The sequence below is a fragment of the Haliotis rufescens genome, unplaced genomic scaffold (assembly GCF_023055435.1).
Source record: "Haliotis rufescens isolate VD_foot unplaced genomic scaffold, xgHalRufe1.0.p SCAF_13, whole genome shotgun sequence".
In the NCBI taxonomy this organism is placed as follows: Eukaryota; Metazoa; Mollusca; class Gastropoda; order Lepetellida; family Haliotidae; genus Haliotis; species Haliotis rufescens.
This window is the reverse complement of record NW_025963813.1, coordinates 30,039,514-30,147,879: the sequence shown is the minus strand read 5'-3', so window position 1 is coordinate 30,147,879 and position 108,366 is coordinate 30,039,514. Positions and strand designations below refer to the sequence as shown.

Below are 108,366 nucleotides of genomic sequence, written 5' to 3'. Positions count from 1 at the left end.
CACGTACTGCACGTGCAGCAACACTATGAACGGTATTATTATGCAGTGTTTTTGATTGCCTTGCATCTGCGTCAATCGAACAGTGACAGTATAAAAGGGCACTGATCTGAAGCAATTCCCCGGGAAATCTAGACTAGTTCGCGACCTGTGCTGCGCAATTCGTAGCGCATTTGTCACTTTTATTGATAGTATAAGCATGATAAGGGCGTATGGTCACTTTGATCAACAAAATGAAATACAGTTTTGGAAATAATATGGAAACGGAGGTATCTTTGTGGGTAGCATCGGTAATGGTGACGAAGTTTTTATAATTCACATGCTTGGTAATTGTGCAATGTTCGTTTACACTATTTTGACTTGCAACACAAAGTAAATATTTCACCCGAGCATTACTTATTTTATCATGTTTATAATTTTACAGTCAAAATGTGCAAAATTTTCACTTAGGAAATTTATTAAACACTTAAATATTCAGTTATTTTACAAGTCCGTCTGTATTATTATGATAACGAATTCCAAACATTTTCATGTTTAATATCATCACCAAGTGACTGAAAATGTTAGGATTAAAAGTACATTTGTATATTGTTTGGCCTCTAATCCTAGCATTATTAATCTATTGTGATGTTTTGACCGTCTTAATAATTTTTAGTCTATCTGTTAAATAAATAGACAGATTTTTCAGTCAATTTGTAAAATGACTGAAATATTTAGACATTGCCTGAGTGAATCACATTTTACACATTGACTGTAACATATACACGCTTACAAAGGAAAAGAAGTCTATCGCGAATCGAACTTCCCAACCAAGATGTAGATGAATAAGAATGATTCTATTCAATGCCACAGCAAATGCTTAAAAACAAAATGCAAACATCATAATTGTAACCTACCAAAGTTATATGTATAATTTTAGGCAGCTTCGCTGTTCGAGGAATGTATCCGTGAATATCCACATAAAAGAACAATATCCCACACATCTGCAGCTGTACAAAGAAACTTATTCGATGTCACGAGTCTGTAAGAATCAAATATTTTAAAATATCGTTTCGGGATATTATAACCCGTGTTCGTTTCTCAACTGATCACTTAGTTTGTTTCAGTTGTTTCACATAGGTGTCAAGTCTCAAAGGTCAGCTGAGAAAGCCCTCGTGATAACTATTTTCATAATGTCCACGGTTCTTAAAACAATCCATTGACTTCGATAACAATGAGCAATCAATCAACGTATTATCGGTTAACCCTTTGAACAAAGTATGTTGTTTTTACATCGGCAGTTCACGCCATGATGTCAGTGTATTCCCTTGGCTTTAGTAAACCTACACATGTAAACACTTACTTTTGACATATCCACCGTGCAAGATAACAGTGATTAATCAATCAACGTATTTTCTGTTGATCCTTTGATGGCGAGGAATGATCCACTGATTTACAAATAGTAAATCAACTGATCATTCATCTCTTTCTGGGCTACCACGTGCATATTACATAACACACATTTCACCTCACTTCAAACCTGGATTTAAATTGAATAATTACCCTAAACACACGAAATGACGAATGGGAACCTTTATTTGGTAATCTGAGTGCTGCTAGCGCTAATTATACCTGTAATAAATTCACCAAGCATCAAGTGAATGATGGCAAATTTCGTTTGTTTGTTTGTTGTTTAACGCCGCACTCAGCAATATTCCAGCTAAATGACGGCCGTCTGTAAAATAATCGAGTCTGGACCAGACAATCCAGTGATTGACATCATGAGCAACGATCCACGCAATTGGGATCAGTGACATGTATCAACCAAGTCAGCGAGCCTGACCACCCGATCCCGTTAGTCGCCTCTTACGACAAGCATAGTCACCTTTTACGGCAAGCATGGGTTGCTGGAGACCTATTCTACCACGGATCTTCACGGGTCCGCTGTGTTATAACTGAAGTACTAGCCCAAGCTGTGTTAATCCCACAGATCATTCACCTCAAAGCGATTTAGTCGAGCGCAAGCAGTTTGCATAATAAGAATTCTGACTATACCGACACAGCCACTCCGTTAGCGCTTACCCGTGATTGCATTCGACTTGGGTCTGGGAGAACCAGGAGTGTCTAACACCTGTTCCCTTGCATCAACATTATACGGCTACCCGGTTGCACATGTTACTGAGGTACAACAGGTATATGCCAGTATTCGCTTTCCTGATATGAAATACGCAGCTTCATCAACGGATAGATTTAAAATCAGGTCGTTCATTTCTTTTAAATAACACGCAACGACAAGGGGATTAGAAAGACAGCGTTATCACCGATTTGGTTAAATCTTGTGTTGCCTGGAAATATTACCAGGGTGATTGTCATAATGTAAATATGCAATTTAGCGTTTCCACGCAGCAGTCCATGACGAAATGGCGGCTCTGATCGCTGTGTGAATAACATCGTTAAATGCGGTCGGGTATCGTAGAGAAGATATTGTCGTATGGATTAATATAGACTTTCAAAATACCTCACTGTAGAGAACATTCAACATTACATATAAAGAGCTTAGTTGAGGGCCTATTGTCATACTTTAGTGTGAGACTAATATACGCGGAGTGTCCCATTTAGACTGTGTACAGTGTGAGACTAATATACGCGGAGCGTCCCATTTAGACTGTGTACAGTGTGGGACTAATATACGCGGAGTGGCCCATTTAGACTGTGTACAGTGTGGGACTAATATACGCGGAGTGGCCCATTTAGACTGCGTACAGTGTGAGACTAATATACGCGGAGTGGCCCATTTAGACTGTGTACAGTGTGGGACTAATATACGCGGAGTGGCCCATTTAGACTGTGTACAGTGTGAGACTAATATACGCGGAGTGGCCCATTTAGACTGTGTACAGTGTGAGACTAATATACGCGGAGTGGCCCATTTAGACTGTGTACAGTGTGGGACTAATATACGCGGAGTGTCCCATTTATACTGTGTACAGCGTGGGACTAATATACGCGGAGTGGCCCATTTAGACTGTGTACAGTGTGAGACTAATATACGCGGAGTGGCCCATTTAGACTGTGTACAGTGTGGGACTAATATACGCGGAGTGGCCCATTTAGACTGTGTACAGTGTGAGACTAATAACCGCGGAGTGTCCCATTTAGACTGCGTACAGTGTGAGACTAATATACGCGGAGTGGCCCATTTAGACTGTGTACAGTGTGGGACTAATATACGCGGAGTGGCCCATTTAGACTGTGTACAGTGTGAGACTAATATACGCGGAGTGGCCCATTTAGACTGTGTACAGTGTGGGACTAATATACGCGGAGTGGCCCATTTAGACTGTGTACAGTGTGAGACTAATATACGCGGAGCGTCCCATTTATACTGTGTACAGTGTGGGACTAATATACGCGGAGTGTCCCATTTAGACTGTGTACAGTGTGAGACTAATATACGCGGAGTGGCCCATTTAGACTGTGTACAGTGTGAGACTAATATACGCGGAGTGGCCCATTTAGACTGTGTACAGTGTGAGACTAATATACGCGGAGTGTCCCATTTAGACTGTGTACAGTGTGAGACTAATATACGCGGAGTGGCCCATTTAGACTGTGTACAGTGTGAGACTAATATACGCGGAGTGTCCCATTTAGACTGTGTACAGTGTGAGACTAATATACGCGGAGTGTCCCATTTAGACTGCGTACAGTGTGAGACTAATATACGCGGAGTGTCCCATTTAGACTGTGTACAGTGTGAGACTAATATTCTGATATTTTATTAGTGTAAATGTTGGGCGAGAGAAAACTTTTGCAAGCGTGTTTGTGGAATTTGAGCTTAAATGCAGCACTGCCCATTGGTAAGAGCCTCCCCCCCCCCCCCCCCCTCCCTGGGGTCATTCTCAGAAACAGCAATACTACACGAACAACAAAAAACAGCAATATTACGAGCCACGGAAACAACAATATTATACGAACACACGAAACAGCAATGTTACACGAGCCACAGAAACAAAAAATACAATACGAACATCAAAAACAGCAATGTTACACGAGCCACAGAAACAGAAAATACTATACGAACAGAGGCGACTAACGGGATCGGGTAGTCAGGGTCGCTGACATGGTTGTTGCAGGTAATCTTATCCCGTTTACTTGGATCGGTGTTCATGATGTCAATCACTGGTTGTCTGGTCCTGACTCCATTATTTACAAACAGCTGGAATATTGCACCGAGCGGCGTTAAACAACAAACCAAGTTGTGGTTGCACTGCCACACTATTTACAGAGAGGAAAGGATATTTAGTCTAGGCACATGTATACCTTCAATGAACTGATATGATGTTTAATTTCATAATCAGAGCAATCTGAAAGAGGTGGTTGGCAATGGGTGCACATAAAACTATATGATGACAAAAGAAGAAAATGGCGTCCGTCTGTTTAGTCATGTATTTCAATACGTTTCCCCAATAAGGGAAATTCAACACCATTAACTGTAAACCTTCTTCATCTTCAATCAAATTTAATAAATTTTTATTTTGAAATAAACTCATGAAATGTTTGCTACACGGAAACAACACATGAAGCATTAAATTAAGTGTCACGTGGAGCGACACGTAGCAGGCGACTCGTGCTTCGGTAACATACTGATGGAAGGGAAGTAACTCCAACAACCTTCGGGGTAGTGGTGCTGAAACCTCGCCAGCTGAAAGGTTGTGTTATACAGAATAGACATATTTGCAAACTGTCTTACTACAAAATGAGCAGTACAATAAAACATGGCCGAGGCGACGTGTGTCGAGATTATTGGAATATTCCTTCATTAGTTTATGAAATATAGTGAGTGAGTGAGTGACTTCGTTTTAACGCCACTTTTAACAGTATTCCAGTTATATCACTGCGTGTCAGCTTAATGTGGGAGGAAAGCCCGAAGTGATGCAGGTCTCAGACGTTTACCACTTCGGTGAAATCCACGAGCACGGGTATGGTGCTGACAAACCTTGAAACACAATCGGGACGAACCGGGATTCGAACCCACAATCATAGGTTTCTGGCGCGCCCAAGGGACGCAACTCTAGATCTGCACAGCGAATCGCGGCGCTTTAGACGACTCGGCCACCCGTGCCCCCTATGAAATATAGTCGTTTAAACTTCTGTGTCTTTATAGGATATATACAGACACAAGAAAACTTTGAGGCACCAGCACAGCATCAAATTAAATTTACAATATAATAATGTTCTCAAAATGTTTAATCAACACAGTCAGGTATGTTCAAAACAATATGGATACTTTGGGTTTCAATTCACTCCCTGTTTTGTACCATGTTTTCGTGACTTGGTTGATGCACGTCATCGTATCAAAATTGCGTAGATCGATGCTCATGATGTCAATCATGGTCTGGTCCAGACATTAATATATACAGACCGCAACCATACAGCTGGAATATTGAAACATTGCAACAAAGAAAGAAAGAAACAAAACCATGTTTTTTTCCAACGATTACCACCCAACACCATACCACACTTACATACTGTTTGTTTGTTTGTTTAACGCCGCTATAGCTAGACCGTGTTTGATCATCCAGGTCAGTCGGCTGTAGCTAGACGTTGTTTGACCATCCAGGTCATTCGACTATAGCTAGACCGTGTTTGACCATCCAGGTCAGTCGGCTATAGCTAGACCGTGTTTGACCATCAAGGTCAGTCGACTATAGCTAGACCGTGTTTGACCATCAAGGTCAGTCGACTATAGCTAGACCGTGTTTGACCATTCAGGTAGGTCGGCTATAGCCAGGCGTTGTTTGACCATCAAGGTCAGTTGACTATAGCTAGACCGTGTTTGACCATCAAGGTCAGTCGACTATAGCCAGGCGTTGTTTGACCATCAAGGTCAGTCGACTATAGCTAGACCGTGTTTGACCATCCAGGTCAGTCGGCTGTAGCTAGACGTTGTTTGACCATCAAGGTCAGTCGACTATAGCTAGACCGTGTTTGACCATCCAGGTCAGTCGGCTGTAGCTAGACGTTGTTTGACCATCAAGGTCAGTCGACTATAGCTAGACCGTGTTTGACCATCAAGGTCAGTCGACTATAGCTAGACCGTGTTTGACCATCCAGGTAGGTCGGCTGTAGCCAGGCGTTGTTTGACCATCAAGGTCAGTCGACTATAGCTAGACCGTGTTTGACCATCAAGGTCAGTCGACTATAGCTAGACCGTGTTTGACCATTCAGGTAGGTCGGCTATAGCCAGGCGTTGTTTGACCATCAAGGTCAGTCGACTTTAGCTAGACCGTGTTTGACCATCAAGGTCAGTCGACTATAGCTAGACCGTGTTTGACCATCCAGACCGTGTTTGACCATCCAGGTCAATCGACTATAGCTAGACCGTGTTTGACCATCCAGGTCAGTCGGCTGTAGCTAGACCGTGTTTGACCATCAAGGTCAATCCAGGTCAGCCGGCTGTAGCTTCACCTCGCTAGCAAACGACATCGTGCCCACGTGAAACTATTCAATCGTTATGCGCATGTGTGAATGAATTATGTTTTAGGGCGTTTTAGTCACATTCCAGCATATCTCGGCGTATTACATTTAAACAATGCTCATAATTCTATAAAGTTAACAGGTTTATTTTTTGTTCACAGTTAATAGCAGCAGTTAATATGTAAGAAAGCTGAGCTATTATTATTATTATTACTAATATTTTTAGTATACGAGTGAGTGTACAGCAATTTGCCAGCTATATCACGGCGGCAGTATATGCAGATCTGGTCAAGACAAACCAGTGTTTGAACGCATGATCAACGATCCACGTCATGGGGATAAACACAATGAGCAGTCACAGAGTCTCCCTCCCGAAACCCAACAGGGTCAGGGGCGGTCGGGTAGCCTCGTGGTTAAAGTGTTCGCTCGTCACGCCGAAGACCCGGGTTCGAATCCCGACATGGGTACAATGTGTGAAGCCCATTTCTGGTGTCCCCCGCCGTGATATTGCTGGAATATTGCTAAAAGCGGCGTAAAACCAAACTCAGTCACTCACTCACCAACAGGGTCATCCTACACTAAACAGCGTTTTTGACGAAAGTAAAATGTGCAGAGCTGTTAATACAAACGAGAAAAGTGTAGTAATGTTTTTATTAATAACGCAAAAAATTATCTTAAGGCGCCTACGAATGCCAAATCAAAATATAAAAATATGTTTCCAGTTCTATTAAGGACACATGGAAATGAATCAGTTTTTTTCGTAACAGATAATCACGATTCTGCAAATTGCAGAAACCTGGCTGAATGATGAAGATGTAAGACGCGGTGTGTCAGCTGCAGGATAAAAATAATATTACCTAATATAGCGGCCATAAAATCAACTGTTATTACCAGAGACGTACAATTGGGGTATAAAGCCTCTGATTGACCAATCAGAATCGAGTAATTTCCAAAGTCATGGAATACGCATTCAATCAACTGGCCCATACACACATATACGATCTAATAAAGTTTCGTCATAGGCGCATACCTCAATTTTAACCACCACCACCACTCCTCAGTAAACAACACATAGTGATCTAACGGTACGTTGCGAAGTCTTGTGCATCCGCCTTAGCCGCTTCCTTTGGCCATTCAGGCCTAACGCGTCCAGGTCGTTCTCTGTGTAATAAGCTATGTACATAATCCCATCATGTATTGTTAAATCGAGGGGTAATTGTTCTAAGAAATCATAGGTCACAGAGCTAGGGAGTCTCCTCTGTATTTCCATTAAGTTATTACCAAAAACCTCCCCACTGCTTTCATCAAGCGCTAGCAATTGGTTATCATCAAGAAAACGCTCAGTTATTGTTTTTTCTACCGACCTGGTGTTATTTTGTAATGCGATCACTGTCAACGATTGTTGACGCTGGAACAAAGCCCACGTGTACAGTCTCCCACGTGTCCCATCAATCAACAGCCCACGGAGAGGCGCGCGCACACCGTCAACGCCCTGTACATTGAACTTCCTCTTCCGGTCAGATCCATTGTGCGACACAATGAAACAATCTGCAGTCGTATCAGCTCCATGTGATATGTCTATGGAGCAAATGTCGTCGCCGACGTTGTTATGATGCTGTATAAAGTACAGTACCCTGTTTACAGAATCCACTGCCAGGTATTTGCCTTCTCCAGAACAGCTCCACGCTTTGATTTCCTTTTTCGTTTCTAGACTAGTCTTGTAGATCGAGTCGGCTGTTATGTAATATATATCCTGAAGTTTCGGGTCATACGTCACGTCGACCACGTTGCGACGACCAATTCCAGATCTGTGAACTTTCGCCGTCTTCAAATCAACTAATCTGAAGTTTTTCCTGTCCGAATCCACCACAAGCAACGCTGGGGACATTTTAGGCTGTTCCGACGTCGTTGGATTCGTTGTGGTCGGGGATGACGTTGGAGAGGTCGAAGTAAACAGTTCGAAGTCGTCGCCATTTTGACAAGGACGATCACACCTTCCCTGGTTAGCTACACCGCTCCAGTCAGCGTCCATCTTGGCGGGGAACATCCTCCTAATTTCATCCAAAATGTCCTCTTTCAGTTGGGCTTTCAAATCCGCCTGCAGCGCCTGTCGCAGGTCTGCCATCACGTTGTCTAACCTCTGAGTGATCATTGTGTTCACCTCTGATATTATCTCCGCCTTCAGGACTTGCTCTGTGATTGTATCATCAGTAAGTTTATTCGTATTTCCAGTGGACGCAGTAACACACACCACAACGTATATTATGTATAACTGCCCGTACGTCATGATAGAAATGCTCGATGACCGGCTTCCTTGCTGATGTTCAACTGTGTGACAAATTAGGACCCAAAGATGCAAGCACCTCTTATCTGGTGACATTTCAAGGTAGCTGAATTACAATGCAACGTCGCCACAATCATATTAACGCCACTCAGATCTCGTCGGCTTTTTCCGTTGCTCTGGCGTTAAGTTTGTCCCAATTCTGTTCTGCCGAATGAATACTTTATTACAGCGCAAGGTCCATAACGACTCACGACCGGCCTCGTAAAAACTGAAGGTCTCCCCATCGTCCAAATGACAAAAACATTGCCAGACCCAAATTAACACTATAAAAGTAACTGTGAAATATATTTGTAAGTAAAATACACGGTGACTGCTAATTGCAACGGACATGTCATCAAAATTGTAACAAACCTCCCTTATGCTAAGCCTAAGGACCACACGCTATTTATGTTAAATTTCGGGTGAATAACGTAGAGACTATAAATGATTTTGAATCCAGTGATAATTTTCTTTCACACGGATCACCAGCGGGATGTGGCCTATCACACCTTTTACGTACGCTTCTGACACTTTGTTCTGGTACTTTGACATGCCACCATTTTTCCCTTTTGGTTTTGGTTTGGTTTGTTGTTTTACGCCGCACTCAGCAATATTCAAGCTATATGACGGGCGGTCTGTAAATAATCCAGTGATTAATATTATGAGCATCGATCCACGCAATTTGGATCGATGACATGCATCAACCAAGTCACCGAGCCTGACCACCCGATCCCGTTAGTCGCCTTTTACGACAAGCATAGTCGCCTTTTACGGCAAGCATGGGTTGCTGAAGACCTATTCTACCCCGGATCTTCAAGGGTCCCGTTTGGAATCAGGACCATAGGATCCTAGCTCGCGAAAGGGATGAGACTCTCCACAGCGAATGGCATCTCCTTGGACTAATGGGCCACCCGTGCCCCCTTGAAAAAAGATCTTAATGTCATGTGGTCTCCCTTGAAAAATGATCACACGTCATGTGGTCTATACTGTGAAATCCAGGAGCGCGGCCATACTGCTAATAGACCAAGTCACAACCAGCGGGTGTTAAGAACACTGAATGTTTCTTGATGAAAGTCAATTTCTGCTCGAGGGGACAGGTCACCGTTTCCGAAAATAATAATTCGGTCACGATTTCAAAGGGATCACTCAAAGGAATTCTATACGCCAACGCCAGATAATACTCAGTGTATAGTATTTGCCGAAACAGATTCAATGGGGCTTAGCAAATAAAATAAAATATATGTTGAAAAAAAGTGATGATACCAGATGACATCGCATAAATATTATTCTCCCGAAAACGTCTAGGAATCTAACCTAATACAAAACGAGACCCGTCGAGCGTTTTATTGACGCATGTTACTTCAGTAGGTCAGCTGCGGCGAATTTATATCATCGAGAATTTATTTCATCTTAGGATAAAATATCTAAGACGGGTGTTGGTAAAAAGATGCCGGCGAAACGAAACAACTACTGATTTCTGTTTTAGATCTGGAGTCCTTATTCATAGTACATTTTCGATGAAAAAAAAGTACACGGTTTTAAGAGTAAGTGATTAAGGAAGGCATTGGTATAAATGTTTTGAAATATATTTTATTATATGAAGCCAATCGGACATGAAGCCGTAGCCCCAGCAGTGTCACGTACAACGGCTGATAATAACAGATATAAGGCCGAGGGGATACTGTGGCGGCAGCTAACTTTTACTATGTATGCAGAAACCAGCCGAGTAGGTTATTTAATATTGTGCTTAAACCTTTATACACATTCAGATAGCACCGGGCCTGGTACGTGAAATCTGTGGATAAACACAAGCAGAGGAGGTCATTTAAAGAAAGTCATGGATCGTTATCTAAAAACTGGAAGACCTTGGATAACACGTGACCTTCATATGTCACAACGGTATTCTGTTTTATACGCGACATCCGTCTTACTACTGCACTTCATCATCTTTGTTCAATGTACTCGCAATATAAAAATTTAAGGACATCACAGTGATGTTAAGGTGAGCAAGTAATGTAATCCTCGTTTTGGGATAACAACGCTTTGAAAGAGTGCTCGCTCCACTTCTGGTCAAAAGTTAGAAACAAACACATGTACTTCAGGCCTAAAATACAGCCAGATAATGTCGCTTGTTGAGTGAGTATGTTTTACGCCGCTTTTAGCAATATTCCAGCAATATCACGGCGGGGGACACCAGAAATGCCGTCACACATTGTACCCAAGTTGGAGATCGAACCCGGTCTTCGTCGTGACGAGCTAACGCTTAAAACCACTAGGCTACCCATCCGCGCCTGTTAACTGTTGAGTCGTGGTGTGACTCGTCCCGTGTCAGTGGCCAGTCTGATTAAAGTCGTTTATTCATGTTTTATGTCTGATTACTCAATATTTATGAACTACAGTTTCTTGGAACTCCGAGAGACCGGAGAAACAGATTGACTTATCTGGAGTTCGACACATTCGACTCGACATTATTATCGATCACATTACAGTCCACGGCAGAACGACCTTTCGCGAACCGACCAATGAAATGACTAATAGGAAGTCGACATTAGTCAATCAGAAAGCAGCTTTCTCAAGCTGTACGGCACGTTTTCGAACTTGCGACTTCCATTCCAGTCTATGCTTTAACAATATGTTGACAAAGTTCTCGATTCAAAATTTGAAAACTGAACAAAAGAACATTCTGGAGTGTCAAATAGACATTGTATGACAGTTCTTCCCACGGGCTATGAAAATGGTCTATCCCACTGAAGCGTGGGATAGCGGATGATTTTGACGGAATCAGTCGTACCGTGAGGCCGTGACTGTCGTTCGGAATACCCAATGTTAACCTTTTCGAAGATGCAAGATCAGAAAACATTCTGACTTACACTTGCATGATATGGTAAGCGACGCTCTGATTGGTCGGATGAAAGGTCATCTCATGTATACTGTAATGGGATGTCTCCAGAACTTTGTTTAGCGGCAGCGAGAACTAAGATCTGATATTAATCCAAAATATTAAAAAATATAAATCCCCCCCCCCCATTTTTTGTAGACATCATATGGAACCTACGAATTTTAATTTATGTTGTAATTCTTGAAAAGTACGGCAGTTCGTGAAGTTCTGCCCGATAGTCTCGGTACCATTGAGCTCCCTCGACCTGCTGTTTCCGGAGCTCGTCAAACCAAGTGCCTTCTGGGAGGTAAACATCACGTGACGTGGCCCCTTTCTCTACTACTGGTGCTACAAGCAAGTCGTTGCCAAGGAGATATTCGGAATCAACAGTTAGCGCAGCCTCGTCTTGAGGAGCTATCCACCATATCGGACGAATAATTGGTTCACCAGTTCTTACCGAGTCTTCAGCAAGTTTTATAATTGTTGATGTGTAATTTTCGTGAAGCTCCGCGAAATATCGCGTGATTTCAACGACAGTCTCGTTGTTGTAAACCCAAGGAACGACCGAGAACTGAAGCGATGGGAGGAAGGTGTTGAGCTGCATCCATCTTATAAACAATTCTTCATCCGGGTAATTACGTGCCTCTAAACCGGAAGAGTTGTCATAAGCATTTCCGCCAATCATGTCCGGTAGAATAAACGGGTACCCAATCAGCCCCATGGTAAGTGCACAGGGAATAAGTGTCTTCAAGCCATTGTTGTTATCCCAGACGGAATCTTTGTCCAGCATGCGCACAAATATGGGTACATTCTGACTTCCGGCCCCAACCCTGACCTCTTGGTGTCTTACATCAGGGTCAGTGCGGTAGGCCAGGTCAACCCATTTTCTCGTGTACTCGTTCGGGTTTAGGTAAGTTCTATTCACACTGTAAATATAGGGAAGCCATGCTACCTCGCCGGCGTCAAACTTGAAGGAGCTAATGTTGTAGGTGTCTTTCAGAAAGTTGGTCTTATTGACGTACCAGTCCACGGCATACGGGTTAGTGACATCGAGTGTACCCGACAGTTGACCCCGCCACCAGGATGTCAGAGCCGGAAGTTTGCGCTCTGGGGCTCGAACAAGGTAACCCAGTGCGGCTGCTTCATAAAAAGCGCGAGAATCGATATTAAAGAAAGGGTGAAGCCAAATGGTCACCCTGAAGCCGTCTTGATTGAGTTGTGAGATCATCCCTCGAGCATCCGGGAACTTGTCTGTTGTGAAGTCCATGTCACCATAGAAAGTAGTCCAGTCGTCATCAATCTCAAGCTGGGAGTGACTGAAGCCGTTGCTGACGATGTCGTTAGCCAGCTGTAGGACCTGTGTCTGGTTGATGTCTTTCTTGTACATGGCCCACGTTGACCAGATAGGGGAACGGAACAGGCGGCGATCAGGGACGCCTTCAGGGCGGGGAATGTACTTCGCGGACATGTAGTCATGAACCACCCGGATGTTGTTGGCTTGACACACAGTGTAGGAGAGACGTGGTGGTTTGTTGTCGATGTTGATGTAAGGCGAGCGTTCAAACTTGGCCGACATACACATTCGTTTACTGCTTTTATCGTTGAAACTAAGATAAAGGGGAATATTTGAATCAATGAATATACCTAAACCAGTGGATGATAGGAAGTATCTCTCCAATACACCGCCGTATTTCTTGGCGTAGGAATCCGTCGCAACATAGGCCGCCATTTCCTGTTGTATCTCATTCATCGGCCAGTATTGGTGGTAGTCCTCAAATCCCCCAAACCAGTGACCACGTGACAGATCAACACAATCCTTCAGTTCCTGTGACACACAGTTGACAGCCTCCCACGTGACATTGTAGCACGTGACCTGGTCACTTGCCGTCTTGTATATCTCCAACTTCCGGTCTCTTTCCCACGAGACACATACGTCCGACGCGGTGTTGCATTCCTCATGGCCGATGTCGCTCCTGTCTAAGCCCATGTAGATCTCCCCGGTGAGCACGCCGTTATGGCGTATTTTCATCTGCATCGTTTCCTGTTTAGAAAGAAAGACCCTTTTTAGCACACGAATAAACATAAATTGAAACACTTTGAAAATAAATTTACATATTCAATTTTTTGTAAAATGGCAAAATGGCCACAAAAATCAAATTAATTTGTTCTGTGTGGTTAGGCATGAGGAAATCAAACACAACAGTGTCGACGTACGGGTTCGAATCTCATTCCAAGTGTTTCAGAATGGACTTGAGCACAGAAACACGCGTAATGCTTTAAAACTTGATTATGCGTTTTAATTGTGTGTCAGTATGTCTATTTAACTATTATATGTTATAGTCTTCCCTTTTAGCTCTTTTTAATTTTTGTTTTTGCAGGTCTTAAGCGGTTAGAGATTATACCAAACAAATGAATGTAGTTTTACGCCGCCTTTATACAATATTCCAGCAATATCACGACGGGGGACTCCGGAAATGGGCTTCGGACACTGTACCCACATGGGGAATCGAACACGGGCCCCCAAACTAATGAGTATTATGAATACAATACCTTTTAGAAACAAGTGTTATATTTTGGAAAACACCTTCCTAGTAAAGTACGTTTTTGGCTTGAGTCCCATCGGGGATTCAAACCCACACTCTCAGAGTAAGGCACACAAACTCAGCGATCTTACCCACTCAGCCACCGAGGCTTCCACAAAATCTGTTAAGACTAGATCAGGTGCTTCGTGAGTGAGTAAGTGAGTGAGTTGGGGTAAAAACAGCTTTCAACACTATTCCAGTTATATCGCTTTATGTGGGAGGAAAGCACGAAGTGATTCAGGCAACTTCGGTGAAACCCACGAGCACGGGTATGGTGCTGACAAACCTAGAAACATAATCCGGGCGAACCGTGATTCGAACCCACAATCATAGGTTTCTGGCGTGCCCAAGGGACGCAACTCTGCACAGCGAATCGCGGCGCCTCAGACGACTGGGCCGCCGTGCTTTGTGTACCTCTCTGATAAGTATAAATTGTCCGAAAGCTATGAATAGACAGTGGCTATTAATGAGACAAGGCATGACAAATTCGGTCTCGTGGTGTAGACGCCCATCCAACAGCTACAATCCCTCACAGCGAACGTAGATCACTTACAGTAAACTACGGTTATAACGAACTCAATGGGACTACTAATTTTAGTTCGTTATAGCCGTAGTTCGTTATAAGCATATATATAGCATAGCTACAGCAAATAGTCGGGACCAAAAAGTAAGTTCGTTATATCCGTCAGTTCGTTATAAGCGTGTTCGTTATAACCGTAGTTTACTGTATTTCCTCTGTGATGAAACCGACCTGAAGAAGTAGCTCAGCTTCTCCAATCTTGTACACGTCACGTGACGAGGGTGGCGTTCCTTCTTCTTGCTGTGTGCGCGCGACGTGCCACACCACGACCCCAGTGATGACTGCTACGACGACGACGGCCGCCAGAGCAAATATGAGGGCCCATCGTCCGCTGATCTGCTTGGTTCCCATGGTAACTGAAGGAGACATTGCGAGAGTAGAGTGAGTGAGTGAGTGAGTTTGATTTAATGCCGCTTTTAACAGTATTCCAGCTATATCACGGCGTGTCAGCTTAATGTGGGAGGAAAGCCCGAAGTGATGCAGGTCTCAGACGTTTACCACTTCGGTGAAACCCTCGAGTACGGGTATGGTGCTGACAAACCTAGAAACATAATCGGGGCGAACCGGGATTCGAACCCATACTCATAGGTTTCAGGCGTGCCGAAGGGACGCAACTCTGCACAGCGAATCGCGGCGCCTTAGACGACTGGCCACCCGTGCCCCCGAGATTACAGTGGGACCATCCTCTTGACTATAGATTTTTCCATCACAAGGGATAACTATTTCAAAACATCATCTATTAAAATACTGTAAGGGGCATTCTCGCGATCTCGCATACTCGTGTTTTGGGCATATTTAGCTCGTTTCCAAAGGTCGAGATCGCGAAAATGTCCCTTACAGTATTCCATAATTAAGGATTTTTTTTGTAGTATCAATTCTCATTTAATTATTGTTTTTTTAAAACAGAAATTGAATTGTTTCAAAACATTTGATTACTTTGTTTTGTAAAAATATGTCGTTTAAACATTGGTAGCTTAAATTAGCAGCTGAGATTGTTGGTGGCGGTATCCTTGAAGGGGTTAAGGTACTGTAAAATTATTGTCCCCCTGAGAGGTTACGTAAGCTTCATATCTTTCAAAGTAAATTTCGAACTACCACGTTTTTAATCGTAGAATATATGTCATTTTAATGTGTTAGGCCAACAACTGAAGGGATGATGTAAATCCTGCTGGGGTCCATGCGGGTAGCAAAAGTACTGTAAGTCCCCATGGTCCCCAGTGTGGTGGTCTACCTTCAGTTGGTGACGATCTCTATAATGTATTGTTATGTATAGTGCTACATACTACTACTACTACTACTACTACTACTACTACTACTACTACTACTACGACTACTGGTCCTGCTACTGCTGCTGCTGCTGCTGCTGCTACTCCTAAAACTGCTACTGCTACTGCTACTGCTACTACTACTGCTGGTGCTACTGCTACTACCACCACCACTACTACTACTACTGCTGCTACTGGTCCTGCTACTGCTGCTGCTACTACTACTACTACTACTACTGGTCCTGCTACTACTACTACTGCTACTGCAGCTACTACTACTGCTGCTACTACTACTACTGCTGGTGCTACTGCTACTACCTCCACTACTACTACTACTACGACTACTGCTACTACTGCTACTACTACTACTGCCACTACCACTACTTCTACTGCTACTAACATGTACCTTCAATCTGAAGCAGGGGCGGTCGGGTAGCCTAGTGGTTAAAGCGTTCGCTCGTCACGCCGAAGACCCGGGTTCGATTCCCGACATGGGTACAATGTGTGAAGCCCATTTCTGGTGTCCCCCGCCGTGATATTGCTGGAATATTGCTAAAAGCGGCGTAAAACCATACTCACTCACTCACTCACTCCATCTGAAGCATGTGTTTCAAGCATGACGTAAATATCGCGGGAATATGTGGCATCTGTGTGACACAGGTACACATGTCGACGTGCATACACTCTTACACATAACGAAAGACAAAATTATCAGCAATTAAGATTTAATATTTCGTAAAACTGCCTTATTTTCACCTGCTGTAGTCGATCTTACACGCCCAACACTGGGCTTAAGCATGTAGTTGATACCCCTTTCAAATGAACACATAATGAATTGTAGATCAAATGCAGAAATTTAAACGCCAAAAGAGAACACTTGCGTATGTCTCAAATTCATACTTTCATTACAAATATTGGAAAATTCCTATTTCATAAAACTCGCCTAGCTTGCTGAATGTATGTTACATTTTGTAAAAAGATTGTCGGATAAACGTACCTGTATTTTCCCGAATGAACTGCAGTACCTTGAACTGCTGTAGTCGGCTTCTCACGCCCCTGTACCTCAAAACATGTCGGTTCGCGCACCTGTCGCGCTATGTAACGGTAAACTCAGTCAATTGTGTCTTATGCCACTGAAGAACAGGAAACTGTGTCACGGTCAAACCAACAATGGCGACGATTGAGAATTATGCAGCCCGACCATATACACCGTTGTAAACATATAGAAGGGGGAGTGTAAACATACTGTTCCCTGGCTGTGTCATCCGAGATTATCCAGGGTAGTATCTCCAATCGATCAGGATAAATGCTCTGTTCCCATTCACCACCGCTTCGTTGTGTGCCAGATTCGAATGAAGACGATAAAAATTGCAGTCCAATCAATTTTCACATCTAAAACCAACCTCATTAAGGGAGTACCTCACGGATTATTTGGTTGTTGCGTAACGCAACATTCAGCAGTATGTCAACTTTGTGACGCCGGCCTGTAAATAACTGAGTCTGCACCAGAAAATCCAGTGATTGCTATCATGAGCAGGCTCGCTGACTTGGTTGATGCATGTCATCGAATTGAAATTGCGTGGATCGATGCTCATGATATCAACCACTGGATTGTCTGGTTCAGACTCGATTTTTTTACAGACATCCGTCATACAGCTGGAATATTGCTGAGTGCAGCGTTAAACAACAAACAAACAAAAGCAAGCCTATGTTAAGGTATGGGAGCTACGATAGCCGTGGCTCTTGTTTTGTAGGATGGGTCCTTGGAAAGAAGACATACCAGGAACTACAGTAAATGGTTCAAGGATGATGGTTCTGTTTGTATATTCAGAAAGAAGGAACCATGTACCAAACCTTATCACAGTGAGTGAGTGAGTTGGGTTTAACGCTGCTTTTAACAGTATTCCAGTTATATCACGGCGTGTCAGCTTAATGTGGGAGGAAAGCCCGAAGTGATGCAGGTCTCAGACGTTTACCACTTCGGTGAAACCCACGAGCACGGGTATGGTGCTGACAAACCTAGAAAGATAATCGGGGCGAACCGGGATTCGAACCCACAATCATAGGTTTCTGGCGTGCCCAAGGGACGCAACTCTGCACAGCGAATCGCGGCGCCTTAGACGACTGGGCCACCCATGTGCCCCCCAAACCTTATACTATAAATAGAAAAGGGCGACTACTTAAAATACTTCAAAAAAGGAAAGCATAATTAATGAGATTTTGGTCTTTCTGTCATCATATATTCGCAAACCTATACCACTGTAAATACTAGACGTAAACGTTGAAGGTGTTACTCCTACTAACAATAAGTTCAATGTTGAGCAACTTTAATGATAAATGTGACACTTGTGTTAGACCTGATTTTGGTTCGACCTTGGGCCAAATATTGGATGCAACAAAGTTACACCTTAAAATAAGTTCAACGTTTACTCTGGCTCAAGGTTCAACCTAATCGGTAACCTTTTATCCTGTGGTTGAACGTTTTCTGGGTATCCTTATATCCTGTGGTTGAACGTTTACTGAGTGTCCTATCCTGTGCTTCAACGTTTACTGGGTATCCTTATATCCTGTGGTTGAACGTTTTCTGGGTATCCTTATATCCTGTGGTTGAACGTTTACTGGGTATCCTTATATCCTGTGGTTGAACGTTTTCTGGGTATCCTTATATCCTGTGGTTGAACGTTTACTGGGTATCCTTATATCCTGTGGTTGAACGTTTTTCTGGGTATCCTTATATCCTGTGGTTCCTCGTTTACTGGGTGTCCTATCCTGTGCTTCAACGTTTACTGGGTATCCTTATACCCTGTGGTTCAAATATTCGAGCAAACTCGGTATCCTTGTATCCCGTGGTTCAACGATTACTGGATATCTTATCCTGTGGTTCAACTTTTACTGGATATCCTTGTATCCTGTGGTTCAAATTTTACTGGGTATCCTATTCCTGTGCTTCAAGGTTTACTGGGTATCCCATCCTGTGGTTCAAGGTTTACTGGGTATCCTATCGTCTGGTTCAACGTTTACTGCCGAGTGGGTATCCTATCCTGTGCTTCAACGTTGACTGGGTATCCTATCCTGTGGTTCAATTTTGACTTGGTATCCTATATCCTGTGGTTTAACGTTAACTGGGTATCCTATATCCTGTGGTTCAAGGTTTACTGCGTATCCTATCCTGTGGTTCAACGTTGACGAATCTGGCTTTGTGACGACACATGGTTGCATAATAACACAGAAAGAAATACTACGACATGTCAGTTCTGTATAAATCACGTGACAATAACAGAGCTAAATTCTAATTGTAGAACGTGTACGTAGAAGAGACATGCGAACAGCAGTGATCACAAACACAAGCTAACTAGCTTCATCGGGATTGTCGAGCTAAATCCATTCTACTACTTTTAGATGAACAACGTATCCAGAATTTAAAATACATGGTTCATGGAATACTAATTTTAGGGATGTGGCATACGCGCACATTCGTGGAGAACATATTTCCTTCAACGACATCAAAGGTTTGCAGGGCGTGTAATCTCCAGGAACTCTATGCCCAATAAGTGTGGACAATAGACAAAGAAGACTTCATGGGCGTGGGTTTTAATGACCACACTTTGGGGCATCTCTTGAGGCCAATCTGCTTCATCCAAAGCACCATAACACAAACTGTTAATTCTGCTATTCAAAAAATCCAGAGTGAAAAATTTCACTTCGCAGCATTAATTGTAGGACATTGTAGGACATTGTAGGACTATCATTTGTAGATGGCGACGATGATTTTTTAATATTTCTCCTTTGTAAAGATGACGTCTCAACACATTTAGAAGCATCTGTTCCAGTAGCTTAACAAAACGTACAGATTCTGGTAGCATGTCTGTTAAAGCACTGAGTGCATCCTCCCGGGAAATGACTTCACCAATTGTCTCCACAAACATACACAAGTCATTGTTTGACATTCTCTTCCAAACCAGGCACAACGGCAATCTCATTCTCTGCTATATATTTCATCTCTTCAACGAATGGTTGTAAAATACTTTCAAGCCCTAAGAACTGAGCATCAATACCACTGCATAACAAAACAAGCTGCAACCTTTGCAAGCTTGAACGACAATCTTTTTTTCTCTTTTTAGTCCTTTTTTCACTGACTCCTGCTTATTGACTTTCCCATTTAAGGATTCTAGACTTGAAAGGAAAATAAGTTACAGTAAAGTACGTTTATAACGAACACGCTTATAACGAACTGACGGATATAACGAACAGTTTTTTGTCCCGTCCATTTGCCGTAATTATGCTGTATATGTATATGCTTATAACGCACTACGGTTATTACGAACTAAATTTAGTGGTCCCTTTAAGTTCGTTATAACCGCAGTTTACTGTAGTTTACTTTAAAGCTTTAATTTATAGAAAATGTATATAAACTATAAACATAATACCAAACTAGACTGCCGCTTAGTGATATTTTTACATTGTATTGAACGTATTTAACTCCCCTTCCCATATAGTCGCTCCCTGTCACAATTAGAAAAAAAGGGATATGTAGTCTTATGTACACCCTGCAACAGTTTAGGAACCCAAATGTTTATTCACATCATCATGAATTGTACCCAATATTTGTAATTGATTGATTGTGATTTTATATTGCATATTCAGTGAGCTAATTGTAGTTGTAATCTTGAGTGATCGATCCACTGACAACAGATAGCAGGTTTGAAAAGACTGAACGATACATAATTCCGTTATAGTTATGTAAAAGCTCACCGGGTGAGGTAAATATTGTTCATAACACTAGACCTTCTTATGAGAAGTGCATTTTTGTAATTGAAAACAATCGTAAGATTAATAGGAATTTTATGCAAGGTACATGCCTTTGTCTTCACACCAGGTGAGTTTATGATGGAAACAGATCTCTCTACGCTATATGTATGTATGTATGTATGTATGTATGTATGTATGTATGTATGTATGTATGTGTCTGTGTGTGTGTGTGTGTGTGTGTCGCCTTTTTGTGAACGAACCATTCTGACGTAAACCCGTAGGTAGTATAGAAGAGTTACTTCCCTTAGTTTTTAAGAGTTAGTTCCCTTAGATACTTCTATTAGTGCATCTTAACAGCCGTGTTTTATCTTTACAATACAAAATAGTAATTGTGTCCATGTTATTTAGGAATGGTTTAGGTCTCCATCAACTGATATAAATATGTACGTTCCATGTAAACGCAAAGTACTCACCTCAGATGCACTCATATCAAGTGTAGATGGATTGGTGTGTAACGTTGAACCAATATCAAGTTCCACCCGGAGGGTATGGTTATAACGTCTCATGGATTGTTAATGGAGCACTTTCCCCCCGTTAATCGATATAAAAATACGACTGTTCAATATATACCGATGAGTGAGTGCGTGAGTGAGTTGGTTTTACGCCGCTTCTAGCAATATTCCAGCAATATCATGACGGGGGACACCAGAAATGGGCTTCACACATTGTACCCATGTCGGGATTCGAACCCGGGTCTTCGGCGTGACGAGCGAACGCTTTAACCACTAGGCTACCCGACCGCCCCATATACCGATGACAAAATGACTAAATGACATCACAGCTGTGAAGCAATACATGCAGTAAATAAGCGAATCGAAACTTACCTTGTGCATATAGTTTTATGACCACATTTAGTTGAACGTTGAACAACATTACAGGGTTTGGTTTGTTTGTTGTTTAACCCCGGACTGAGCAATATTCCAGCTATATGACGGCGGTCTGTAAATAATGGAGTCTGGACTATCATCGATCTATGCAATTGGGATACGATGACATGCATCAATCAAGTCAGCGAGTCTTACCACCCGATCCAGTTACTCGCCTCTTACGACAAGCATAGTCGCCTTTTACGGCAAGCATGGGTTGCTGAAGACCTATTCTACCCCGGATCTCCACGGGTCAGATTACATGGAGAGATCATGACTCGTTAAGCGAGATTACATGGAGTGATGAACGACATTACATGGAAAGAGGACGAAGTTCAACGTTGAACGCAGTGTTAAGAGGGGTTCAAGGTAGAGTCTACTTCAAGTGGAACCTGAAACGGAGTTTTTACATGGTTCAAAAATGTGCCAAATTGCTTTTCATTCCAATATATTTGTGCTGTCTACATAACATTTGCTACAACATAAACACTTAGATACAGGATATGCATGATTTGACAAACATTCAAAACGTTAAGAAATAGTTATTAAAGTCATCCAATATGTTGGTATGAATGGATTTATCACTGTTCATTTTGACACTTGCATGTTTTGAAGTTATAACAACAATAAAATTAATTTTAGAGCTTTCGGGGAAGCGTGTTTTCTGATATTTGAAAAGTCTTTGACACCAGCTGATTTTCTAAGGAGATGTAGATGAAAACAGTACAGATTTGTGGGTTCATTGTAAGGCCTTCTCTTGATCGGCGTTCTTTACACCTTTTAGCGCTATGTACGTATGCAATCATGTCAGATTAGTGGTAGAGACAAAAAGGCTAGTTGTCAGCTATTTGAAAATGTCTGATGATAGTCAAAACAATATTTTAATATTTTAAGTATTTAACTTAAAGTTTTCAGCAACCCATGCTTGCCGTAAAAGGCGACCATGCTTGTCGTTAAAGGCGACTAACGGGATCGGGTGGTCAGGCTTGCTGACTTGGTTGATGCATGCCATCGATTCCAATCGCGTGGATCGATGTTCATGATGTCAATCACTGGATTGTCTGGTCCAGACTCGATTATTTACAGACCGCCGTCACATAGCTTGAATATTGTTGAGAGCGGCGTAAAACAACAAACCAAACCAAACCTAAAATAATCACATTTTCATCCGTCCTAAAAGTTCATTTATCATGTCCATTCTTTGCTAATCCGGATTTTTTTTAGGGGGGAAAAACCGTTTGGATTATCGAGGTTTCACTGTCACGTTGTACAAATTGAACACAGCAATAAACCATGTTCCTCTTTGTTGCAAAGTGTTCCGTTATTATTTCCCACCAGCATATACTCGCTTACTTAGAGATATGATAGTCGTGATCTGGCCCTTACAAATAAATACACCAGTTAAGTTCATGACAGGGTGTAGATATATCTTACGGCCCTGTGTACTCAGTGGTGTCATGTCACAGTTTGTCAGACTTAGCAATGTTGCATATAGTGTCTTCTATCTACGAGACAGTTGAGACTCTGAAGGAAAAATATCCCAAGCAATCCCATAATAGTTTTAATAGGTTGGCTTCTCTATTATCTAAAATGATGACATTTTCTGCTCTCCTTTCTATTATATATCACAAGACAATTTAGCAAATTAAAAGTTAACTATATTTTCTTCCATTCACTAACTGTTAGTCTTTTGTTGTTCCATAATGGTGTCTTAAATATTCTTTCAGAATTTCGGAAGCCCCGGCAATTGTGTCCAGTAGAAATGAGAGAGTAAGCGAGTATGGATTTACGCCGCGTTTAACAACATTCCTGGCGGGGCGGTGGGGTAGCCTTGTGGTTATAGCGTTCACTCGTCACGCCGAAGACCCGGGTTCGATTCCCCATATGGGTACAATGTGTGAAGCCCATTTCTGGTGTCCCCCGCCGTGATATCGCTGGAATATTGCTAAAGGCGGCGTAAGACCATACTCACTCACTCACTCTATTGAGAGACAAATTCATAGGGGAAAGAAAGAAGACATTCGTGACCATTCGTGTCATTCCGGAAAGATGCGATTAACTACACAAAATATTCATGTTGTTTGAGCTCTTTGTAGCTGGGTTGTCGTTAATAGAATTACAGTTATACCCATAGCTGCCCTCATTCGAATCACTATACTCATAAACGCGGCTACACCGAAACCGGTTAATTATTTTTTATAGGGGAACAAATAAACAGTTCATGATATTTACGATCACGGGAACATATATAGACTATTTACTGGGTTATCAGATCCGGAGCACCAACAATTCACAATAAGTTTTTTAAGCAAAGTGCGCAGTTCAACGGTCGAAGCAACAAAATCAAGACATGACCTTGTTAGGCTTGTTTTGTTTGTTTGTTGTTTTACGTCGCACACAGCAATATTCCAGCTATATGACGACGGCCTGTAAATAATCGAGTCTGGATCCAGTGACTGACATCATGAGCATCGATCCACGCAATTGGGATCGATGACATGCATCAACCAAGTCAGCGAGCCTGACCACCCGTGCCGTTAGTCGCCTGTTACGACAAGCACAGTCGCCTTTTACGACAAGTATAGTCGCCTTTTACGGCAAGCATGGGTTGCTGAAGACCTATTCTACCCCGGATCTTCACAGGGTCCCAACTGAGGACAGTGACACCTATATACTTAGACTGGACCTCGTTAGTTTCAGGTGAGGTGAAATGGGTTTAACCCGGCCTTCAATATTAATTGCACCAATATAGTGACATGCATACACACGTGTGTGTGTGTGTGTGTGTGTGTGTGTGTGTGTGTGTGTGTGTGTGTGTGTGTGTGTGTGTGTGTGTGTGTCTGCTTGGCTAATGTTGGTTTACTAGTTCGCCCCCACTGAGATACTATGCTGACACAGACACAGTATACTGACTCCGATCCGACCAGACTTTGTTTTGTCCCCTAAATGCCGAGCACCAGGCAGGGAAAAACAAGTACCATAGTATTACGTCTCTTGGTATGACGCGGCCGGGGATCGAACCCCGACCTTCCACTCTCCGGGCGGACATTTTATCCTATCTATTAGTATGTTAGTATGAACACCTCACGGACGGGTCGATCTTGTTGGTAACGTCTATATTAATGGAAGATTAGAACCAGAATTCGCGTTCATCCAGGCGATTTCGCGAGGAAGGGTGCCATCCGGTTTAAAGAGGTTTCACTGTGTACACATGCCTAAACTACCCAACACAACATGACCTAGTTACGTGTCGTATAAATCATGACGTCGGCTGCATGTTTTGTGTACAGAGAGTAGAGCTCTGTTGACCTTGTAATGCAATACACGAGGCAATCTACCTCCCTTATCAACAGGTGTGCACAGTTGTGGGAGCTTTAGAAATCCCACTCTCGTTAGGTCACGGTTAACGAGAGTTCATTATTCACTGCCCTACGGTATTGGCACCGTATAACTTTAGTTCCGGTCAGGTAGTCTATAAAAGCCTAGTTAGACCCCCTGACTAAACAGCGGAGAGCAAGTTCTCCACAGACATGCAATTTTAGTAGGAGACGGACAAATAAACCAGAACATATTTTATTTACATGCAGTGAACTATTTTGCGCCCCTGACATGGCATAATCCTTATTAGGCTGAGATATGCCGATGGTCCTGTGTTCAGCGATCAAGTCAAGAAGTTAGGAAACGCTGGCTGCGGAGAGGAGTTGGATGGGTGACATAGTTCGGCAGCATGACTCATGTCAGTTCGTCCAGTCTTGCACAACATCACACTCCGGCGCATTGGTGCCTTAGCATAACATTCCTGCCACAGGCTAATTTGCATATCATGTGACCGGACTTTTTTCTCGTTTATAAACAAACGCTTATTCTGAAATCAGAACAGACTGACCTGATACAGGCCTTTCGGCGCGCTTTACATAATTATATACTGATGCTAGTACAACTGTGACAGTGAGTTGCATGACAATATACGAAGGGCGTTTTGCAACAGACGCTCATTCTGAAAACAGAACAGACTGACCTGATACAGGCCTTTCGGCGCGCTTTACATTATTATATACTGATGCTAGTACAACTGTGACAGTGAGTTGCATGACAATATACGAGGAGCGTTCAATACGTTTTGCAACTTCAATATAAGACCAAGTCGCAGAATATCTTTTGCACTTTTATTTTTCAATATAATCTCCATTCACCCCAAAACCAATCTGCGGATTTCTATAAAAGTGGTATTAAAAGCTTGAAGGACAAATGGAATAAGTGTATTGAGTTGAAAGGAGATTATATTGAAAAATAAAAGTGCAAAATATTTTCTGCGACTTGGTATTATATTGAAGTTGCAAAACTTATTGAACGCCCCTCGTATATTAATATATCGAGTGACCGTATAGCTAGCTGTCCGTAGGCCTTGGATGACAGCACGTGGAGCCATGCAACCAATGGCAACAAAGGATAACTATGCAAATGGATATAGTCTTTCACGTTTTGGGATTATTTCTCAATGAACGTTAACTATTCTGTGATATATGTTTATCTAGATGTATTAATTCGTAAAAAAGAAACAGATGAAAACTATATGCAATATTTTAAATGGACTTTGTAAGATGTGACGTATTATGCTGACCGCATGGAACTCTGGGTAGGAGAGTGGCACAACACTCTATCACGGATTAAAATAAAAGTGTCTCCATGGGAAAGAGATGTTCGTCATCTGCCTCCCTTCATCCAGCTGTGAATGGGTACCCGGTAGGATGAAATTGTAATGTGGCTTTTCGTTAACCTTCTGGCGCCTCATAAGCAGGTTGTATACTCCCCAGGCAGCTGAGAATGTAATTCGAGTACACACTGATCCATTGATCGGGGTGACGATACTGTAACAACGTTTGATTTCACAAGGTTAAAGGAATCTGAATGAAAATAAATGTACTGTCAGTTTAATGTGGGAGAAAATCCCGAAGTAATGCAGGTCTCAGACGTTTAATTACCACTTTGGTGAAACCCACGAGCACGAGTGAGTGAGGTGTTGATAAACCTAGAAACATTATCAGAGTGAACCGGTTTTGAACCCACGGTTTCTGGCACGTCTAAGGGACGCAACTCCGGCACAGCAAACGGCGGCGTCTAAGACGTCTCGCCCAACTGATCACCATGCCTTGTCTGAAATAACAATTGTAACTTTGTTTCGCGTTGGCATCATGACTTAAAACGACCATTTTCAATTTTGAATGATTGAGCGGTTTTAAGCATTCATGAATGGTGAGGTGATTGGTGTGTTTATGAATGGAGAATTAGTTGTGTTCATGAATTGGGAAGTAGATGACGTGTTCATGAATGGTGAATTGGTAAAATTGGGGTCCCGTCGGGATATTGTGGTTATAGTACTGAAAAGATAAACGCGAAGTTTGTAAATAAAATTTATATATATATATATTACGGATGCTTCTTTTCCTAACTTTCCCCCGATTTCTCAAGTACGCCCTGTACTCGGTACGCGCTATTATTAAAGTTCACTTTCATCCGAATCTGATTTAAATCTAATAATTCATAGTGATGCTTTAAGATTACATATGGAATACCGTAAAGGGCATTCTCGCGTTCACGGTCTTTTTGAAAAAGTACACTTACCATGTGCGAAACACAAGATTTTAGCTTAATCAATTGTTCCTTGATTTTTTTGCCATTTGAGATGGTTCCGAAAGGTTGGGGTCGTGAGAACATGCGAAAACAAGAGCATCCATTACTGTATTCAATAGTTTGTCGAAAGAGGCGACTAACCTGAAGTGGGTGTTGAGGCCAGGTTGACTGTGTTTTGTACCAAGACGACATGAGACGTGCTGATAATATCAATCACTGGTTTGTCCGGCCCCAGAAAGGATCTCTACCAGCCGTCGTCATATAGTTGGAACATTGATATATATGGTGTAAAACAACATAAACAACAATAAACATATTACTAACAAGGCTAACAATGTCACGGGGAGTAGGCAAACGTCTGTGTAGGTGCATTCTAGGAACTAGAGGTTTAGCAAAGATCTTGTTTATAACATCGTTAAAACTGAATTAAATTGGATAGCTATCTTGAATAATCACAAAAACATAAAGTGATGTTTCATATGGCTTGATTAGTTTACATGAATAATCTTAGTATCGGTGTGCGGACTACAGGTAGACAGTATGCAGTGTTAAACGCACCTTGTAGCGCCTTACACGCGAAGGGGCTACAACGCTTCCACAGTAAGACTCTTGATGTAAAATTCCTCTTGTGCTTGGCTACCTTCTGTATCAGTGTTGATAAAGTAAACACAGCGACAGCCATTCTACTGTCAGTGACCATCTGTATTTATTTGCCTTCATTTAACAGTGGCGATACGGGCGTGACAAGTCGCCCGCAGCAACGTTGCGTACTTAAGTCAAGGTGAGTAGATATGACATAGCTTATTATAACTTAAAACATGATATTGGTCTTAATTTGTGTTTCCCAATCACCATATAACAGTCGGAACTGCGGTGTCTGAAGTCGTATTACGGTCATTGTAGCAGGACAGTCGTCATCGTCTCGCATGTAGCTGCATACAGTCGTACAGCTGAATGCTGTATGCTTTTAATATGTTGTTAAGCATACGTTGTTGACCTATCCCTATTCTAGGCTAAGAGAGGGACACATACCTTGGCTAATACAAGTTATACTTTGAACCAATCCTCGCTCGAGGCTAGTACAGTGACTCCGTTCTAGGCTTGAGCAATGCCCATCAGTCAAGTCTTGGACTGTCCTTTCGAGGCTGAAACGATGTCATTCGCTCATCGCTAACACAATACCTTGCAAATATAATGTCCTACGTTTTAGACTACGCTCACACAATACCTTGCGCCAGGCCAACATAGTGCCCTGCTCTAGGCTATCACAGTGTCCTGCTCTAGGCCAACACTGTGCCTTGATGTAGGTTAACATTGTGCCTTGCTCTAGGCTAACACAGTGTCCTGCTCTAGGCTAACACTGTGCCTTGATGTAGGTTAACATTGTGACTTGCTCTAGGCTAACACAGTGCCCTGCTCTAGGCTATCACAGTGTCCTGCTCTAGGCCAACACTGTGCCTTGATGTAGGTTAACATTGTGCCTTGCTGTAGGCTAAAACAGTGTCCTGCTCTAGGCTAACACTGTGCCTTGCTATAGGTTAACACTGTCCCTTGCTGAGGCTAAAACAGAGTCCTACTGTAGGCTAACACTGTGCCTTGCTCTAGGCTAAAACAGTGTCTTGCTCTAGGCTAACACTGTGCCTTGCTGTAGGCTAAAACAGTGTCCTGCTCTAGGCTAACACAGTGCCTTGCTATAGGCTAACACAGTGCCTTGCTATAGGTTAACATTGTGCCTTGCTCTAGGCTAACACAGTGTCCTGCTCTAGGCTAACACTGTGCCTTGATGTAGGTTAACATTGTGCCTTGCTCTAGGCCAACACAGTGCCTTGCTATAGGTTAACATTGTGCCTTGCTCTAGGCTAACACAGTGTCCTGCTCTAGGCTAACACTGTGCCTTGATGTAGGTTAACATTGTGCCTTGCTCTAGGCTAACACAGTGTCCTGCTCTAGGCTAACACTGTGCCTTGATGTAGGTTAACATTGTGCCTTGCTCTAGGCTAAAACAGTGTCCTGCTCTAGGCTAACACTGTGCCTTGCTATAGGTTAACACTGTCCCTTGCTGAGGCTAAAACAGTGTCCTGCTGTAGGCTAACACTGTGCCTTGCTCTAGGCTAAAACAGTGTCTTGCTCTAGGCTAACACTGTGCCTTGATGTAGGTTATCATTGTGCCTTGCTGTAGGCTAAAACAGTGTCCTGCTTTAGGCTAATACAGTGCCTTTCTATAGTTTAACAATGTGCTTTAATCTAGACTAAAACAGTGCCTTGCTCTGGGCTAATACAATGTCTTTTTCCAGGCGAAAACGGTGCCTGGGTTAACACAGTGCCTTGTTCTAGGCTAACCCAATGCCCTTTTCTCGGCTTACAACATACCCCTATTTACGGCTGCCGCTATCTCACCCTTGTTCCTGCAGATATCATGGCTTCCCACCAACAGGGAAGGGGACGTTGCGCTGTCGCATTTGCTCTGACTGCAGTCGTCGTCATGGTCGTCGTCGTTGGTGTCGCCGTGTGGGAGGAAACACGTGATCAACAAGAAGGCACGCCCTTTATGTCACGTGCCGTGTACGAGATAGGAGACGCCGAGATTCATATACAGGTCGGGTTGACATTCCCATATTAATATTTATCTTATACTGTATACACATCAAAACGCATCTCTGTTTCTTTGAAGGGTACAATGTGTGAAGCCCATTTCTGGTGTCCCCCGCAGTGAATATTGGTGGAATTACTGAAATATTGCTAAAAGCGGCGTGAAACAATACTCACTTACTTTCTTTGACTACTAAAATTGTACTGATGTTCAATTAGACTGAAGGTGGTCCCGCTCCATCCCACCCCCTCAACTTCAACCCCCACTGATAACTTACAATGAGTGAGTGAGTGAGTATGGTTTTACGCCTGGCAATATTCCAGCAATATCACAGAGGGGGACACCAAAAATGGACTTCACATATTGTACCCATGCCTGGCAATTAAACTTTAAATGAGAATATTCAAAGTGCGGAAAGAACGAAGGGATGAATAAAACTGCTTGAAAGGACTGCAATTATGTCGAAAATAATAGCGTACGTGGTATTTAGTACTTAAACCTTTCGCATTTTCCTCTTCTCCGAAAACACCCGAGCAAGAAAGCCAATAATACTCTCAGAAGTGTGTTCAAATTGCTCATTTGAATCTTTTAGTTTGACAACCTCAGTGGAAAAGCTATTTCAATGTCACAGAAAAATATAGTGATTATGGCTAGTATGTAGAATGTTTCAACGTTACGTTATCATTTATCAAAAATGACCTCGATTTACAACTGATGTTTGGGAGCAGGGAAACAGTGTCCACGATCCTTTCATTTATGGTACTGATGTACTTTTCCTTCTGTAACAGAATACGGTGCACATGAACATACGTCATAATCATGTGATCACCGGAGAGATCTTCATGGGTTATGACTGGAGAACTGCTGGACATAAGGATTGCAACACGCCGGAAGCGGATGTATGTCTCTCGTGGGAAAGAGACCGGAAGTTGGAGATATACAAGACAGGAAACGATAAAGTCACGTGCTACAATGTCACGTGGGAGGCTGTCAACTGCGTGTCACAGGAACTGAAGGATTGTGTTGAACTGTCACGTGGTCACTGGTTTGGGGGATTTGAGGACTACCACCAATACTGGCCGATGAATGAGATACAACAGGAAATGGCGGCCTATGTTGCGACGGATTCCTACGCCAAGAAATACGGCGGTGTATTGGAGAGATACTTCCTATCATCCACTGGTTTAGGTATATTCATTGATTCAAATATTCCCCTTTATCTTAGTTTCAACGATAAAAGCAGCAACTTAATGTGTATGTCGGCCAAATTTGAACGCTCGCCTTACATCAACATCGACAACAAACCACCACGTCTCTCCTACACTGTGTGTCAAGCCAACAACATCCGGGTAGTTCATGACTACATGTCCGCGAAGTACATTCCCCGCCCTGAAGGCGTCCCTGATCGCCGCCTGTTCCGTTCCCCTATCTGGTCAACGTGGGCCATGTACAAGAAAGACATCAACCAGACACAGGTCCTACAGCTGGCTAACGACATCGTCAGCAACGGCTTCAGTCACTCCCAGCTTGAGATTGATGACGAGTGGACTACTTTATATGGTGACATGGACTTCACAACAAACAAGTTCCCGGATGCTCGAGGGATGATATCACAACTCAATAAGGACGGCTTCAGGGTGACAGTCTGGGTCCATCCTTTCTTTAATATCGATTCCCGCGCTTTTAATGAAGCAGCCGCACTGGGTTACCTGGTTCGAGCCCCAGAGCGCAAACTTCCGGCTCTGACATCCTGGTGGCGGGGTCAACTGTCGGGTACACTCGATGTCACTAACCCGTATGCCGTGGACTGGTACCTCAATAAGACCAACTTTCTGAAAGACACCTACAACATTAGCTCCTTCAAGTTTGACGCCGGCGAGGTAGCATGGCTTCCCTTTATTTACAGTGTCAATAGAACTTACCTAAACCCGAATGAGTACACGAGAAAATGGATTGACCTTGCCTACCGCTCTGACCCGGATGTAAGACACCAAGAGGTCAGGGTTGGGGCCGGAAGTCAGAATGTACCCATATTTGTGCGCATGATGGACAAAGATTCCGTCTGGGATAACAACAATGGCTTGAAGACACTTATTCCCTGTGCGCTTACCATGGGGCTGATTGGGTACCCGTTTATTCTACCGGACATGATTGGCGGAAATGCTTATGACAACTCTTCCGGTTTAGAGGCACGTAATTACCCGGATGAAGAATTGTTTATAAGATGGATGCAGCTCAATACCTTCCTCCCATCGCTTCAGTTCTCGGTCGTTCCTTGGGTTTACAACAACGAGACTGTCGTTGAAATCACGCGATATTTCGCGGAGCTTCACGAAAATTACACATCAACAATTATAAAACTTGCTGAAGACTCGGTGAGAACTGGTGAACCAATCATTCGTCCGATATGGTGGATAGCTCCTCAAGACGAGGCCGCGCTAACGATTGATTCCGAATATCTCCTTGGCAACGACTTGCTTGTAGCACCGGTAGTTGAGAAAGGGGCCACGTCACGTGATATTTACCTCCCAGAAGGCACTTGGTTCGACGAGCTCCGGAAACAGCAGGTCGAGGGAGGTCAATGGTACCGAGACTATCGGGCAGAACTTCACGAACTGCCGTTCTTTTCGAGAATTACAACATAAATTATAATTTGACATATTCAAGGTTCTCTATGATGGACTTTACAAACACATTACTCACGCACTCACAATTCCTGCATACGGAGATGTGCAAGATTGTTTCTGATTAACATCAAATCTCGCCATTGTGGATCACACCAGAACCACCTTTCATCCGACCAATCAGAGCGTGTCTTACCATATCATGAAAGGGTCAATCAAATTGCCGTACTGTACAAGAATGAGAACCTAAATTATATTTCATTGTATCGTAATATGATAAATCGAAACACGCCGCTGAGAAGTATGGAACTTTGTTGATAGAGCTTATCTGTAGTGAAACTAATGGTGCTAGACAGAGGTGGTGGTGGTGCTTAATGATGGTGATAGTGGTTGTGTATAATGATGTTTCATGCACACACAACACGGAGTACCGGAATATTGCAACACGCCGGAATATCGTACACTGAGATACGACATCGGGAGTTGACACAAGTACGTCGTTGTTGCATGACTGGGCTCACAGTAACAGTGGGACACGCTCTTGGCGGCCTAGGCTGAAGAACGTCAAAATGTATCAGAGGTACGAAGCTTTAAGGGACTTGTAAAGTTTCTTGCTCGGTTCATACAGAATTTTGCCCCTCAGGACATTAACTAGGAAAGAGACTCTATTTGTTTAGAAAGGGGGGCAAGCAGAGGCGTTCCAGAAATTGAAAGACGGATTAGCTAATGCAGAGAGACTAGCTTATTTCGATAGCAAGGCTAAAACTAGGGTGATGGCTGATGCAGTGTTGATACAGGAAAACAAAACGGATAAGAGCGCGTCATCATGTATGCAAGCAGGAGTCTGATAAATTGATTATTTTGGGACAGTCGGTCTTATAAGGAAATAGGTTAGTAGTTCTGACATCTCTGGGACGAAGAGTTATCCAACTAGCACATCAAGGTGTTCAATGCATCGTGAAGACAAAGCAACGTCTGCGTACTAAGGCTTGGTGGCCTGGTATAGACAACAATGTAGAAGAGAAGTGTGGAACTTGTCATGAGTGTCAACAACCAACAACAAGCGAACCTTTAGCTCGTACGCAGATACCCTTTGGGCCATCGTAAGGTGTCCTACCTGGACCATTTCCAACAGGGACGCAGGTAAAATGGATTCATCATCATCATAAAGTTACTCCCCTTTGGCCTCAGGCAAATAGTGAAGTAGAGAGACAGAACAGGATTTTGCAAAAATTTAGCAAGAATTGGGGGAAACTTGTTTATTATTGTAGTAGTTTAATATTGTACATGGTCCAAATAATATTAGTGTATGTATCACATTTCTCTGAAAAAGGGAGGGATGTAGAAGTTTGTGTTATGTTAATAAACCGGAAGTCTTGTTACGTGTATTTCACTTTTTTTTCGTCTGGGGTCTTTGTTCGTCGCATTGACGTGCTGGTCTAGTCTTCCGTCCAGTATCGTTCCATCTGGGATAACAACAATGGCTTCAAGACACTTATCACATAGATAACATATCACAGATATTTTAACTTTTATGTGCAGATGATATTGCTCTCTTTTCATCTACAATCAAAGGACTGCAGTGTCAAATTAATGAACTTGAAAGTTACTGCAATAAATGGAAGCTAACAGTTAACATGAGTAAAACAAAACTTTTGGTATTTAAGAATGGAGGTCATTCAGCAAGTAAAGAATATTGGTCCTTTAAAGGACAAAAAATAGAAACTACAGGATTTTATAAATATCTTGGTGTTTACTTCAGTAGAAACGTGTCATGGTATAAACATTTGTATCAAGCTGCTTTACCTTTCAAGCAAGAAAGGTCTTTGTAAGTATCCATAAGAGTTTGAAAGTTTTAGAAACCATTTCTCATCAATCTTTTAAAAAGAATATTTGATATAAAGATACTCCCCATTATGTTGTATGGGGCAGAAGTCTGAGGTTTACAGCACTTTGATGCCATAGAAAAGATTCATTTATATGTTTGCAAAAAGTATTTAGGTGTAGTAAATAAACACTTCCAGCTTGGTGGTGTATGGAGAAGGTGGAAGATTCCCTCTCTATGTATATTCAAATATAAAAGTTATTAAATACTGGCTGAGACTTCTTGACATGCCCTCATATAGATTGCCAAAAAAGTGTTATAATATGATGATAGTTTATGATAATAATGGGAAAAGAAACTGGGTTACAGGTGTTAGGGAATTACTTTTCAGTTGTGGCTTTGGTGATATTTGGCAAAACCAAAATGTGTATGCCAAATCAATGTTTATACTTTCATTAGAGATTAAAGGATATTTATTTACAATCTTGGACTGCATCATTGACTCTAACAAACAAGTGCTTTTATTACAAAATGTTTAAATCAGAAATAATTATAGAAGATTATTTATCAAAAGTTAATGTTAAAAAATTTCGAACGGCTCTTTCACGTTTTAGACGTTCTTCTCAGGACCTTTTAATAGAAACAGGGCGCTATGTAAACATTCCTCGTGAAGAAAGAATCTGTAATCTATGTAGTTTAAACTCAGTAGAAGATGAATTTCATTTCTTACTCGTATGTCGGGTGTATTTACACCTTAGAGAAAAATACCTGCAAGCTTATTATTACAGGTACCCTAATATTATTAAATTTGTTACACTGCTGTCAAACACAAAAAGAAGTATCTTACAAAATGTTTCCATGTACATATATTATGCCTCTTTAAACCGACAGAACCTTATGAAAGAATAATCTTAGCTGTTTGGTATTAGGAAACTATTGTGTATATACATTAAGTACATATTTATAGATATTTGCCATCTGAATAAACTACAAACAAAAGAGTTAGAAATGGTTTTAAACTACTAGGCTGTCATATGACATTGTGGGACGTGATATTACAAATGGTTTAGTATAGTTATATGTATATGAAATGATATGATGTGACATGACATGATGTGATATGATATGATAAGTGTTGTGGTGTGATATGATACATGAGGGGATATGATGCAATATGTTATGTGTATTATAGAAATTGTGTAAATACTGTTTTTTAGTGTACATATTATATGGCTTGCGGTCTTCCAGTGTTGAATACATATTGATTGATATGAAATAAATTGGCATGGAATGACATGGCATTATATGGTATGATATGATAAGATATGATGGGACAAGCTGTGAAATTGCTAATGTGTTGTGTGATATGACACGTTGAAATGTGATATAATATAGGTGTGATATATGGTACAATGGTATGTATGGTATGTTATGATATGATAATGGTATATGAAATAATACTATATAGTATGATCTTATAGTAATGATGCAATATGATATGATGTTATAGAATATGTTGTATGATATAACAAGTTGTGATATGGTAAAATAGAAATTATGAAATTACAGGGTATGGTATTGTACTGTATATGTGAAATTATGCGACTGCGTTGAGATGCGAGGTGGAATGACGTGGGGTGACTTGGTGAGATATGTACATAAATGGTATAAAATTGTATATTCTTCAAATTGTACTATAGGCCTGTGGCCTCTTCAGTATGTGAAATAAAGATTGAACATATCACTTATCCAACAGAGAGACAGTGTTATTTTGGTCTAGCAGAGATCTTCTTAGTTCTGTAGATTTATATACATACATTGCACGATTCTTTAAAATCCTTCATTTTTACTGGACATGAGCGTATTAAATTCATTTATAGAATAATTGACACAGAATTTGGCTGGTATATAACAGTTCCTGGAGGATTGATATATATCACAAACAAGGATGAAATGGTAATCATCTTCTATATACAATTTGTTACACAGTAAACATACTCTCTCACATCTTGGTTGTTGGCAGTGTCGTCCGGTTTCAATTCTCACTGATGGGAACGACATCTCTGGTTTGTAAGACATTTTCTAAACTTAGAGACACTGATTACATAGATACATTTCCAGACCAAACAAAGAATAACTATGCGGTTTTTAACAGGTTTTTTTTGGGGGGGGCATCATGCCAGTTTTGTTCGTAGGATGACTTTAACCGAAATGTAAATTCTGAAATAAATGTAAGAACGTTACCGACAGATTGATGTTCCCAAATATAGCCAAAATATATACCATATGACTTGGTGTTGATAATTGGTATAAATATGCCTGTGCTCCAGGATTGTGGAAAGTGCGCTGAATCAAACAATATATTAAAAATGAGTTCAGGGTTCTGTAATAACAAGTCGTTGCCACCATTAAAGAATTCGGCAATAATATCATCCGACCCAGCAGATTTGGATGATTTTAACTCCATTATACATTGATATATTTCAGCTTTTGTAATTGGTACATCTAAATACTGACAGCTGCATCATCAACATGGACATCAGTGTTATCAATAACAATAGCATCAACATTACCATCATCAGTAATTATATTCGGATTGTGTTGGTTAATTTCAGTCATATGTCGTACCCCTCCCAAAACTCTTTTGCATTATTTATGTTGGCTGTTAGTGTATCACGAATAGAATCATTATGCCGTCTTTTCTTCTCCCGTAATGCAATAGTGTACTTTCTTGCTCTTATGTAACGTCTGAGGGACTCGCAATCTTTACGCTATCTTTAAACCAGGAGGAGTCGAGGACATTCACATCTATAGAAATTGCATTCCTTGCCAAGCCACATTTTAGAGTCATTACATTTGACCTTTACTGTTTTCGTCATTGGCTCAGCAGCTGCGCTAACACCTGTGTTTGTGTTTTACTGACCTTCATCTTCAGTTTACTCGTCTCTGCTTTCAGCTCCATCATACCCGACGAGTTTATGACAGAAATCAGTTCTTCGTATCTTTTGGGGATGCATCACTATCATTCCTGGGTTTGTTGTTTAACGCCACACTCAGCAATATTCCAGCTATATGACGGCGGTCTGTAAATAATCGTGTCTGGACCAGACAATCCAGTGATTAATATCATGAGCATCGATCCACGCAATTGGGATCGATGACATGCATCAACCAAGTCAGCGAGCCTGACCACCCGATCCCGTTAGTCGCCTTTTAAGACAGGTATAGTCGCCTTTTACGACAGGCATGGGTTGCTGAAGACCTATTCTACCCCGGATCTTCACGGGGGCCAGGGTTTAATTCAACATCGCCACATAAAGTAGCTGCTGTCAACATGGCGTTTCGTTGATCTTGCCAGGTGGCTTAGGAGAAAAGTCTCAATTCGCTGTCTCTTAACTTCTAGACTTACACCCATGACGCTGCGATCAGTCTGGGCCAGACAATCCAGTCATTGATTTCATGAGCATCGATTCCCGCAATTGGGTTGCGATGACATGCATCAACCAAGTCAGCGAGCCTGACCATCCGATCCCGTTAGTCGCTTCTTACGACAAGCAAAGTCGCCTTTGACGGCAAGCATGGGTTGCTGAAGACCTATTCTACCCCGGAATCTGATTGAAACAGCCGATTTATAGAATAGTATTCTTTGGTCATTGTCTGTAGGCATATTTAAATAATTAATATCTACAATAATAGATTACAAAGTGCAAAGTGGCGGTCGCTACAGTATTCAAAGGATGTGTGTCAATAGATTGAGTGCAGAAAACACGATAGAAATCTGTAAAGAGAAAGTGTTTTAAGTCTTGGGGAGAACAGAGAGCTTGGAATTTGGCACTTTTCTATATACGACTGTGACGTCATATCATTTACGTCACAATGTGAGATGACGTCATAATGGTGACGCGCGGTGTAGAAACTAAAGCTTTGCAAGGTTTGATTTGTGTTCTTCAGGGGTGCCCACCTCATGTTAGCTTACGAAGTTGCCCTGCGTACATTCGAGTGAAGCATTACAGTGTGCTTTACAAAATTACAAAATGCTTGAGCATTACAAAATGCTTGAGCAAAAACAGCTCCATATTGTGTTTAAAGGCCTTTGTCGGTGATTCCGAAATATAGATAGAAAACCCACTCAAAACACTGGACTCAACCCATGCCGCTTCACTCAATATATCTGCTAACACCAAATAGTTCGCGCCTTATTTAGTCATGATAGAATGGAGTAAAACATACTGTGTTTTCAATGTAGAGCTACGTTTCCTGTACATTTATCTCTACATTGAAAACACAGTCGCTTCAACTCCTTATATTCCTTCTACCATGAATTTGCAAATTACTCGATTCTGATTGGTCAATGAGAGGCTATTAAATCAAAATAAACCCCGTCTGATTGAAACAGCTGGTTTGACGGCCGCACTACGGCGTAAGCTCATATTCATAGAATAGCACTTTTTTCAGTCATTGTCGGAAGGCATATTTAAATAATTATATCTACAATTACAGGTTACAACATTCAAAGGTGCGGTTACTACAATATTCGAAGGATGTGGGGCAATACATTTCGTGCAGAAATCACGATAGAAATCTACAAGAGAATGTGTTTAAGGTTTGAGACAACAGAGTGCTTGGAATTTGACGCTTTTCTGTTTACGACCGTGACGTCATATCTATTGCGTCACAAAGGGCAATATGACGTCATAATGGCTAAATTTAACATCTGAAACCTCACGCTGCGCGTTCGTTTCCAAATTCAATTTCACGCGGTTAAATCTACAGTTAACCTAGCTCTACATTGAAAACACAGTATGTTTATCTCCTAAATGACTCAATGTTGCTTTATACAGCCTTCACTCTTTGAAGATAGGTAGGTCCAAAACACAAGGGAAGTAACTCCTTCGTTTTCATTACTTCGTACGTCATATCCGGTTTGGTCATAATCACATCCCAGTCCACACCAAACTGCAACAAATGCCAACAGTTTATGAATCTTTATACATGAAAACACCTTTGCATTATAGAGACTTTGATACAAGACGAATTCGTTGATGGCGGCCACAAGAGCATTCGTAACAACGTGTCTCTTCCGTAATCGTCCCGGAATAACTGAGAAGTCAGGAAATGGGACTCGATTCTGTCAGATATGTAAAAGCGCGCAACAAGCTTTGCATTTCCACAGTGAAACCAGTACACTATTACGGTATAATTACGCAATTCAATATAACATGGGTATATATTAATAGATATAAATGTCTAGTAAGTGCGCAAGTGTAGCTCAGTCGTTTAAGGCGCCGCTGGGTTGGGTTGAGTCCCTTAGTAGTGTCTGGATCTACTGATATTACAATTGTGCTGATTGTGATTTATTGTTTATGAGCACCACACCCAGAGTTGTTAAATGCGTTTTCCACATCTATAAGAGGTAAAATGCGTTTTCGTCCAACTTTAAGAGGTAACATGCGTTTTCCGTAACTATAAGAGGTAAAATGCGCTTCCGTCCAACTATGAGGGTTAAAATGCGTTTTCGTCCAACTTTAAGTGGTAAAATTCGTTTTCGTCCAACTATAAGAGGTAAAAGGCGTTTTCCTCCAACCTTAAGTGGTAAAATGCGTTATCATCCAACTATATGAGGTAAAAAGCGTTTTCTTCCAACTTTAAGTGGTAAAATGCGTTTACGTCCAACTTTAAGTGGTAAAATGCGCTTTCGTCCAACTTTAAGAGGTAAAATGCGTTTTCGTTCAACTATAAGGGGTAAAAAGCGTTTTCGTCCAACTTTAAGAGATAAAACGTGTTTTCGTCCAACTTTAAGAGATAAAACGTGTTTTCGTCCAACTTTAAGAGGTAAAACGTGTTTTCGTTTAACTTTAAGACGTAAAACGTATTTTCGTCCAACTTTAAGAGGCAAAACGTGTTTTCGTCTGACTTTAAGCCATGGCGCCATGGACAAACTGAAAAACTGTTCTAAGCCATGTTAAACCCAACTCACTCATCACGTGCAGTATTAACTGGGTGATCACAGTTATTCAACATTCAGTGGTTCAGTGTCAAGACAATAAACCAACCAACGCGTCATCTAATAGTACACGACACGTCATGTCGTGTACTTGAACAAAAGTACCAGCATAGCTCACTGAACCATGTCCCTTCAACAAGCCTCCCCTGTCTGTTTTGTTGCTTAACGCCGCACTAAGCAATATTCATGGAATATGACGGCGGTCTGCATATCCTTGAGTCTGTACCAGACAATCCGATGATTGATATTGTGAGCAACGATGCACATAGTAGGGGAGGCATCGAATAATAACAGTAATAATAGAAATAATAATAGTAAGAAAAACAATTATGATATATAATATGGCTGTTTGCAGAATCACGATTTTTAATTATAATTTGTATACCATTGTGAAATGCGCCACTTCCCTACTCTACAACCATATTAAGAGGTGCAGTGAGTATTATATAAAAAAACGAAAAGGGTGCTCACCTCAACCAGAACCTGCCGACACGCACCACACGGCACAATGGCGATTTCTTTCAGATCACTGTAAATCAGACAAGGACATCGACTGAGTAAAGCTCTGGTTCGATTCCCCACATGTGTGAAGCTCATTTCTGGTGTCCCCCGCCATGATATTGCTGGAATATTGTTTAAAGTGGCGTAAAACCATACTCACTTACTCATTCTACAGTTCAGGCTGCTGTGGACATTTTAAACCAGATTCCTACAGGGTTAGGGAATCAAATGTGCGGTATAATGAAAGTTGGTGGTGAGGTGAAATTGGGTACACGCAGCCTGGTTCGCCAGCGCAGCATACTCAGGGAACCAGGCTTGGGTTAACATCGCGTTATTTCACTTATATAGCGACTATAAGGAAAGAATCTATAACATTACAAAATGATGTATAACCAAACAAACAGTGAGTGTAAGATGGGGATAATAAACATATTAACCCATGCATAAAACAATGAACAAAGAAAGCACTCCTGTTGTGTGATGTGAACATGTCTCATGAACACCGTCACTGTGCTTTCTCTGATTTGAAATAATCACTTTTACGAAACATATTTTCCAATTATATTTTCGCACTGCTAATGTTACCTTGCGATGGCAATGGCCTTGAACTTTCGATGACCTTCTGATACGGCCTTGACAATGGCTGTCCTCTCGGCGCAGATGGCCAGGCCATATGAAGCGTTTTCAACGTTACAACCTGCACACAAAAGATGACATCGCGGCTTACTGAAAATAACATGCCAATAAATAAGGCAAAGACGTTCTTGGTGTACGTTACTGAATTTGCGACCTCTAAACTGGGCTCCGTCTTTAAATATCACATTATGAACTGATGTCGCGAAAAGAGAGGCAGGGACCAGCTTAACCAACCACAAGATTAATAATGATTAGACTCATTCCCCGACATTCCTGTCTGCGATTCATTCAAGTTATAATTTGAGTGCTCATATAATAAAATAAATATTCCTCACATTTTCCGGGGTATGTGAAGCATACTCATTCATATCAACAAAGTAGACACAATGAAAACATAGAAAACACCCTTTTTTAAATTACCTAGAATGAATTTCAAGGAGGTATACTAATTTAGCCCCTAAACATGCGTAGCTTCTAAATTTGTTACAACATGTCCAAATTATGGGACAAGGAATTTTGTGTTTAGGATCTAAACACATTTTTTAAAAGTTTATGTGAGGAAACAGACCATAAGTTCTTCACAATGTATGTTTACAGATATCATTTTTTTCTTTAAATATACCTAAGTGGCAGTCACAATTGTTTGATCATATTAAACAACAAGTATTTGTAAATGGTAACGACTCTACAGTATTATTCTGAAAATATCCATGTAAACTTAAAAACAGAAAGCAATTTCTTAATTATAAGAAACCTCCACTAAAAGCAGAGTCCATTGTACGAGTCCATCACACCCTAAGCATGTGTTTATGAATCGCTATCAAATAGTGATGATACCCGGATTCGCGAAAGGTTTGGTGTATCTTGCCTCTGCGGGGTACCCGTCACAAACACGTGCAAAGGCGAGTCAATTGTTCACCTGAAAAACTAGGCAATTGTATTAACATCAGTTTGGCCACCATTTGGAAGTTTGTCCACCATAATGATTTAGAAAGCTTTGCGGGGGCCTTGAATGTTGTAACCTTCTTCAAAATCTCCGGAAAAAGAGCATGCTTGGTTGTAGCTCAAGAGTTGTGAAATGTAGACACCAAAGGCTGGAGCTACTGGAATATTGCTTGATATAATTTGCGGCTGCGGTACATGAAGACGACAATGGTTTCTGTTATGCCCGTTTGAGCAAGGACAGTAACAAGTTGCTAAAATGACCATGAGAGGGAAACCAGCAGTCGCTGGCTCGCTCCAGGGTGACACGAGTGGGTCACAAATAGCATGACGAGCGGTCTTGTGACTCTTAGGTAGGGCGATAACTCTGACCTACCTGTGAACACAGTCCCGTCGGCTGTGAGTAGGGCTGCCCCGACGGGAAAGTTGCTGTACGGACAGTAAGACATTTTCTTCATCTCATGGCTCTTCTTCACCAGCTGTTGAACTTGATCTGGAACAACAGACGGTACATGGACTGCTAGGCTTTAGAAAGATGGTCACAAAAGTATTTCTCTGCAATTTAAGTGAGTGAGTGAGTATGGTTTTACGCCGCTTTTCGCAATATTCAAGCAATATCACGGCGGGGAACACTAGAAATGGGCTTCACACAATTGTACCCATGTCGGGCATCGAAACCCGAGCGAACGCTTTAACCACTAGGCTACCCGATAGCCACTCTAAGGGAGTGCCACAACCACCTCACCTGAATCCCGAGTCTCATGTGCTCACCCCTGAATCCCGAATACTACTTGACACAAATATCAAAACTAATTCATAGAATTCACTCGATGAAGGCAGAATGTCAATCACAGACAAAAACCTACAGAACACGTTCCTTGGCCCTAAAAGGGTGCGATCTGAAGTTAAATTACTCAAAATAATGTCGAAAAAATATATGAAGGATTTTTTTACGCACACCAATATTCTTTTTAAATGTTGAATCTGCGTACCAAATATGTCTTTATAGCCATCCCGTGTACCACACTACTGAGTCCCGAATACCCTCCAAACAAACCCCAACCCGTGAAGATTCCGGGATAGAATAGGTCTTCAGCAACCCATGCTTGCTGTAAAAGGTGACTATGCTTGTCGTAAAAGGCGACTAACGGGATCGGGTGGTCAGGCTCAAACCCGGGTCTTCGTCGTGACGAGCGAACGCTTTAACCACTAGGCTATCCGACCGCCCCCGTAAAGGCCACAGCAGATATTCACAGAAATATCCATTTAAAAGGAGAGGATCAAGCATGTCCTGCCTGACTGTATTGATTTTGCCATCACAAGGGATAAATATTTCAGTGAAAAAATGTCAAAGACTTCATTATTAATGATAATTTTCATTTAATATTGTGCTTATTAAAAGAAATAGAATTTTAAAAAAATGACATACAAAGTTAGTTATTTCATAAATCGGTAGTAAATGATTGTTAACTGTGATTTTTAGTGACTGTGCCCCTGGTAGGGTTGAAATTGTAAAATTATTATGCAGATTTGATGTTACATTTTAACTCACTGGCTCACTCTTGCTTGTTTTGCTTGTAACCTACATGTACGTGGCATATAGGCCATTGATGAGGGTTTCTCATACATAAAGAAACTGTCACTGTTTAACTCTCACAAAATCATAAGAAGGATGTCATTGATGAATGTTTCTTGAACATAAGCAAGCAGGTTACCGTTTGTTGCATTTTATTTTCAACAACAACTTGGCGGAAAAGGCGACTATGCTTGTCGTAAGATCCGACTGATGAGATCGGGTGGTCAGGCTCGCTGACTTGGTTGATGCATGTCATCGATCCCATCGATCGATGCTCATGATATTCATCACTGGATTGTCTGGTCCCCAGACTCGATTATTTACAGACCGCCGTCATATAGCTGGAATATTGATGAGTTTGGCGTTAAGCAAGAAACCATACCATGCCAACAAACTCGCGAATCCCGCGTACCAAAAGGGGGTTACGTCCCCATATAAAGAGAGAACCGCATTGTACCTATCATGTACGACCCATTGAGTCGCCTATACCGACCGTCATGGGTTGCTATGGACCAATAACCGAAATCCTCGCGGGGGTAAGCTTCTTTGCAATGTTATTGCATATGGATAATACGCTTAGCAAAAATACTTTGTGGCTTGAGTATTGGTTAGTTACATGTGTGACTTGCTATGTGTCATCTCTGACCTTGACAGCCTTCAAACAACCACTTTGCCTGATTCGTCTTGATCACTCCGCTTTTTTTGATTGTTTTAACGGATATACCGTTATTTCTATAAACCCTGTGGTTAGAATACGTCCCTAGCTGGTCGGAAGAGTAGGCGTAATCGATTGCATGTCCCGACGACGTGGAGCGTTGAAGTATTGTATAAGGGGAGGCAACTTGTGTTACCCTATATGCACTGTCACAAGCTCCTTCCCAGTGCGTGACACCTTCGTTACACTCTCGGTAACATCGCTGCCACCAGAGTGGGCGCGGCCATTACAAGAATCTTGAAATTTGCCCTCTAACCCCAAATGTAGTAACGTTTATACTTTTGTTTATATCTTTCGGAATACCATCATATTTGATTTTGAAAAGGTTTACGACTGACCATGTTTTCCAGATGAATTTACTTTGTTGTTTGTATAATCAGATTGGTTCGAGATTGCAGACTAACGGAAAATCAACCAACTTCTCCCTTACATTCTTACTTTATCAATTACATGATAATTTTAATGAAATAGAAATTCAAATTGACAAACAAAGAAAGTAATTTATCAGCGGTAAGTGTATTCGGCGTCACGACAGTCGTCACTTGTTTGTAAACATAACGGTCAATCGGCTGCGAGTTCAACTCCAAGCATGGTTTTGGTCATCTATCACCGTGGGGAGTTTGACTGGTGTCAGCGATAGTAAATAGAGAGCTCCGCGAACGGGATATTGCTGTGAGGAGCTTGGCTGTATAAGGGGGATAACTCTAAACGGAGGCAGAACGAATATGGCGGACGAAGGGGATGGTTGCTTGGTAAGCGGGTACACGGTAAGAATAGAATAAAGTAGGGGGCAGTCAGACCATTAGGACAGTTGGATTTGTTCAGTAATGAAATAAAGACGTGTGTTGATTGTGGCAACGACTTGCGTGTGTTCTTTGGGAAAGGATGATGATTACAGTATTATTAATCACTGGATTTTCTGGTCCAGACTTGATTTACAGACTGTCATAAAATTGTAATATTCGCCAACGCAGGTTTGCTTGGCATGCTTTAATGTAAGCAGGGTTAGCTCCCCTTGGTAGCTCGCCTGTCTTGGGAGGCTCGCTTGGGTTCGCGGTTCGTTTCGAGTGTTGCCAATAAATATCATCAAGTGTTTACCTGTGTCCTGTCGATGTGTGACAAGTGTACAGTTCCTCCTAACCTAACTGGCGTGGTGGCAGCGGGTTTGAACTCACGTCTAACGAAGCAGGCGGCACAACGAACTGTAGTACTTGCATACTTTCACTGAACGTGATCAACAGGTCAGGCGGTAGAGTGCCTGGATAACGCAGAGTAAACAAGACTGTCATTATGGCCAACGCTCAACGTGCCCCGAAGCAATGGTGCCTCGGTAAGATTGAGACTGTAAATTCTTTCGAGAACTGGAGGCAAAATCTCCTTTATACATTATCTTTGGACACAAATTTTACTCCATTTCTTGCCGACGGGGCAGTCTGGCATAAGAAAACTAGGGCCACGCCACTCAGGGGCATGACTGACGACGGGGAAGACGTCCGTGAAGCTGTTAGGAGAACTGCAAGACAAAAGGTTAGCAGTTTGGAGCTTATGCTCGGCTAGATTGCCAATTATTGTCCGATAATTTCACGGAACACCATAATAAAATCCTCAACGTCTGTAGATGCCATACGCCTACATTTCGGGTTCCAAGCAACTGGCGCTCATTTCATTGACTTTGCCGAAATCAAACTTGAAAATGACGAGAGACCGGAAGATTTGTATCAGAGACTAATGGCTTTTGTGGAGGACAATTTACTCCGCCGTGAAGGGGGAATAACCCACTATGGCAATGCACCTGAAGAGGACGAGGAATTGTCACCATCGTTAGAAAATTTTGTTGTGCTTACATGGCTGAGGCTAATACACGTTGAACTTCCAAAGCTCGTCAAACAACGTTATGGGACAGATCTTCGCTCACAAACAATTTCCTCTTTGAAACCTGAAATCTAACAGGCTCTCGATTCACTTTTAGATGAAATCCGCACAGCAGAGGATGCTAAGGTTATGAGGACAAACACTTCACAACAGCGCTTGTCATTCTCACGTTTTGCTAAAGCACAACAAACGGGTAGAAAGTTTCCAAAATCATGCCCACTGTGTAAAGCTGCAGGACGCAGCGATCATGTTCATTATCTCAGCGAGTGCAAGTTCCTTCCAGATCATGACCGGAGATACATGGCAAGACAAATTGCCAGTATACTTGATGACCCTGCTGACGATGCTAGTGATACAGTTGAAAATGCGTGTGCAGTGCCATCTACTGAACCTGTCTCAACTCTTCGTGTGCAAGTCCGTCAGTCGCCCTATATGTACTGTTTTTGTGGCCACCAGACGGCACTAGTCACTGTAGATAGTGGAGCTACTGGTAATATGATCCGCCTCTCAACAGCAACAGGCTTCGGCGCTGACATCAAGACTAGCTCTCAGTCAGCCCATCAGGCAGATGGTTCTTCCCCACTGAAGGTCGTTGGAGAGACAAGAATCCTTTTCACACGCGACAACAAGGAGTTCGATTTTAGTGGTCTTGTGGTGGAAAACCTGGATGTAGAAGTCCTTGCAGGCATACCATTTATGGAGGCCAACGATGTGGCAGTACGCCCTGGAAAACATCGGATCATACTTGGTGATGGTACGACATACACATACGGTTCCACAGAAACAACTGGTGACAAACATACTGTGAGACGAGCTTGCGTACTCAGAGCCCCAGACACTTCTACTACCATATGGCCTGGAGACTTTATTGAGGTGCCGGTTCCTGAAAGCTTTGCTCCTTCGGATTTCACATTTGCCATAGAACCCCGCATAGATACCAGACCTGGACGCTCTACCTTATCATCCACTTGGCCAGAATTAGGAATTATCTCAAGTGTCTCAGGCAAAATCAGGATCCCGAATCTGTACGACACTCCACAACTGCTCAAGAAACACGAGCACTTTTGCCAGATTCGCCCAGTTTTTATACCTGACTGCGACCCTGGTTATGATGTTGAGCCCGCACATCTGCTACCACCAACTATGTCCCCTCAAATTAAGGACATTGGTTTCTCATCCACTGTTTGTGTAGACCCAGACAATATCCTCCCGCAAGATACCAAATCTCAGTTTGAGTTACTACTTACGGAGTTCGACGATGTGTTTAACCAACATATCGATGGCTATAATGGTGCTTCAGGCCCCTTTCAAGCATTTGTTAACATGGGACCTGTACAACCTCCACAACGGAAGGGTCGTGTCCCGCAATACTCACGAGATAAACTTTCTAAGCTCCAACAAAAGTTCAATGAACTTGAGCGGATGGGTGTATTTGTACGACCTGAAGATGCTGGTATCCAAGTAGAATACCTCAACCCTTCTTTCCTAATCAAGAAGTCCATTGGTGGTTACAGATTGGTGACCGCCTTCTCTGATGTAGGACGATACAGTAAGCCACAACCTTCCCTCATGCCTGATGTCGATTCTACTCTAAGACAGATTGCCAAGTGGAAGTACATTATAACCACAGATTTAACCAATGCCTTTTATCAGATTCCTCTGTCCAAGGAATCGATGAAATACTGCGGTGTAGTGACCCCGTTCCGTGGTGTGAGAGTATATGCCAGGTCTGCAATCGGAATGCCGGGCTCTGAAACTGCATTGGAGGAGCTCATGCGCCGCGTACTAGGGGATCTTTTAGAGGAAGGGGTGATTGCTAAGCTTGCTGACGACCTTTATTGTGGTGCTGATAGCCCGGATGAGTTACTTCTTCATTGGAGACGCGTACTTGAAGCGCTCAAACACAACAATCTCAGATTATCTCCTAACAAGACAGTCATTGCTCCCAGGACAACAACCATCCTAGGATGGCAATGGCACCAAGGATCCATTCAGGCAAGTCAACACCGCATATCAACTCTGGCTTCTTGTTCACCTCCGGAAACAGTGACTGGCTTACGGTCATTTATTGGAGCTTACAAGGTCTTGTCCCATGTAATACCTGGTTGTTCCACACTCCTTGCCCCACTTGATGCTGAAGTGGGCGGTCGCCAGTCCAGTGAAAAAAGCTTCTGTGGTCTGATTCTTTGCTCGATGCCTTCAAAACAGCACAGACTGGTCTCGCATCCAACAAATCCATAGTACTGCCCCACCCTGATGACCAACTCTGGATTGTAACTGATGGTGCTGTTAGGAAACCAGGAATTGGAACAACACTTTATGTAACACGTAGTGACTCGCCACGACTAGCAGGATTCTTCAGTGCCAAGCTTCGGCGACAACAGGTCGCATGGTTACCATGTGAAGTGGAAGCCCTTTCAATTGCTATCGCTACAAAGCATTTCAGTCCTTTCATTATCCAGTCAAAACACAAAGCATGTATCCTTACCGACAGTAGACCATGTGTTTTGGCATTTGAGAAGTTATGCCGTGGGGAGTTCTCTGCTAGTCCTCGGGTGTCTACCTTCTTATCGACAGTTAGCCGCTACCAAGCAACGATACAACATCTCGCTGGTTCTGCAAATGTGCCATCCGATTTTGCAAGCAGAAATGCACCAGAATGTGACAATCCCTCTTGCCAAATCTGCTCCTTCATTGAGCGCACAGAAAGCTCTGTTGTTCGACAACTGTCTATAGAGGACATCATGAATGGAACAACCCGCCTTCCTTTCACAAGCAGGTCTGCTTGGCGTTCCTTGCAAGAGGAGTGCCAGGATCTTCGACGAACACATGCTCATCTTCTCCAAGGTACCCGACCATCCAAGAAGATAACAAACATCAGGGATGTCAAACGATACCTAAATGCAGCAACCATCTCCAAGGATGGATTGCTTGTTGTCCGAAAATCTGAACCACTCGGTTCACCAAGAGAGTGCATTGTTGTTCCAAGACAAGTATTAGACGGAGTCCTGACTGCCCTACACATACAACTGGATCATCCATCTGCACACCAACTCAAGCAAGTATGCCATAGATACTTCTTTGCTTTGGACCTTGACAGATCCATAAACACTGTCTCAAAATCTTGTCACCGGTGCGCCTCCTTGCGTAAGACACCTCATGTTGTTGTGGACCAAAGCACCAGTGATCCACCTGAAACTGTTGGGTTTGCATTTGCGTCAGATGTTATGCGCAGGGAACGACAACTAATCCTCGTTCTACGTGAATGTGTCACATCCTACACTGCGGCGTGCATCATTACCGATGAGCGTGGCTCCACCCTGTGTGAGGCATTGATTCGTCTTAGCATTGAATTCCGTCCACTTGATGGTCCTCACGCTGTTATCCGCACTGACCCAGCTCCAGGCTTTAGCAGTCTAGTCACGGATGAACGTCTCCAGCAACATAGAATTACCCTAGAAATAGGCAGAGTGAAGAAAGTGAACAAGAACCCAGTTGCTGAAAAGGCCATACAAGAATTAGAGGATGAGCTTGTGCGCCAAGACCCTGTACGGGGCCCCACTACACCAACAGCTCTTGCCATCGCTGTCGCCCGCCTAAACACACGCATTCGTTCACGAGGCCTGTCTTCTCGAGAGATGTGGACCCAGAGAGACCAATTCACAAACTGTCAGTTGCCTCTGTCCGACAAGCAGTTGATCACAGAGCAACATGTTAATCGCCAAAAAAACCACGGTCACAGTGAAAAATCCAAGGCTCCTCGGAGTCATCGACCTGTTATTGATCAAATTGAGATTGGCGACCTGGTGTACCTTCATAACGATCGCAATAAAACATGTGCACGGAATCGTTACCTAATAGTCACCAAAGATGGCCTCTGGTGCAATGTCCGCAAGTTCGTTGGGACCCAACTGCGGAACACTTCATACAGAGTTAAGCTCTCAGAATGTTTTAAAGTCCCCCTTTGGAACAAGACACGTGTGCATGAAGCGAACAGTGAGGACACATCTGACATCGATGATGACCCACCTGAGACACTTCACCAGACACCGGAGACTCCGCACATTCCTCTGGAAATTTCTACTCCTCCTCTGCCACCGCTTAAAGATGACGTGTTTGATGACAATCACCCAACCGACATCAGTTCTGCGTCGGATCAATCTGACCCCCTATTTGACCCAGGTATACAGTCATCTTCAACTTCAAGGCCATCGCGTCAACGTCAACGACCAAAGCGATTTGATGAATACGTTTTGGACTTTTGAAGTATTGTGTTTGTTTATTAAATGTTATGTTTGTGAGGGGCAGAATAATCCCCATCGACCAGAGGGCAGTCTTCCCTATGATGGTTTACTTACCAATTGGTTTCATGGTTAACCAGAAATTGGATCTTTATTACATCATTGTTTACTTACCAAGTTGTTTTTCACGCCTATTTCCTTCATTATGGTTTGTTTAGATAACGTTTATTATGAAGAAAAAAAAGACAGTCACGCCAACGCAGGTTTGCTTGGCATGCTTTAATGTAAGCAGGGTTAGCTCCCCTTGGTAGCTCGCCTGTCTTGGGAGGCTCGCTTGGGTTCGCGGTTCGTTTCGAGTGTTGCCAATAAATATCATCAAGTGTTTACCTGTGTCCTGTCGATGTGTGACAAGTGTACAGTTCCTCCTAACCTAACTGGCGATTGCTGAGTGCTGCGTTAAACAACAAACAACAATGCTTCTACAGCCACGTGGTGAGTGCTGGGTAACGCTAATCACTCTTCCCCCGTGTGGACTCGGGGTAGAATGAGTCCTCAGCACCCCATTGTTGGTCGTAAAAGGCGACCAAATTGGACAGCCTGTTTGCCGTGGGTTGCGTCCCTGTGTCGGCAGAGAAAGGTAGTCTGGTGGTTGAGGGCGCCTGGGCCGGCAATAGTGTTCCTTAGCCCTAAACACCACTTTGACCCTAACTTGGTGGTAGAATGGGCCCGATTCTATCAATCGGCTGGTCATGCCAAGCCCTGAGCACTTTACTTTTCTTGCTCTTTTCGCTATTTGGCTTGGAAGTCTGTTTATGACAGAAATATTTGAATATACATGAATATTGATTTTCACACTACTTGATAAATACAAAATGTGCGCCCAGAAACCAGTGCCATCTTTTCAAGATATATATCTGCTTGAGTATACCCTCCTGACATCCTTGGTGCAGTCTGTTGGAGATGCACAGACGTCCACGTAGACACTCCATGGTGGGTTGGGAGCTAGGAGGGTGAATCACATTCTATACTACCGAGGCACCCCCACACCACTTCTTATACCCTACAGTGACTATAAACCTGTAATTAGATGTTACATCAGAGATCTAATGCAGAAAAAGTGGGACACCCAAGTAGGTGTAAATGAATTACATGCAATAAAACCAATAATATAATATATCTTATCCTCGCTTCCATTAATTTGACCAGGAAATCTTTTGTCACATAAACTACTGCTCCCCACAATTCCCCAGTACACAATCTCAGAACAACCAGTATACCGGCGCCTTCCGCCGCCGGGCAAAGATGCTACAGTGGACAACTGTCCTTGAAGTAGAAGGCACGTGACCGTCCCAGAGATATCATTGTCATGCGAGCCAACATTGGACGTACATGTAGGGCACTGGAAATAGTCAAGGGTCTCAGTCAGACAAAGCACGCATCAGGCTTGTTGTAATTACTTGTTTACTTGTTTATGGATCATCCGCCCAAAAGTGTGAAAAATAGTGGCACAGCACTGAAGCTCACTTTGATATGCACCCTTTAAAATATCAACAAAGAATGCCACTTAACAAAAGTTTATATTAGATGTTTGCTGCATAAATACTGGTAACTTCAAATTAAAAAGTACAGCAAAGTATGTATGTTTGTTTGTTGTTTTATGCCGCACTCAGCAATATTCCAGCTATATGACGACGGTCTTTAAATAATCGAGTCTAGACCAGACACTCCAGTGACAATTGGGATACGATGACATACATCTTCCAAGTCAGCAAGCCTGACCACCCGATCCCGTTAGTCGCCTCTTACGACAAGCATAGTCGCCTTTTATGGCAAGAATGGATTGCTAAAGACCAATTCTAACCCGGATCTTCACGGAGCCAGTAAAGTCCATAAGTGCTAGTTGTTTCCTCAGTCTGGTAATTTCAAAGGCGATGACGTTTCCAGTGTGGTAAAAAAGGTAATAATTTCAAATATTGCGAAAAACAAATGTTTTGCGTTCCCCACGAACTAAACACATACCAAATTTCATAACAAGTTCAGACAACAGACAGGCCTAGGAGTGGGGAGCCCGTGTGATCACGCCACTTGACGACCGATACATCCGTGGATTTAATCTCCGAAACCGCTTCATCCCCGCGACAGCAACGTCATCGACGACACACGGACATCGTGTCAGACGACAGACAGTGTCACGGCGAGTGAGGGAACATGGTATCCGAGTACGTCGCCCCCGCCGTGGAATGACGTTGACGGATTTGGGCAAGGCGGGTTCAGCGTCGGCAGGTTCGAGACTGGGGACGGTCCTGTTCTCTGATGAGAGTAGGTTTTGCCTGTTTCAAGCTGATGATCGACAGCGTATGATGAGACGTCAAGAACGCCAAGAGCCAAACTGTCCAGGAAGTTAAGCCATTTTGCACAGAGGTATCGCACAGAGGTATCGCGACTCATTGTGTTGTCATTTATCCAACAACAGCCACACAGTATATAGTATTGCAGCATGATAACGCTAGACCCCATAATGCAGCGCCGACACGGGACTTCTACAACAACATGAACGTTGATGTTTTGCCATGGCCTCTTGACATGAACCCCATCGATCCTTTGTGGGATCATCTTGACAGGCAAGTCAGATGGTGATCAATATCGCCTGCAACCGTCAGGACCTGGAGCGATGTCTCATCGAGACATTACCACGGATTACCGTTCACGTCAGAGGCGTTTGACTGTGATTTACGACTTTACAATGACTTTAGACAATGTTAATTGTAAACCAAGAGAAAGTGTGTTCTGTGTTGTGATTGGCTAATTTGGGTCACATGACCAAATGTCAAAGGGTGAAAATATGATTTGAATTCCCTGAAGCAAGCGACTGAATCACTGTGTAGGAAATAGAGATTACTACGTGAGTGTCTGTCAGGTACCATTGATCTTACGAGTTGTTTCAAAACGTATCTAACGAGCGAAAGCGAGTTAGATACGATTTGTAACGAGTTGTAAGATCAGTGGTATCTGACAGGCACGAGTGCAGTAATCTGTTTCTTCCACGCCCCAAAATAGCACCTTTTTAGCATCGAACCGATGAATTTGTCATGATTGCAGTGGCGCATTATACATGACACCACTGTCATAAGTGACGTCATCCTATGTGCTGCTTACCACTCATAAATAATGTGACCCGACACAAAAAGGTTTCCGTCATATCTGGATTATCAAGGCGATGATGAAAATGCAAACTACACAAAGACAAAGAACACGCTGGGTGCCAAGTTGAAAGTTTACACCTCAAAGAAATTACCAAATATGTACAATAATGTTTACTTCCGTATGACATCACTACCGGTGACCGACTTTCACAAAATGGTGTGTTCACTGACAACAGTACGCGGGATTTCCAGAGGAGGATTTTCGTTGATTGAGGGATCGTATACACATAAATGGGTCACGTAAGTAATCAGAAGCATTCTGACAATCTGCGTACTGTCATTGTTTACCATGTTTTCCAATGTAAGAAAGAGAATTAGTCAGAAATGCAGATAACTACCGTCATCGTTGTGCGTGATTTAGCGTCAGTCATGGCGCCACACAGGACGGAAACTTTTGTAAACGGCTCCTGTTGAATTTACCACATCATTGTAATGTATATATGTGTATTTCCATAATTAGTGCAACGATACTCTTCCCATGAATATTCTCAAACGCGTGATCGAGCCAATGTATGCAACAATTAGACAAAAGTACCTCTAAAAAGGCTACACAGTGTAAAATCTGAATTTTGCCTTGTTTACATTTCAGCAAGTACAGTTTTCCGAGCACAGTTTTTATTTCCATACCTAACTTATTTCGCATGATTTCATCTAGATAATTTGCATTGGTGACAAAGACCATTTATCCATTGTTTCGAAAATGTATGAGGAATTCAGGGATGCATGCATAGCATTAAATATTGAAATATACCTGATCGAATAGGCGTCTCATAACCGTCATTTTGTAAACACAATCCAATATGGCGGAACGTACACTTCGGCGTTCGTGTATACGTATTTTCCAAAACATTCCAGGCTTATCAGCGACGTTTCAGAATTATCAGTAGTGATTTGATACCCGTGATCGCTAATACGCTAATTTTCTACTTTAATTATTCGAGTAAATATCCGATATTTAGATTTCTAAACACACAGTAAATATATTTATGTAACGCCGTGAATTGTCATTTGGCGAGATTTACAATGTACCTAATTTTCAGAAGTCACTTTCAGTAATTTTGAATTGCCTAAAATGACAGTAAATGATAAACAGAAAGGGGAATTCAAAACTGTGAAGTGTATTAATCTGCGAAATGTATTTTGAATTTTATTCGATTTCGAAGTGAGGGTTGAAGAGGAGGGACATATGTGTCGCTGTGGCATCCAGGGGGTTTACACTCTGAAAAAAACGATTATGTTGACATAACAACAGATAATGTAACTGATAATAATAACAAACAAACTCACAGACGATTTCGAGTTTGTTTATTTTTATTATTAATTATACGGTGAACATTCGACTGAAGCACCAGCAACTTATGAATGACTTACACTCAGGAAAGTAGTCCGCCATCATTACCAAAATCACAATCACCATAGCAACAACAGAACGTTCGATGTTGATCCCTCACAACCGAGTAAGTACGAGGTGTTAAAAAGTGCGCATGTTTTTTTCTAAATAAAACAATAGGTTTACAATATCGATACATACTATGTGTGTGTCTATTTCCGGGATTTTATCGAGTATTTGCATCTTGGAAATTTTCATTCGAGCCCCTCAAGCTAACGCTTTCGGGTCTCGAGATGAATTTCCAAGATGCAAATACTCGATAAAATCCCGGAAAAAGACACACACATAGTATTTATCTTCTAATTATCTCATTCTGACCCCCCGTATCTTTGTGTCATTGTTACAAGTAAAGTTTCTGCTTTTATGAGTGAGTGAGTTGGGTTTAACGCCGCTTTTAACAGTATTCCAGTTATATCAGTCAGGGACACGCACAACAAACCGTCCATTACACTTAGTAAGGCATGCCGTCTTATTGTTGATAAAATTGAAGACGGCATGCCGTGTAGTTAAAAAGTGTACAGCATGCCGTACAATTTTTTCAGGGAGTGTTCATTGAACATGTTGAATTTAATTCTATGTTTTTGTACGGCATGCCGTCCATACAATATTCCATTTTGGACGGTAAGCCGTGTATACACATATTTGGACGGCATTCCGTACAGAAATACAACATGCTATGGGGTTTTGGACGCTGAAGAAACATTCATAGTTTTCTCGCTAATCACATGAACAACTGTAAAACATCTCATTCACTTACAGGCTAAAAGACAACTTTATCTTAAAAGCAAGCCATCAGCTGACTCTGAGTATTTACAATTTCTGTGTGACGCCACACCCCACGTTATAGTGCAAGTATTCATGATAGAAAACGTATGATGTCCGAAAACCAATGCTGGTGTAAGCTCTGATCGAAAACAGGACAATCCGCGATGATTGTCCGGTTTTCGATCATATTTTCGGAGTGTTTTTTTTTAATTTTTGATTGAATTTTTACGCGGATGATGATTTTTTCCAAGGACTACTGTTTTAAAAAACGCGATTTTCCGCGTTTCCGCGGAGATTTCACATCCCTGAATTACTAGGATGATGTTAGCATTCATGTTCATACTCTCTTTTGCCAATAATCATGATAATAACAAATGATTTGTCCTTGCAAGTCCAGGAAAAAAATTCTGCTGGTAGCTTTTTTTCAATCAGATCTGTGTTGTTATTTACTTTCACTATTTCAGTTCATGCCCTGTCATCTTTAGTTGGCATGACTTGGAATAACTCAGTTTTGATACAAGACAAAGTTAATAATTCTAATCAACATAATGTAATGAATGCTCCTTTTCCTCAATAAAGACGGCATGCCATCCAAAAGTTACTGTGGACAGCATGCCATACAACTGTCATGAACTTTTGGATGGCATGCCGTACAACATGGTACAAATGAAAAACAATCATGGTATGGAATGGCATTTTAAAAAAGAAAACAACCATCTTATGGAAAGATAAGTCATGTAAATTCTTGTATCTACGCATTCTCTGATGTCTTATGTATCAGTATGCAGGTTATGATCGTTGAAATGTCAGTAGATTCAGTGAAATTTGTTAAAAGGTACCTACCTGCCTCACTGTCAAATTCATGCTTGTCGGCCATTTTCTTTCTTCTTAGCTACTTACGATAAAAATTACGACTGCCATAAGAGCTATTCTTGAAGCTGTCTTAAACCTATCATAGCCGTGTCCCAGCTACGACAGCTGTCGCGGCTAAGACAGGGAGCTCTTTTCTGTCGGAGATAGAAAGAGTCGGGTGTTTTCCCGTGACGTCATTAGGGAATTCCCTTGACCTACATTGACGGGCAGACGATACCTGTCATCTGTGCGCCATGGACTCACCTCCGACAAAATAAACGCATCAGGAAAGTAAACTGGATGCCTATTGAAGTGGACATATTAATTCAAGAAGTGGAGAAAAATCATCACATTTTATTTTCGGCGTTTTGCAACACCGTGACAAATGTGCAAAAGAAGAAGATATGGACCGACGCTTAGTGCTGTGGTAGTTGGGCTAAAAATAGATCGTAATTTATCGGGTAGTATGGCGGCAAGTTTAAGTTTTATGTACGGTACGGGTTGTAAATTATAGGGCTTTGTAGTGCTTCAGCAGGGCTGGTGGAAGTCGTTATCTTGTAGTCAGTTAATCTATTTATTACTCACGTTTGGCAGTAAAATTCCATTGGAATTCCCTGTGACGGTTGCGAGGTCCGCATGTCTTCCTGCCGTAGCGTGTTTCCGGTTCGATAGGTGGCGCCGAGCACGCTATGTTAGGAATTATCATTTGACCAATGAGAAGCTTAGAAGATTGTATGACCCGTGACCTATGAATATGGTTAGCACCGTGGGTATAAAAGCCAGGGGCGGTATTCATAAACATTCTTAGAGTGCTAAAGAGGTCTTAAGTCTGAGAAAATTCTTAGAAAAACCAAAAGTTACTATTAAATCTAAGAATTTTCTTAAGTCATATTCATAAAAACTTTTAGCACTAAGAGTACTCCTAAAGTTAAGAGTACTCAAGAGGGCTTTTAGCTACCTAAGAATTTTCTTAAGTATCCAATATGGCGGCAGCTGGGGCACCCCAGCCGCATCAGCTGAGAACTTTCAGGCCAAGGAAAAACATTTTCAGTGTGTATTCAGACACGGAACTTATCCAGCGGTTTCGTCTTGACTGTGCAGGTATATTATTTGTCACAAATTTAATCAGGGATAGGCTTACCTCCCCTACACAAAGAAACAATGCTATCACCCCGGAGATGAAAATAGCTGTCATGCTGCGTTATCTTGCAACTGGGAAAATGCAACTGTGTAACGCCGATGATCTTGGGTTAAGTCAGCCATCCATAAGCCGTATTGTCAGTGAAACAATTGATGCATTGTCAACACCGGCTATTGTCCGACAATTTGTCAAATTACCTGTACAACGAACAGACATCCAACGTAATCAAGCAGCGTTCATGGCAATTGCTGGCTTTCCTGGCGTATTTGGTGTAATTGACGGCACCCATGTCCGCATAATTGCCCCGAGTGTCGATGAGCCGGAGTACGTTTGTAGGAAACATTTCCACAGCATTAATGTGCAAATAGTATTTGATGCTCACTACAACATACTTGACATCGTTGCCAAGTGGCCAGGATCTACGCACGATGCAAGAATTTTAAATGAGAGCGGTGTCCGAACCGCATTCGAACAACATTTCGTCCCTCAAGGCTGCCATTTGCTCGGAGACAGCGGCTATCCGTCTCGAAGATGGCTGTTAACACCTTACCTTAGACCCCAACCCGGTCCACAAACTAGATACAACAGGTACGTGAAGTTGTTAACCCCACCGACGAATTACTGTCTTTGCTTATAACAATAACATCAAAAGATTCCACGTTAACGGTTATAATAATTCGTTGCAGTTAGTCGTTTACAAATTTGTCACTCGTGCACTTGGTATTAGAGTGACTTCCCCTTGATATCAATACGTGAATTATTGTTTTGAAAATAATTAAATGTTAAGATTGTGTTTTTGGACGTAATTTTTTTAAAATTTATATGTATGCTGACATGCAAAGTATGCTAACAGAAAATGTAAATATTAAAACTGAATATAGCATTTTTGTATTGTGGAAAAATCTGTAAATCTGTAAATAATTATTGTAAAACTCGTTTAGATCTAGATCTTGACATCATTATTTATGAAATATTTAGAAAATAATGAAAACATATTTTAAAATATTGTTTCAATTATTTATTGAAGTCAAGCTAATGTAGGAATTTTGTAAATGAAATATTTACAACAGAATGAAAAAACCCATTAAAATATTTACAATTATTTAAAAATGTAAATGTATTGTAGTTAAAGTAATTTAATATTGAATGATGTATATGTATGTTTGTTAAGACCAATACATAATCTGAATCTAAAAATGATGTAATTTAATTTCTAGAGCTCACAAACGCACCAGGTGTGTGGTCGAAAGGGGTATAGGACAACTGAAAAGAAGGTTTCATGTCCTACACAGCGAGGTCAGACTCAACCCAGTGAAGGTTTGCAAGGTGGTAATTGTGTGTGCCATCTTACACAATATATGCAAACAGAGGAACATCCTTTTGCCAGGTGGTGCTGGTGATGATGACAGAAACAGTGATGATGATGATGATGATGATGATGATGATAATAACAATCCTCCCAACCACTTGCCACAGGCTATGGGAGATGGTCGTTTGTTCAGGGAGAACTTCGCTAACATTCACTTTCAAAGTATGTGTGCATAATATATTTAGTTTATATATTTATTAGTAACTAATATAATTCTTTATTCTGAATTCTTATTATTCATTACCAATCTACCACCTTATCACCATTTGCTATTTGTCAGCTTGATATGATATGAACATGTCAAAATTGTTAATGCCAAATTATGCAAGCTTAATCATTCTTCATTTTGCTTTTGTAACATTTAAAACAAACTTGATCTATGGGAAAACAATTCTGTCAATGATGTTTCATACTTTTAAACCAAATTATAGAAAAAAAGAAAAAATATCTGATCTTCCTCCCATCACAACAATGTTTTACATACATTTTAAAAAAAAATGGTAAACATAATCTTGTTACTATTTTGCCACATGAAAAAAATATCTTTGTAAATAGAAGTACCATTTGTCATTTTTGTAATCTATTGTACAACAAGCAGACAGAATGGATGTAACCATTGCAGTATCTCTAAGGAGACTGACTTACGACTTGTAAATGTGTGACAAGAATAAAACGTTTAATAATAATGAACCATTTTCTGATATTTGATTATTATTAAATATTTCTGATATGTAAGTGTTTGGTACAAAGTTTTCATGAAAAAAGTATTGTTTTATGTCTTGTTAAAAAGTTTATTCTCAATTCACAGTTCAAGAACATAAATCTCATCAAGGTCTCCTTGTCTTCAGCAGGTTAGAGTTGGAGGCATGTTATAGGAGGCATGTTTAGCAGAGTTCATGAACATCGCACGTTTTTCAGGCTCCTGACACCATATGTGCGACCTCAACTCTCTATGTCACTCTACAACAGGTATGATGTTTCCCTTGTGAACACTGATGAATAGATGAAATTGCCCTAAACAATCATTATGATGAAATACCATTGATCAAAACAGTATTTTACCTACCAGATTACCAGTTGGGAGCTTTGACGAATACTCCCACATCTTTAGCCAAGCCTAAAATGGCCACGGTCCTCAACATCCCCTTTAAATTTTGATGGTTAGAGTAATTTCCCTTTTTCTCTGTTTCTACTAAAATCATACAGGACATTCCTCGAAATAAGATCCAAAATCATTTGTGTGTGAGGTTTAAGTAAAATAAAAACAACAACTGGAATGATGATGATATTTGTGTTATTTAACAATAAAATATTACCAAGTAAATGTACAAGATGATAGTTGCATTTGAGTGGAAAACAAAAACTTTGCATTGTATTTGCTTTGACATGTGTTATATTTATATTTGTAAAGAAATTCACAAAATAATCACACGACACAGATTGTTCTCCTACAATTTTCAGCTTTATCTTCATAAAATCTTCAGAATATTCTCCGGAAGATAATGCTAAAACATGTTGGAGAACAATGCATGTCATATGATTATTGTGTGAATTCTTTACATATGTGCGACTGTACACTAGTGAATCTCACCACTTTGTAGTAGTATCTGGAAAATTATTCATGACAAAAGACAACATACATGTGCTACATTCAAACTTATCTTTGCCAATTATTATGTTCAATTTCAGAGTAGTATGAAATACTTTATCAATAAATTGCATGTCAATAAAATCACTATTTACAAACATACCTTTGATATATATATATATATATATATAGCAATCTTACCCATATTATAATGCAACAGGTTTGATTTAGGTTAACTGGTACAATCATTGAAAACTATTTTAACTCAATATATTTACATGAAAGATATCAAAACAATCAATTGTTAATGTTAATACTGTTGTTGAGATTATTGTTGTCAATCTTTTACTCAAAATTCCTGTTATTACTTCAATGTAAGACAGTTTTCTTATGAAATAACATCCAAATTACTTTCTAACCTATAATTATAGACTTTTGTGAAATAACTGAAATTACAGAACATTGCTAAACAAAACTTGATTATGTGAATTTCAGTGAATTAATCATTTAAATTCCTGTAAAGGCAACTGATATCTTGAATTAATTAAGCATAGAATGTGAAATAACTATTCAATTATAAGACTGATCTTTTCTCATCATCTCTAATTTTAGGGTTAGCATTTCTTTCTGAAGTTGCAGTACATCAATTTCTAGTAATGTCTTTTTTCTTAGAAGTTGTTGGTCATTTAAGTCTTCTTTTCTGGAGCAGGGGCCAGCTGAGGCTGAAGTACAGGTTGCTTGAGGTCTGGCCTGAACTCCATGTGGCAAGGGGCCACAAACTTCAGATTCCAAGCCAAGTATGGCTGCTTCCTGACAACTGAAAAGAAAATGTTTTACATAAATGTTTGAGCCATAAACCAGAACATAAATATCATAAGTTTTTTATCACTAAAGAAAAAAATGTTTACCTGTTTGACATATCCATGACCTGGAATAGGGTTGAATCAAAGCTCCCTTCAATTCCACTTATGCTCACATTTGTGTGTCCAAGAACATCGTAAACTGCCTCAGACACCACACTTAACTTGCTCGGACCAGGTCCCCCTCCTGCAATAAATACAAGGTTTTTAATGTTGATGTACTTCTTGATACAATAAATTAATGTGACGCAATAGACATAACTCAATTTGTCTTACTAATATTGTATGAGTTGGTGAACATGTCAAATGTTATCCATAAATTGTGTCTACTTTGGAATATGTATGATGTTTACTGCCTATACAGATATTAAAAAAAGATATTTCATACTGCATAAATTAATCATATACTAATCACATGCAAAGTAGTTCAACCTTTTGGTAATGATTCTCAGTATGAATGCTACATCTGTTTTCTTTAGGTAATTTTTAACTACTCCAGTTTGGTCTATTCTAATATCATGTTTGAGCTTCATAAGAAAATTAATATAATAATTTCTACATGCCTCTACTTTTTTCGCTTATGGTAAACTGAAATAAATCAACATTTTCTTTCCAAAGATTGTTACTTTGTCTATTTTTTACATGTATATATGTATCTTCCATAAAGAAATAACATGCAGATAGTATGGTGTAATGAGAACATTTTAACAGATCTAACTGTCAAGTGGAAAATATTGTTTATTTAAGTCAGTTAAGTTTTTCAGTAAATACAAAGGTCAATACAATATGTTATTATAATTGTCAAACGTTATTATTATTGTTGTTATTATTATGATTATGATTATTATTATGAAATGTCATAAACATTTTTGAAGGCATATTTTATTTCACCTCCCCTAAAGAATCCATATTTGCCTTCACTTTTTTATGAAGACATTAATCTTCAATGAAGACATAAAGTAATTTATTAAACATGATTGAACAGTGTGCATTGTTTTTAAGCTGCTACCTATCTAAATATGAATCTTACATGAATTCTAATCAAAATGTTATTCTTTCTGAATAAAATAAAATAATACGAAATAATTTAGGCCCAAAGAGCACATTGTTTATAAACTGCTAATCGGATCATGGATTTTCGGACATGATACTTTTTCGGACGGCGTAACAGAAACATTGTAAATACTGTTTTTAAGATGTCTTCATTTTTAATTACTTATTTAAGTATTTTGCAAATTTTCACAGCAGCAACGCACATAAAATCGGAAGGATTGTTTGGGATAGAACTAGATTGTATTGTATAAGATCTATATTTTATTTAACATAAAATTTATTTTCAGGGAAAGAAAAAAATAAATGTTATTGTACAGGTTATCAGTTATATTACAGTGTCACATCCAGTACCTATTCGTTTATTTCTGAAATTTACATTACACAGTTGAGAATTGAATATTTTTATGTAAATCATAGGATGCATCAGAGCCCCCGAGGAGGTGGAAAAGAAATGGCATAACATCCAAAGTAAAGCCAGGGGAGAAATTGCAAGGTACAAGCAAGGTGTTATCAGCACAGGTAATTATTGTAGTTCACATTTTGCAACACTGAACTGTAATAGTAGTTTTACAGTGCATAAATCACCAGATCTGAGATACATTTAATCTTAATGTGTTACAATTATTGTTTATTCTAGCTTTCAAGTAAAAATATTTGTATTTGGTGTCTTTAAGTACATTTTGGTGTCCCATACAGTGTATAATCAATTCTTAAAAGTTTGAATTTACATATGTATATACAATTCTTAGGCTGTCTTCAATTGTTTCTTTAGTATTATTTAACACATTGATTCAGAATAAAACTTTCTCAATTTTTCTGATGTAAGTAAAAATAATTTTCACTTCGACAGGTGGTGGTCCATCACCATGCCCTACTTTGAGTGCCACATCCGAGGTAGTGTGGGATATTCTGGGGCAGGATAATGTATCCATATCTGGAATCCCATCAGCCATGGACACATCCCTCCTACAGGTGGTCAGCCTTTCTGACACAGTTAATGCAAGGTAATTCTACTGATGTATTCCCTTGCCCTTGTAGTGAGTATAATCATTCATATAGCATAACTCTACTTAAATGATTTGCTATGAAAAACTATTATGTTAGCAAAGTACCTCCTGTGTATAAGTGGTCATACACATTACTATAAAAGCATCCATATTAAATTATATAACACATCAATAACAGCGAATAACCAATCTTGATTATCTTCCTAAACAAATCCTGCAAAGTGCAAGATTGTGGTGAAAAGTATTTGAAGGGATCACTAAAAATTATTGATACTCCATGTGTTTGAAACTGATTATTACCTCATATTTTTACCCTATTCAGATACATAGATACTCAAAAACAACAATGACTAAAACATTTTCTGTCCATTTATATACAGTGAATACAGTGACATGGCAGCACTTGACTTGCAGACACTCCAGGCCATGGGAGCAGCTGTCCCTACTGCATCAACAGTGTCTGTGCCTTTACAGCCGGAACCATCAGTGCCAGACACCGCCTCCTCAGCACAGGGATCCATGAAGAGGCCAGCAGGATGGAGCACAGTCCAGGAGCCAAAGTCCTCGCGACAAACTTTCCTGTTGGGGTAAAGCTATGATGAGCTACTCTACAAGAAACTTAAACTTGAAACTGATTGTTTAAGTCTTAAGAAGAAAATTATGGAAATTCAACTTCAAAAACTGCAGAATGAATAAAATTTATATCTATACCATGTATGCATATCACTTTTTAAGGCCAGAGAGTTTACCATGTTTTCAAAATGTAATGTATTCTTTGAAGAGAAAGATTTGAAACCTATTTTGACACAACCATACTCCTTTTCAGTTTAAATTTATCTTCAATAATATAATATTGGTTAATGTGTGAGGTTACAGTGTGTGAAATGTCATTTCTATCAATAGATACATTGATAACATGTCATAATTTGAATGTGTTTTCATTCAACCATATTCTCATGTTTTACTTCTGCTTACAGCAACATTGCATTTCAGGGTTCAAAATCTTCGTATTTGGGTGCCAATGATATGGATAAAATCAATAAAATGTAAGACCTTAGCTGACTAAGCTTGTAACACACTTTTTCCAGTTAAGTATTTCATTGAACAGTATTGTGTATCTCTGTTGAATGCCTTTCATATTTTTATAAGAATATTGTTCCCACAACAAGGAGGCAAACAGTTCAGGATAATGTCAAAATGATCCACAAAAGATTTTGTTAATCTATTTTAGGAATAGGGTACTAGTCATCATATTGTGTTAATTATCGCGAAACTGGAAGATGTCCATTATGGGGTGCCTGTCACTAATTGTAGAAAGTACTTGCTCCGTCTGTTGAGACTATCACCTGACAGGTATGTTTATCAGTGCTAAACAGTATTGTTATCTATGGCCAGTGGCCAGTGAGGATGAATATCTTATTCTGTGTCACTGCATTTGATATGACAGACAGGGCCAGTTACTCCAAGAAATTGTGATATGTATTACAACATGTATTTGCTAAATTTCTGAAATATGTATAAGAAATGCAGGAAGAATTTAAACGTGTTTAACTTTCAACAATGATTATGTATTGAAGACTTTATGTACTATCGTTCTTTTGAATTTACTACAATAAAATCTGTCTGTCATAAGATGTTTCTTACAAGAAGATAAATGTATTTTCATATACCAGGTAAGTAAACTGGGAAAATGCATTGCAATTGAACCCTTGAGCATTTTTTAAAGAATCCTTGAGATTCACAAATTATATATAATATTTAACAATTATAGTAACAATATTAAATTCATTAACCAGTTGTAATAAATTGTTTGTGAATTATTTTTGAAAAAAGGTAAACCTTATCAACTGATTCTTATACTCTTATTTGTTAAAATAAACTGTTTTTTTACTGAAATTTTTTGTTGTTGAATATAATTCATTAAATAGTGGTTTTACTCAATTAAAAGAAGAATTATCACTCACACTGAAAGTGAGTGTTTGCAAAGTGATTCCTGAAGGTCAAGTTGTGGCCAGGAATATCTCTCTCTCTGTAGGGGGCTGTCATGTCTTCATCCGGATCATTGGACTCACTGTCAGGTAATGGGATATTCCTTATCTTGCAGATGTTATGCAGAATTCCACAACATGTTATGATTTTACATGCCTTAATTGGAGAAAGGCGAATCTCTCCATGTAAGACATGGAACCGTCTCTTGAGCTGGCCTATACCTCTTTCCACGACACTCCGCGTCCTTTTATGTGCTCTGGAAAACAAGTTCAGAACCCGTCTAATACATACACACACACACACACACACACACAACAATTTACAGATATGTGTGTATTACAGTCAGTGTGTTCCATAATGAATTTCCACAAATTTGTTTCAGTTATCTTACAAATTGAGTAAAAATCCAAACATTATTATGCTCTATTTCATCACTCAGTGATTGAACATGAGTAGTCAATAATTATTGAGAAGTGTCTAAGCCCTTTTGAACTCCAATAACGATTATCCAGTCTGTTAGGTGAATGGACAGATGTTTTAGTCACTTGATGTAATGACTAAAATATTTAGCTTTTTTATACTTTGTAAAAAGTGATTCACATTGACCTATATATTTTTAGAATATTTTTTATGTTTTTTTAAACATAAATGTTTTTCTTGCTTATCTGTCATTAAATATATTTCATATTTTTATATGGGTAATTTCTTAATGTTCACTTTCGATATATATATGCACAACCAAATATCTTTTCACATTTGAACACTTAAACTTTTCACAACAACCAATTCTCACTTTTGTAATTTTGAAGGGGGATAACTCTCATTACGATTGCGTGTTCACGAATGTAGGAGAATATTACCGATTGTAGGATGTCTGTGAGCCAGGATTTGGTCTCAAGTACGGCGTAAGCAGCCAGTTTCTGCAGGGGTAGCCACTATCTCCAAGTAGGTGACATCCGGTTGGCACGATGTGTCGTTCAAATAAAATATGAAGCCCGCTTTCGGTGAGTATTCTCGAGTCGTGTGTCGAGCCTGGCCACTTCGCAACAAGGTCAATTATCATGTTGTTTGGATCAAATACAATCTGTGTGTTTATACTGTGGTACTGTTTACGATTTACATATGAGGGTTCGTCAACAGATGGTGCAATAATCTGCACATGGGATCCATCAATCACTCCAACAAGGCCAGGGAAGAGAGCGATGTTGTAAAACGCCGCTTGATTCCAACGAATACAACCCTGTGTTGTCGGAAAGTGAATAAACTGGGATGCTATCTCGGCGTCGGACAAAGCTGACACTGTCTGCTCTATCGCCCGACTGACCGACGATTAGGAAAGACCCAAGTCATCCCCGCTGCATAATTGCATTTTGCCTGTAGCGAAATAACGTAGCGTTGCTACAACCTTTTCAGTTCCTGTCATGGCATGAGAACGAGAGGTGCTAGGACATATTTTATCAGCAATTAACCCAGTCACATATTCAATACCACTTTCGTTTAACCTGTATCTTCTGATTAGTTCTTTGTCAGAATATATTTGCAGTACATCTCGTCTAGCGGTGGTTTGTACAATACCTATGGCAGCCATATTGGATGTCTTCAGAAAATTCTTAAGGACTTAAGTAAGCTCATGAGGTATCTTAAACTTAAGCAAAGAACTAAGCACTGAGAAGCTCTGTGAATATGACTTAAGAAATTTTTTAAAACTTAAGTTGGTTGTTAGGGAAACTAAGATTTCTTTGTGGATTTAAGAATTCTTAAGGCTTAAGAAAATTCTAAGAAGCTTTGTGAATACCGCCCCTGGTCTATTTATAGCACCACGCATTGAGGCAAGGGAGCAGTTAGTGTATGGCACTGGTGGGAGTGTGTTGCTTGCAAAGTAACCGGGTTATGGGGATTTTTGGGGGTTGCAAAATTAGTGGCATTTTAGTCGGCAAGCCGTCGATAAAGCTTAGATGGAAAGCCATGCTCGTCCCTGACTGTATATTATGGCGTGTCAGCTTAATGTGGGAGGAAAGCTCGAAGTGATGCAGGTCTACCATTTCGGTGAAACCCACGAGCACGGGTATGATGCTGACAAACCTAGAAACATAATCGGTCCGAACCGGGATTCGAACCCACAATCATAGGTTTCTGGCGTGACCAAGGGACGCAACTCTGCACAAAGAACCGCGGCGCCTTAGACTACTGGGCCACCCGTGCCCCCCTCTGCTTTTATGAAGTGAAGTTTTGTTCACAAGATGCTAAAATACCACTCTTATTATTTAGATATATGTATATGTATTAACGTGCATGCTTTCGCCCAGCTGCAATCGTCTCTCACGGAGTTCTTTCTATTGAGGGCGGTCGGGTAGCCTAGTGGTTAAAGCGTTTGTTCGTCACGCCGAAGACCCGGGTTCGATTCCCTACATGGCCGTGATATTGCGGGAATATTTCTAAAAGCGGTGTTAAACCATACTCACTCACTCACTCTTTCTATTGGACGTCAGTTTATTTATTCCAACCATGGCTCGGGAACAATAACCAGTGAACCAAGTGATTTAAAAGAGAGGCCTAAGGTTCAGTTAGAATCTCCTGGGACTTGGAGCAGTCGTATATTGACCTCTAGTATCAAATACTGAGAGATAAGAGGGTGTGTGTATAACACACGTCAAAAAACAATTCGTTATCTATGGTGGCCAGGAGGGGATATCGCTTTCGTACTTAATCCAGGCTTGCCTCATTCTCTTGACATGTCGAGAAACAGTTGTAGCTGATAGTTATTACCAGGATATGAGCCGCAGTCACGAGCTTGACTACGGAAGCGTAGTAGGGCCACGGTGAAGTGTTTGTTTTTTAAGTATCTCCAACGTAGGACTTATAATATCCTACGTAGGAGATAGTGATTCTAGGTCATACTAAGTCCTACGTAAGAGATAGTAAGTCCTACGTAGGAGATACTAAGTCCTACGTAGAAGATACTAAGTCCTACGTAGGAGATATTTAGATAAAAAAAAAATCACCGTGGCCCCACTACGCTTCCGTACTTGACTGTTTGACTGTCAACTGAAAGCTATTTGAATGCCCGGGTCTCGGCTATAAAATGTTTGTTGTTAGTAGTGAATAAGTGTGAGGGTCCAACCTAGCTTTGAACAGTGTTTCGGTTATATCACGTGTCAGTTTGATTTGACAGGCATGCCTGAAGTGAGTGAGTGAGTTGGGTTTAACGCATCGGGCTTTCCTCCCACATTATGCTGACACGCCGCGATATAACTGGAACACTGTTAAAGTCGGCGTTAAAACCGACTCACTCACTCCTTTTTTGCAGAACACACGTTTCACCATACCTAACGATTTTACGAGCGCTTTCAGCTAATACTGATTGAGCACTCGGGGAAAATGTTGATTTTGTGCACAAATAATGTAAATAGGAGGCTCATATATAGGGGCCAATTTAAAATGTTTAAAGAGTGAAAACTTAGCTCATGACAATCAGGGTCGTGGTTTTCATCAAATGAGTAAACGTCTAAGGCCTTGGGCAGTTAAGACTTCCCCAAACATCAAGTGGGCGTTCGGGTAGCCTAGTGGTTAAAGCGTTCGCTCGTCACGCCGAAGACCCGGGTTCGATTCCCGACATGGGTACAATGTGTGGGACCCATTTCAGGTGTCCCCCGTGGTTAAGTTGACAAGCTGTGATATGATATTTTTGTAAACTGTTATTTCATGTGGTGTTAACCACATTCAAATCATCCCATTATAGCTCTAAAAATAACTAGCCACGTCGCAGGTCACCCTGACACCAGGGCTGCACTTTACATACCATTGTTTGTAACCTTTCACACACAGCTCTTCATGTGGGCAATGTCCGGCTGGCTAATAACCTGATAATACTTTTTGGATACGCTACCCACTGACCAAAGTTCATTTGCATTTAGACATCAGCTAAGTGTTTGCCTTAATGTATCGGTCTGCTTGAGAAAGTACTCTTGTCTATGTTAAAAATAATAATTTCACAGTGAAACCGTCAAGCTGACCCAGATATTGTTTTGATCATATTTGCATAAGTGCGAGACACAACGATACGTGCACAAACATTCGCTGCGTTTAAGAATACAGTAAAGTACGTTTATAACGAACACGCTTATAACGAACTGACGGATATAACAAACTGATTTTTTGGTCCCGACAAACTAAGTTAGTGGTCCCTTCGAGTTCGTTATAACCGTAGTTTACTGTAGTTCTATTCAAAGGCAGAAATGGAACTTTTGCGTAATGATCGTGACGGGGCTAAATATAAAAACATACAGAGTACATGCACATCGCTAAATATTTCAAATTCGAAGGGTTTTGTTATTACAAACTTGTAGATTGACGAGTTACCTTCACTGTATTCGGACATGGCTGTGTTTGTTCCGTGGGTTGCTGTTGTCGATTATGTTTGCCGCGTTTACTTCGGGCACTGGTATTATCTGTATTACTTGGTGACGTGGTATGCACGCTTGTAGGCAGTACAGTGTTTCTAACCCAGTTGTCAACAACCCCTGTCTTTCAGGATGTGAGTTGTCATGTGGCGCAGGGTCTTTACTTGAATAGTGTCCTTCTCTGGTGGATGGATGTCGCGGTGGATGTTTGTGACGGGGAATGGGGTGTGGCGGTTATGGTGATGGATGGGGTGTGGCGGTGGATGGGGTGTGGCGGTGGATGGGGTGTGGCGGTGATGGATGGGGTGTGGCGGTGATGGTGGTGGATGGGGTGTGGCGGTGATGGTGGTGGATGGGGTGTGGCGGTGGTGGATGGGGTGTGGCGGTGATGGATAGGGTGTGGCGGTGGATGGGATGTGGCGGTGATTTTTTGGGTGTGGCGGTGATGGATGGGGTGTGGTAGTGGATGGGGCGTGGTGGGGATGGATGGGGTCTGGTGGTGGATGGGGTGTGGCAGTGGATGGGGTGTGGCGGTGGATGGGGTGTGGCGGTAATGGATGGGGTGTGGCGGTGGATGGGGTGTGGCTGTGGATGGGGTGTGGCGGTAATGGATGGGGTGTGGCGGTGGATGGGGTGTGGCGGTGATGCATGGGGTGTGGCGGTGGATGGGGTGTGGTGGTGATGGTGGTGGATGGGGTGTGGCGGTAATGGATGGGGTGTGACGGTGATGCATGGGGTGTGGCGGTGGATGGGGTGTGGTGGTGATGGTGGTGGATGGGGTGTGGCGGTAATGGATGGGGTGTGACGGTGATGGATGAGGTGTGGCGCTGGATGGGGTGTGGAAATGGATTGGGTGTGGCGGTGGATTTGGTGTGGCGGTGATGGATGGGGTGTGGCGGTGGATTGGGTGTGGCGGTGGATGGGGTGTGGCGGTGATGGATGGGGTGTGGCGGTGATGGTGGTGGATGGGGTGTGGCGGTGGATGGAGTGTGGCGGTGATGGATGGGGTGTGGCGGTGATGGCGGTGGATGGGGTGTGGCGGTGATGGATGGGGTGTGGCGGTGATGGATGGGGTGTGACGGTGATGGATGGGGTGTGGCGGTGATGGATGGGGTGTGGCGGTGATGTTGGTGGATGGGGTGTGGCGGTGATGGATGGAGTGTGGCGGTGATGGATGGGGTGTGGCGGTGGATGGGGTGTGGCGGTGATGGCGGTGGATGGGGTGTGGCGGTGATGGATGGGGTGTGGCGGTGATGGATGGGGTGTGACGGTGATGGATGGGGTGTGGCGGTGATGGATGGGGTGTGGTGGTGGATGGGGTGTGGTGTTGGATCGGGTGTGGTGGTGGATGGGGTGTGGCGGTGGATAGGGTGTGGCGGTAATGGATGGGGTGTGGCGGTGGATGGGGTGTGGCGGTGGATGGGGTGTGGCGGTAATGGATGGGGTGTGGCGGGGATGGGGTGTGGCGGTGATGGATTGGATGTGGCGGTGGATGGTGTGTGGCAGTGATGGATGGAGTGTGGTGGTGGATGGGCTGTGGCGGTGATGGATGGGGTGTGGTGGTGGATGGGTCTGGCGGTGGAAGGGGTGTGGCGGTGATGGATGGGATGTGGCGGTGGATGGGGTGTGGCGGTGATGGATGGGGTGTGGTGGTGGATGGGGTGTGGCGGTGCATGGGGTGTGGCGGTGATGGATGGGGTGTGGCGGTGATGGATGGGGTGTGGTGGTGGATGGGGTGTGGCGGTGGATGGGGTGTGGCGGTGGATGGGGTGTGGCGGTGATGGATGGGGTGTGGCGGTGATGGATGGGTCGTGGCAGTGATGGTGATGATGGATGGGTCATGGCAGTGATGGTGGTGATGGATGGGTTGTGGCCGTGATGGTGGAGATGGATGGGTCGTGGCTGTGATGGTGGTGATGGATGGGTCATGGCAGTGATGGTGGAGATGGATGGGTTGTGGCGGGGATGGTGATGATGGATGGGTCATGGCAGTGATGGTGGTGATGGATGGGTTGTGGCAGTGATGGTGGAGATGGATGGGTCGTGGCTGTGATGGTGGTGATGGATGGGTCATGGCAGTGATGGTGGAGATGGATGGGTTGTGGCGATGATGGTGGTGATGGATGGGTTGTGGCGGTGATGGTGGAGATGGATGGGTCATGGCAGTGATGGTGGTGATGGATGGGTTGTGGCGATGATGGTGGTGATGGATGGGTTGTGGCGATGATGGTGGTGATGGATGGGTTGTGGCGATGATGGTGGTGATGGATGGGTCGTGGCGGTGATGGTGGAGATGGATGGGTCATGGCAGTGATGGTGGTGATGGATGGGTTGTGGCAGTGATGGTGGTGATGGATGGGTTGTGGCAGTGATGGTGGTGATGGTAGGTTGTGGCGATGATGGTGGTGATGGATGGGTTGTGGCAGTGATGGTGGTGATGGATGGGTTGTGGCAGTGATGGTGGAGATGGATGGGTCATGGCAGTGATGGTGGTGATGGATGGGTCGTGGCAGTGATGGTGGAGATGGATGGGTCGTGGCTGTGATGGTGGAGATGGATGGGTCATGGCAGTGATGGTGGTGATGGATGGGTCGTGGCAGTGATGGTGGTGATGGATGGGTTGTGGCAGTGATGGTGGAGATGGATGGGTCGTGGCTGTGATGGTGGTGATGGATGGGTCGTGGCTGTGATGGTGGAGATGGATGGGTCATGGCAGTGATGGTGGTGATGGATGGGTCATGGCAGTGATGGATGGGTCGTGGCAGTGATGGTGGTGATGGATGGGTCGTGGCAGTGATGGTGGAGATGGATGGGTCGTGGCTGTGATGGTGGAGATGGATGGGTCATGGCAGTGATGGTGGAGATGGATGGGTTGTGGCTGTGATGGTGGAGATGGATGGGTCATGGCAGTGATGGTGGTGATGGATGGGTCGTGGCAGTGATGGTGGTGATGGATGGGTCATGGCAGTGATGGTGGTGATGGATGGGTCGTGGCAGTGATGGTGGTGATGGATGGGTCGTGGCGGTGATGGTGGTGATGGATGGGTCGTGGCGGTGATGGTGATGATGGATGGGTCTAGGGGTTATGGTGATGATGGACGCGTTGTGTCGGTGGTAATGGTGGTGGATGGGTTTTGGCGATGGTGGTGGTGATGGACGTCGTGGCGGTGATGGTGGTGGTGGGTGGATCGTGGCAGTGGTGGTGATGCATGAGTTATGGCGATGGTAGTGGTGGTGGATGGGTTGTGGTGGTGATGGTGGTGGTGGGTGGATCGTTGCGGTGATGGTGGTGATGGATGGGTTGTGGCGATGATGGTGGTGATGGATGGGTCGTGGCGGGGATGGTGGTGATGGATGGGTTGTGGCGATGATGGTGGTAATGGATAGGTTGTGGCGATGATGGTGGTGATGGATAGGTTGTGGCGATGATGGTGGTGATGGATAGGTTGTGGCGGGGATGGTGGTAATGGATGGGTTGTGGCGATGATGGTGGTGATGGTAGGTTGTGGCGGTGATGGTAGTGATGGATGGGTTGTGGCGGTGATGGTGGTGGTGGATGGGTTGTGGCGATGATGGTGGTGATGGATGGGTTGTGGCGATGATGGTGGTGATGGATAGGTTGTGGCGATGATGGTGGTGATGGATAGGTTGTGGCGGGGATGGTGGTAATGGATGGGTTGTGGCGATGATGGTGGTGATGGTAGGTTGTGGCGGTGATGGTAGTGATGGATGGGTTGTGGCGGTGATGGTGGTGGTGGATGGGTTGTGGCGATGATGGTGGTGGTGGATGGGTTGTGGCGATGATGGTAGTGATGGATAGGTTGTGGCGATGATGGTGGTGATGGATAGGTTGTGGCGATGATGGTGGTGATGGATAGGTTGTGGCGATGATGGTGGTGATGGTAGGTTGTGGCGGTGATGGTAGTGATGGATGGGTTGTGGCGGTGATGGTGGTGGTGGATGGGTTGTGGCGATGATGGTGGTGATGGATGGGTTGTGGCGGGGATGGTGGTGATGGTAGGTTGTGGCGGGGATGGTGATGATGGATGTGTCGTGGCAATGATGGTGGTGATGGATGGGTTGTGGCGGGGATGGTGATGATGGATGTGTCGTGGCAATGATGGTGGTGATGGATGGGTTGTGGCGATGATGGTGGTGATGGATGGGTTGTGGCGATGATGGTGGTGATGGATGGGTTGTGGCGATGATGGTGGTGATGGATGGGTTGTGGCGGGGATGGTGGTGATGGATGGGTTGTGGCGATGATGGTGGTGATGGATGGGTCGTGGCGGGGATGGTGGTGATGGTAGGTTGTGGCGATGATGGTGGTGATGGATGGGTTGTGGTGGGGATGGTGGTGATGGATGGGTCGTGGCAATGATGGTGGTGATGGATGGGTTGTGGCGATGATGGTGGTGATGGATGGGTTGTGGCGATGATGGTGGTGATGGTAGGTTGTGGCGGGGATGGTGGTGATGGATGGGTTGTGGCGGTGATGGTGGTGATGGTGATACCTCTGCATGAACCTCAAAGCATATTTGAATGCAAGTAACTAGATTCACTAATTCTATTATTGGATTTTGGTTTCTTTTTGCTAATGTTGATTCCTTTATGATTTTGTCAATACAGTTTTGCTTGCCAGCCATTTATTGTTGAGTTGGGTCATACAGTACATCACTAAATAAAATACATTCTTAAAAAGGATTGCAGATAATTTATCATACAATAAACATTGTTTTGTCGGTGATCGATATCAATTACATGCGATGGCATCTATGGTTATTGTTTCAGAAAAGCATTCATATTTTCTCAATATGTTAACAAGATTTGTAATCACTACAAATGGACACTGTCAGTAGCATCGACGTCGTCCTTTGTTGTGAGATTTTATGAGCGCTTCCAGTGGAGACGATTTCGCACTCTTGAATAGAACAAAGGTGAACAGATATACATGTAAGCGTTCTCAGAAGTAATCGGTCGGTGGTTTTAGTGATTAACAGGGTTCAGCCTATTCCGGTTTAACTGTTTGGCTAATGCCAATAACACGCTCGGTCCGATTTAAAGATGAGTACATATTTTGAGAGAACAATGAGCAGCCTCGGTACATAGTAAACCTGAAATTTAGGAATATACCAAATATATTCAAAACATGTCTTAAATTATTTTTTTTCCTATTTTCAGAAACAAGTTATATGTAAACGATGAACTAAATACTATAATTGTCACAAGTTGTTTATTTGAAACTTAAAAGAAAATGTTTCTTTTTTTCAGTTATGTGTTAATTGAGGTATCCATCGATTATTCATCCAGCTCTGAGTAATCCCCAAACGAGGTTTACGCATCACAACCGGCGACCGTAAGCGTGTTATTTTTAGTCAGTGTTTCTGTGGTCTTCCAGCCTGTTTGTATTGATCAATGGCTTCCTTTAAATGTGTGTCAGGTGGTGTGTTCTGCAACGGCATTGTCATTGATATTGTAGGGCCGCTTCAAATGCCTTTCATATGACCGAAAGCATACACTACAACTTGTTCAGGGCCAAGGCAGAGTGAGTCCTGTAAAGGGGTGTTGATGACTTGAATCACCTCGGTCCCTCCACATTGGAATTGTGTTGGTGGAGTGAGTCCTATAAAGGGATGTTGATGACTTGAATCACCTCGGTCCCTCCATAATGGAATGTCAATGGTGGAGTGAGTCCTATAAAGGGGTGTTGATGACTTGAATCACCTCGGTCCCTCCACATTGGAATTTTGTTGGTGGAGTGAGTCCTATAAAGGGGTGTTGATGACTTGAATCACCTCGGTCCCTCCACAATGGAATGTCAATGGTAGAGTGAGTCCTATAAAGGGGTGTTGATGACTTGAATCACCGCGGTCCCTCCACATTGGAATTTTGTTGGTGGAGTGAGTCCTATAAAGGGGTGTTGATGACTTGAATCACCTCGGTCCCTCCACAATGGAATGTCAATGGTGGAGTAAGTCCTATAAAGGGGTGTTGATGACTTGAATCACCTCGGTCCCTCCACAATGGAATGTCAATGGTGGAGTGAGTCCTATAAAGGGGTGTTGATGACTTGAATCACCTCGGTCCCTCCACAATGGAATGTCAATGGTGGAGTGAGTCCTATAAAGGGGTGTTGATGACTTGAATCACATCAGGGTCCCTCCACATTGGAATTTTGTTGGTGGAGTGAGTCCCATAAAGGGGTGTTGACGACGATGAAATTTCACACCATCAGATCCATAGTGGAATCGGTGTTTTTTTAATCTGTGTGTGGCGGCAAATATGACTCGAGGTTGAGTGAAGTCAGTTCATGTTTATTTCCATCTCAACGTAGACAATAAGGAAAAACCCCAGTTGACCCACTCAATAGTTGGGACTATCGGTCCGAAGTTACATCAGTCACCACTGAAGGTCATTTGCGGTCGGGCGGGCACGGATGGCCCAGTCGTTTAATGCGCCGCGATTCGCTGTGTAGAGTTGCGGCCCTTGGGCACGCCAGAAACCAATGATTGTGGGTTCGAATCCCGGTTTGCCCCGATTATGTTTCTAGGTTTGTCAGCACCATACCCGTGCTCGTGGGTTTCACCGAAGTGGTAGACGTCTGAGACCTGCATCACTTCGGGCTTTCCTCCCACATTAAGCTGACACGCCGTCATATCACTGGAATAATGTTAAAAGCGACGTTAAACCCAACTCACTCACTCACTCATTTGCGGTCGGTTATTGCACGAGAGAGATTGTTGTCTGCAGCCATCTTCGATAGTGGCTTGGTGCATGTGTCGGATGTCGTGACGTATGTCGTGTCGTATCTCGTGACGGATGTCGTGTCGTATCTCATGATATGTGCGTATCTCGTGACGTATGTTGCGAAGATAGTTTACAATTAGATATTATCTTATTATTAGAAAGAGGACTTGACTTAACGTGTAATTATAATTACAAGAAAGTTAAGTGAAAATTACAAAATATAGGAAGGAAATGAATAATCTAAAAGTTACAAACTTTCGGAATTTGACGAAGATTAACAAAGTTTTCGTAGCTTATATGGGCACTTCAAACTCCCTTCACACTCCCCTGCAACTAACTGCATGCCAATGTTACAAAACTAAAAATGAAAAACTATCTAACTACTTGCAAAACTGTTTCAAGCAACATCGGTACAGAGTTATAACAAAGAAACAACTCGGTTACAACATCTCTAAATAATTACATAGTGCTCAACTGCACTTGCATAAGCTATGCAGGGCACAACCCATGGGACTTGTTTCTGCATTCTGTCTGTCTGTCTGTCTGTCTGTCTGTTTCTGCATTCTTAAAATAAGAATATATCTCTAAATTGAAACTGCATACTGAGAATCCACCAACACTTTCACTGTGAAACAACTTCTACACTGCCTGGTCATTGTAACTAAAACAGTCACAACTAGTCTCTTGGCAAGACAGAGGCTGCTAACAACTGAGCTAATAGTGGTTGTGTCCTACTCATATCTGTGATAACGTTTGGGTCTACATGTGGCGTTGTCTGTGGAGTAACCTGTATTTCATTAACCACAGAACGAGGCAGGTTGAAGGGGTTAGGATTCTGTCCAGCAGTGGAACGTGATAAGGGTGGACCTTCATCAAAACGAACTTGTTCCACTCCCACCGCGTGGTCCTTCACAGCAGGATCGTTTTGTTTGACGCCTGTTTTCTGACAGCAGTTACACTGCATGTGGCCCTTCTGTCCACATGTCCAGCAAGTCCGATCTCTACCTCCGCGCAGCCTGTTATTCCTCCTCAGTTCGTTGATTTCCTGCTGCTGTTTGTCAATCAGTTCTGATTGACGTCTTACGATGTCATCCAATTTTACATGATGTTCCTCCATCGCGACTTTGTCCCAGGCAGCAGAAGTATTCGACCCACTCCATTTGATCAGCCAGTCTCGTAGGTCCAGGAACTCCAGGTCAGGCTGTTCCCTCGTGAGACGTTGTATTTCATGGTTTATTGTGTCGTTAACCGCTGCCTGAGCAAACTGGCTCTTCAAAAAACTCTTCCTGTGGCTGGAGGAGGACGGCTCAATGTCGATGAGGTGGTCGTACAAGTCAATCAGGTCCAGCGAAAGGGTGATAAGGTCTTGGCCAGACTTTTGTTGGTGGAAATAGAACCGGTGTTGGGCTGTTGGCTCCAAACACTTCCTTAGAACCTTCATGATTTCAGTCGGCGATTCCTTTACAGTTGCCCCCCTCGCTAGGATCCCTTGTCTGGCTCTCCCTCCCAGGTGCTGGCAGAAGACAAGAGCGTGTTTTTCTTCTCTCAGCTTCCTGGCATCGACCGTACATCTGACATCGAGCAGCCATTCTTTCAGAGTAGCATCCACCGTCTTCAATGGCTTGTCCATGAAAATGGTCAGCAGACGTCCAGTGGCAATGACGAGTGGTTTTGGGGGACGACTAGCCAAGAATTGCTGTTCCTGCAACTGGATCTTCATCCTCCTAAGCTCCTCCTCCAAGCTGGCTACATCTTCTGGGTTGACATTTGGGGACATCCTCACTGCTGTTAGGAGACTTCAGCTGACTCATGGTGCTATTGCTTGACAATTTAACTTAACAAATACATATGCAGGGACGATAGCACATCACAGTATATCCGCAATATCAAAATAGTTCATTGAAGCTCTGCGAGCACATCATGACATGCCTATTGTCTTGGCACAGTCGTTTAGTGGTCTTAAACAACACAAGTGATGACGTCATCTGCAGCACAGGTTGTCCTCTGGAAGGGCTGTAATCCAGTGAAGACATCCGTCGTCACTCAGGAGGTCTACAACATCGTCTGTGTCATCCCACTTCCGACACCATAAGTTGTGGGGCGGCAAATATGACACGAGGTTTGATAGAAGTCAATTCATGTTAATTTGCATCTCAACGTAGACAATAAAGAAAAAAAAACAGCTGACCCACTCAATAGTTTGGACTATCGGTCCGAAGTTACATCAGTCACCACTGAAGGTCATTTTCAGTTGGTTATTGTGAAGAAAAGTATGTGCACGAGAGAGATTGTTGTCTGCTGCCTGCTTCAGTAGTGGCTTGGTGCATGTGTCGTGTCTTGTGACGTATGTCGGGAAGACAGTTTACAATTAGACATTCTTTTCTTATTAGAAAGAGGACTTGACTTAACGTGATATTATTATTACAAGGAAGTTAAATGAAAATTACGAAATATAGGAAGGAAAAAAGAGTTTATAACTTGGACAGTTAAGATCCCCACCGTATAACCATTTGTACAATTGAGAGTATAATGAGAGGAATGCACATATGCTACAAGGACTGGCCCTTCTGTTCATCTGTCCGGCACTCCTAAAGGAGTTAGAAACCTGACCATAACATGCAAATCGATATCATCCCCACCCTATAATAAACAATTACATTGTATACATTTGTTTGTTATGAAGAGAATAATACCTTTAATGTGAATTATCCTGGATCATAACATGGAAACGGTTCAGATCTTTGTTACATTTGTATCAAGAGAAGTACACGTTCATGCTGTCAGATTTGCCATCCACCCATTTTAAATGCTGACAGTCAAAATTACGAAATATACTGAACCAAATTAAAAACTTCACAATCCTAAAATTTTAACATTTTGACCAGTTATCATTGTGGGCCCTTATTGTGTATTTAAACAGTAATGGCCACGTATTGTCTTGAGATAACACCCGTTTTTGTGCAGGTGAATCGATCGAAATCATGTGCACAGCACTATAGTGGCAAAAGTGTTTTTTCACGTACAACTGGTCACGTGGCCATAATACCGCACATGTTTTCAGCCATACTTGTTAGCAGTCATTAACAAAAAAAGAAAAACACAAGAAAACAAAAGTCTTTACGGCCATTTGTCATGCCACACCTTTCAAATGTGCAACGTGAACGTGCCATCGGCATGTTGCAGACGGGAAAGTCCGTAGCTGAAGTCGCAAGGACGATGGGTTGTAGTCGACGGACTGTTTATGATTTACAGACGCGTCTACAGCAAACGGGTACCACCGCTGATCGCCCTCGGCCAGGTCGACCACGTGTGACGTTACATGCAGAAGATCGTCAGATTATCTTACGTCACCTCCGTAACCGATTTTTGACGGCTACATCAACCAGAAATGAACTGTTTAATGGTAGACTGAGTGTGCAAACTGTTCGAAACCGTCTGAGCACTGCTCACCTTCAAGCACGACAGCCATACTGCGGGCCGATTCTGACTCAATTACACAGACGTCAACGTCAATTGTGGGCACAGCGACACTTACGATGGACTCAGAGGAATTGGAATCAAGTCGTCGTCAGTGATGAACCCCGATTTAATCTTCGATTTGCTGATGGTAGGGCGAGGGTGTGGAGGCGCCGTCATGAACGTTACGCCCAGTGTTGTGTACAGGAAGTTGACAGATTTCGAGGCGGAAGTGTCATTGTGTGGGGTGCTTTATGTAGCAATGCACGTTCCAGGCTTATTGTCATCCGTGGCAACCTCAACGCTGCTGTTAACCGCGACCAGGTACTGGCACCAGAACTTCTGCCATTTATGACAGCACATGGACCCGGTTTGATCTTCCAACACGACAATGCCAGACCCCACACAGCAATTTTGAAAAGGAATTTCCTTCAGAATGCGGGAGTCAACGTCATGGACTGGCCTTCAAGGTCTCCCGACCTCAATCCCATCGAACACGTCTGGGATGCTCTTTGGCAGAAGTCTGCGCACTCTCCAGAACCAACCACAGAATTTGCAAGATCTTGGCACCATTTTGCAGCAACAATGGCGTCGTCTTCCCAATCATGTGTTCACAATCATCACAAGGTCCATACGGAGGCGTTGTGTGGCAGTTGTCAACGCAGATGGTGGCCATACACGCTACTGAACTTGTGTGCCATCAGATTCTCGTGCTTGGGACTTATGATTTAAACTGTTGATATTATTACCGAATACCGTAGGTGCTTGGAACAAATTATGGTCACCACCGTTAATTAAAATCCTTCTTTGGACATTAATGATTAATTTTACCTTCTCTGATACATTTGTCCGTTGTATATCATATATGGGATTTCTTTTAAAAATGTGAAGTTTTTAATTTGACTCAGTATATTTGCAGTATTATATACATGTACAATGCAAATAAATATTTTGTAATAATTACATAAATATCCAGGTGAGCGATACAGGCCCTTTAGGCCTCTTGTTTTTGTTTCGCTACAACCTAGTCTGTATGTAAATGAAAGCCACAAAAACTATTTCATAATCACACAAAATCTTTACTAAAAGCAGAATTCATTGTATGTATTTAGTGATTCATTAACACATGCTTTTGATATGGTCCGAAGTATGAAATGGACTCTTCTTTTAGTAGAGATTTCTTATGATTATGGAATTGATTTTGTCGCTGTTATTTACATTCAAGTCATCAACACATCAGGGTCCCTCCACATTGTGATATCGATGGTGGATGGAGTTCCATGAAGGTGTGTTGACGACTTGACAGCACCTCAGGGTCCCTCCACGTTGTAATTTTCGACCGTGGAGGGAGTCCCATAAAGGGGTGTTGACAACGACCTGAATGACCTCAGGGCTCCTCCACATTGGAACTTCAATGGCGGAGCGAGTCCTGTAAAGGGGTGTTGATGACGTGAATCATCTCAGGCTCCCTCCACATATTTGAATTCGTCGGTGGAGTGAGTCCCATAAAAAGGTGTTGACTATGATGAAATTTCACAGCACATTAGATCCATAGTGGAATTGGTTGTTTTGAATCTGTGTCGGGGGTCGTCAAATATGACACGAGGTTGAGTGAAGTCAATTCATGTTTATTTCCATCTCAACGTAGACAATAAGGAAAAACCCCAGTTGACCCACTCAATAGTTGGGACTATCGGTCCGAAGTTACATCAGTCACCACTGAAGGTCATTTGCGGTCGGTTATTGTGAAGAAAAGTATGTGCACGAGAGAGATTGTTGTCTGCTGCCTGCTTCAGTAGTGGCTTGGTGCATGTGTCGTGTCTTGTGACGTATGTCGGGAAGACAGTTTACAATTAGACATTCTTTTCTTATTAGAAAGAGGACTTGACTTAACGTGATATTATTATTACAAGGAAGTTAAATGAAAATTACGAAATATAGGAAGGAAATTAATAATCTATAAGTTGCAAACTTCCAGAATTTGACGAAAGATTAACGAAGTTTACGTAGGTAATTCGGCACTTCAAACTCTCTTCATATCTGTATTAATGTTTATAAAGTATTATTTTCGTTTTGCTACAACCTGGTCTGTATGTAAATGAAAGCCACAAAAAACATTTCATAATCACACAAAATCTTTACTAAAAGCAGAATTCATTGTATGTATTTTACCATAAAAGCATGGAGAAATAATACATTGTATAATCATGGATGCTTATGGCGGATGGTTATTCATTATGGACTCCCAATTTAATATTCCCTGTATGCATCATGTACCTCAGGACATGTGATGTAACAATTCACTGATGTATTGATATATGTGTGCATATCAATACGTTCCATATGTCCTGAATTTTGTGTCAGCTATGAACATGGTTTCCCAGGAAAACTCAGGTGCCAGTTGGTATTTCTCGGTCTACTGTGTTTTGTTCAGTGTTTTCAGTCTCTTCAACGCTTCTTCCGTCCTTTTACTGGCCTGTTGATATGATGGTGTTCCACTCCGTTTTTTATGTTTCTTCGGCTTGATTACCAAGGACAAGATCCAGGGGCAGTTTTGGATCTCTACCAAAGAAGACGTTATATAGCGTATAACCAGTTGGGGCGTGTGGATTGCTGTTGTAGGCACAAGTGACTTCCGGAAGCAGTTCGGGCCATTTTAACTTCTGCTTGGGTTGCAGCGTCCTAAGCATGTTGTGGATGGTACGGTTGAATTGTGAGCTTTTCCATCTGGGTGGCACGGTGTTGTCTTTGTCTTTTTGATGCCATAGGTGCGACGGAGTTCATGGACAACCTTGCTTTCAAAACATCTGCCTTGATCACTGTGGAGATGGTCGGGGACTCCAAATTTGATGAACCATTCATTCAGCAGTATATTGGCTACAGACTTGGTGGATTGGTCTCTGGTTAGAAAAGCTTGGGTGAACTTGGTGAAGACCAGGGGTCCGGAAAATTTAAAATCCCAATCGGACATTTGCATTTTAGCCACGCCCCCTTCAAATAGCGTATTTTACTATGACTTTTCACACACATTACAATATTAACACCGATATTCATGTTGTTTTATTTACATACATAAATATAAATATTAATAACAAATAACAAGGCCATATTTACAACTTTTCCCGTATCATCTGTCGGCTGATAGGTTGTGATGTCTTGGCGATCGATGTGTTGCCTCTGTACAACTGCCTGTTTCGCCTGACCTTCCATCGTCGTAGCGTCAGTCTAGGGTCAAAACCGTTCAGTCTTGGTCCGCAAATTGAAATTTGCATCAGTTTGTCCAATGTTTCATCGTCAAAGAGCATCTAAGTCGAGTCTTGATGAGGTTTTGTTTTTAAAAACCTCGCTCACACACTACGCTGGATATGGGCAATATGCGAACGATTTCCATTAGTTTTACTACATTGGGGAATTGTTCAATGGATTTAGAAGCATGGGCAGTAACTAACATCTGTCCATATGTCAACTGACTGTAATTGTTGTATACTTTAGGCCGAAATATTCCCCATTCTCTCCCCAGAGCATCGTAGTGACGGACTAGCGTAGATCAGCATAACCTTCCCTGCCTCTTTGTCCTGTAAGAGCACAGCCCCGAGACCATTGTGACTGGCATGGACCTCACGAATGGTCATGAAAAATCTGGGTGTCCAAGGACAGGGGCCGTTGTCAATTTCTGCGTCAGCTCTTCAAAGTCCTTATCACACGAGCTGTCCCAAGCAGAAATACCATGGCCATTGCTAATTTTACGCTTGCCTTTCTTCTTGAGGGGTATCCCATGTAACAGTGTGTAGGAGTGCTGCTATACTTGAGAAAGATGGAACGAACTTCTAATAGTATCCAGCTAAACCTAGGAATCCCCGTAGTTCTGTCTCTGTCTTGGGGACTGGCCATTCATACTGCCTCAAACTTCCCTTGTTCTGGTGAGATACCTTTCTCTGAAATATGGTTCCCAAGATAACGAGTTTCACCTTAAACTGCTGGCATTTCTCTGGTTTTACTTTTACGTTGAAGTCTTGTCAAGACCATGTCCAATTTTTCTAAAGTTTCTTCAAATGTGGTGCAAAGATTAGTATATTGTCCAAGTAGATAAGTATGGTTTGGAAGGTTCCGGCAGCTCCACTTAGTCCAAAAGGCATTCTTAAGTACTCATACAATCCACCAGTACCAGTTCTAAAGGCAGTCTTTTCTACGTCTTCTTCGCCAACAGTGATCTGGTTGAATCCGTACGCAAGGTCAAGTATTTGGCACCTTTAAGAACGGTAAGGGCTTCATCAATTCGTTGAAGAGGGTAGGCATCTTTCCTAGTCTAAATTTAAAAGCGTGATAGTTACACCAAACTCTTAGTTTGTTTCCCTCCCTTACTTTTGTTTGTTTGTTGTTTAGCGCCGCACTCAGCAATATTCCAGCTATATGATGGCGGTCTGTAAAATAGTCGAGTCTGGACCAGACAATCCAGTGATTGACATCCACGCAATTAGGATCAATGACATGTATCAACCAAGTCAGCGAGTCTGACCACCTGATCCCGTTAGTCGCCTTTTACGGCAAGCACAGGTTGCTGAAGACCTATTCTACCCCGGAATTCCCCTCTTTACTTACTAATACAATTGGGATGTGTATGGACTTAACGATTCTCGGATGATTCCCTTTTCCAAAGATTTCCTGATATAGTCACAGACTTCTTGCAATTCACTTGGAGGGATTCATCTGTGGGGGGTACTGATAGGGGCATCATCAGTAGTGACAATCCGATGTTTGATGGCATCACAGAACCCAATGTCATCCTCATCTTGACTCAATGTGGTGGAGTGCTTGTGAAGAAGTTCTTGAAGCTTCCGTTGACAGTCTGCTGGCAAGTACCTGTTAACGTCCATTCTCTGCTATAGGCTGTCAACAAGCTTGTCATTCAGTATGGATGGACTTGCTTCCGTGATTAGTATTTCTTCACAGTTGACCTCCACCAAGTCAAAGGTTGGTTCGACTATGGCAACACTTAGAATTCTGATCAGGGTCCCTGGCTTGAGGTAAATGTCCACATCGGTGAAGTTGGCAAGTTGGACAGGAACAACACCAGTGTGGTCAACAGTAACCACAGACTTTCCTGTGAATAGTTCTTGGGAAAGGGAAGTGATGCTTTCTCTACTCAGGCTGTATAAGGCAATTTAGATGGGCTGACTCAGCATTCTACCACCTGAAGGGATCTCACAGGGATGGTGATGGGTTTGTTCTTCTCTTCAAGCAAGCGAATCTTCTTGTCTGTTCTGATAATTTCTTGGTATAAGGCCAAAATGTTTGAAAGGGATTCATGAATATGCAGGTTTTCATTCTTGACTTCAAGTTCCATTTCTTTTCTCAAGGACTCCAGGGACTTCCAACTTCCGTTTTTTCATGGCATCATCCTCTGGGTCCTTGACGACAAGAAAGCAAACTGTTCCAAAATAATGAGGCCCAAGTGGGGTATGCTATGGCCACTAGCTGCAGTCAGCCTGATGAACTGTCCCATATCTGAAAGATCTGACAATTCCAAATTCTCCATGAAGAATGATTCTGTGATAGTGGAGACTTGGGCACCAGTATCAATGAAACTACCAGTTTAGCCACCGGGCATGTCCCTACTATTCTTGATCAGGGTGGACCTCAAAATGAACTTGTTCCGCTCCCACCATGTGGTCCTCCACGGCAGGATCATCTAGTTTGACGCCTGTTTCCTTTGACAGAGCAGTCACAATTCACTGATGTATTGATATATGTATGCATATCTTTAAACCTGATGATAGGATACACAATAACCTACTGAGGTATTGATTTATGTTTTCATTCTGCATCCGATACTCAAGAAGTGGTATATATTTTACAACAACCTGGTCTGATAACTACTCCAGCTCGAAAGTATGCACTCATGTATTCAAGAACATGTGGTACCATAACTATTTGATTGTGATTCATAAACACATGCTTTTGATATGGTCCAAAATATGAAATGGACACTTCTTTTGGTAGAGATGACTTATAATTATGGAATAGATTTTGTCGCTGTTATTTACATTCAAGTCATCAACACATCAGGGTCCCTCAACATTGTCATTTCGACCGTGGAGGGAGTTCCATGAAGATGTGTTGATGACTTGACATAACCTCAGGGTCCCTCCACGATGTAATTTTGACCGTGGAGGGAGTTCCTTGAAGGTGTGTTGATGACTTGACAGCAACTTGACAGCACTTCTTTTGGTAGAGATGTCTTATAATTATGGAATAGATTTTGTCGCTGTTCTTTACATTCAAGTCATCAACACATCAGGGTCCCTCCACATTGTCATTTCGACCATGGAGGGAGTTCCTTGAAGGTGTGTTGATGACTTGACATCATCTCAGGATCCCTCCACGATGTAATTTCAACCGTGGAGCAAGTATGTCCCCGCATATTCAAGAACACCTGGTACCATAACTATTCGATAGTGATTCAATAACACATGCTTTCGATATGGTCCGAAATATTTAGTTGAGATTTTTTATGATTATGGAATTGATTTTGTCGCTGTTATTTACATTCAAGTCATCAACACATCGGGGTCCCTCCACATTGTGATATCGATGGTGGAGGGAGTTCCATGAAGGTGTGTTGACGACTTGACAGCACCTCAGGGTCCCTCCACGTTGTAATTTCTACCGTGGAGGGAGTCCCATAAAGGGGTGTTGACAGTGACCTGAATGACCTCCGGGCTCCTCCACGATGTAATTTCGATCGTGGAGTGAGTCCCATAAAGGGGTGTTTGAATTTTGTATCGATTTTGATGAAATATATATTCTTCAAAAAAAGAAACTTGACACTGACTTTCAAAATGAAATATAATCGGATTGTTTCAAAATAGGACACAGAAACCATAATTGAAACACTGTTTAAAGATCAATGAACACAATGTTCAAAACATTAATCGTGTCACCTAGACAGACACACGTACACGATACAGTTAATGTCACAGGGGTACAAAAATGTCAGTATCGGTTGTGCCCACCACGTGCATCAATCACCGCTTGACACCGACGACCCATAGATGCAATCAAGTTGTCAATAACACGGTGTTGGATGTGCTGCCATTGATGCTGAAGTGCATCAAGAAGCGCCGGAAGTGTTTGGGGCGGTCGATTCCTTCAGCGAACGCGTCGATCCAACTCGTCCCACAGATGCTCAATCGGGGACAAATCTGGTGACCGGGGTGGCCAAGGTAATGTCTGGATGTTGTTGTGCTGAAAGAAGTCCTGACAAACACGTGAAATATGCGGTCGAGCGTTGTCCTGCTGGAACTGTCAGCCATGAACGCTGAAGTGAGGAAGAACATAAGGCTGTAGGATCAAGTCTCTGTAACGCACACCTGTCAATGCACCTGCAACGTGCACGAGAGGCGTCCTACCACCGTGATGAATTCCGGCCCATACCATGACACTCCCGCCGCCAAATGGGACAACCTGCTGCGCACAGTTGGGGGCGTAACGTTCACCCCGACGTCTGTAGACACGTGCGCGCCCATCAGCACGTGTGAGTAGGAAACGGAACCCGTCAGTAAACAGTACATTTCTCCACCTTGCACGTGCCCATCTAACCCTCTGTTGGCACCAAAGTAGAGGGTCCGCCAGATGACGTGGGGTCAATACATGACGTCAAACAGGTCTTCGTGCAAAAAGTCCAGCCTCCCTCAGTCTGTTGCGTACCGTTTGATCTGATATTCTGCGTACCCCAGGGATCTGTGTGGTTGTAGACGTGTCTGTGGTAGTGCGGTCTCAGAGGTGTCTCAGCCGGATGTATCGATCTTGTGCTTGGGTTGTCACCCTTGGTCTTTCTGACCTTGGTCTGTCGTCAACTCTGTTGGTGTTGTTGTATCGGGTCCACAGTGCGGAGATTGTCTGTCTGGATACGCCAAAGTGCCTGGCCACTTCTTGCTGAGTTGCTCCAGCTTGTAATCTCCCAATGGCGTTGTTCCGTTGAGCTGTCTTGGCATTCTGTCACCGCCTCTACTGCCGTTATAAGGACTGTATGAACAGCCGTTGATGTGGATTTTTATACCCATTCAGCAGGGGGGCCTGCATGCCTAAATGCAGGATCCCGTGCTGCACTTTTTTTACAGGCGGTTGCGTTTGGATGAAGCAGTAAAATTGATCCCCAAACGCTACGTTTATGTGCTTTGCATGTGTTTTCGCGAATAATAGACACATCATCTTTCTGTTTGACTTATTTGGTTCTCATTTAACATAATTATTTTAGATATTTGGCAAACAGTGGGTTTACATCTATGTCAAGTTTCTTTTTTTTTAAGAGTATATGTTAATATTTCAAGTCTGAAACACCTCAGGGTCTCTCCACAGTGTCATTTTGACGGTGGAGTGGGTCTGTTGGCACCAGCCTCAGTTGCTACCAGCTGCCATCCTCAGTTGCCACCCGCCTCAGTTGCCACCTGCCTCAGTTGCCACCAGCCTCAGTTGCCACCAGCCTCAGTTGGCCCCAGCCTCAATTGCTATCAGCCTCAGTTGCTACCAGCTGCCATCCTCAGGTGCCACCCATCTCAGTTGCCACCAGCTGCCATCCTCAGTTGCCACCCGCCTCAGTTGCCACCTGCCTCAGTTGCCACCAGCCTCAGTTGCCACCAGCCTCAGTTGGCCCCAGCCTCAATTGCTATCAGCCTCAGTTGCTACCAGCTGCCATCCTCAGGTGCCACCCATCTCAGTTGCCACCAGCTGCCATCCTCAGTTGCCACCCGCCTAAGTTGCCACCATCCTCAGTTGCCACCAGCCTCAGTTGCCACCAGCCTCAGTTGCTACCAGGTGCCATCCTCAGTTGCCACCCATCTCAGTTGCCACCAGCTGCCACCCGCCTCAGTTGCCACTCGCCTAAGTTACCACCCGCCTAAGTTGCCACCATCCTCAGTTGCCACCCGCCTCAGCTGCCACCGCCTCAGCTGCCACAAGTAACCTGCCTCAGTTGCTACCAGCTGCCGTCCTCAGTTGCCAACCGCCTCAGCTGCCACCCGCCTCAGCTGCCACCCGCCTCAGTTGCTACCTGCCTCAGTTGCCACCTGCCTCAGTTGCCACCCGCCTCAGTTGCCACCTGCCTTAGTTGCCACAAGTAACCTGCCTCAGTTGCCACCTGCCTTAGTTGCCACAAGTAACCTGCCTCAGTTGCCACCCGCCTCAGCTGCCACCGCCTCAGCTGCCACAAGTAACCTGCCTCAGTTGCTACCAGCTGCCATCCTTAGTTGCCACCCGCCTCAGCTGCCATCCGCCTCAGTTGCCACCTGCCTCAGTTGCCACCTGCCTCAGTTGCCACAAGTAACCTGCCTCAGTTGCCACCCGCCTCAGTTTCCACCTGCCTCAGTTGCCACAAGTAACCTGCCTCAGTTGCCACCTGCCTCAGTTGCCACAAGTAACCTGCCTCAGCTGCCACCCGCCTCAGTTTCCACCTGCCTCAGTTGCCACAAGTAACCTGCCTCAGTTGCTACCAGCTGCCATCCTCAATTGCCACCTGCCTCAGTTGCCACCCGCCTAAGCTGCCACAAGTAACCTGCCTCAGTTGCTACCAGCTGCCATCCTCAGTTGCTACTAGCTGCTATCCCCAATTGCCACCCACCTCAATTGCCACCTGCCTCAGTTGCTACCAGCTGCCATCCTCAGTTGCCACCCGCCTCAGCTGCCACCCGCCTCAGTTGCCACCCGCCTCAGTTGCCACCTGCCTCAGTTGCCACAAGTAACCTGCCTTAGTTGCTACCAGCTGCCATCCTCAATTGCCACCCGCCTCAATTGCCACCTGCCTAAGTTGCTACCAGCTGCCATCCTCAGTTGCTACCAGCTGCCATCCTCAGTTGCTACCAGCTGCCATCATCAGTTGCCACCCGCCTCAGTTGCTGCCCGCCTAAGCTGCCACAAGTAACCTGCCTCAGTTGCTACCAGCTGCCATCCTCAGTTGCCACCCGCCTCAGCTGCCAACCGTCTCAGTTGCCACCTGCCTCAGTTGCCATAGACACTGTCCACCAGCCTCAGTTGCCACAAGTAACCTGCCTCAGTTGCCACCAGCCTCAGTTGCCACAAGTATCCTGCCTCAGTTGCCACCAGCCTCAGCTGCCACAAGTAACCCGCCTCAGTTGCCACCAGTCTCAATTGCCATTTGCCTCAGTTGCCACCTGCTTCAGGTACCACCAGCCTCATTTGCCACAGACACTGTCATCCAGCCTCAGTTGTCACCAGCGTCAGTTGCCATCAGTCTCAGTTGTCACCAGCCTCAGGTACCTCTCCTGACATGGGAGTCGACTAACGTGGGAGTCGACTAACCAAAAAAGTCAAGTTTCCACCCTTGCCAAACTAGGCTTGAAATTCTTGGCTTGAAAGTTATTAGGAACAGTCTGTCTACAACTGAGTCTCATACCTTTTAACCATGAAATAAGTGCAGTTTGAAACTCACCTTGTCACTTAGTTCTGTTCAACATCCATCTCAGTAGTAGCCTGTTGATGCCAACATCCTACCAGAGCGCCGCACATAAGGAAAATCTGTCTTTAACTCCGAGTATCAAGAATATGAACTGAAATAATTTGTTAAGTTGACCATTCAACCAATTGTAATAAGATATTTCTTCAGACGTTCCAGTGAGATCTGACTCATGTATTTCGACCAATGAGAATCAGACGTTCCAGTGAGATCTGACTCATGTATTTCGACCAGTGAGAATTTCCTGACAAAGGACGTTTTCCAAACACAAGTAACCGAGAACAGCAGCCTGAAAGCGTCAGACTCACACTTGAACAGCTGTCATGTAAGTGCCTGCATTTCATTGTTATTTGTCCATCCACTATCCAACAAAACTTCAAAAAGGGTCTCTCACTCTCTCTCTCTCTCTCTCTCTCTCTCACACACACACACAGAGAAGCATGAGAGCTCCTGAACAAATTAACATCATAAACCTAATCAATAGAAAAACTTTCATCTTGGCATATTCGGTCATGTTAACTTGGACCAGATACGTTGTATCTTCCTGAGGAAAGTGAGTTAACTGACGATAAACGTCAAGTTTCCACCCTTGCCGAACTAGGCTGGAAATTCGTGCCTCAATCAAGACGCCACCTGTTGCAGTTACGAGTTATGCTCCCCCTGTGTCCCTCCTATTGACCAATCAGATTCCACCTTTCCTTTCACTTGCATTTTCTTCAAACAAAATTACGGCACCCAGTCCACACGATCTGATCGATAATCAAGATCTTTATTGTAATAAGTCTTACCAAGTACATCAAAACACTTGAGCACCTTGATTAAAAAACATGAAAACATTTGGAAAACATTTATTGATGCCCAGTTGAAAGTACACATGCTCTGCAAATCCTGCAATCGACTTAAATCTGCCTGGAAGTCGCCGTGTTGTTTATGAACACAGTGTTGATTTCGTTCTGTGAATTTGATTGGACTATGCTTAGTCTCATTAGTCCAGCCAAAATACAGCTCCATAATTCCAAGCCAGGGTGGAAACTTGACTTTTAGATTCATTTAACTCCCTTGCCTCGGGAAGATGGATACATTGTCCTATCAAAGTATTTCGGAAATCTGCGAATCTCCAGAATAAGACATTGATTACAACTGAACATGCTGGGGTTTTCAGGAACTGGTTTTGTCTGTAACGATTATCCACTTCCAAGTCCCTGATGGTGTCTGTGTGTACTTCCTGATGACTCGGCAGCTTTGAGGTGTTGAGGGGTGTTTTATGTTTCATGGCTCCTACTCCTACTTGAAACACCCGCTAACACCTTCTAGCTGAACGATGACTCGGTTGTATTCACAAGCATCTTCTAGGCAACTTTCCGAGGCAAGGGAGTTAAGTGAATTTCAAAGTCCACAGTGAGATGGAATCTGATTGGTCAATAGGAGGGACATTGAAGGGACATAACTCGTAATTGAAACTGGTGGCACCACGATCGAGGCATGAATTTCTAGCCTAGTTCGGCAGGGGTCGAAACTTTACGTTTATAGTCAGTTAACTCCCTATCCTCGGGAAGATACAACGTATCTGGTCCAAGTTAAGATGAAACTGTTTATACCTACACTTACTCAGATAACTTGATCACGGATAGGGTGAGTATATCAGAGGGTGAAGAGCAGTTGCAGAGGTGATCGAGAAGGTAACCTGTCATCACACCTGAAGACAAAACAGTATTTTGTTAATTTAAGAATTTATTCAGTAACTTCCACAACATGCCGATCAATTCACATGTGTGTGTGACCCTCTTGGAAGTTCTGTTGGATAGTGGATGGACAAATAACAGTGAAATGCAGGCACTTACATGACAGCTGTTCAAGTGTGATATAGAGCAGAAACTGTCATATTATACATAAAAATTAATTCCTATAGTATATATGATTCGTTTATATCTTCAGTTTTACTTACTGCATGTGGAGAGGTAACACCAGGTTGACGTGGTCCCCAATAGTGAAGGAGGAAGTTATCTTTCTCTGCTTGACTGTTGACGGTGAGACCAATGGCCTGTTGACTGTGTGGCGCAGAGCTCATATTTTAATACTGGAATACAGCTGCTCAGCTCAGCCACTTGTGCATTTGCTCTGATTTAATTAATCAGTGATCTTTGTCAGTGCAGACTGGGCTTATTCGATCATTTTTATTGTCGTCTATTGGTACAATTAGTTGTTGGTAATAACGGGCGGTCGGGTAGCCTAGCGGTTAAAGCGTTCTCTTGTCAAGCCGCAGACCCGGGTTCGATTCCTAACATGGGTACAATATGTGAAACCCATTTCTGGTGTCCCCCGCCGTGATATTGCTGGAATATTGCTTAAAAACTGTGTAAAACGATACTCACTCAATGTTAGTAATAACCCTGTGAACCTATTACCACGTTCTCATGATTACTTTTTCTTGTTTACTGACACCCCTGATCATTGGAGCACATAACAAATGGTTGCGTAAATGATTACTTGGTGTTTTCCCTCATAACGTTTCTAAATTTGTTTTGAGTAAAGTTTTATAATAATTTTATCATGTTGTCAACTTGTCACCTGCATGTTTGATATCAAAATACACAAGGGTGTGATTCTATTTATCATCCAAAATCATTGTTCCAGCTGTTTCAGTTTGTATTCGGTAATAAGAAGTGTCTTGTGTGTAAGAAGTACAACTAACCGGCTTCAGTGGCAGAGAGCTGGGCGTATGGGATTTAATTCTATGTTATGAAGTGTATAGCCCTATGAACTTTAAGTGTCCATCCAAACAGTTTCATTTTACTCCCATTTGTTGATTTAATTACTTACAGTATTCGATGTAACAAGCGCCCAGGGCTCTTATTAGAATATTATTTTGTTAAAAAAAAAACAGAGTTGAAAGATTGTAAATTTTGTGGTTTATACTGACAGCCTGAAATGTTTATATACGACAGATATATTTGTCCAGAATTTAATTGCCCATAATTAAGGATGCATATAACACACGAGTGTGTATTATACACGTATAAATAAGTCTTGTGTACATTGATCAATCGGAAGGGGTGCTAATTGGGATTGTTCACTAGCTGTGGGCGCTTATTAGAGCGGGGTGCTTATTACGTCGAATACAGTATTATTTAACTATTAAGTTGTTATCATGAAATGTATGATTTTAAATTATTCACTTGTCCTGAATAAAACAGTGCTGACATCCAAACACTCTGTGTTTTATCTTTCAACCTCTTCTTGATAAATAGTGAGTGGGTGAGTGAGTTGGGTTTTACTGCGCTTTCAACAGTATTCCAGTTATATAATGTGGGAGGAAAGCCCGAAGTAATACAGGTCTCAGGCGTTTACCACTTTGGTGAAACCCACGAGTATGGGCATGGTGCTGACAAACCTAGAAACATAATCGGGGCGAACCAGGTTTCGAACCCACAATCATAGGTTTCTGGCGTGCCCAAGGGACGCAACTCCACACAGCGAATCGCGGTGCCTAAGACGACTGGGCTACCCGTGGCCCCTGATAAATAGTGAACTGCTCCGTACCTATGTGCTTTAGGTGCTTATCTGTTGAATGTGCTTGAGTGTCCATTGGTGATCGGTCGACCACTATTTATATCCCCCTGGTTTGAAACATGGGGATGTAGCGATCAGCATGTCTGTCCGTCTATTTTCAGTTTCAAAAGCTAACTCCAAAACCGTTCAATATTTCTTGTTTTCATGACAAGAAGTAGATGTTCTTCTAATGAAAATGGGGTTAGTGCTTGCTTCCGGAGCAGAACTCCAAAACTCATGAATATTTCTTGATAAAACTTTCTTTACAGATCAGTCTAGTGGTAAACTGGTGCCTTTTAATGATTTGTGAAAAAGTGCCAGGCTGGTGACTCTTCAAGCTGGTATTTCTTGAATTGTCTGCCAATCTTTTTAACTGCACGAGTGCCTCACTCGTATAAGGGGGCTGCATTTCGCTCTGCAGAGTTGCGTCCCTTGGTTACGCCAGAAACCTATGATCGTGGGTAGACAACCCGAAAGCTGTGCTGTTATAATGGCATACAAGTGGAAGCAACTGTTAAATTGACTTTTGTGATTTGATCCTCGCTGTTTGAAATTCTTGATACACCACCGATCATATCTTCTTTTCCTATAGGTTTTCAATTTGATACCTATTAAAATAAATATCTTAATAAGCATTAAAGGAACGTAGGTCAATATCACTTTGTTGACCAAAAACTTATCTTGCATTGCTTTGCATCAACACCCATCTGTTATGAAACAAGTATGGAAAGTGGCGGTATTAGGAATTATTCAAGTTGTATCAATCCATGATATTTTATGCTCTGCAAGTCTGACCAGGTCTTGAACTGCTTTGCCATTATTTTTATTTTTTATTCATCACCTATGTACACAATGTACGTGTTTGATATGGGGTGTTTCTCATGCTTATCTATGACATTTCATGCTGCAAAGTTTGCCAAGATATTGTTTGTCTTGCATCAGCAACCAACTGTTAAACTAGTTGGTATCAGCATTCAAATGTTATTAGACAATGTTGGCATTTAGTTGAATCAGTATTATTGCGCCCGAACCGGAGTTTGTTAAACTTAAGATAAGCATTAAAGGAGCGTAGGTCAATATCACTTTGTCAGGGGTTAACAGAACTAACCCAACACTAGTTACTAGGCGAGATGCGCGTGATGCTGTGTGCAGTTGGGCATTTGTTGAGCTATCACCTGAACATCTTCCCGAGGCAAGGGAGTTAACTGACTGTAAAAGTCCAGTTTCCACCCTTGCCGAATTAGGCTGGAATTTCTGGGCTTGATCGTAGCGCCACCAGTGGCTATTACGAGTTATGTCCCTTCTATTGACCAATCATATTCCATCTCTCATATCACTTGCATTTGCTTCAAACAAAATGGCGGCGCCCAGCCAAAACGATCTGATCGATAATCAAGATCTATGTTGTAATAAAAAGGGTCTTACCCCTCGAAGTGGATCTAGTTATTTGAGCACCTTTATTAAAAACATGAAAATATTTCCAATATATCTGCTGACGCCAAGTTGACGCCTTCTTTGCAAACCCTGGAGTCGACTGAAATCTGCATGTTGAAATCTATGTTGTTTTCGACACGGATGTCTAGTTAGTTACGCGATTTTGATCGGAGTATGCATAGACTCGTTAGTCCAGCCAAAATGTAAATCCGGAATCCTAGCCTAGTTTGGCAAGGGTGGAAACTGCGCTTCTATGGTGAGTTAACGCCCTTGCCTCAAGAAGATGTCACCTGAACAATTTCCATGATGTTTGGGGCAGAGCAATCCTTCACCATCATCATTGTTAATATGAAGAAGAAGAAGAAGAAGATTTATTGAACATAAACACCCCACAGGGGGCAGTGAGGTTGTCCTATTGTTTGTTTGTTGTTTAACGCCACACTCAGCAATATTCCAGCTGTCGGCAGTCTGTATATAATCCAGTCTGGACCAGACAATCCTATGATTGACATCATGAGCATCGATCAGACACGATGACATGCATCCCAAGTCAGCGAGCCTGACCACCCGATCCCGCTAGTCGCCTCTTGTGACAAGCACAGTCGCCTGTTACGTCAAGTATGAATTGCTGAATACCAATTCTAACCCGGATCTTCACGGGTGACAAGGCCTGAGAAAGGCTTTCAAAACATATTATGGTAGACATGTGGAGGACATTTCCAAATTTTACCACTTCGACGGGTACCATTGGGGCAGGACATGCTCCCCTTTTTGCAAACACCTGGTGAATGGATTTCTTCACCTTTGTCACCTTTGACCTCATATGGCCCTTCAAGGTCACAAGTTACGGAGGTTCAAAGAATGTAGAGATGGACCCAGGCCATGGTGACCAAGGCTACGCTCAGTGATATAACTTTGTTGTTTTTAGATCAACCCACCATTTCATAATCACACATGCCAAGAAATGTGTGTATTATATATCCCATACCAATCCACCATCCTCCTACACACCCATCCTACATCCATCAGTGTATCACCAACCATCCTCCTACATCCATCACTGTAATACCAACTATCCTCCTACACACCCATCCTACATCCATCACTGTATCACCAACCATCCTTCTACATCCATCAGTGTATCACCAAACATCCTCCTACATCCATCAGTGTATCACCAACCATCCTTCTACACACCCATCCTACATCCATCAGTGTATCACCAACCATCATCCTACACACCCATCCTACATCCATCAGTGTATCACCAACCATCATCCTACACACCCATCCTACATCCATCAGTGTATCACCAACCATCCTCCTACACACCCATCCTACATCCATCACTGTATCACCAACCATCCTTCTACACACCCATCCTACATCCATCAGTGTATCACCAACCATCCTCCTACACACCCATCCTACATCCATCACTGTATCACCAACCATCCTTCTACACACCCATCCTACATCCATCAGTATATCACCAACCATCCTCCTACACACCCATCCTACATCCATCAGTGTATCACCAACCATCCTTCTACACACCCATCCTACATCCATCAGTGTATCACCAACCATCCTTCTACACACCCATCCTACATCCATCAGTGTATCACCAACCATCCTCTTATATACCCATCCTACATCAATCAGTATATCACCAACCATCCTCCTATATACCGATCCTACATCCATCAGTGTATCACCAACCATCCTCTTATATACCCATCCTACATCAATCAGTATATCACCAACCATCATCCTATATACCGATCCTACATCCATCAGTGTATCACCAACCATCCTCCTATACACCCATCCTACATCCATCAGTGTATCACCAACCATCCTTCTACACACCCATCCTACATCCATCAGTGTATCACCAACCATCCTCCTATACACCCATCCTACATCCATCAGTATATCACCAACCATCCTCCTATACACCCATCCTACATCCATCAGTATATCACCAACCATCATCCTATATACCGATCCTACATCCATCAGTGTATCACCAACCATCATCCTATATACCGATCCTACATCCATCAGTGTATCACCAACCATCCTCCTATATACCCATCCTACATCAATCAGTATATCACCAACCATCCTCCTATATACCCATCCTACATCAATCAGTATATCACCAACCATCCTCCTACACACCCATCCTACATCCATCAGTGTATCACCAACCATCCTCCTATATACCCATCCTACATCAATCAGTATATCACCAACCATCCTCCTACACACCCATCCTACATCCATCAGTATATCACCAACCATCCTCCTATATACCCATCCTACATCAATCAGTATATCACCAACCATCCTCCTACACACCCATCCTACATCCATCAGTATATCACCAACCATCCTCCTATATACCCATCCTACATCAATCAGTATATCACCAACCATCCTCCTACACACCCATCCTACATCCATCAGTATATCACCAACCATCCTCCTATATACCGATCCTACATCCATCAGTGTATCACCAACCATCCTCCTATACACCCATCCTACATCCATCAGTGTATCACCAACCATCCTCTTATATACCCATCCTACATCCATCAGTGTATCACCAACCATCCTCCTATACACCCATCCTACATCCATCAGTGTATCACCAACCATCCTCCTATATACCCATCCTACATCCATCAGTATATCACCAACCATCCTCCTATACACCCATCCTACATCCATCAGTGTATCACCAACCATCCTCCTATATACCCATCCTACATCCATCAGTGTATCACCAACCATCCTCCTACATCCATCAGTGTATCAACCAACCTTCTACACAACCATCCTACATCCATCAGTGTATCACCAACCATCCTCTTATATACCGATCCTACATCCATCAGTGTATCACCAACCATCCTCCTATACACCCATCCTACATCCATCAGTGTATCACCAACCATCCTCCTACATCCATCAGTGTATCAACCATCCTTCTACACACCCATCCTACATCCATCAGTGTATCACCAACCATCCTCCTACATCCATCAGTGTATCAACCATCCTCCTATACACCCATCCTACATCCATCAGTGTATCACCAACCATCCTCCTATACACCCATCCTACATCCATCAGTGTATCACCAACCATCATCCTATATACCGATCCTACATCCATCAGTATATCACCAACCATCCTCCTATATACCCATCCTACATCCATCAGTATATCACCAACCATCCTCTTATATACCCATCCTACATCAATCAGTATATCACCAACCATCATCCTATATACCGATCCTACATCCATCAGTGTATCACCAACCATCCTCCTATACACCCATCCTACATCCATCAGTGTATCACCAACCATCCTCTTATATACCCATCCTACATCCATCAGTGTATCACCAACCATTCTCCTACACACCCATCCTACATCCATCAGTATATCACCAACCATCCTCCTACACACCCATCCTACATCCATCAGTATATCACCAACCATCCTCCTACACACCCATCCTACATCAATCAGTATATCACCAACCATCCTCCTACACACCCATCCTACATCCATCAGTATATCACCAACCATCCTCTTATATACCCATCCTACATCCATCAGTGTATCACCAACCATCCTTCTACACACCCATCCTACATCCATCAGTATATCACCAACCATCCTCCTACACACCCATCCTACATCCATCAGTGTATCACCAACCATCCTTCTACACACCCATCCTACATCCATCAGTGTATCACCAACCATCCTCTTATATACCCATCCTACATCCATCAGTGTATCACCAACCATCCTTCTACACACCCATCCTACATCCATCAGTGTATCACCAACCATCCTCTTATATACCCATCCTACATCCATCAGTGTATCACCAACCATCCTCCTACACACCCATCCTACATCCATCAGTGTATCACCAACCATCCTTCTACACACCCATCCTACATCCATCAGTATATCACCAACCATCCTCCTACACACCCATCCTACATCCATCAGTGTATCACCAACCATCCTTCTACACACCCATCCTACATCCATCAGTGTATCACCAACCATCCTTCTACACACCCATCCTACATCCATCAGTGTATCATCAACCATCCTCCTATACACCCATCCTACATCCATCAGTGTATCACCAACCATCCTTCTACACACCCATCCTACATCCATCAGTGTATCACCAACCATCCTCCTACACACCCATCCTACATCCATCAGTGTATCACCAACCATCCTTCTACACACCCATCCTACATCCATCAGTGTATCACCAACCATCCTTCTACACACCCATCCTACATCCATCAGTGTATCACCAACCATCCTCCTACATCCATCAGTGTATCAACCATCCTTCTACACACCCATCCTACATCCATCAGTGTATCACCAACCATCCTCTTATATACCCATCCTACATCAATCAGTATATCACCAACCATCCTCCTATATACCGATCCTACATCCATCAGTATATCACCAACCATCCTCTTATATACCCATCCTACATCCATCAGTGTATCACCAACCATCCTCTTATATACCCATCCTACATCAATCAGTATATCACCAACCATCCTCCTATATACCGATCCTACATCCATCAGTGTATCATCAACCATCCTTCTACACACCCATCCTACATCCATCAGTATATCACCAACCATCATCCTATATACCCATCCTACATCCATCAGTATATCACCAACCATCCTCCTTTATACCCATCCTACATCCATCAGTGTATCATCAACCATCCTTCTACACACCCATCCTACATCCATCAGTATATCACCAACCATCCTCCTATATACCGATCCTACATCCATCAGTATATCACCAACCATCCTCCTATATACCCATCCTACATCCATCAGTGTATCATCAACCATCCTTCTACACACCCATCCTACATCCATCAGTATATCACCAACCATCCTCCTATACACCCACTCTGTCCTCACCAACCATCCTCCTATATACCCATCCTACATCCATCAGTGTATCATCAACCATCCTTCTACACACCCATCCTACATCCATCAGTGTATCATCAACCATCCTCCTATACACCCACTCTGTCCTCACCAACCATCCTCCTATATACCCATCCTACATCCATCAGTGTATCATCAACCATCCTTCTACACACCCACTCTGTCCTCACCAACCATCCTCCTATATACCCATCCTACATCCATCAGTGTATCATCAACCATCCTTCTACACACCCACTCTGTCCTCACCAACCATCCTCCTATATACCCATCCTACATCCATCAGTATATCACCAACCATCCTCCTATATACCCATCCTACATCCATCAGTATATCACCAACCATCCTCCTATATACCCATCCTACATCCATCAGTATATCACCAACCATCCTCCTATATACCCATCCTACATCCATCAGTGTATCACCAACCATCATCCTATATACCCATCCTACATCCATCAGTATATCACCAACCATCCTCCTATACACCCACTCTGTCCTCACCAACCATCCTCCTATATACCCATCCTACATCCATCAGTATATCACCAACCATCCTCCTATATACCCATCCTACATCCATCAGTATATCACCAACCATCCTCCTATATACCCATCCTACATCCATCAGTGTATCATCAACCATCCTTCTACACACCCACTCTGTCCTCATCAACCATCCTCCTATACAACCATCCAATATCATACCAACCACCCTGCCACCCATCATCCTTCCATCATCAGGAACTGTTCCACCCAACTCGCAACCACCCGGACATTCATTATCAACTTTGAATGTATACAAGAAAAAGGTAAGACTAAATTTTAGTAAAACAAAGATTTTAATGAAACAAAATAGAAAATTGTGGAGTGGGTAGCATTCTATTTCTCATATTTCTTTTTTGACAAACAAATTGTTTTTGGCATTAACTGTCATTAAATACGATTCACATAACAATAGGATGTTGGTAGCCCCAAGTATATGGCGTAATTTGTCAATGACAAATGAACATATATACCGTACTCGACGTAATAAGCGCCCAGGGCGCTCTCAAAATTAGAAATAGGGGGCTCTTATTAGAATATTATTATGGTGAAAAAGACAGAGTTGAAAGATAAATTTCGTGGTTTATGCTGACAGCCTGAAATGTTTATATACGAGAGATACAATTTTTCCAGAATAATTAAGTGTTGTGTACATTGATCAATCGGAAGGGGTGCTAATTGGTATTGTTCACTAGCGAATATATTAGCAGATATCGCCGTGGGTGCTTATAAGAGCAGGGTGCTTATTACATCGAATACGGTACATGTAGCTACTTTCTTTGTCTGTCGGCACCGGTACAAAAATGCTGTGAGACAATTGTGAGGTGACGCAGACAGGGAGGAAAACACGGTTTTACAAGATGCACAAATGTTGAGACACGGAATGTTGAGATACAAAATACAAAATGGACATCTATCAGAATTTTTACAAATGGAAGATGCCATCGACACGGAGACCCATTGTCACCATATATTTTCCTCCTAGTAGGTGAAATTCTAGGATGTATGATTAGAAATATTGACAATAATCCCCTCAATTTTATTATTGATAAAGAATACAATCTCAGGCAATATGTTGCTGATTCTGAAATATTATTAAATGGTAGAGATGATAGGTTATATGTGGTTATACCCACACTTAGGACAGACATTTTGTGGAATTTATTAAAACTTAATGTAGACAAGTCAAAATCAATATGGATATAAAAAGCTGGTAGCAATGGTCAATTATGTCAAGATTTACAAATAGAATGGCACAATAAGAAATTTGAAGTATTAGGAATTATGTTTAATCCAAAGGTGAACTCTGGGTAATCAATACAAATTCAAGCCTTAACAGGAGAAAATTACAGTCATAAAAGCTTTAGAAAATTACAGTCTTGCACATATTTTTAACACTACCAAACCCTCCTAGGGTGAGGTGAGGTGAAATGGGGTTTAACGTCACGTCCAAGTATATTGCACTTACATAGTGATGTGCATGCACGTGTATGTGTGTGTGTGTGTGGCTGCTTGTACTTGTCTGGACTGATGCCGATTTATAGTGCTAGCCTACTGAGATACCATGCTGCAGTTTAACATGAATACCCCACTCAGACACAGTACACTGACTCTGAGCTGACTGTCCTTGTTTTAGCCCCTTAATGCCGAGGGCCAGACAGGGTAACAACAAGTACCATCTTTTAACGTCTTTTGGTATGACGTGGCCGGGGATCGAACCCCAGACCTTCCGCACTCCAGGCCACTGAGGCGGTCCCCTCCTGACGAGTATGTCACATGACAAAATATTTTACAATTTTATATGAAACTATAAAGTCAAAATCTAAAGGACCACTTTGACGAGGGAAATATGAGGAAGGTGGATTACACTCATGATTAACATAGAGCCTATATTGATGATAAAAAACTGTCTACTCTCAGAATATACTGTAAACAAGAGTCATCCGAAGATGACATATCCCCCCGACGTGGCATGTCGGTAAACTGTGTGTACCTTCAAATGTATTTAGATTGGCAAGGAAATCTTTTTCCTTCATGCCCAAACCAGAAATATAATGAAGGTTATTAAATATTGGTTCATGTAGCTCACTTTCTTATGATCTCAAATGTCAGGGGCTACAAATTAAAAAGATTTAAATCTATAAATAACAAACTGCACTACTAGTGAACATGATTGATATGTGCATAAAGTTTGGTGAATCTGTCGCATGGTTTAGAAGATATGCTCCAGACGAGGACATTACCCTAAGTTCATCAATTTTCAACGTAAATTGAAAAAGAATAAAAAAAGAAAAAATCTGTTAATAGCAAAGGCACCACTACATAACCTGCTTGATAGGTGTAAAAACTTTTGAGAAGCTAAGTTGTATGGTTCGGGAGCTATGGTCCGGACAAGAGCACTACCCTCAAATTTCCTAAGTTCATCATATTTCCATGGAAACGACAAAATTTAAAATTCTCAAAATCTCTAAATAGCAAAAGGCACTTCTACCGAGTCTGATTGTTAAGTGTACCAAGTTTTGGGAAGCTAGGTTGTACGGTTTAGGAAATATGCTCCGGACAAGAGCACTACCCTCAAATTTCCTAATTTCATCATATTTCCATGGAATCGACAAAAATAAAAAATTCTAAAAATCTCTAAATAGCAAAAGGCACTTCTACTGAGCCTGATTGTTAAGTGAACCAAGTTTTGTGAAGCTAGGTTGTACGGTTTAGGAAATATGCTCCGGACAAACAATAATTACAGACGGATGGACAGACAGACAGACGGACTGACAGATGGACATACTGATGGCTATATCCCCCCGTCATTATATGTCGGGGGGTTAAAAAAACTGAAAGAGTAACACTTGAAATATCCCAAATAAAGATACATTCATCCTGGGTGCTAATGTTGACAAGCAATCTCATGTTAAAAGCCCCTACTGGAAAGATGTATTGAGAGCTTTGAACAACTTTTGTAGAAAATAATTATTAATGTTCTAAATATAGAAGAGATTTTGTCCCAACTATTATGGCTGAATCACAACTTCAAACAAGCAACATACTACATAGAGCAATGGGCTAATGATGGAATTTACTCAATTAAAGATATATGCAATGAAAATGGATACATGTCATTTGAAGAATTATAGCTAAAACATCAGATATTAGGTATGAAATTAGATTATAGTCATTTAATATTCAATACACCAGACTCATGGAGAGCAATAATCCAGAAAAGTAGTAGAAAACAAAGTAAACACAACACTTGATATTTCACTGCAGTGAACACGACACTTGATATTTCACTGCAGTGAACATAACACTTGATATTTCACTGCAGTGAACACAACACTTGATATTTCACTGTAGTGAACACAACACTTGATATTTCACTGCAGTGAACATAACACTTGATATTTCACTGTAGTGAACATAACACTTGATATTTCACTGCAGTGAACACAACACTTGATATTTCACTGTAGTGAACATGACACTTGATATTTCACTGCAGTGAACATAACACTTGATATTTCACTGTAGTGAACATAACACTTGATATTTCACTGCAGTGAACATAACACTTGATATTCCACTGTAGTGAACATAACACTTGATATTTCACTGCAGTGAACATAACACTTGATATTCCACTGTAGTGAACATAACACTTGATATTCCACTGCAGTGAACATAACACTTGATATTCCACTGTAGTGAACATAACACTTGATATTCCACTGCAGTGAACATAACACTTGATATTCCACTGCAGTGAACATAACACTTGATATTTCACTGCAGTGAACATAACACTTGATATTTCACCACAGTGAACAGGACACTTGATATTTCACTGTAGTGAACATAACACTTGATATTTCACTGCAGTGAACATAACACTTGATATTTCACTGTAGTGAACATAACACTTGATATTCCACTGTAGTGAACATAACACTTGATATTTCACTGCAGTGAACACAACACTTGATATTTCACTGTAGTGAACATGACACTTGATATTTCACTGTAGTGAACATAACACTTGATATTTCACTGCAGTGAACATAACACTTGATATTCCACTGTAGTGAACATAACACTTGATATTTCACTGCAGTGAACATAACACTTGATATTCCACTGTAGTGAACATAACACTTGATATTCCACTGCAGTGAACATAACACTTGATATTCCACTGTAGTGAACATAACACTTGATATTTCACTGCAGTGAACATAACACTTGATATTCCACTGCAGTGAACATAACACTTGATATTTCACTGCAGTGAACATAACACTTGATATTTCACCACAGTGAACAGGACACTTGATATTTCACTGTAGTGAACATAACACTTGATATTTCACTGCAGTGAACATAACACTTGATATTTCACTGTAGTGAACATAACACTTGATATTCCACTGTAGTGAACATAACACTTGATATTTCACTGCAGTGAACATAACACTTGACATTTCACCACAGTGAACAGGACACTTGATATTTCACTGTAGTGAACATAACACTTGATATTTCACTGCAGTGAACACGACACTTGATATTTCACCACAGTGAACAGGACACTTGATATTTCACTGTAGTGAACATAACACTTGATATTTCACTGCAGTGAACATAACACTTGATATTTCACTGTAGTGAACATAACACTTGATATTTCACTGTAGTGAACATAACACTTGATATTTCACTGCAGTGAACATAACACTTGATATTTCACCACAGTGAACAGGACACTTGATATTCCACTGCAGTGAACATAACACTTGATATTTCACTGCAGTGAACATAACACTTGATATTTCACTGTAGTGAACATAACACTTGATATTTCACTGCAGTGAACATGACACTTGATATTTCACTGCAGTGAACATAACACTTGATATTTCACTGCAGTGAACACAACACTTGATATTTCACTGCAGTGAACACGACACTTGATATTTCACTGTAGTGAACATAACACTTGATATTTCACTGTAGTGAACACGACACTTGATATTTCACTGCAGTGAACACAACACTTGATATTTCACTGCAGTGAACACGACACTTGATATTTCACTGTAGTGAACATAACACTTGATATTTCACTGTAGTGAACACGACACTTGATATTTCACTGTAGTGAACACAACACTTGATATTTCACTGCAGTGAACACAACACTTGATATTTCACTGTAGTGAACATAACACTTGATATTTCACTGTAGTGAACACGACACTTGATATTTCACTGTAGTGAACACAACACTTGATATTTCACTGCAGTGAACACAACACTTGATATTTCACTGTAGTGAACATAACACTTGATATTTCACTGTAGTGAACACGACACTTGATATTTCACTGCAGTGAACACAACACTTGATATTTCACTGCAGTGAACACAACACTTGATATTTCACTGCAGTGAACACAACACTTGATATTTCACTGTAGTGAACATAACACTTGATATTTCACTGCAGTCAACACGACACTTGATATTTCACTGTAGTGAACACAACACTTGATATTTCACTGCAGTGAACATGACACTTGATATTTCACTGCAGTGAACACAACACTTGATATTTCACTGCAGTGAACACGACACTTGATATTTCACTGCAGTAAACACAACACTTGATATTTCACTGCAGTCAACACAACACTTGATATTTCACTGCAGTGAACACGACACTTGATATTTCACTGCAGTGAACATAACACTTGATATTTCACTGCAGTAAACACGACACTTGATATTTCACTGCAGTGAACACAACACTTGATATTTCACTGCAGTGAACATGACACTTGATATTTCACTGCAGTGAACATAACACTTGATATTTCACTGCAGTGAACATGACACTTGATATTTCACTGTAGTGAACACAACACTTGATATTTCACTGCAGTGAACATGACACTTGATATTTCACTGCAGTGAACATGACACTTGATATTTCACTGTAGTGAACACAACACTTGATATTTCACTGTAGTAAACACGACACTTGATATTTCACTGTAGTGAACATGACACATGATATTTCACTGTAGTGAACACAACACTTGATATTTCACTGCAGTGAACACAACACTTGATATTTCACTGTAGTGAACATAACACTTGATATTTCACTGTAGTGAACACAACACTTGATATTTCACTACAGTGAACATAGCACTTGATATTTCACTGCAGTGAACACAACACTTGATATTTCACTGTAGTGAACACAACACTTGATATTTCACTGCAGTGAACATGACACTTGATATTTCACTGCAGTGAACACAACACTTGATATTTCACTGTAGTGAACACAACACTTGATATTTCACTGCAGTGAACACAACACTTGATATTTCACTGTAGTGAACACAACACTTGATATTTCACTGCAGTGAACATGACACTTGATATTTCACTGCAGTGAACACAACACTTGATATTTCACTGCAGTGAACACAACACTTGATATTTCACTGTAGTGAACATAACACTTGATATTTCACTGCAGTGAACACAACACTTGATATTTCACTGCAGTGAAC

General features: G+C 42.2%; 6 protein-coding genes and 2 long non-coding RNA genes across 12 annotated transcripts; 3 read left to right on the top strand and 5 right to left on the bottom strand.

Annotated features, from left to right (window-relative positions):
• Positions 1 to 10,349: 10,349 nt before the first annotated feature.
• Positions 10,350 to 17,575, bottom strand: LOC124117808 (myogenesis-regulating glycosidase-like). The gene is made up of 3 exons (XM_046479834.2): positions 17,082 to 17,575; positions 14,991 to 15,175; positions 10,350 to 13,698 (listed from the first exon to the last, which is right to left on the bottom strand). The coding sequence occupies exons 2-3, from the start codon at positions 15,168 to 15,170 to the stop codon at positions 11,845 to 11,847; spliced, it is 2,034 nt and encodes a 677-aa protein (XP_046335790.2). The 5' UTR covers positions 15,171 to 15,175; positions 17,082 to 17,575; the 3' UTR covers positions 10,350 to 11,844.
• Positions 17,576 to 26,050: 8,475 nt separating this feature from the next.
• On the bottom strand, positions 26,051 to 70,709 carry LOC124117807 (cytidine deaminase-like). Of its 3 annotated transcripts, none has more exons than XM_046479831.2 (5): positions 57,118 to 57,317; positions 42,889 to 43,005; positions 41,520 to 41,631; positions 40,905 to 40,962; positions 26,051 to 26,913 (listed from the first exon to the last, which is right to left on the bottom strand). In XM_046479831.2, exons 1-5 carry the CDS (start codon positions 57,149 to 57,151, stop codon positions 26,878 to 26,880), a joined length of 357 nt encoding a protein of 118 aa, XP_046335787.2. In that variant the 5' UTR covers positions 57,152 to 57,317; the 3' UTR covers positions 26,051 to 26,877. The 3 variants fall into 3 exon arrangements, with proteins under 3 accessions (XP_046335787.2, XP_048250341.1, XP_046335786.2); XM_048394384.1 differs by lacking the exons at positions 26,051 to 26,913; positions 57,118 to 57,317 and adding exons at positions 34,828 to 39,385; positions 70,493 to 70,709; XM_046479830.2 differs by lacking the exon at positions 26,051 to 26,913 and adding an exon at positions 34,828 to 39,385 and having other exon boundaries at positions 57,118 to 57,315.
• Positions 28,055 to 34,729, top strand: LOC124117804 (myogenesis-regulating glycosidase-like). Its single transcript, XM_046479825.2, has 3 exons — positions 28,055 to 28,171; positions 29,802 to 29,986; positions 30,769 to 34,729. The coding sequence occupies exons 2-3, from the start codon at positions 29,807 to 29,809 to the stop codon at positions 32,623 to 32,625; spliced, it is 2,037 nt and encodes a 678-aa protein (XP_046335781.2). The 5' UTR covers positions 28,055 to 28,171; positions 29,802 to 29,806; the 3' UTR covers positions 32,626 to 34,729.
• On the top strand, positions 57,913 to 61,987 carry LOC124144879 (putative nuclease HARBI1). Of its 3 annotated transcripts, none has more exons than XR_007220417.1 (4): positions 57,913 to 58,855; positions 59,485 to 59,798; positions 60,488 to 60,605; positions 61,934 to 61,987. XR_007220417.1 is itself a non-coding variant. In XM_048394383.1 (3 exons), the coding sequence occupies exons 1-3, from the start codon at positions 58,110 to 58,112 to the stop codon at positions 60,490 to 60,492; spliced, it is 1,068 nt and encodes a 355-aa protein (XP_048250340.1). In that variant the 5' UTR covers positions 57,913 to 58,109; the 3' UTR covers positions 60,493 to 61,263. The 3 variants fall into 3 exon arrangements, 1 of the variants encoding a protein (XP_048250340.1); XR_007220416.1 differs by having other exon boundaries at positions 60,485 to 60,605; XM_048394383.1 differs by lacking the exon at positions 61,934 to 61,987 and having other exon boundaries at positions 60,485 to 61,263.
• LOC125378628 lies at positions 63,447 to 64,663 on the top strand. The gene is made up of 3 exons (XR_007220418.1): positions 63,447 to 63,656; positions 63,988 to 64,141; positions 64,525 to 64,663. It is a non-coding gene; the product is annotated as an uncharacterized LOC125378628 (long non-coding RNA).
• LOC125378629 lies at positions 64,633 to 67,358 on the bottom strand. The gene is made up of 3 exons (XR_007220419.1): positions 66,994 to 67,358; positions 66,109 to 66,389; positions 64,633 to 64,723 (listed from the first exon to the last, which is right to left on the bottom strand). It is a non-coding gene; the product is annotated as an uncharacterized LOC125378629 (long non-coding RNA).
• A 58-nt stretch (positions 70,710 to 70,767) lies between the features above and the next one.
• Positions 70,768 to 72,462, bottom strand: LOC125378723 (extensin-1-like). The gene has a single exon (XM_048394668.1). The coding sequence runs from the start codon at positions 72,460 to 72,462 to the stop codon at positions 70,768 to 70,770; it is 1,695 nt and encodes a 564-aa protein (XP_048250625.1).
• Positions 72,459 to 73,244, bottom strand: LOC125378722 (uncharacterized histidine-rich protein DDB_G0274557-like). Its single transcript, XM_048394667.1, has one exon. The coding sequence runs from the start codon at positions 73,242 to 73,244 to the stop codon at positions 72,459 to 72,461; it is 786 nt and encodes a 261-aa protein (XP_048250624.1).
• Between the last annotated feature and the right edge of the window lie 35,122 nt (positions 73,245 to 108,366).

Bases quoted from the DNA above. Each gene is read 5' to 3' on its own strand.
- LOC124117808 (XM_046479834.2), bottom strand. From the start codon at position 15,170: ATGGGAACCAAGCAGATCAGCGGACGATGGGCCCTCATATTTGCTCTG. The intron at 13,699-14,990 runs GTCGGTTTCATC...CTTTCTAAACAG, and splicing joins AAGCTGAGCTACTTCTTCAG to GAAACGATGCAGATGAAAAT.
- LOC124117804 (XM_046479825.2), top strand. From the start codon at position 29,807: ATGGCTTCCCACCAACAGGGAAGGGGACGTTGCGCTGTCGCATTTGCT. The intron at 29,987-30,768 runs GTCGGGTTGACA...CTTCTGTAACAG, and splicing joins ACGCCGAGATTCATATACAG to AATACGGTGCACATGAACAT.
- LOC124117807 (XM_046479830.2), bottom strand. From the start codon at position 57,151: ATGGCCGACAAGCATGAATTTGACAGTGAGGCAG. The intron at 43,006-57,117 runs GTAGGTACCTTT...CTGTTGTTCCAG, and splicing joins TGAATTTGACAGTGAGGCAG to ATCAAGTTCAACAGCTGGTG. The intron at 40,963-41,519 runs GTAACATTAGCA...TCTGATTTACAG, and splicing joins AAGGCCATTGCCATCGCAAG to TGATCTGAAAGAAATCGCCA.
- LOC124144879 (XM_048394383.1), top strand. From the start codon at position 58,110: ATGGCGGCAGCTGGGGCACCCCAGCCGCATCAGCTGAGAACTTTCAGG. The intron at 58,856-59,484 runs GTACGTGAAGTT...TTTAATTTCTAG, and splicing joins CCACAAACTAGATACAACAG to AGCTCACAAACGCACCAGGT.
- LOC125378723 (XM_048394668.1), bottom strand. From the start codon at position 72,462: ATGACCCATCCATCACCACCATCACAGCCACGACCCATCCATCTCCAC.
- LOC125378722 (XM_048394667.1), bottom strand. From the start codon at position 73,244: ATGACCCATCCATCTCCACCATCACAGCCACGACCCATCCATCACCAC.